General features: G+C 35.8%; 10 protein-coding genes across 13 annotated transcripts; 9 read left to right on the forward strand and 1 right to left on the reverse strand.

Moving 5' to 3' along the window:
* Nucleotides 1-6584: 6584 nt before the first annotated feature.
* LOC132175489 (bifunctional pinoresinol-lariciresinol reductase) lies at nucleotides 6585-9123 on the forward strand. Its single transcript, XM_059587452.2, has 4 exons — nucleotides 6585-6979; nucleotides 7072-7312; nucleotides 8138-8341; nucleotides 8871-9123. Exons 1-4 carry the CDS (start codon nucleotides 6608-6610, stop codon nucleotides 9032-9034), a joined length of 981 nt encoding a protein of 326 aa, XP_059443435.2. The 5' UTR covers nucleotides 6585-6607; the 3' UTR covers nucleotides 9035-9123.
* Nucleotides 9124-14717: 5594 nt separating this feature from the next.
* On the forward strand, nucleotides 14718-16141 carry LOC132175490 (uncharacterized). The gene is made up of 3 exons (XM_059587453.2): nucleotides 14718-14834; nucleotides 15007-15186; nucleotides 15841-16141. Exons 1-3 carry the CDS (start codon nucleotides 14766-14768, stop codon nucleotides 15895-15897), a joined length of 306 nt encoding a protein of 101 aa, XP_059443436.2. The 5' UTR covers nucleotides 14718-14765; the 3' UTR covers nucleotides 15898-16141.
* Nucleotides 16142-21971: 5830 nt separating this feature from the next.
* Nucleotides 21972-32239, forward strand: LOC132174084 (bifunctional pinoresinol-lariciresinol reductase 2-like). Its single transcript, XM_088514588.1, has 4 exons — nucleotides 21972-22360; nucleotides 22457-22697; nucleotides 31263-31466; nucleotides 31980-32239. Exons 1-4 carry the CDS (start codon nucleotides 22031-22033, stop codon nucleotides 32141-32143), a joined length of 939 nt encoding a protein of 312 aa, XP_088370714.1. The 5' UTR covers nucleotides 21972-22030; the 3' UTR covers nucleotides 32144-32239.
* Nucleotides 32240-32857: 618 nt separating this feature from the next.
* On the forward strand, nucleotides 32858-37798 carry LOC132176389 (LOW PSII ACCUMULATION protein (DUF1995)). Of its 4 annotated transcripts, none has more exons than XM_059588581.2 (11): nucleotides 32858-32968; nucleotides 33141-33320; nucleotides 33991-34038; nucleotides 34139-34178; nucleotides 34315-34415; nucleotides 34951-35143; nucleotides 35214-35312; nucleotides 35932-36049; nucleotides 36265-36395; nucleotides 37362-37428; nucleotides 37529-37798. In XM_059588581.2, the coding sequence occupies exons 1-9, from the start codon at nucleotides 32900-32902 to the stop codon at nucleotides 36383-36385; spliced, it is 969 nt and encodes a 322-aa protein (XP_059444564.2). In that variant the 5' UTR covers nucleotides 32858-32899; the 3' UTR covers nucleotides 36386-36395; nucleotides 37362-37428; nucleotides 37529-37798. The 4 variants fall into 4 exon arrangements, with proteins under 4 accessions (XP_059444564.2, XP_088371177.1, XP_088371178.1 ...); XM_088515051.1 differs by having other exon boundaries at nucleotides 37367-37428; XM_088515052.1 differs by lacking the exon at nucleotides 32858-32968 and having other exon boundaries at nucleotides 33143-33320; nucleotides 33939-34038.
* A 2871-nt stretch (nucleotides 37799-40669) lies between these two features.
* LOC132174794 (UDP-glycosyltransferase 73E1) lies at nucleotides 40670-42462 on the forward strand. The gene has a single exon (XM_059586474.2). The coding sequence runs from the start codon at nucleotides 40846-40848 to the stop codon at nucleotides 42310-42312; it is 1467 nt and encodes a 488-aa protein (XP_059442457.2). The 5' UTR covers nucleotides 40670-40845; the 3' UTR covers nucleotides 42313-42462.
* A 2350-nt stretch (nucleotides 42463-44812) lies between these two features.
* On the forward strand, nucleotides 44813-46963 carry LOC132174793 (UDP-glycosyltransferase 73B3-like). Its single transcript, XM_059586472.2, has one exon. The coding sequence runs from the start codon at nucleotides 44923-44925 to the stop codon at nucleotides 46444-46446; it is 1524 nt and encodes a 507-aa protein (XP_059442455.2). The 5' UTR covers nucleotides 44813-44922; the 3' UTR covers nucleotides 46447-46963.
* A 5691-nt stretch (nucleotides 46964-52654) lies between these two features.
* Nucleotides 52655-54568, forward strand: LOC132173949 (UDP-glycosyltransferase 73B3-like). Its single transcript, XM_059585640.2, has one exon. It carries the CDS (start codon nucleotides 52878-52880, stop codon nucleotides 54513-54515), a length of 1638 nt encoding a protein of 545 aa, XP_059441623.2. The 5' UTR covers nucleotides 52655-52877; the 3' UTR covers nucleotides 54516-54568.
* Nucleotides 54569-61579: 7011 nt separating this feature from the next.
* LOC132175082 (UDP-glycosyltransferase 71E1-like) lies at nucleotides 61580-63184 on the forward strand. Its single transcript, XM_059586900.2, has one exon. It carries the CDS (start codon nucleotides 61625-61627, stop codon nucleotides 63074-63076), a length of 1452 nt encoding a protein of 483 aa, XP_059442883.2. The 5' UTR covers nucleotides 61580-61624; the 3' UTR covers nucleotides 63077-63184.
* An 8152-nt stretch (nucleotides 63185-71336) lies between these two features.
* LOC132174081 (pyruvate kinase, cytosolic isozyme-like) lies at nucleotides 71337-74751 on the forward strand. Its single transcript, XM_059585787.2, has 3 exons — nucleotides 71337-71582; nucleotides 73385-73846; nucleotides 73939-74751. The coding sequence occupies exons 1-3, from the start codon at nucleotides 71337-71339 to the stop codon at nucleotides 74749-74751; spliced, it is 1521 nt and encodes a 506-aa protein (XP_059441770.2).
* A 4478-nt stretch (nucleotides 74752-79229) lies between these two features.
* On the reverse strand, nucleotides 79230-97199 carry EDR2 (ENHANCED DISEASE RESISTANCE 2). Its single transcript, XM_059586622.2, has 22 exons — nucleotides 96621-97199; nucleotides 96283-96357; nucleotides 95414-95467; nucleotides 92910-92975; nucleotides 92510-92613; nucleotides 91892-91959; nucleotides 91692-91808; nucleotides 91492-91532; nucleotides 91297-91397; nucleotides 88277-88372; nucleotides 86497-86561; nucleotides 86332-86403; nucleotides 86051-86206; nucleotides 83637-83869; nucleotides 83520-83559; nucleotides 83288-83442; nucleotides 83089-83190; nucleotides 82341-82385; nucleotides 82115-82255; nucleotides 80498-80593; nucleotides 80242-80343; nucleotides 79230-79684 (listed from the first exon to the last, which is right to left on the reverse strand). The coding sequence occupies exons 1-22, from the start codon at nucleotides 96759-96761 to the stop codon at nucleotides 79577-79579; spliced, it is 2178 nt and encodes a 725-aa protein (XP_059442605.1). The 5' UTR covers nucleotides 96762-97199; the 3' UTR covers nucleotides 79230-79576.
* Nucleotides 97200-113263: the final 16064 nt, after the last annotated feature.

Genomic DNA, 113263 nt, shown 5'->3' on the forward strand with positions numbered 1-113263 from the left:
TTAAAATGACCTTACCTTTAACGTTATTTATTTTTCAAAGGACTAACCAAATCACTTTGCTTACAAAGTAATGAAACCAAACTTTAAAAAAATTTACATCATTTGGAACGAAAGGACAGTAAATTTTTTATTTGATTTCGTTTATAAAAAGGGACGCTAGATTTATGTCGTTTATTCACAAACGAAGTAAAAACATTAATGTCGTTTAGTGAAAAAGACGATAAAGTAAATGACGCAAAACACCGGTTTTTTTTTTTGTAGTGATTACTCAAGTTATAATATTATGATATCAAAACTATTAAAATAAATTGGACTAGTTAGATAGACAAATTGTTTTGGGGTGGTTTGAGAAGCGTTTTCGGTTATTTTAAAAAGAATTTTGGAAAATGTAAAATTTCAGAATAGATTTGATAGAAGTTACTATGAAACAAGTGTAATTGTATGTAGGTCCGCGAAAGACAAATTGGTTTCATATACTTTTGATGAGTGTTTCTTAAAAATTGCCAAAAAAAAAAAAAAAAAAAACAGAAAAAAGAAAAAACTGAAGAGTGTTTCACAAAATAAAATCAATATAGATGGTGGCCGCCAAACAAATAAGCTAAATAGTGGAGGTGGTTGCCCCCGGCATGGATCAAGCTACTACCAATGGCCACTACACTAGCTTTTAGGGCTGTAAATAAATCAGTCTGTTCGACAACCCGCTCAGTTAAGCTTAACCTGAATCTGAGCTTGGTACAATATTAACCCGCTTGATTAGTATTATCATAGAGTTTATATGATTATATGATCAATTGATTATTAAATCATAGGATTATATAATAACAACTTAAGTTATAAGTATTAATTAATCTTATAAATGATACACAAACTCGAGCTTGAGTTTGATACTGTAGAAACCCGCTCCAATAGTAAATGATACGTACCCGACTCACTTGAAAAAACTCGATAGGGGCTTGTGAGCTTAGCTCGTTTAAAGTTTGACTGATTCGTTTGCTCAACTTGTTAACTCGTTCATATATATATATAAATTTATTACTAAAATTAGTTATATAAATTTAAGTATGTATGTTAGTAATTAAGTACTATATCTAATATAAATTACTTAATATTTATATTTGTACTATAGACAAATGTTTAGAGATTGTTTTAAAATTCGGGCTTAAATTATACATTAAACAATCTAATAATTTAGCTCGAGCTCAAGTTGAGCCCGGCTCGGCTCGAATAGCATTCTCAACAAGCTCGAGCTCGCCTGAATTTTTAAACGAGTCGAGCTTGAACACACATTTCATAGCTCGACTCGAATAAACATCTTCGTAAACGACCTAGTCTTGAAATTCTAAAGCTTAACTCGGCTCGACTCGATTACAACCCTATCAAAACTCAATCACTTGCCCCTTTCCTCCACGTCCCACCACTTACCACCATTGCCTTGCCTTTTCCTCTCACCTATCTAATCAACCAATTCCAATGACTTTCGTAGCCCAGCCCATAATTTCAAATAAATTATAGATTCTCAAATTATGTTTTTATATGTAACATGCCATCTTTTTTATATGTGACATTTTCTAAGCATTTCGATATATAGAATCGTTCTAAATTTCATAATTTGAGAAGTTTCATTAAAATATATAAAAGACAAATTAAGTTTCATTAAATTGTCTTTTGAGTTGTCAAATTAAGTTGTTGATAATGATTAAAATATATAAAATCTAACTTATGAATGCGACCTTTACCTACCTTCCTTGACCGCTTTGCAACAACAGCCATAGGGCCTGTTTTACTCGTTTGGTAAAAAGATTAAAAGCGCTTTTAAGGGTTCAAAAAAAGCTTAAAAATGGCCAAAACGAATTTTTGGCAAAAGTTTAAAAATAAAGCTTTTACCCAAAAGCTTTTTTTTTTTTTTATATTTTTTTTTATTTAACTTAAAAGTTCTATTTCTCAAACGTAATCCCAAACAAGCTCATAGACTCATAGGGATGGGGGGCAACTGCGATTTGGTTGTTCAGCTACATGCTTTGGCCCAAAAAAAATAATAATAATAAACATGGTGAGATAGTGAGAATTACATGTCTTCTCTCAACTCGAGTTGAATTATAATTTGATTTTATTAAAATGAAAAATATTTTAAAAGAAATTTTAAACCCATACGTGAAGAAAAATGTTAAAGTATTAATTAAATAATTAAATTTATTTCTTTCTATAAGTTTAAGTTTATAAAAAAAAAAAAAGTGATAATTTAACACTAACACATAAAATTTTTTATTACAAGAGTCGAACCAAATTAACCATATAAAAATTGCATTGAAACTACTTGATGGTTTGTTGATATTATATCTTTGAGAAGTGGGTTTAGTAAAATATAAATAATGTCAAGGCATTATAATTACTCCAAGGAAAAAATATAAAGAAAGGGACAGATGGTATCTTTCATGGGGCCCATTTTAATAACCTATATCCATATAGTTGACAATTGATGCTTTGCTAAGGGACCCGGTGACCCGATTCGCCCTTTTTCCACCTAAAAATCAAATCGAAAGCAGCTTGAAGGTGGAAGTGCGTAGGCTCTTATCGACAATAAAATCCACTCGTGATCTCGGGTCTACTAATCGGATTGACATCCCAATAATTAATGGAAGATATATATATATATATATATATATATATATATATATATATATATATATATATTGATATTGGAGAGATTAATGCTCAGTTTGAAAAATGATTTGATTTGAAAATTGGTTTGTATGAAAAATTAGTGATGATTGATGGCCTTTTTGGCAAGGGTTGGCGACTTCTTGCAAATTATGATGGTAGATTTCATTTCAACGCGACCACCGGGGACAATTAAAAACGTTCAGCGACTTTCAGTGAACTCTAGTAGAGGATTTCGGTGTCCTCCGGGGGCAGCAAGTGACCTCCCCGTGTACAAAACATTAAAAAATAGAAGAAAAAAATTCAAAAGAAGTTTCACGTCAAAACAAACAAGACCTAAGATTTTCTAGAATTTCAAGTTTTTGTAAAATGTAATGAATGTTGCTACATACTACACTATCATCTTATCTCATCTCACTAGCTGATTTGACAGTGTGCTTCTACCCTTTTATTTATTTATTTATTTTTAATTTGATTTGATATTAGCTCTAGCTACCATTTTGTATTATCTCCACCTACCATAATTTCTTATAAATATAGATCATTTGTATTGTAATTGATCATTCAGAAATAAGAGTAAGATGTAGCTCTTTGGAGTCTTCCTTGTCTAACACCAAATCATTTGTAAAATATCTTGTCTCAATTTCTCTATTTATTTTGCTTTTATAAATAACACCTAAAGTGTGTTTTTTTTTTTCAATTTTAAGTTTTAACTCAAAAATCCTTTGCAAATTTGAATTGGGTCCTTTTGTTAGTTTTCTGGCAAAATTGTGTCGTTGTTGGTGCCACGTCAGTTAGCATTTCTGCTACATCACATTTAAATATTGATTTTTATTAAAATGAAAAATCTTTATAAAAAAACCCACTATTTTCTTTTTTGGTTTTTTTTTTTTGTTTTTTTTTTTTAAGATTTTCCTTTTTATTTAAAATTATTGAAAAGTTAAAACATTTTAATAAGTTTTGGCGAAAATGCTGACGTGACACGAATAAACGGCACAATTTTGGCCTAAAAACTAATGGAATGACTTATTTCAAATTTGCAAAGGACTCATGCAGCTAAAATTGGGAGTTAACCAAGGGATTTATCTCAAAATTTTCATTAATTTTTCATAGCATTATGAATTTATTAAGGATGCAGATATAGTATATGTAGCATTACTCTTGAGTAATTTAAAAGAGTAGGGCGTAGAGTTCACCTTTTGAAATAGAATATTTACATAATTAATATCATGAGTTTGATCGGATAACTTAGAGTATTGAGCCCACTTATTTGAAATAGGTGGTTCTTAATCCTAGAAAACCTTATTTCCTACAAATCAAGGAACATCTTCACCTATTTTGCCCTTAATTTTTGTTTTTGGTAAAATTCATATACTCCTTTAAACTACCATCTAATTGATAATGTTCCCTCAAAATTAGGGATGTCAAAAATAACTGGGAAACCGGAACCGGGATCGGAAAACCGGAAACCGGGAAACCGGGAACCGGTTCCGATTCTGGTTGCCAAAAAAAAAAAAACCAGGACCCCGGTTCCGGTCCCGGTTTTTGGCACCCGGTTAAAACCGGGAAAACCGGAACCGGGTCTTATTTTATTATTTATATATATATATATATATATATATTTTTAATTCTTTTAGTCTTTTACGCAGCGTTTAGGACTTTAGGCAATTATGTTTCTCACTTTTCCGGTTTTGAAGGTTTTAAAATGATTTTTAGGGTATTTTAAAAAATTTGAATTTTTATTTCTAAGGCTCATATAGGCAAAAACATTGATTTTTTAGGTTTATTTTTTAATTATTTGGAACAATCACAATAAAGCCTCTTTAATTTAGACAAAAAGATTAATAGTTTTTTTTTAAATGACTAACTTATGAAAAAAATAATGGGCTTATTTTAGGCCCAATACCTAAAATAAGCCCCAAACACTAATTTTTTTCAAAAACCGGTTACCGGACTGGGTAAAATCGGAACCGGGACTCCAGTTAACCGGGGTCCCGGTTCCGGTTTTGGCCAAAAACTGGGAAACCGGACCGGGTTGACACCTCTACCCAAAACTACCAAAACATTGTCAATATCTTCCACGGCTATAGCAAAAAGATAAAAATGCTATATATATATATATATATATATATATATATATATATAATAGAAATACCCTATAAATTTGAAAAAAAAAAAAATAATTCTTTTAAAAAAATGAAAAATTTTAAATTAAAAAAAAAACTTTTTTTTTTAAAAATTTTTTATTTGTTTAAACGAATTTTTTTAATTTTTTAAAAATGAAATTTCCATTTAAAAAATATTCTTTTTTTAAAACAGAAATTTTAAATTTTTTTAAAACGGATTTTTTTTTTTATTTAAAAAAATTATAAAACAAAATTAAAAAATAAAACGAAAAATTTTAATTTTTATAAAAAAAAATCGAAAATTTCAATTTTATATTTAAAAAATTATAAAACAAAAATTAAAAATTAAACGAAAATTTTCAATTTTTATAAAAAAACCGAAAATTTTAATTTTTTTTAATATAAAAAGGATTTTTTTTAATTTTAAATTTGGCCAACCCCTTGAATTTTTTTATTTTATTTTTTAGTTTTAGGTTTTTTTTAGAAGTTTTAGTATTTATTTTATTAAGGGTAGTTTCATCATTGAGAGACATTGACAATATATATTTTAGTAGTTTTGGAAAAAGACATTGTCAATTGGGTGGTAGTTTGAGGGAAATGTTGACTCTTTTTTTTTTTTTTTTTTTTTTTTTGAAGCACAAAACGATTCAAACAAAAATACAATGTTAAAAATAAAAACAACAAATCAAAAATTAATCAAAAAAATAATCTAATCTTCTGTATTTTGCGCTAAAAGCTAAGAAAATAAACGCACAAAACGATTTGTGAAGCAGGCAACGAATCCGTCTTATGTGAACAGCAACCGACGGATGCCATTAAAGGAGGAGCACCGACAAATTAATTATGTTAAATTGAGGAGCACCGACAAATTAATTATGTTAAATTGCTACTTCATATATATGAATGCCACATTACCACATCAGCTAGAAACTAGTACTGTTCTTTCTTTGATTGCAGGTTACCAATCTTGACCGCTTTGGAACAATAGTCAGAGGACCCAACCACGATTAATTTGGTTGTTCAGCAACATGCTTTAGGCCTGACAGTGTTTTCTCTTCTAGATGGACCCCCTTATAGATTGGTCATTTCACTTTTTTTTTTTTTTTTAGATCATTCTATCATTGTAAAAAGCTCTTGTTTCATTTCCTTTGAAACAAGAAGGATCTTTCTCCCTTTATTACTCTCCTCCACTCTCTTTACATGACTTTGTTTGTTAAATGACGACTAATTACCTGATTAGGTTCGAGAGCTATTTTTTTTTTTTTTATTATTATTACATAAAATTGGTTGACAACCCAAACAACAACCCTAAAACAACTTGAGGATGGTATGTGTAAATACAAAGTAACAAAGAAACCAGCAAAAATTGGTCGGTTAAATGAGGCGATCATTAAGAAAACCAAAGCGTCGCGGCTTACTGAGCAATTGCTTGATTGGACTCAAAAGTAAATTGATTGAGAACCAAACTTTTATTGGCACATTAATTATGTATAAATGGTATAGAATAATTAAGCAGCATGACCAAGAAGGCTTGTTGGATCCATATAACTAAAATCTGAAAAAAAAAAAAAAAAAAAAAAAAAAAAAGAAAGAAAGAAAGAAAGAAAGAAAAAGGTACCTTATTTAGATTTGAAGACAAAGCAACAAATTCTCAGTAGATGATGTAATGTAACGTAGCTAGCTACCACAAAAAAATATTTTTGATAACTTAAACAACCGCACTCCAAGGCGTCAAATTTAGCCCAAGTGTCAAGCAAACCGAACATATCTTTTGAACTCAATACCACAAACAAACAACATTTTACTATAAAAAAGCCATAGCCATGGAGATCGAGCAGGAGATCCGAGAGGAGAGAGAGAGAGAGATGGAAAAGAGTAAAGTACTGATTGTAGGGGGAACTGGGTATCTTGGAAAGAGGTTGGTGAAGGCAAGTTTAGGTCAAGGGCACGAGACATACGTGCTTCATAGACCCGAGATTGGTGTGGACATTGACAAAGTTCAAATGCTTTTGTCGTTCAAGGAGCAAGGAGCTCATCTTGTGTCCGGTTCCTTTGCCGACTACCAGAGCCTAGTCAATGCCGTCAAATTAGTGGATGTTGTTATCAGTGCAATCTCCGGCGTCCACATCCGGAGCCACCAAATTCTCCTTCAACTTAAGCTTGTTGATGCAATCAAAGAGGCTGGTAATGTTAAGGTACATAACACCATCTCTCTGTCTCTCTCCCTCTCTCTATAATATAATATAATATATATAAAGGTGAGAAGTGAGTATAATAATATTGACAGAGATTTTTGCCGTCGGAGTTCGGCACCGATCCGGCGAGAATGGCGGATGCATTAGAACCAGGAAGAGTGACATTTGATGACAAAATGGTGGTAAGGAAAGCCATCCAAGACGCAAAGATACCTTTTACGTTTATTTCCGCAAACTGTTTTGCTGGTTACTTTCTTGGCGGTCTGTGCCAACCCGGTAAGATCCTTCCTTCAAGGGATTCTGTGCTTTTGTTGGGAGACGGCAACGCCAAAGGTATTTCCTTAAGAGAAACTACCTTTCCCTCTTGTATTCATGGGGGAAATCATAATTTTTTTTTTTTTATTTCTTTTGTGTGAGTAGTTCAAATTTACACCCGTTTATGTAAAATAAAAATAGTCTTATTAAAATTAATTTCATACCAAGTCCTAAGTCATAACGATATACGAAAGTTAGATGTTAAAAAGAATTAACTTAATTCAATTAATCCCTTTTGAATACAATTTTTTTTTTTTTTTAGTTTGTCCATAGTATAGAAATTAATGACACAAATTTCTTACAAACCAGCTTCTAAAAGTGACACGTGTTCTTAGCTAATGAGAAATTGATATTTTTTTCAATAGCATGTATTTTTCACATGTATTTTCAAAGGACATATGTCGCTTTTAAAATGTGGTTTATAGGAGTTTCTTACAAATTACCCGTTTTGAAAATATTTATGTCTAGAAAATAACATTTTTATAAGAATTTTTTTTTAAAAAAAAAAAAATTCCCCCACGCCCCCAACCCCCCCCCCCCCCCCCCCCCCCACACTATTAAAGTGGGTCCACCCTTGCTTGTATTATTGTATATATAGTGTTGAAAGCCTAAAAAGGGTAATATTTTTAGAAAAAAAAAAAAAAAATCATAACCAGTTATGAGGGCTCAGTAAAAATCATAACCAATTATATATAAATCATTAATGTATTCAAATTCATTGTTGCTTTATATTGGTTCTATTGTGCTTTAATTTAAATATTTCCTATATGTTATCTATATTTTTGTTTCATTAATTAGTTGTACATGAATTAATATATAATATTCCTTGTCTTAATTTGGCAGCAATTTATGTTGATGAAGATGACATAGCCATGTACACTATCAAAACCATAGATGATCCTCGAACTCTTAACAAGACAGTATATATTAGGCCCCCAAAAAACATTTTATCTCAAAGAGAAGTTGTTGAGATTTGGGAGAAACTTATTGGCCACGACTTGCACAAGTCTTCGATATCCAAGGAAGACTTCCTAGCTTCCATAGAAGGTGAGATTGGTGCCTCTTTGATTTTATACTAGTGGATACTTCATGTGTAATTAAGTAGCTCAAAAATACTAATTTAAAATTATGGAGTTTAATCTCAAGGATATTTTGAAAGATAATTACCTATGATCATGATAATTAATTGGAAAGGATAGAAATCCTTTTAGGACTTAACACTCTAAATTAATAAATACTCTTCTTGCAAATACACCTTTAAACTTTAAGTTGAGACATTTGGCTCTTTCAAACTATCATTTTGTTATAATTTGCACAATCCATTTTACACCATGAAGCTATACCACTTTTTTTTTTTTTTTTTGCCCCAAATATTTAAAAATTAGCAACGTACTCCAACCAAATATATATATATATATATATATATATATATATATATGATTTTGATTGCTTCCCATATGATATATCAATGGTCTCAATATATATATGAATGGTTTTAATTATGTTTGGATTTTTTTTTTCTTTTCTTTAAAGTTTCCTGACTTTGTGTTGTTTTCTTCATGTTTGCTAAATTAAGGACAAGAGTATGCGGAGCAAGTTGGATTAATACATTACTATCATGTTTGTTACGAGGGATGTCTTGCAAATTTCGAGATTGGAAAGGATGCAGGAGAAGCTTCTCAGCTTTATCCAGAGATTCACTACACTTCTGTCGAGGAATACATGAAACGTTATTTATAATTAACTATATATATATATATATACCTTGGACACGACCATTATGCATGTATTAATACTTCTGTTGATTTACTACTTGTAAAAGAACTGTCGGTCTCTAATTCTATCTATCTATGTATTCTCTTGAAAAATAAATTAAGATCCTTTTCTCTTAATTCTCTCTCTCTCAAATAATTATACTCTTATATTACACCTTTTTTTTTTTTTTTTTTTTTTTTAGCAAACTCTTGTATTACTCAAATGAGCAAACCATTGAGACTTGGCAGAAATGCTATTTCCCAAAGACTTTTCCAAAATTTTGTTTTTCAAATGCTTTTATTTACTAAAAAAATAAATCACATGAGATGATGATACATTCGTTCAGAAAATAGTTTTCATTTTTAAAATGTGTAAAACATTTTTTAAGTTGAAGTTTATCTTTCTCAAACTGCCAATATTTGCCGAACTTCTACCGAGATTGCCAAAAGTTGCAAACCATTTTATGCCGTCACTCATTTTTTTGATATATTTTATATTAGAAATGCTATAATCTAATATAAATTTTTTTTTTAGATTATAGCATTTCTCTAAATTCAATTACATCGTGACAAAGCATTTGGAAATTAAATTCTGAAAAAAAAAAATTCGAAAGTGTTGGGAGTTCTCTTGGCATTTATATACTTTCTACACCACAAAAAAAACAAGGTTTAACGACATGGTTATTTGGGGCATTTTTGGCCAAAAAAATGTCCCTATTGATTTCGCAACGCTTGATTAGGGGCACTTGGGACACGTCGGTTTTTATGGCGACTAGAATTTAAGATTGAGACGTTTTTTTACTAAAGAGCGCCTCAAAAAGGGGACGTTTGGAACAAAGCGCCCCCTTTTTTAAAAGGGGGCGCTTAGTTGTGAAAAACGCCCCATTTTTAAAATGGGGACGCTTCCTAGGGAAGCGCACCCTTTTTTAAATGGGGGCACTTCCTAGGCAAGCGCCCCTTTTTTTAAATGGGGGCACTTCCTAGGCAAGCGCCCCCTTTTTTAAATGGGGGCACTTTCTAGGCAAGCGCCCCCGTTTTTAAATGGGGGCGCTTCCTAGGCAAACGCCCCCATTTAAAAAAGGGGGCGCTTCCTAGGCAAACGCCCCCAGTTAAAAAAGGGGGCGCTTCCTAATCAAGCGCCCCAATTTTAGAATGAGGGCGCTTCCTAGGCAAGCGCCCCCCTTTTTTAAAAGGGGTCGCTTGCCTAGGAGGCGCCCCTTTTTTAAAAGGGGTCGCTTGCCTAGGAAGCGCCCCTTTTTTAAATGGGGGCGCTTGCCTAGGAAGCGCCCCCTGTTTTAAATGGGGGCACTTACCTAGGAAGCGCCCTCATTATAAAAATGGAGCGCTCAGGTGGGCAAGAAAGGGGGCGCTTGCGTGTAAAGGGCCCCTATTTCTATATGGGAGCACTTCTACGCCGCAAAGCACCTTCAATAATTAATATATAGAGAAAATATTTTTCCCATGCAATCCATATATATTTTTTATATTCTCCTGATATACAATACGCAATACAATATTGTATTGCGTATTTTCTCCATAAATATTGAATTAATCCATAAATATTTTCTCCATTCATCAATCTCATACAATCTTTTATATATATATATATATATATATATATATATATATATATATATATATATCTCACAATACATATCTAATCCATATATACAATCTCATATCTCATAAGACATCTAAATCCAAAATGATGATGTCATAAACACAAACTGTACCACATCTTAAAGAGTTAACAAAAATTGTACCATAGATATGAAATAAAATAACCAAAACGATATCATAAACAAAAAGTGTACCACCTCTTAAAAGAGTTCACAAAAATTATATATTGCTCGTAAACGGCCAGTGTATTCTGCATTTTCCATGACCTTGTCATAAGCGTCGTCAGTTGCCCAATTTATTGATCCATGTGTCAAGCTTGAGCTTACTGCAGTGTCTTGTGAACTCAGAGCCCTCATCTTCTCCTATATTTATATAGAATATGGAAAAGTGTTACGCACCAACTAATCGACTCATAAAGACTTACAATATTATAGTGTTTTTGAAAAAATAAACACATGCATACACAAATTAAATATACAAGTTAATCACATACAACTTTGTCCTCAATGTTTGTATTGAGGAAATTGATATGTTACATGGTGAAATGCTTAGAATTTAATTTTTTGGAGCAGATAACTTTTTGGGAGGCATGTCTTACTCTTACTGATTATTATTTGAGACACCTTTTCCTTAGATTGCAAGATCGATGATTAGCTAAGAGTTTAGATTTGCCTTATTTGGTTTTGACTCTAAAATAAATTTTCTTTACTGTTTTACCTAGTGCCCATAAACAAATTTCAAAATGATACAGTAGTCAAAATTTAGCAGTAGAAAGGGACTTCAATGGAGTAGATCACTATTGATGATGCTATATATTTTTCTACCCTTTTCAACACATCCGTGCAAAGTATTTTCTCCAAATGAAAATATTATTTGATCTCAAATTTCTAGCTAGTATGTGTGAAAAGATTTTTGTTAGTTGAAAGTGGCACCTTAATTATCATGAGAAAAATACTTTAAAACTTATTTTTTTTCGAAAATCAGATGATTGACTAATAATTTCCTGATGATAAGATAAATTTTATGGCAAAGATAAGATCTATCTGGTGGATAAGACAATTAAAATTCAAAAAATGGCACCAATCTCGACGAGTAATTTTGGATAGTAAAGCAGACTATTCTGGCACTACCAATGAAGAGGAAAAACAAAGGAACATGCTAATAAAGGATAAGGAAAAACAATAAAATTAAAAAAAGAAAAGAAAAAAAAAAAGAGAAGGTATTACGAACGAACTGCACAGTGAAATCAAAACTGAATTAAATCTGAAAGAACACTACAAGACAACCACGGAGATTCTTCAAAATTGTGATTACTGCATTCAACAAACCAACTACACCCTAAAAGCAGAGAAAAATTTGCTGGATTTAAAATCTCTAATTCTCCTAAAAATCATAATACATCAAAAATCTGACTATTAGAATCCTAAATCGACAACTTAAAGAGACAGCAGATACAAAGAAAAACAGAGACAGAGAGAGACTCACTAGTACAGGAACGTAGAGAGAGGCAGGCCGGTTTCGACTAGAGAAGATGGCCGGTGGGTTGGCCAACCGTGCGGGTCACTGGGCGCCGGAGAGAGAGATAGGAAAATCGAGATTGAGAGAGGGGCAACTGGCGCTGTAGAGAGAGATATGGATCGATATATATTGAGGGAGAGGGGAGAGGCTAGGGATCAAAAATATATATCAGGATATATATATATATATCCTGATGCAGAGAGGGGGGACTGGCGGGCCACTCAGGGAGAGGTTAGGGAAAATATATATTGAGGGAGAAATTAAGTCTTAGAGCGGGAGCTGAGGAATCAAAAGGAAAATTAAGTTCCCGCTCGCAAAAACAAAAAATATGAATATATTAAAATTAAAAAACACTTATAAATTTATTTATAAAAATAAACAGTAAATACAAAAATTAAAATACATTTAAAAGAGACTTAAACTAAAAAATATATAAATGCAAAATCAGTTAATGTGGTTGTCTAGATTAAAAATTCATCTATGTGATATGAAAACAAAAATAATACTAATTCAGAAATTATCGGGATAGGCCACAATAATAATTTAATTCCTGTAATCAATTAAATTCTGTCAAAGTAGTTAACGGATTCCATTAGTGTATCACATCATTACCAATAAATACATGTCATTCTTATTTAAAAGTAAATAAATATATTAAATATATAAATTAATTTTAATATTAAAAAAACAATGAGGGCAGGGATCGGAGGGGGTGGCCAACAAGCCACCCCTAGAAATGGCCGAGAGTGGCGTGCGGCCACCCCTAGCCACCATGGGGTGGCCCGCGTCCCACCCCTTAGGTGGGGGTGGCCTTTGGGCCATCGTTGATTAATTTGGTTGGGGGCTGGGGGTGGTGCACGGCCACCCCCAGCAAAATCTGGGAGTGGCTCGACGGCCACCCCACTTGCGGAGTGGCACGCAAGGCACCCCAGGGTGGCCAAGGGTGGCTGCGCGCCACCCCAATGGGTCGAGGGTGGCGGCAAGCCACCAGGATGGCTCCTTGGCCACCCCTGTGGCTACCAACCGGCAACCAACCCATATTTAAAAATAAAAAATAAAATAATAATAATAATTTGTAAATTTTATGGGTATTAATTATCATTTCCCCCCAATGAACTACGACCACTCGATTACCATATACCCCTATCAACTACCAACTTTACATTACAACCCCGACCATCAAATTAAACTATATCCTTTCGCTACTAAAACCCACATTCCGTCCGCCAAGGTTGTTTAGTCGGACGGGATCAACCAGCCATCACGTACGTGCGACTAGTTCATAGGTAGGGATTCGGTGGTGAGTGGGTGGGCGTTGGGTTAGAATTAACGAAAAATTTCATAAGATTTATTTGAATTAAAGATATTGTACGGGGAGAGGGAAAATATTGAAGGGAAAATTAAGCTCACGCACTAACAAAAATAATTTCGGTGCGCCTACTATCCAGGCGCCCCTATTTAAGTGCGCCGGCTGGCAAGTATCCCTAATTAGGGGCGCCTACCAACTAGGCACCCTTAACAAAGGGCGCCTAGCTGGCAGGCGCCTCTAATTAAGGGCGCCTAGATGGCAAACTCCCCTAATTAAGGGTGCTTGCCAGCCAGGTGCACTTAATTAAGGGCACCTAGTTGGCAGACGCCCCTAATTAAGGGCGCCTAGATGGCAAGCGCCTCTAATTAAGGGCGCTTGCCAGCCAGGTGCACTTAATTAAAGGCGCCTAGCTGGCAGGCGCCCCTAATTAAGGGCGCTTGGATAGCAGGCGTCACGAATTAAGAGCGCTTGCAAGCCAGGTGCCCATAATTAGGGGCGCTTGCCAGCCAAGCGCACTTAATTAAGGGCACTTGCCAGCCAAACGCACTTAATTAAGTGCGTATAGCTGGCAGGTGCCCCTAATTAAGGGCGCCTGGATAGTAGGCGTCCCGAATTAAGGGTGCTTGTCAGCCAGGCACACTTAATTAAGGGCGCCTAGCTGGCAGGCGCCCCTAATTAAGGGCGCCTGGATAGCAGGCATCCCGAATTAAGGGCGCTTCCCAGCCAGGCGCCCTTAATTAGGGTTGCTTCCCAGCCAGGCGCACTTAATTAAGGGCGCCTAGCTAGCAGTCGCCCCTAATTAAGGGCGCCTGGATAGCAGGCGTCCCGAATTAAGGGCGCCTGGATAGCAGGCGTCCCGAATTAAGGGCGCTTGCCAGCCAAACGCCCTTAATTAGGGGCGCTTGCCAGCCAGACGCACTTAATTAGAGGCGCCTACCAGCTAGGCGCCCCTAATTAAGGGCGCCTAGATAGCAGGCGTCCCGAATTAAGGGCGCTTGCCAGCCAAGCGCACTTTATTAACTAAATTGGGGCATGTCCTATTGGAATGTCCCGAATTAAGGGGACGTTTTTCTGCGCAGGTGTTGCTAATTTTATTTTGTGTCGTTTACACAATAAAACGTCCCTATAAGGGGATGTTTTCTTAAAGCGCCTCTATTCCAAGCGTTACTAAACCTTGTTTTTTTTGTAGTGCTAGTCTAATATGCATTTTGCGTGCCTCTCTCTCTCTCTCTCTCTCTGTCTCACGCACGCACGGAGCAGTGGTTAAAAAATGCCGTTATCCATTACTGCAATTACTTCGAAGGTTTTGATTGCTTTTCCTTCTCTTCCAACTTCAAAGGCAAGAGAGTTTTCAGTTTTCTCACCTCTGCACATTCTCTTCTCTTCATTGCTCTTTCGTTGCTTAGAAAAATGTCATTTTAAGTTAACTTCTAAGCTTTATAATTCATAAAGCATTGTTTTTTGCATTACCCACTTCTTATTTGTGACTGATTTGCTCTCACAAACTGTAGATTGTTAAGCCCTGTACTTTTCCATTGAAGAATGATGGGAATATTGCTCATCCAAGAGCCAACGCATTCATGGCGTCTAGAAGTCTCAAATTCGTGGCTAATTCGGTTTCTGGGGATGGCAGTGTCTTGGTTGCTTTTAATGTGCCATTTCCTAGTGATTATTCTGAGCTTCTTGACCAAGTAATCTTCTATTACTATCTGTCTCTGCCATGTAATTTCATGGAATTTGTGTCATTTGATTTTTGGTGATTGCTTATATTGTTGAACGTTGGTAAAGTTGCAAGCTTGAGAATGATCTTGTGCAGCATGTACAAAAAATAGTTTCCTAGTTGCTATAAACATGTAAGACCTGTGTTATGGGTTGAAAAATCAAACATTTTGATGGGGTTGGGGTATATAAAATTGGTATTTTTATAGGAGTTTTAAAAATTTTTGGGGTTGCTGAAATCCCCCAATTGGACCAATATTGTTTACACTTCATCTGAGGTTGGTGGTGATGTGCAAATTTTAATTCAAGATTTACTCTATGTTTTAATCAAATAACACTACTTCATAATGGATGAATCAAAAACTTGAAGATGTATAGTCAAAGCTGAATGAAAAATGGATGAAGAATATAAACTCAATGGGAACCTCTTGGAATCTTAATTTGATTGGATTCATCCCCACCTCTCCCCTTATCCATTGTTAGTGTTTCGCCTGAATGGTTAGGGTCTGTTTGTGCCATATAATTTTCTTTGTCTTCTTCTTTTTTTCCTTCAATTTATTTATTTTACCTATAGTGGCTATTGCAGAACTAAAATTTGTATATTTTGGGCATCTAATAATGGACAGGCCAGAAATGCAACTGAATTGGCTTTGAAGGATAACAGACAGTTGATGGTGAGTTAGAGCTTGGAAATTCTCCCATGACAGAAAAATGAAGAGTTTAATGTAAATTTTAGGATTATTAGCATTTGTGACCAAAAAGTATCCATTACAGGAGATTGAATTCCCAACGGCTGGACTTGAATCTGTACCAGGTCCTCTCCATTTTCCTTCTGATTACAACCCTATCAAAACTCAATCACTTGCCCCTTTCCTCCACGTCCCATCACGGACCACCATTGTCTTGCCTTTTCCTCTCACCTATCTAATCAACCAATCCCAATGACTTTTCAAATTATGTTTTTATACTTATCATGCCTTATTTTTTATACGTGGCATTTCGATATATAAAATCGACTTAAATTTTATAATTTGAAAATTTATAATTTTAAAGAAATTACAAGTGATCTTGATCTGTTTTTATCTCATAGGATAATGACCCATTACTTGTGAAATAACTTTTAAAAAGAAAAATAAAAATTGGTATTTGTAACATTTATCGTGATTGATTCATGTATAAGAAGGGTGAATGAAAACTGCACACGGCGTGCTATGCATGCTGTGTGCAAAATTTTTTTTTTTTAATTATAAAAAAAAAAAAAAAAATTGCACGTGTGCTATGAATCACGGCTCGTATAAGAGGATTCATTCAAAAGGGGGCAAAAAAATTGAGAGGTTACTGATCAGGTTAGGAAGTAAAAGCAGCTTCAAGGCTTTTTACTTTATTTTATTTTCAAGGCTTTGACTCTTAAAACCAGCAGGCAAATAATCCATAATAACTAAATTTAACTATTATGAGCTAATTTTTTTTTATGTCCAATAAAGTAGCTACTTTAACATTTTTTTTTTCCTTATAACGTGAACAATAATTAGTCACTTCTACTTATTCACTATTTACATTACAAAGTTTTTTATTATTTTTTACTCTATTTCTTTCTTTCACTCTTTCTCTTTCTCTTCCTCTTCGTCTTTCTTTTACACTCTCTCCCACACAAAAGAATATGAAAAGAAAATAGATAATAAATAATGAATCTGTCAGGCTTGTATAAAAAAAAAAAAAAAAAATAGCAAATAAAGAAAAAATGTTTGATGTATGTAACGATAAAAATGAATGGAGTAAATGAACCCCGTCAATAAATATTTCGATCACGTACTAACGCGTGTCAAAAGTTATATATATATATATAAGTCTTAGCTTTTTAAAAATGAATTAGGGTAAATTCTAGTAGGTTTTCAAAAAGTTGACGCCGATATTACAAATCAAAATGTAAGGGGAGTTTATTGGAAAGAGAAATGCTTGACTTCATTAAAAAGTTTATCTTTTGGCCATTTTTAATCTTAGGTGGCATGAACAATTTTCTAAAAATTTATTAATTTATTGTTTAAAATCTATTAATTTTAAAATGAATCACACCACTTAAGATTAAAATGACAAAAAAAAAAAAAATAAACTTTTTAATGAAGCTAAACATTTCTCCACCTGAAATGATGGGGCTTAACTTCAAACATCTGTCAATTGTTTGTTGGTTTGTTTGAATACACCTGCAAATTAAATTGTCTTTAATTATTGTTGTTGATAATGATTAAATTGTCTTTAATATAAAATCTAAGTTACGAATGCTACCTTTACGTACCTTCCTTGTCCGCTTTGCAACAACAGTCATAGACTCATAGGGATGGGGGGCAACCGCCATTTGGTTGTTCAGCTACATGCTTCGGCCCAAAAAAAAATATAATAATAATAGACATGGTGAGACAGTGAGACTTACATGCCTTCACTCGAGTCGAGTTGAATTATGATTTGATTTTATTAAAATGAAAAAAAAATTATTTAAAATAAATATTTTATGTGTTGGACCTTATCAACGCCAACTAAAAGAAAATTTAAGTGCATACGTGAAGAAAAATATTAAAGTATTAATTAAATAATTAAATTTATTTTTTTTCTATAAAGTCAAGCTTATGAAAAAATAATAATAATTTAACACTAACACATAAATTTTTTTTATTTCAAGAGTCGAACCAATGCTATAATATTTACTTAACCATATAAAAATTGCATTGAAACTACTTGACGGTGTGTTGATATTATATCTTTGAGTCCTGATTCATAGCATACGAAGTGCTTAGCACGCCTGTGCAATTTTATTTTTTTTTAATTAAAAAAAAAAAATTTTACAAGCACGCCGCGTGCTGTTTTCATTCACTCAATATCTTTGAGAAGTGGGTTTCAAATAAAATATAAATAATGTCAAGGCATTATAATTATTCCAAGGAAAAATATAAAGGAAGGGACAGATGGTATCTTCATGGGTCCCATTTTAATAAAATATATCCATATAGTTGACAATTGATGGTTTTATAAGTGACCCGGTGTCCCGTTTCGTCCCTTTTTCCACCTAAAAATCAAATCGAAAGCGGAAGTGCGTAGGTTCCCTTTTTTGTCTTTTCTTTTCTTTTAGAATTTTTTTTTTCTTTTTTTCTTTTTTCTAAGCAGCTTTAAGAAAAGTTCACAAAGAGATAAAAGATATGAGAATCTTATCGACAATAAAATCCACTCTTGCTCTCGGGTCTACTAATCGGATTGACAATTGACATTCCAATAATTAATGGAAGATCTATATATTTGGAGAGACTAATGCTCAGTTTATTTTCTTGAAAAATGATTTGATTTGAAAATTGCTTTGTATGAAAGATTAGTGATGATTGATGGCCTTTTTGGCAAAGGTTGGCGACTTCTAGCAAATTATGATGGTAGATTTCGCCGCGACCTCCGGGGGCAATTAAAAATGTTCGGCAACTTTCAATGAATTCTAGTAGAGGATTTCGGTGTCCTCCAGCGGCAGCGAGTGACCTCCCGAGTACAAAACATTAAAAAATAGAAGCAAAAAATTCAAAAGAAGTTTCACGTCAAAACAAACAAAACCTAAGATTCTCTAAAATTTCAAGTTTTTGTAAAATGTAATGAATTATGCTACGTATTACACCATTATCTTATCCCATCCCACTAGCTGATTTGACGGTGTCTATTTGCCCTTGAATTTTTTTTTTTTTTTTTTTTTTTTATTTGATTTGATATTAGCTCTACCTACCATTTTGTATTATCTTCACCTACCACAATTTCTTATAAATATGGATCATTTGTATTGTAATTGATGGTTCAGAAATAAGAGTAAGATGCAGCTCTTTGGAGTCTTCCCTGTCTAACACCAGACCACCTATAAAATATCTTGTCTCAATTTCTCTCTTTATTTTGCTTTAATAAATAACACCTAAAGTGTTTTTTTTTTTTTTTTCAATTGAGAAATGTTTGGCTTTATTAAAAAGTCCATCTTTTGGTCATTTTAATCCTATGTGGCATGGTCCATTTTAAAATTAAAAGATTTTAAACAATAAATTAATAGATTTATGAAAAATTGACCTTGCCACCTAGGATTAAAATGGCCAAAAGAAAAACTTTTTAATGAAGCCAAGCATTTCTCTTTTCAATTTTAAGTTTTAACACAAAAATCCTTGGAAAATTTGAATTGGGTCCTTTTGTTAGTTTTTCGGCGAAATTGTGTCATTGTTGGTGCCACGTCAGTTAGCATTTCTGCTACATCACATTTAAATATTAATTTTTATTAAAATGAAAAATCTTTATAAAAAAACCCACTATTTTCTTTTTTGGCTTTTTTTTTTTTTTAAGATTTTCCTTTTTAATTAAAATTATTGAAAAGTTAAAACAAATTATTTTAATAAATTTTGGCGAAAATGCTGACGTGACATGAATAGACGGCACATTTTTGGCCTAAAAACTAACAGAATGACGTATTTCAAATTTGCAAAGGACTCATGCAGCTAAAATTGGGTGTTAACCAAGGGATTTATCTCAAAATTTTCATTAATTTTTCATAGTATTATGAATTTATTAAGGATGGAGATATAGTATATGTAGCATTACTCTTGACTTTTGAGTAATTTAAAAGAGTAGGGCGTAGAGTTCACCTTTTAAGATAGAATATTTACATAATTGATCTCATGAGTTTGATCGGATAACTTTGAGTATTGAGCCCACTTATTTGAAATAGGTGGTTCTTAATCCTAGAAAACCTTATTTCCTACAAATCAAGGAACATTTTCACCTATTCTGTCCTTAATTTTTGTTTTTGGTAAAGTCCACATACTCCTTCAAATTATCATCTAATTGATAATGTTCCCTCCAAACTATCAAAACATTGTCAATATCCCTTAATTCTATAGGAAAAAGATAAAAATGCTCATATATATTTTACAATAAGATAGAAATACCCCTATAAATTTGAAAAAAATAATAATAATTCTTTTAAAAAAACGAAAAAATTTAAATTTAAAAAAAACACAATTTTTTTTAAAAAAATTTTTTGTTTAAACGAATTTTTTTTAATTTTAAAAAAATGAAATTTCCATTTAAAACGGATTTTTTTATTTAAAAGAATTAAAAAATAAAATTAAAAATTTCAATTTTTATATAAAAAAAAAATCAAAAATTTTAATTTTTTTTATAAAACAAAAATTAAAAAATATAACGAAAATTTTAATTTTTTTTTAATTTTAAATTGGGCCAACCACTTGAATTTTTTTATTTTATTTTTTAGTTTTAGGGTTTTTTTTTTTTTTTTAGAAGTTTTATTATTTTTTGTTTTTATTTTATATACTAAGGGTAGTTTCATTATTGGAGACATTGATAATATTTTAGTAGTTTTGGGGGAAGACATTGTCAATAGAGTGGTATATAGTTTGAGGGGTATGTTGACTTTTTTTTTTTCTTTTTTTTTAAGCACAAAACGATTCAAACAAAAATACAATGTTAAAAATAAAAACAACAAATCAAAAAATAATCTAATCTTCTGTATTTTGCGCTAAAAGCTAAAAAAATAAACGCACAAAACGATTTCTGAAGCAGGCAACGAATCCGTCTTATGTGAATAGCAACCGACGGATGCCATTAAAGGAGGAGCACCGACAAATTAATTATGTTAAATTAATTGCTACTTCATATATATGAATAGGATCTGGCTTACATGCTGTTATGAAAATAATAACATGTATGCTATAGTTAAATCAATGATCAAGATTAAATCTTAAAGTTGACTTAATTTTATAAGCTTTTAATAAGAGAGAAAATAAAGAGAAATTTTGAGATATTCAATCTTAACCATTGATTAAACTACAGCATATCCATATGAATATATGCCACATTGCCACATCAGCTAGCAACTAGTACTGTTTTTTCTTGGATTGCAGGTTACCAATCTTGACTGCTTTGGAACAATAGTCAGAGGACCCAACCATGATTAATTTGGTTGTTCAGCAACATGCTTTAGGCGCAGTAGTGTTTTCTCTTCTACATGGACCTGGTTGTCCCTTATTTAGAATGGTCATTTCACCTTTTTTTTGGACCATTCTACCTTTATAGAAAGCAGAATCAGTGTTTTTTCATTTTCTTTGAAACGAGAGGATGGATCTTTCTCCCTTTATTACTCTCGTCCACTCTCTTCACATAACTTTGTTTGTTGAATGATGACTAATTACCTGATTAGGTTAGAGAGCTATTTTATTTATTTATTATTATTATTACATAAAACCGGTTGACAACTCAAACAATAACCCTAAAACAACTTAAGGACGGTACGTGTAAAAACAAAGTAACAAAGAAACCAGCAAAAATCGGTCGGATAAATGACGCAATCATTAAGAAAACCAAAGCGTCGCGGCTTACCGAGCAATTGCTTGATTGGACTCAAAAGTAAATTGATTGAGAACCAAACTTCTATTGGCACATTAATTATGTATAAATGGTATATAATAATGAAGCAGCATGACCAAGAAGGCTTGTTGGATCCATATAACTAAAATCTGAAGAAAAAAAATAAAAAATAAAAAGGTACCTTACTTAGATTTGAAGACAAAGCAACAAATTCTGATGTAACGTAATGGAGCTAGCTACCACACAAAAATATTTTTGATAACTTGAACAACCGCACTCCAAGGCGTCAAATTTAGCCCACGTGTCAAGCAAATTAACCAAACATATCTTTTGAACTCAATACCACAAACAAACAACATTTTACAATAAAAAAGCCATAGCCATGGAGATCGAGCAGGAGAGAGAGAGAGAGAGGAGAGAGAGAGAGAGATGGAAAAGAGTAAAGTACTGATTGTAGGGGGAACTGGGTATCTTGGAAAGAGGTTGGTGAAGGCAAGTTTAGCTCAAGGGCACGAGACATACGTGCTTCATAGACCCGAGATTGGTGTGGACATTGACAAAGTTCAAATGCTTTTGTCGTTCAAGGAGCAAGGAGCTCATCTTGTGTCCGGTTCCTTTGCCGACTACCAGAGCCTAGTTAATGCCGTCAAATTAGTTGATGTTGTTATCAGTGCAATCTCCGGCGTCCACTTCCGGAGCCACCAAATTCTCCTTCAACTTAAGCTTGTTGATGCAATCAAAGAGGCTGGTAATGTTAAGGTACATAACACCATCTCTCTCTCTCTCTCTCTCTCTCTCTCTCTAATATAATATAATATATATAAAGGTGAGAAGTGAGTATAATAATATTGACAGAGATTTTTGCCGTCGGAGTTCGGCACCGATCCGGCGAGAATGGCGGATGCATTAGAACCAGGAAGAGTGACATTTGATGACAAAATGGTGGTAAGGAAAGCCATCCAAGACGCAAAGATACCTTTTACGTTTGTTTCCGCAAACTGTTTTGCTGGTTACTTTCTTGGTGGTCTGTGCCAACCTCGTAAGATCCTTCCTTCAAGGGATTCTGTGCTTTTGTTGGGAGACGGCAACGTCAAAGGTATTTCCTTAGGAGAAACTACCTCTCCCTCTTGTATTCATGGGGAAATCATAATTTTTTTTTTTTTTCTTTTGTGTGAGTAGTTCAAATTTACACCGGTTTATGTAAAATAAAAATAGTCTTATTAAACTTAATTTCATACAAAGTCCTTAAGTCATAACGATATACAAAAGTTACATGTTAAAAAGAACTTAATTCAATTAATCCCTTTTGAATACAATTTTTTTTTTTTAGTTTGTCCATAGTATAGAAATTAAGGACACAAATTTCTTACAAATCAGCTTCTAAAAGTGACACGTGTTCTTAGCTAATGTTCCCTCCAAATTAATGAGAAATTAATATTTATTCAATAGCATGTACTTCTCACATGCTTTTTTAATAGCTTAAAGGACATATGTCGCTTTTAAAATGTGGTTTATAGGAGTTTCTTACAAATTACCCATTGTGAAAAAATTTATGTCTAGAAAATAACATTTTTATAAGAATTTTTTTTAAAAAAAAATGTTATTTTCTTGCCAAACAACACCCCCCCCCCCCAACTATTAAAGTAGGTCCACCCTTGCTTGTATTTTTTTTTTTTTTTGGAACAAATACTCGATTAATCTTATTGCTAATGATCAGAAAGTGGGGTTAAGGCCCCTACAAACAATCAAGAGAAAGAGCTAAATGCTCCTTCATTACAATGTCATGAATACAATTTGGAGTAAGGTTCCTCCAAACTCTATCACCAACATCTTGTATGGCTGCTTTCGCCAACCTATGAGCAGCCTCATTTGCTTCCCTAGGAACATAAACACAGGACTAGGGGTGCAAAGGCGGTTACGGTTAGCGGTTAGTGGCAATAACCGCTAACCGTAACCGCCTTAGCGGTTAGTAGATTTCACTAACCGCAACCGCTAACCGCTTAGCGGTTAACCGCCGGTTAGCGGTTAGTGAAATAGATAACCGCCCGCTAACCGCTTTTTTAAAATTGGGCTTTTTTTTTTTTGGCTTTCTTTAGGGCTTTTTGGGCTTTTTTTTACCCTCATTTTTTTTTTCTTGTATTTTTAATATCTTCTTGGGCCCAATTGCTATAAAAAGAGCCTATATTGAAAAATCAAAAATATTTGACCCAAAATTTACATTTACTTGTACTTTTAAAAAAAAAAGTAAAATTCAAAAATATTAAATCATAATCGGTTAACTTTTTTTTAAACAAATAAAAAATAAAAATTCAACACAACATACAAAAAAAAGTTCAGAATTCAGACAACTGTCACAACATATAAAAAAAGTTCAACAGAAAGCATATAAAATAAGTTCAAATAAAACATTAAATGATACAAATACATTTATACTTCAATTGTGATTATAAGTAACACATTGTTAAATCTAATGTCAATTACTTAATTTGATATTATATAATTATATAGTCTCATTAAATTATACCATATGATTCATGTGATTAATTATTTAAATTCTTATCATATTTACTTATAATCTTTTTTCTTTGAATTGAACTTAATATCTAATGGTAAATGGTAATGTTCAAACTCCTAAATCCTAAATTCCTAAAGTATCTAATAATGCTTTAATTAAATTGTAGACTTGTAGTTATAAGTAATATATTGTTTAATTCAATTGAATCAATTGTGATTATCATTGTACATGAATCATATGATTAACTTGTAGACTTATGACTTATGAGTTATGTCATATTATATATGTATTATTTATTATTATATAATCATATGATTTAATGATCAAGTCATCATGTAATATAATCATATCAATTATAGTGATAATATATAAATTACTAAAATTATAATGATAATACATTAATACTTAAATTGTGTTTATAAGTAACACATTGGTCATTGTTTAATCCAATGTCAATTACTTAATTTGATATTATACGAATCATATCATCATTGTACATTAATAATATGATTCACTTGAAGTCTTTAATAAAGTATTTGGATTATCATTGAATCATATGATTAAGTATTGATATTATACATTTATATTATTCATATACATATGTAGACTTATAAGTTTATAACATACATTGGAAATAAGTCTCTAGATATTTAATTGTTGTATTAGTATGAATTGGTATACTTATGAGTTATGTTATATTATATATGTATAATTTGTTATTATATAATCAAATGATTTAATGATCAATCTCATGTGATATAATCAAATAAATTATAGTGATAATATATTAATACTTAAATTGTGATTTAATTATTTTTAAAAAAAAATTGTGATTTAATGATCAAGTGATTATATGATATAATCATATAAATTATAGTGATAATATATTAATACTCAAATTGTGATTTAATTATTTTAAAAAAAAAATTGTGATTTAATGATCAAGTGATTATGTTATATGTATAAACATTTTTATAATTATAATTATAAAAATATATTATATAAAAAGGCGGTTAGCGGTTAGCGGTTACGGTTAGTAGACCCAATAACCGCTAACCGCTAACCGCTAGGCGGTTATAGCGGTTAGGCGGTTAGCGGTTAATGCGGTTAGGCGGTTATGCGGTTAGGCGGTTGGCGGTTATAACGGTTAGCGGTTAGCGGGCGGTTAAAAACCGCCCGCCTTTGCACCCCTACACAGGACCACCTTGGGAATGTCTGTAGCAGATTCTTTGTATCGTCCACTAGATGTCCGAACCGGCTCCACGTGGTCATAGATGAATTGATAGCATCCACTATCTGCTTGGCATCTCCCTCCACAATAACAAGTTGCAATCCCAGCTCCCTCATCAAACGGACAGCATGAAATGCTCCTAGAGCTTCCCCTGTTGCAGACTCCAGGGAACCCCTTCTTGTTTTGCTCATTGCCGCTACAACCTGCCCTCTCTCTTCCCTTATGACAATTCCAATTCCCATTATATTTTGGGTTGTGTCAAAAGCCACGTCCCAATTCGCCTTAAAGCTTCCTGTCTCCGGAGCTTGCCATGATTTCCCCCTGTCTGCAGGACTCACCTTCAAACTTTGGGGGACGCGATCTTGTTGCTGTTTGAACTCCAGCAAGCTCTCAACAGATTTTTTGACGATCTCATTCGGGCTAGAGAAGTGACCTTCATGGATCCAAGTATTGCGCCTGAACCATAGCTGTCGAGCAAGAGTCATGAACAACATAATATCATCCATATTACATCTTCGAAAGATATTTTCAGCTAGCTGCATAAAATTGGTTTCCTCCTGCCCCCATTTTTGGAACACACGACAACTATTGCCCCATGCATCCGAAGCTGCCGGGCATCCCCATAGGACATGCAGGACCGTTTCTGGCTCCTTTTCGCATATGGGACACCTCGGGTCTCTCACCACTTGTCTCTTGAGTAGATTCTCCATGGTTGGAAGCAGATTATGGCAAGTTCTCCAGAGAAACGTTTTAGCAGCATTTGGGATGAGCAGCTTCCATAGTTGTTTCCATAAGAAACTCTGCTCCTTCGGTTGTGAGCTGCTAGGACACTTACTATTATCCAATTCATTGGCTAGATGATAGGTGCTTTTGACCGTGAATGTCCCCAGATTCGTTCCCCTCCATATCCGGACATCTGCCTGACTCGTGTGGCTGATAGCTATGGAAGATATCACCTTTATCTCCTCCTCAGTGAAGATTTGTGAAAGCAGAGTATGATTCCACCCTTCGGAATCCAAATCAAAAAGTGCACTCACCTTGCTACTTGGTTCTATCACCGTCGGTGGGGAGTGGGGCTTATATGTGGATGGATATGGGATCCATTTGTCCTCCCAAATATTAACCAATTGCCCATTGCCAATTCGCCAGATCGTTCCCTCTTCAATAATCTCCTTAGAGCCATATATACTGTGCCAAGCAAGGGATGGTTTCGAGGTCAACTTTGCATCCATAATTGATGTATTGGGGTAATATTTGGCTTTAATAATTCTAGCAGTGAGTGTGTCCGGGGCTTGTAATAACCTCCAATATTGCTTTGCTAGAAGGGCCTTGTTAAAATTCACCAAATCTCTAAATCCCAAACCCCCATGGTCTTTTGACATCCCCATTTTGCTCCATCTCATCCAATGAATACTACGCTCTTTCCCTTGAGAATTCCACCAAAACTTCTGCATCAATGAGTTAATCTCGGAACATAACCCTTTCGGTAGGAGGAAGATATTCATGCTATATGACAGAATGGCTTGGATCACCGCTTTGAGTAAGATCTCCTTTCCAGCCTGTGACAACAATTTTACTTTCCAATCTCCAAGGCGTCGACTTACTTTGTCTTTAATACCTTTGAATGCCTGATTGCGGGATTTGCCTACAAGAGCCGGTAGGCCAAGGTACTTGTCATATCTCTGATTTTCTGAAATCCCAGACAATTCCAATATCGCCTTCTTCTATTCCGGGGGAGTATTGCGACAAAAGAATATTGACGTTTTGGCCTGATTTAACCGTTGCCCAGATGCCTTCTCGTACATAGATAGAATTTTTGTCAAGCGATGCCAATGAGTCGGGGTCGCCTTACCAAAAAGTAAGCTATCGTCTGCAAAGAAAATGTGGTTTATCCGAGGTCCTTTTTTGGAAGTAGGGACGCCGGGCAAATCACCATTTCTTTCAGCCTGTGCTAAAAGGGAACTGAGAGCTTCTGCACATAACAAAAACAAATAAGGTGAGATGGGATCCCCTTGACGGATACCCCTTGAGGGGGTAATCTTGCCTGTAGGGGATCCATTCACAAGGACCTCATAGGTAACTGAGCTCACACACATCATAATCATGTTGATCCATCGCCTATCAAAGCCCATCTGACACATAACAGCCTCCAAAAAATCCCATTCCACCCTGTCATAGGCTTTGCTCATATCGAGCTTTACAGCCATATAACCCACTTTACCCCACATCCTCGAGTGCATCGTATGTAACGTCTCATAAGCGGCCAAAATGTTGTCCGTTATGAGTCGGCCCGGTATGAATGCACTTTGAGTATTGGAAATGATTTAAGGGAGCACCACTTTGAGTCTATTTGCAAGGGTTTTGGATATCAGCTTATAAAGTACATTGCATAGACTAATTGGCCGGAATTCGGTCACACAAGATGGGTTAGCATTTTTCGGAACTAAAGCAATATACGTCAAATTGAGTTCTTTATTCAGGCAACCATTATTTAAAAAATGGATTACATTTTGGCTAACCTCTCCTCCAATAGATGCCCAATTTTTTTTGGAAAAAACTAGCTGAAAAACCATCCGGGCCAGGTGCTTTTAGGGGGTCCATTTGCATGAGTGCTCTCCCCACCTCTTCAGCCGTGAACTCCTGTAGAAGTGAGTCGTTCATGGCTGGTGTGACGCATGGTTCCATGGACGTTAGGACTGGCTCCAATTGTCTAGGTCCACTAGTGGTGAACAGCTCTTGAAAGTATCGGACAAAAGCATCACCAATGCTTGTTTGGGTGTCCCATCTACTTCCTTGAGTATCTGAAATCTCCAACAGCCTGCTTGATTTTTTCTTTTGACTTGCACAGGCATGAAAGTACCTAGAGTTCTTGTCCCCAAATTTCAGCCAAGCTTCCTTCGCTCTTTGTCGCCAATAGAGGTCATCTTCAGATTGTGTCGCCGCCAATTCAGCTTTAAGTCTGGAAATTTTATGGCTGGCCGTGGCTTCTGAACTTGATTGGGCAGTAAGCAATTCTGCGGAGAGTTGCTTTATTTTCTGTTCCACATGCCTCCCATTCTTCCTCTGCCACTCCAACATACCCTGCTTGCTGGCATTTAATTTTCCTTTCACTGAATTCCAATTCCCCGGATGAGGAGTCTTGACCCGCCAAATTTTTTTGATGACTTCTTTGCACTCATTATTTTCTGCCCATTTTGCTTCATACCGGAATCTCCGCCTTCTTCTACAAAATTCTATACCCCCATATATGTCGATAAAAAGTGGAAGATGATCTGAAAAAACAGCAACTTGAGTGGAAACTTCCACTTTAGGGAACCGGACCATCCATGCATGGTTAGCCACCACCCTATCGAGCTTCTCCATCGTGAAGCTTTCCGCATCTCGCCCATTATTCCATGTGCACAGTGGACCCCGTCTCTCAACCTCATGTAGAGCACAAAAATCAAGAGTGTCCCTAAACTTTTCCATAAGGTAATTCGGCCGTCGTTTCCCTCCTACCTTTTCGGAATGATCAAGGATTTCATTGAAATCCCCTGCGCACACCCAAGGTCCGGGTGCTAGGGACTTTAGGTGTCTCATTAGGCTCCAACCTTCACTCCTCTTATGCTACTCCGGGTGCCCGTAAAATCCAGTGAATGTCCATGGTCCAATTGTGGGTGTTGACACGATGGCATTAATATGCCTCTGACTATAGTTTTGGATTTCAACACCTAATCCTTCCTTCCAAAGCAACGCCAAACCTCCACTTCTTCCTACACTATCCACCGCTAGCAAATTTTCAAAACCAGCTCTTTGTTTGATCACCGCCATTTTATTATTACGGAGTTTGGTTTCCATGAGGAAAACCAAATCGGGACACTTCTCTTTTACCTTCCGGCAAAGCTCACGAACTGTCTCCGGGTTCCCAAGCCCGCGACAATTCCAACACAATATTTTCATTCCGGTCGGCGGGGCTGTGATCCAGACCCCGCCACTCCCGAACCATTAGAATGAACCTCCTTCTCATCGTATAACCCAAGAGCAGTAGCACTTTTGTTTTTCATTCGTCTCTTTGAGCTCGAGAGCGCTTTATTATTGGCTCCCTCTTTAACCCCAAGTAATGTTCTCTTCCCATGCAAAGGTGATGTGTGAACCTCATTTGAGTTTGGGATACCAATCCTAGCACGTCTCTTCCAGGTTGGTTCCACGTGTGAATTTTTTCCACCTTCTGCCTGAATCAGCCCTCCACTCTTCTCCAATCCCATTCTGCCCGTTGCTTGACCAGGTGGCATATTTCCTGCCTTAGGAAAGTTCCCTTCTTTGCATGTACCAGCTGTTCCATCATTAATGCTCACGTTGGAGAAAATTTGTTCGAATTTTCCTTTTAAAAATGCCACCTTCTCCGATTCCAGACTTGATTCTTTCCTTCCTTGATTAGCCTTCATCGCGGCATGCAGATTTCCGTTACCATCAACTTCCAACGAATCCGTGATTCCAGGCTCCTTCATTGGCGTTATGATCCGATCAGCATTTAACGTTCCTGGAATCTCGCCCGTCATAATTCTTGGCTCATTATTGTGCACCTCCGTCGCCATCGGTGGAGCACCACCTTCCGTCCTGTTTCGCGGCCCCCCGGAGGAGTTAAGTCTACCGTCTGTGAGAGCGGCGTCTCGCCTCCACTGTTCTCGGAGGATCTACTGCCCTTTGTTCCACTTCCCCTCTCTCCCACCGAAGCCTTTTGACCCCGGCCCCTCTCGCCTTCCCTCCATTCCGGCTGATGAGAATGTGAAAACTCTCTCCTTCGGCGTGGAGACGGGACACGCAGCCAAGGGCCATACTGCATCTCCTTCTCGTTGGCCCTATGTCCCCCTTTTACTTGACACCCCTCCTAACCATGCCAGATTTTACCACAATCATAGCAATGTTTGGGAAGTTTCTTGTATTGAAACGCAATCAGAGTCTGTTTGCCAAGAAGCTTGATGACTCTTCCTCTCGCCAGAGGCTTAGTGATATCAATTTGTATACGAACTTATAGGAACTCTCCCCAACCCACTCCATTCTCGTCTGTGTCTACTTCCTCCACTGTTCCCACTGTTGCCCCTATTTGGAGACCGACCTCCTTTCCCATACAAACCAGCGGAAGATTGCGCATTCTCACCCAGAAAACAGCGTGTTCAAAACCGATCTCAGATGGAGGCGATAAGCCGTCAAAATCTTCGATTGAGAAAAGGATTCCCTCAAAAATCCATGGCCTACCCTCCAATACTCTTATCTTGTCCCATTCATTCTCAAACTCAAGTAAAAAGAGATTTTCTCCAAGAACTTTAAACGATAGATGACCCGAAGGACGCCACCCTTTGATCAAAGTTCTTTTGATCACCTCTTTGCCCACGTAACGCTCCGATAGCAATTTGCCCACCAAACAGAATTGGCCTCTGGAAACGACCTCCTCCACCGTCTGCGGTTGGATCTCTAATTCCGTTGCTTCCCCTTCATCAAGGGATAATTTTCCCCATAGTTTTGCCAGGTCCTCCGCCATTACTTGAATAACTCCAACTCTCCAATACTATCTCACAATGCAGTACGCACCAGTAGTACTACTCCACAATCTGAGTGACGTGGAAAATTTCACTTCTACTCTGGGTTGACCCAGAGAGAAAACATAAAAGTGTACCCTTGCTTGTATTATTGTATAGTGTTGAAAGCCTAAAAAGGGTAATTTTTTAGAAAAAAAAAAAATCATAACCAGTTATGAGGGCTCAGTAAAAATCATAACCAATTATATATAAATCATTAATGTATTCAAATTCATTGTTGCTTTATATTGGTTCTATTGTGCTTTGAATATTTCCTATATGTTATATCTATATTTTTGTTTCATTAATTAGTTGTACATGAATTAATATATAATATTCCTTGTCTTATTAATTTGGCAGCAATTTATGTTGATGAAGATGACATAGCCATGTACACTATCAAAACCATAGATGATCCTCGAACTCTTAACAAGACAGTATATATTAGGCCCCCAAAAAACATTTTATCTCAAAGAGAAGTTGTTGAGATTTGGGAGAAACTTATTGGCCACGACTTGCACAAGTCTTCGATATCCAAGGAAGACTTCCTAGCTTCCATAGAAGGTGAGATTGGTGCCTCTTTGATTTTATAATAGTGGATATTTCATGTGTAATTAAGTAGCTCAAAAATACTAATTTAAAATTATGGAGTCTAATCTCAAGGATATTTTGAAAGATAATTAACTATGATCATGATAATTAATTGGAAAGGATAGAAAGGACTTAACACTCTAAATTAATAAATACTCTTGTTGCAAATACACCTTTAAACTTTAATTTGAGACATTTGGCTCTTTCAAACTATCCTTTTGTTACAATTTGCACAATCCATTTTACACCCTGAAGCTATACCACTTTTTTTTTGCCCTTAATATTTAAAAACTAGCAATGATTTTGATTTTGATTATAATATATAATTTAAACCAAATTATATATATATGATTTTGATTGCTTCCCATATGATATATCAATGGTCTCAATGTATATATGAATGGTTTTAATTATGTTTGGATTTTTTTTCTTTTCTTTAAAGTTTCCTGACTTTGTGCTGTTTTCTTTCATGTTTGCTAAATTAAGGACAAGAGTATGCGGAGCAAGTTGCATTCATACATTACTATCATGTTTTTTACGAGGGATGTCTTGCAAATTTCGAGATTGGAAAGGATGCAGGAGAAGCTTCTCAGCTTTATCCAGAGATTCACTACACTTCTGTCGAGGAATACATGAAACGTTATTTATAATTAACTATATATATATATATATATATATATATATATACCTTGGACACGACCATTATGTATGTATTAATACTTCTGTTGATTTACTACTTGTAAAAGAACTGTCGGTCTCTAATTCTATCTATCTATGTATTCTCTTGAAAAATAAATTAAGATCCTTTTCTCTTAATTCTCTCTCTCTCAAATAATTATACTCTTATATTACACCTTTTTTTTTTTTTTTTTTTTTAGCAAACTCTTGTATTACTCAAATGAGCAAACCATTGAGACTTGGGAGAAATGCTATTTCCCAAAGACTTTTCCAAAATTTTGTTTTTCAAATGCTTTTATTTACTAAAAAATAAATCACATGAGATGATGATACATTCGTTCAAAAAATAGTTTTCATTTTTAAATTGTGTAAAACATTTTTTAAGTTGAAGTTTATCTTTCTCAAACTGCCAATATTTGCCGAACTTCTACCGAGATTGCCAAAAGTTGCAAACCATTTTATGCCGTCACTCATTTTTTTGACCTATTTTTTAAAATAATAAATTTAAGAGATATACTAGAATCCAATATAAATTTTTTTTTAGATTATAGCATTTCTCTAAATTCAATTACATCGTGACAAAGCATTTGGAAATTAAATTTTGAAAAAAGAAAATTCGAAAGTGTTGGGAGTTCTCTTGGCATTTATATACTTTCTAGTCTAATATGCGTCATGCGTGCCTCTCTCTCTCTCTCTGTCTCACGCACGCACGGAGCAGTGGTTAAAAAATGCCGTTATCCATTACTGCAATTACTTCGAAGGTTTCGATTGCTTTTCCTTCTCTTCCAACTTCAAAGGCAAGAGAGTTTTCAGTTTTCTCACCTCTGCGCATTCTCTTCTCTTCATTGCTCTTTCGTTGCTTATAAAAATGTCATTTTAAGTTAACTTCTAAGCTTTATAATTCATAAAGCATTGTTTTTTGCATTACCCACTTCTTATTTGTCACTGATTTGCTGTCACAAACTGTAGATTGTTAAGCCTTGTACTTTTCCATTGAATAATGATGGGAATATTGCTCATCCAAGAGCCACCGCATTCATGGCGTCTAGAAGTCTCAAATTCGTGGCTAATTCGGTTTCTGGGGATGGCAGTGTCTCGGTTGATTTTGATGTGCCATTTCCTAGCGATTATTCTGAGCTTCTTGACCAAGTAATCTTCTATTACTATCTTTCTCTACCATGTAATTTCATGTAATTTGTGTCTCTTGATTTTTGGTGATTGCTTATATTGTTGAACATTGGTAAAGTTTCAAGCTTGAGAATGATCTTGTGCTGCATGTACAAAAAATAGTTTCCTAGTTGCTATAAACATGTAAGACCTGTGTTATGGGGTGAAAAATTAAACATTTTGATGGGGTTGGGGTATATAAAATTGGTATTTTTATAGGAGTTTTAAAAAAATTTGGGGTTGCTGAAATCCCCCAATTGGACCAATACTGTTTACATTTCATCTGAGGTTGGTGGTGATGTGCAAATTTTAATTCTTGATTTACTCTATGTTTTAATCAAATAACACTACTTCATAATGGATGAATCAAAAACTTGAAGATGTATAGTCAAAGCTGAATGAAAAATGGATGAAGAATATAAACTCAATGGGAACCTCTTGGAATCTTAATTTGATTGGATTCATCCCCACCTCTCCCCTTATCCACTGTTAGTGTTTCGCCTGAATGGTTAGGGTCTGTTTGTGCCATATAATTTTCTTTGTCTTCTTCTACTTTCTTTTTTTTTTTTTTTTCCTTCAATTTATTTATTTTACCAATAGTGGCTATTGCAGAACTAAAACTTGTCTATTTTGGGCATCTAACAATGGACAGGCCAGAAATGCAACTGAATTGGCTTTGAAGGATAACAGACAATTGATGGTGAGTTAGAACTTGGAAATTCTCCCATGACAGAAAAATGAAGTGTTTAATGTAAATTTTAGGATTATTAGCATTTGTGACCAAAAAGTATCCATTACAGGAGATTGAATTCCCAACGGCTGGACTTGAATCTGTACCAGGTCCTCTCCATTTGCCTTCTGATTTTTCTGTTTCCTTTTGTCAGTTTTCATTTTGTTTTTGTTTTTCTTTGCAATCTATAGTCCATTTCTCCCATATAAATTTTGTCACCGATAAATCTATGCAACTCTATATCAGGTGATGGTGAAGGAGGAATAGAAATGACTGGAAGCATGCAATTAATTCGTGAATTTTGTGACCGCTTCATAAGTCCAGAGAAAGCCACACGAACCAGAATAGTAAGCTCCTTGATTTAGAGCACTAACCTCCCTCCCCCTTGTAATTTTCCTTTTTAGAAGATAAAATACCAGAAACACCCTTACACAGGAGGGGGTTTGTCGTGGATCAATGTCTGACTTTATTTTAAAAATGATAACAGCAAGATATCGCGGTCATTAAACCTGACCTTGGAATTGTTTTGATTACAAATCAAAGAAGATAGTCTTTTTCCTTTTGTCTGCTTTGCATCTTCTGTTTATCCGCTGCAATAAGCTTTTCCCAATATGAAGATAGTAGCCCTCTTTATCAGTTAAGAGAAACTCACATTGCTTTTGAAATGAATTAAAATATTGGTCAATGGGACTAAGACAAGTGACTTTTTATATTTTAGGATTATTAGAGTTCAATGGAAATTTTAAGATTTTCTTATGCTTTTTATCTGATATCTGAATCCGGGTAATCATTTTATCATTTCTTTGTTGTTTTTCATTACCTTTATTTAATTTCTAGCATCTAATTTATATGTATACAAATATTTGCATAAATTTTTTTCAGTTTTTCCCAGAGGCAAGTGAAATTAAATTTGCAAGACAATCGGCCTTTGGAGGAGCCTCCTTTAAGTTGGACTATTTGACGAAGCCGTCATTTTTTGAGGATTTTGGTTTTTTTGAAAGGGTGAAAATGGCAGATCGTGTGAAGCTGGAAGATGAATTGTTCTTGGTCGCCTATCCATATTTTAATGTCAACGGTAGCTTCAAATATCCCATCTTTTTTGTATCACCCCAAAAGTATTATGTCCTTATTTTCTTGCATTTCAGAAATGCTCGTGGTAGAAGAGCTTTACAAAGAAGCTGTTGAGAACACTGACAGAAAACTGATTATTTTCAACGGAGAACTTGACCGTATAAGATCTGGATGTATCCTTTTCCAATTTTACAGGGTTCATATATATACTTGACCTTGAATTTAGTATACTCGGTTATTTGTACAGGTTAGATGCTAGGTAACAGTTCTTTGATACAGACCATTATATTTCGGTTTTACCAAAGTCATCAGCAGTCAATTTACTTATTGTCCTTGATTGGTGCTCTGAATTCCTCTTCTGGTTTAAAAGTCGAAAATAAAGGTTTTTGTTTCTTTTTGTTGAAGTTCCACTCTTGGTTGTGCTTTAGAGTTAGAGAGAGAGAATAGTATAGTACCTACCAAATCGGTGCCTGTTGAGACCTTCTGGTGATTTATCCCAAATCGGAAAAGGAATCATTATGAATAATAGTCAATTTAGTTTTATGGTGCAGCGTAAGGAAGTTGGAGAAGCAAGTTGGTCCATCTGCAGGATTAAATAGTGCCGTTTTTTGCGCTACTTAGACAACAATTGTCCTTGCATGAAATAAGTTTATCCACACTTCTTCTACTCATAGCTGGCCAAACTTTCCAAGGCCCTCCTGCCCATGATGTAGACTTTATGTTACTATCTGCAGGATTATACGGTGCCTTTTTCACTCTTTTCAGATACCAATTATCCTTGAAAGAATTAAGATTATCCACCTTTCTTCTACCCCAAGCTGGGCAAACTTACCAAGACCCTCCTGCCTATGATGGAGACTATATATTACATTCACAACTTCAAGGGACGCAATGGAGGAACCCTTTTCAGGTCTTCTAGTGCCAACTACTGTAAATTACATAGCTAATTGCTTCTTCTTTCTTTTTTTTTTTTTCTTTTTTCTTTTTTTTTTTTTTTTAAATTTTTTTTTTTTATTGTGCTTTATTTCTGTTTTCTTTTACTTGCAGTTGTCTAGATGTTTTCCACTTTAACTGCTGCATTGAATGGTAATTTTTTTAAAAAATCTTTTTTTAATTTTTCATTAGGTGCTACCCTGGTCCGTGGAAGGTCCTTAGACGATTAGGGAATAAATACAAATGTCTGCATCAGCAGGAAGTAATGCCATCCCTCAAGGAAGTTGCATTGGATATTCTAACGCCAGCTTGAAACATATTTGGTACATAGCAATTTCATATTGATATTTTACATTAGTCAAGAAATTTCGTGTCTCTTTTATATCTTTGAGCTGCCCATCTTACAGAATATAATGTAAAAAGTATGCTATCAATAGGACAAGAAAAATATTATTAGTACTACTGTTGTTTTTATTGTTAGTATTATTATTGCTATTTTATAATTTACTGTTGTAGAATAAAATCTTGGAAAAAATCATATGTAGCCCCCTAGGTTTTCAGTTCATTTCGATTTAGTCCTTAGGTTTCCGATTTTCGACAATTAGGTTCTTAAGTTTTGTCCAGATTTCAAATAGGTCATTCCGTCACTTTACCATAAAAATCAACATTTTGTCATCTACCACGTGTGTCATATTTGTCATGTCAGCATCCAAGTCAGGAGCCTAATGTTTGCACCACATTAGTAGGTGCACGTCATCTTCGGTAAATATTTTTTTCATTCTTAGAAAAATAAAAAACCACAAACAACCTGTGTGAATTGACTGATAAACAAAATCCCATGTAAATTCTCACTCAACTGTTGACGTCCATGTTCTTGTGCAACAACTGCTGAAAGATCATATGTAGCAATTGAATTGTCGTGATATACCCGTGACCTAAGAATGTCCAGAAAGAGTGGACTTGTGCTATATGTCAGGTGACCACTGAAAGTGAAGAAAAAAAAATATATACACCTTCAAGGAAAGAAACACTAGCTGCAAAGAAAACTGCTCAGCCAATTAAGAAGCACAAAAGATTGAATCCATTAACTTAAGGCTCATTGAACAATATGTATAGCACACCTCAGACGGTCAGACCATTTTGCAGACAAAAAGCTTTTACATCAGGAGCCAATGGAGGCCAGAAATTAAGTGGCTAATAACTAAACGACATAGTTAAACATACTCTAGGATCAAAATAATTCAGAAATTAGCTTACAGAATATTCATGCCTTAATGTTTGGATTTCAGTGCAGAACCTTGAAAGCATTAAGTCTCTTCAAATAATACCTAGTTGTTGGGACAAAACCTGAGTAAGGTACTGCTGATATCTGCAAGTTTAACAGTCTTGTTTCTTTTTCTCTCTTTATGTTAATTTAATTACTCAAATTTCATTTGAATCAAACATTGTGTCACAGCAAAAAGATGGGCTTGGAAGTGCTTAGAGTACTGTACAGGGTGCTATTCAGAAGGGTGAAATGGCCTTCAAGCCTCACATCATTCTTCTGTGAGTATAAATGATAAGGTATGTTAGAAGAATCTATGGGAAGAGAAACTAGAATTGCTTATTGGTTTTTGAATGTAAATACCGGAGGCATTAGTGATGTTGCGATACTAATATGTGAACTAAAGGTGTCATTATATATTACTAATTGTTATTTAAATTCAATACAAGGATATTATTGATACCGTGAGTAGTACTCTAAAAGATGTGAAAATCAAACAAGCCATTTTCTTGTTGACTGCTACCCTCATTGAGGAATGAATCTGGTTTCAATTGAAAGTATGAATGGAATGCCTAGGATTTGTTGGAGTTTGTCAATGGCTGCCTCATTTTACTTCAAAATGGGGCAAGGAAGCTTGCATACAGCTTTAAAATTATAGCTTGAGGGTGGTGGAGCATGAGGCCAAAGTTTGCGCAGGCATAATCGTGTTTATAATGCTTAGGCTTCATTTGTTTCGACGAAAAAACGTTTTCAATATTTTTGAGTATTTATCTGTGCTTTGAAAACTTGGTTAATTGAAAAGTATTTTTGTCAACCATAAAATACACCCATAGCTTTCCGTAAAACGGTTTGCTTTTTAATGCAAAAAATGTTTTCTATCCACAACTATTTTCTTCAAACCTCCCTCTTGGCGAATACCCGCGCCATAGCACCCTCAAGATACCACCCTTTCTCCAGCTGATACTCTTTCAATGCTAATAATGCATAGATCTCAATTGACAACTTTCAAAGATGTTGAACTTTAAATACTCAATCATGTAACTAAACAATGCATTCTGGTTGTTTTGGATGCTGAGCTTGAGTATGATTAGATCGGTTGAGTATGTGTTAATTGAGTCATTAGCCTCTGAGATAATACATAGCTATGCTCAATTGGGTGAGGATGAGAAAGCTTCAAGACTAGTTAAGCAAACTTAAATGTTTATAATTTCACATTTTTTCAGTACAAACCAAACAGCGAATCAAACCTAGAAAATCAGTAGTTTTCCTGGAAAATGTTTTATGTTAAAAAAATATTTTACGCCGAAACAAATAACAGGAAGTTGAATTATTGAGCGCTCCAGCAATGGCACCTGCACGTTCGGTCAAAGAGGCAAGTTCTATAATTTCTTTTTGGCATTTGATTTGTTTTTTAAATATGAATGCTTTTTGCCAATGGAGATCATGTCATTTTCCCTTCCATTACTTTAAGTTTATCATGTATTATGGGTGACCCAAATTCTCTTAGCAGTGGCTCCCAAGCACTCCACGTCAACTTTCTAGTTAAGCAAAGATTTCAATTCTTGTTGATTAATCATATTGTGGCACAATTATAGCTCTTTAAACTCCAATGGTGTTATCTTGGATCACTTAGTACACACGAATTTCTTAACTTTCATAGAAAATTTTGTATTACATTAAACATATTCTTGCTTTAAAAATGATTGAGATTTTTAACAGATCACCCTTAGAATTTCCATTTTTCATATATATATATATATATATATATATATATATATGCCAGAGATTTTTATTGGTGAAATTTTCGGTGAGATCAATCATTTATGAAGGGGGATATTGAATTATTTTTCGTTTGTTATATAATATTTCAGAGGTGGTTTGGATCAATTTTATATAGAGATTAGAGAAGATGATAGAGAAGACAGAGCCTTGGAGTTGGTGAAGATTGGCAATGAGTTTACAGAGGGAATTTCGTTTGACTGGTAGAAGTGCGGTATGTCGTTTAAGATAATGATATCAGATATCCAGAGAGGTTAGACAAGAGTTGGTATGACCGTTATATATATATATATATATATATATATATATAAGGAAAAATAATATATAGATAGGACCAGGAAGAACACCTATTATTTTTCTAAAAAAGATTCACTTAAATTGCCTAATCACTCTCTATCTAACCCAGTGAACCAAATGACTTTAAAGATTTGCATTTTATTGGATTTTTTATGTTCAAATGGGACACATTATCAATTGAATAATAGTTTGAGAGTACGTAAATTTTCCTTAAATTAGAACTTATTTATTAAACAAACTAAATTCGTATAAACTCATATTAACTCGTATAACTTATTTTGGTAAGTTAGTATATAATTATTAAGAGCATTCACAATGGAGAATGACTTCTCAAAACACATTTTATCTAGTTTAGCTAATGAATTTTTAAAAGTCTTGTACATCCGATTAGCTATATTTTTATTTATACTATTTAAATATTATTAAAAGTGAGAAAAGTTTTGGGAAAAAGAGAACATGAGACAGAAAAAGTAGGAAAAGATTTGAAAATAATAGAAAATAGATGAGAGAAATAATAAAAAATAAAATGGCTCTCTTAAAAGTACTGCTACATTTAGCTTTTTTTTAGCTCTTCTAATTAAATAACTATTTTACATTTTTTTTTTTGCTAATCTAATGTAGAGAGTTTTTTAAACATTAAAAAAGCCTTTAAATAAAAATAACATTTGGCTCTTCAATTAAAAATGCTCTGAGACCCTACTTTTAGCTTAAAATTCTATGTTAATAAGCTCGCCTGCTCGAGCATCTCCAAGAGGAGTCCTGCTATGCGGCTGCCAAAATTTTGGTAGCCTAGCGTAGGACATATATTAAAATAATAATTAAAAAAAAATTGTTATTTTTTTTAGTTAAATTTTTATGAATTAATATTTAGTTTCTAATGCCTCAAAACTTGTTTTTGGATTCAAAATTCAAACCTAAGAGTGGAAGGTTAACCCTTTAGAGATGATATCACCTAAAAAGAATTCGATCATCCTAAATTTAGTGCTAATATTTTAAATTTAGTGTTAATACCTCAAATTTAAATTCTCTTTTAATATTTATCTTCTTTAATTTTATATTTTTTTTAAATAAGAAAGGGTAAAATGTCTTATACTTGGCAGCTGTAAATCTCTATTCCTCCAAGAGACATAAAGATCTCTTTCCCTTTTTACTGTATGGTTCAGGGGACAAAAAGTGTAATATTTTACTTTTAACTTTTCTTTAGTTTTATCCTCCCACTCAGATTTCATTTCACTCATTCCTTTCTTGAACCCACCATCTTGTTTATCTTATTTTCCATTGCACACCGACCAGTCAAAAGAAGACACTTTTCTCTGTAATACACTCTCCTCCCACTACTCTTCCCCGATCCTCTTTCTTAGTTTATCAATCTCGTCTTCTATATATATCAGTGATCAGTCCCCAAAGAGAAGGAAAGCTAAGCAAAACTAAACATGCGAGGTGAGATCTTTGTTGTTACTGGTTCTGGGCAGGGTCATCTCCATCCATGCATGGAGCTCTGCAACCATTTTTCCTCCCGAGATTTCCATACTACCCTCGTCATTCCCTCCGCTCTCTCTTCATCCGTCCCTTCCTCTTTTTCTCAAAACCCACTCACCGGTATTGCGCAAATCGCCGCGTCTTCGGGCCCTCCCATGCCCGGATCCGACTCACTCCGCCAGCAGGGCGCCCAAGACCTCGAGGCCCACCTCGCTGACCGCTCCAAACTTCCCGATTTGCCCCCTCCTATCTGCGCTGTCATCGACTTTCAGATGGGTTGGACCAAAGAGGTATTCTGGAAATTCGACATCCCCGTCATCAGCTTCTTTACGTTTGGAGCGTGCGCCGCCGCCATGGAGTGGGGGGCGTGGAAGGCCCAGGCCGGTGATGTCAAACCGGGCGAGGTCCGTTTAATTCCCGGCTTACCTGAAGAGATGGGTCTAACGTGTTCGGATCTTAAACGACGATCTGGGGGTCCACCACGTGGCGGTCCCCCTGGTTCTGGTCCGCACAGGCCGCCGGGTGGAGGAGGAGGGGGTCCGCCGAAGCCAGGTGACCGGCCACCGTGGGTCCCAGAAGTGGAGGGATCGATTGCGTTGATGTTCAACACGTGTGACGATCTGGAGCGTCCCTTCCTCGAATACATGACCAATCAGATGGAGATGCCAGCGTGGGGCGTGGGCCCACTCTTGCCCGAGCAGTACTGGAAGTCGTCCGATGCATTAATCCGCGACCGTGAGATCAGACAGAATTCCCGCAAATCTAATTACACGGAGGAGGAGGTGATCCAATGGTTAGACTCGAAGCCACGTGGTTCTGTACTGTACGTAGCTTTCGGTAGTGAGGTGGGCCCTACTATGGAGGAGTATCCACAACTAGCCGGTGCGTTAGAACAGTCAACCCGACCATTTATCTGGGTCATACAACGCGGGTCGGGTATATCCAAACCTCCTGGGGGTGGTGGCGGTGTTCAACCCGGATCTTCCGAGGAAGGGTACTTTCCTGATGGGTTGGATAGTAAAGTGGGTGATAGGGGTTTGATAATACGCGGATGGGCACCACAACTGTTGATACTGAGCCATGCATCAACGGGTGGATTTTTATCACATTGCGGGTGGAACTCAACGGCGGAAGCGATTGGGCGTGGGGTGCCCTTTTTGGCATGGCCGATAAGGGGAGACCAATACTATAACGCCACGTTGGTGGTGAGGCATCTGAAGGTGGGGTATAAGGTGGCTGAGGATTTATCGGGAATGGTTAAAAAGGAGGATATTGTGAAAGGAGTGGAGAGGCTAATGGGGGACGAAGACGTGCATGAAAGGGCGGCAAGGCTTCGCGCCAAGTTTGAGAATGGTTTTCCAGCGAGTTCGGAGGCTGCATTGGATGCTTTTGGTGATTTTATTAGCCAAAAGGATAAATAAGTAAATCACTTTTTGTATGTGATTGTAATAAAGTCTACCTTGTTCAATATCGTCCTTTAATTTACTGTTTGACTGGTTGGTTTGTGCTTCGTGTCTTGTAAATGACGAGGCTTAGCCTTTTTTAATCAATGGATTAATTGGCCTTTGACACGTTGCGGGAAGCAGCATGATATATACATTCCGTTTGTTAATTTAACAATTTAATATTAATTTCACAAGGACAGTCCGGGAAGAAATTATAGTGATTTAATCAACTTGCACTAAAATCTCATGATCATTACAAGTAAAACGTCTTTGGCAATCGAACATACATGAATATGCAAGAAAATCAGTTGTAATCAATAGCTCTTAAGCAGCTCTTTTAGCCTTCCAAACTGTTGCTGATTGTGGGGTTAATTCACTTATCATTGAAGGCGATGTTTTTTAACTTTACTCTTGCTATCCAACAAGCCTAGTTTATTTTCTTTTTGAAATTTCTCTAGTATTGTTTTGAATGTTCCTTTTCACTTGCTTTCATTTTTTTGTTGGAAAGCTTTGAAAGTTGCAAGAAGTACTAATTTTAGTGACACTGTTTAGCTAGATGGACCACTTATCACCTTGTGTTTGAAAGCATTATTGACGAGTTTTTCTCGTTCTTTTTTCATTCGGATCAAGAGTGAGAATGACTTCTCATTGTAACCCATTCCATTATCAATTAGAAATAATAATAATAATAATAATAATAAATAATAAATAATAATAATAATAATAAATAAGAACATAGCAGCTTGGAATGTGAGGACAAAGGGAGGTAAGCAATTCCATTTGCTCAAATAATATTCCGTTGATTGTTTTTGGCCCCTACTGTGCTACATCGAATGGCATCAGCTCCCGTCCCAGCCTTGGGAGTTACTCGGTCTTTGTCTTTCTTTCGTTGGAAAAAACAAACCGCAACATGCACATTCATACGACCAAGAATGAGTCATTTGTCGTCCATGGCATCATCAACAACACCTTCCCCTTGCTCTAACTGAATTACTTACACTAGCGAACCAGCAAATACGAGCTAGCAAAGTAATACCTTCACGTCATTAGTTTTTTTGGTTAGTATGCCCTATCCATGACTACTCCATTTATAATATCTTATTTAATAAATGTTACGGGTATCAAATCTTTTACTAAGAAATTAGTTGTAAGAAGATGCAGAGCTTATTCATTAAAAATAATCAAAATAATGAATAAGGCACACATTATCTCGGAACTATCTCTTGGTAAAATATTTGGATCTCATCTTCTTTTGCACCCATAAAAACAAAAATGTCCATTAAAAAAAAAAAAAATTATAGATTTTGTTTAAAAAAAAAAACGTAACCTTTGGCGAGGGTCATGGCAGCCGAAATGACCTATTAAAAGAAGAGCATTGTGATCTTTTGGTAGATCTGTAATACATGATCTAAATTAAAAGTCTGATATATTATCCAAATCAAAAGATTGATGACATTACAAATAAAATGGAAAATTAAAATTGCTAACGGTAATATTTCAAAAAAAAAAAAAAAAAAAGGGTACAAGTTAAGAGTAATGACGTAACTTTTTATCATTTTTTTTTTTGTTGCCTCTTAAAATTAATGTAATTTTATCCAAATTTCATAATAATTTTAAATCTACATCAATTTCGGATGTGTTATCTCTGGCGAAAACTATAAAGAAAACTTCTTTGAATCATGCTTCGGCTTGGAAGGCTCTTACACCAGATACTGAAGTCTGGTCCCCTCCTGAAGCAAGCTCTTTTAAGATTAACTTTGACACTGCCATTAGAGACAATTTCTCAGCCCAAGTAGCAGTGTGCAGGGACTCCAATGGCAAAATTATCAAGGCCATCTCTCAAACCAGTCCCCCCTGTGATCCCAGTTTTAGTGAAGCTTTAGCTGCTCTACTTGCAGCCTCCCTTGCAGTCTCCTTAAAGCTCAAGAAATTTTCGTTTGAGGGAAACTCTTTACTAGTTATTTCAGCTTTGCAATTTCCCTCCATTTCCTAGGATTGGCAAATTGAGAAAGTTATTTCTGGTTTTTTTCTTTTAGTTTCAACTTCTCCTTCTTAAGAGGCTAGAAAAATTAACAGAAGTGCAAATTTTTATGCCCATCATGTGGCACATTGGGTCTCGGCAAGAATTTACTTGAATTGCATTCTCACTCTCTTTTCCCCCTCTCATCCGTCTCTATTTGTAGTGGGAAAAGGCCCGCCTCCTTCTCCTTTGTAATTTTGTTCTTTGGTTTGTTTTTGAATGGAATGTTTGTTACAAAAAAAAAAAAAAAAAAAAAAATCTACGTCAATTGTATACCACAAGTAAAACCTGGCTTTTTGTTGCGGATAACTGCACCGACCGCACCTTATACGTGTGGGTGTGATATTTTTATCAAACTAAATATCAAAGCTAAAATGGTAGCAAAGGTCCACCCTCCATGGACTGCGCAAGACGGTATGCTGTCTTCACAGTTCACACCCATCAGTCAAACCCAGTTCTACCGCTATCTCTCTCTCTCTCTTCAAATTCGTTTACTTCGTAATAAAGCATTCTTTCTTCTTTCTTCTATAAAACTCGTTGAGCAGAGGTGTCTCTCAGAATAGAAGATGACTAATCACTGCAGCAAACCAAAGATGTCGAGTGAGATCTGGGTCGCTCCCTTTTTCGGGCTAGGCCATCTCCTCCCCTGCATGGAGCTATGCAAACACATCGCCTCCAGAGGCTTCAAAACCACCCTCGTCATCTCCTCCAACCTCTCCGTCTCCATCCCCTCCTCTTTCACCCAACACCCTCTCATCCAAATCCTCGAAATCCCCTCGCCTCCGCCTCAGCCTCCTTCGCCGGGCTCCGACCCCATGCTCCAGCACCGTAGACACCACAGCCAGATGGCTTCAGGCCTGGTAGAACTCCTCTCGGCCCGACCCGACCCGGATAGACCCTTTTGTGCCATCCTCGACGTCTTGATGGGCTTTGCCTTTGAAGTTTTCCACAAGTTTCAGGTTCCAACGGTTGCTTTCTTCACCTCTGGCGCGTGCTCTGCGGCCATGGACTACGCCACGTGGAAGGCCCACCCTGAAGATATTCGACCCGATGAGGTCCGGTTACTCCCCGGTTTACCCGAAGACATGGCGCTCACGTATTTGGACCTCAAACGACGGCCTCATGGTCCACCTAGGCCGCCGCCAGACAGTGGCGGCCCACCTGGTTTGGGTGCTGGTTTTCCTCCACCACCGGGTCTTGGGTCGAAGAAAATGGGCCCACCCAAACCTGGTAAACAGCCAATGTGGATGGAGGCGGCGGAGGTCGCAATCACATTGTTGATCAACACGTGTGACGATCTGGAGCGTGCATTTATCGACTACGTCACTCATCAAATCGGAAAACCGGTCTGGGGTGTAGGTCCGCTTTTGCCCGAGCAATACTGGCGGTCCGCAGGCTCACTTCAAGATCGTGAAATAAGAACCAATCGACGATCGAGCGTCACCGAGGACGAGGCGATCCAGTGGTTGGATTCGAAGCCACGTGGGTCAGTGCTATACGTGTCATTCGGTAGTGAGGTGGGTCCTACCATGGAAGAGTACCCACAATTAGCTGGCGCCTTGGAAGAATGGACCGGGCCATTTATATGGGTAATCCAACCTGATGCAGGTAGATCGGGTCCCCCACCTGCGTTCACTGGGGAGCAAGGGCAACCCGAAGAGGGATATTATCCACATGGGTTGGAAAGCAAAGTGGGCGAAAGGGGTTTGATAATACGCGGATGGGCACCACAGCTGTTGATACTGAGCCATCCATCAACGGGTGGATTTCTATCGCATTGTGGGTGGAACTCAACGGCTGAAGCGATTGGGCGTGGGGTGCCCTTTTTGGCATGGCCGATAAGGGGAGACCAATACTATAATGCCACATTGGTGGTGAGGCATCTGAAGGTGGGGTATAATGTGGCTAAAGATTTATCGAAAACGGTTAAAAAGGAGGATATTGTGAAAGGAGTGGAGAGGCTAATGGGGGACGAAGACGTGCATGAAAGGGCGGCAAGGCTTCGCGCCAAGTTTGAGAATGGTTTTCCAGCGAGTTCGGAGGCCGCATTGGATGCTTTTGTGGATTTTATTAGCGAAAAGGATAAATAAGTAAATCACATTTTGTCTGTGATGGTAATAAAGTCTACCTTGTAGACAAACCGACTCGCTTGGAACGTGAAGGCAAAAAAGCGCTAGAAAACAAAGAGGGTAAGCAATTCCATTTGCTCAAATAGTATTTCGTTGCTACATCGAATGCCATCACCTCCCTCCCTACCTTGAGAGTTACTCGGTCTTTGGCTTTCTTTTGTTGGAATAACCAAACCGCAACATGCACATTCATACGACTGAGAAGGAGTCCTTTGCCGTCCATGGCATCATCAAGAGCACCTTCTCCTCGTTCTAATTGAATTAGTTACGCTAGTGAACTGGCAAACACGAGCTAGAAAAGTAATACCTTTGCGTCATTAGTTTTTTTGGTTAATATGCCCTATTCATTACTACTCCATTTGTAATATCTTCTTTAAAAAATGTCAGCCGTATCGAATCTTTAATCAAGAAATTTGTAGCAAAATAATTTGGAGCTTATTCATTAAAAATAATCAAAACAATTAATAAGGCATTCTCTTGGTACTCATCTCTTAGTAAAATATTTGGATCTCATCTTCTTTTGCACCCCAAAAAAAAATGTCCATAATATATATATATATATAATTAAAAAAATAATAATAAAATAAAAAAATTGGAAAGGAGGTTGCCGGCCACCCCATGGGGTGGTTGAAGCCACCCCTGGCGAGGAAGAGATGCTCTTTTGGGCTCCTAGATTTGCTGGTTCTTAGGATGTATAACAGAGGACGAAGAAGAAAACCCATATCGTAAGTGCTCTCCGAGTCTATATCTTTGTTTCTTTCTTTCTTTGTAATTCAATGTCATCTGGGTTTGTTCATTAAGCATCTCAGCTTCAATGTTGTATTATTTCTATTAGAGATATCAGGAGATCTGTGTGTTGTGGTCCTGTGGACAAACATTATTGAGATCTAGAAGACTATTTTTAGATTCTAGTGTTTGAAAGGAATCTTGATAGGTTCCGAGCTGAGAATAAAAATACAACTAATATTTAATACAATATAAAAATAATACACATTACAAATCTCCACTTATAGCTGGATTTTTACTACAATACAAACATATAAACACACCTTACGTTCTGATACCCCTGGTGGGTCCCAATCAGAACAAGATAATACTCCACTTAAGGTGGGAGTTGAACCACAATAAAATTAGAACTTTACACCAAATCATATCTGTGCTACTCCCACTAACTAGTATTTAAAGACTATACTAACACTAACCATAACACACACGTTCCCAATTAACATAACCCACGTTTCTTTCCATATCATGGATAGTTAGTTAGTGGCCTATCATTTCTCTCCCCCTTCGAGAAGCACCTTGTTCTTAAGGTGGAACATGAGAATTTGAAGTTGAAGGTTTGTAACCACTCTCCAGATAACCTCCTCCTGTGGCAGATGTTTCCATTGGATTAATGTCTTCACTTTCCTCATTTTTATCTTCTCCCACTTCTGCCATAACATGTCCATCTCTTTCAATTAGAAAAGCTTGCACCATGTTGCATCTGTGGCCATGAACAAATTTCTCATTATAATTAAAGCACAAACCCTTTGCATGTCTCCTTCGCATCTTTGATAAGTACTAAAATATATATATATATATATATATATATATATATATATATATATATATATATTTTAACCCCTTAGTTTATGTATATTAATCCTTCAATAGTGCTATTTCATGTTGTTTTATTTATTTATTTTTTTTGTGTTTTTGTCTATTTTTAAGTGTTTGAAGGAAAAGAAAGCGTTTTTGGAAGTTTTGAGCATAAAAGGGCAAATTTTGGGAAAAGCTAAGCATGAGATCGATTGCAACATCACTAGGCTCGAGCGCATCATTGGCAGGTTCGAGCGCAGGCTTGCGCTCGAGCGCACCACTCTAGGATTGAGCTCACTCGAGTGCCTAGCTACGGCCAACACTCCTTTTCCACATTAGTTTAGGTTTTCAAAGTCCTAGTGGTATTAGGACTTAAACCTCTGACTTTTCTAGGTTTTTTAGAGTTTCTAAGGTTCTCAAAAGCTTATAAATAAACCTCTAGGCCTTTTAAAAAAATATAGAATTCTAAAGAGAGAAATTGGATGCTACTTTAAGAAGCGATTTCCAGTTTCTTCTTTTCCTTTTTCCTTTTAGTTTTAGTTTAATTATGTGTAATTAAACTATTTGTTAGGGATAGATTGAAGCCCTAATCATGTCTTTTTAATTTAATACTGGTGCCTTTGTTTCAATCATGTGGTGGTTTATTTTAATTGATTATGTCTGTGTAATTGAATTCCTCATATTTTATGGTATGAATTTGTTAATTAAGTCAATTTAGATGACCGAATCTTGGACTTAATAAAGTGACAAAAGAACCTCATCATTGGTTCTTGGCTTAATCAACATGAGAACTATGAGTAGATACCATGCCCTAAAACTCATGTGTTTGTCGATCTCCATAGAATTATGTTTCCCTAAAAAACAACTTAGTAGATACCATACTAAATCTTTTATGGAAGAAACGAATTAGAGTAGATACCATGCCTAATTCATTGCTTAGGGAAATCAATAGCTTAAGGAGTAAATATTAAAATATATCATATGATTGGAACATTGGCCTAGTATTATCTTAATTAGTATGATTTGTGGTGAATGTCAAAACCCTAACATTTTTATTATCTTTATATCTTTTTCATATTGCAAATCTGTGACAATTTAGCAATTTAATTTGGAAAAATCAATTTTAAAAAAAGACAACAATCGTCGTGGGAATGATCTTGTACTTGCACTTTATACTCATGTTTTGATCTCGTGCACTCACCAAGTATTTGCCTATTAATTTAGGTGGGTATTTGGCACAGCAATCTCATTCCAAGAGATTTTCTCAACAGTTGGTACATTGGTTGGGTGGTTATTTATGGGTTGCAATTCTGACTCGTTGGCCGTCCTTTGCCAACACATGCAATTGGTCATCTTTCATGCGAGCCAAGCTAAAAGTATCTTTGAGCGTCTTGGGCTTGAACATTCGAACTCCTTCTGCAATCTCTGGTTTAAGACTCCCAAGAAAGTTGCCTATCAGATGCTTTTGAGTCCACCCTTGAACTTTGTTCCCCAATCTTTCAAACTCTCTAATAATCACGTAAGGATCCTTCTTGTGCTAGTTTCGTTAGAGACTCATCAAAATCTTCATAGTCAGTTGGCCCGAACCTAGCCCATAGTTCCAATTCAAATATTTCCCAAGTAACCGGCATAGCTTCCTCTTGTTGAGCCTTTTGTAGTCATTGCCACCATTGGTTGGCCTCACCTTTAAGATGGAAAGATGTCAGCACCACCTTCTGCGATAATCAAAAAATCGTACTACGCGATTCAACCATTCAGTGGGATCATCTCCTTGATAATGTGGAAAGTCCATTTTAGCATAACGTGGCACCACTGCTTGTCACCTGGTTGCGCCTACTTGATGAAGACCTCGTGAAGGACCACCTTCCAGATACGTGCAGTATGGTTGACGCCCCACTGCTCCATGCTGCATAGAAAAGAAGGGTTGAGATTTCATTCAAGGCTTCTTCAATTCTTTGCATGCGATCAGCGGAGCTAGTTGCTCCTTCCTCCAAGCGTTGAGTGCCTTAATGTCATATACGTCTACCTCCAAAGATTCAATTCTCTCACAATTAGTAGCCATACCTTTGCGCTCTGATACCAATTGATAGGTCCCAAGTAGATAATAGAAACACAACTAATATTTAATACAATATAAAGAAAATACATGTTACAAATCTCCACTTATAGCTCGAGTTCTACCATAATACAAACGTATAAACACACCCTACATTCTGATACCCCTAGTGGGTCAAAGTTAGAACAAGATAATATTCCACTTAGGGTGGGAGTTGAACCACAATAGAATTAGAACTCTACACCAAATCATATCCCCGCTACCCCTACTAACTAGTATTTAAAGACTATACTAAGAGCATTCTTAACAATTTCACCAAAATAACCAAAGCCTCATTATTTTCGCAATCCACTTTCGCTATTCTATTGAAATGAAAAGCAAAAATAAAGAGAGAATTAGTTGTTTGATCAATAGGTGAGTGAATAATAGTATTTTTCATATTTAGTGAGTACTATTCACTTTATTATTATTATTTTTTGTTTTTTGTTTGTTAAAGTATTGAGTCTGAAAAGTGGAGATTCAAGCAACTTTTGTTAAATTGCCTCAACCAAAATAACAAAAAAAATGGTTTTAGTGAGACTGCAAGGAGTGCTCTAACACTACCCATAACACACACGTTCCCAATTAACATAACCTATGTTTCTCTCCTCATGGGCAGTTAGTTAGTGGCATATCAAATCTCATTGTTTCTTTATCTGTATTGGATCGTATGATATCAGCGGCATTTTTTGGTGGTTTTCTCTTCATTAAGATAGCCCAAGTGAATTATATTGAGCAATGGTTTGGGAGAAGATTTTCTTGATGTGGTTTAATTATTCTTCGTGCAGCTGTGCTGCGTACGGTTAGAAGAAGCAATTGGGCTCCGAGGGTTCTTCTTGTGACTTGTGGAGCTATTAGGGGCTTCGGCCAGGAAGCTTCTTTCATACAATCTTGAGGATTGAGAACAGCTACACCACCCATAATCAAAATCAAAATAAACATTAACTTAATCAGATGCAGAGATCGATTCACACGATGAATTTGAAGAAACGTTGATTCTTCTAGTTACAAGAAAAATCAAAGCTTTTCAGAGAAACGAGCGATTCTTAGAGGAAAAATCAAAGGTTTTGAGAGAGAAAGAGGAAGGAAGGCAAAGAAAAATACCAACGGAACGCAAAATGGTTCTAGGTGCTATCCCAAGGGCCATGTTAAGCCACCCCCCACCCCTTTTCCAAAATTTTTTTTTTTAATTTAAATTTCTTATTTTTTAATTTTTAAAAATTTATTATTATTAATTTTTAAAATTTTGTATATGTACACGTATCAAGATTTTATGGGTGCTAACATGAATTTTTGTCAATTTTTAGACAAAAATTTGACAAAAGTACTAGTTAAACCCAAAATATATCTTGCGATAACTATACGTTACGTGGTGCAAAATGATATTTAACCTTGAAATTAATGTAATTTTATCCAAATTTAATAATAACTTTAAATCTACGTCAATTTTCGAGAATAAACGGATAGCACAAGTCAAACCTAGATTTTTGTTGTAGATAGCTGCACCGACCTAGCCTTCTTCCTCATCTCGATACATGTGGGACAGTGGGTGTGATATGACATCAAACTAAATATCAAAGCTATTTCTTATATTAAAAAAAAAAAAAAATGACAAATGCTAAAGGCCCAATTTTTTTTTCAACAAAAGTATAACTTTTGTTTTATTTTGTTTGTTTATTTTTTTTAAAAAAAAAATAAAAAAATAAAAAATAAAAAAAATGTCTGAAGCAACTCTATCTATTTTTGGCCTTTCTTTTATTTAGTATTTTTTAAAAAAATGAAAAATAGTATTTTTCTTTATAATAATGACATTTTCTTAAAAAAAAAAAATGACATTATTATGAAAAAAATACCATTTTTCATTTTTTTAAAAATACCAAATAAAAAAAAAGACAAAAAATAGGTAGGGTTGTTTCAGACATTTTTTTCATTTTTATTTTATTTTATTAAAAAAAAAAGGTAAAAGTTAAACTTTTGTTGAGCAAAAAAGTTGGGTCTCTATCATCCCTAAAATATATATATGTCAAAATTCAGAGCTAAAATGGGATCAAAGGGTCCACCCTCCGGATCAGGATCCCGACAATCTCCCCAAAATTGCCCATCAGCTTTTTTTCAAATTCTGGCCATTTAATGTTATCCAATAGTCACAATTTTGCCATGTGTCCCAACTAAAAATAAATAATAAAATATTATTTATTTTAAAAATAAATATATAAAACAAAATATTAAAATATTAAAATTAAAAATTAAAAACACTGGGGTGGCTGGCCGGCCACCCCAACTGAGCCATGGGGTGGCCTAAGCCACCCTCAACCAGTCCTTGGGGGTGGCAGAAGGCTCAGTTGGGATGGCCGGCCAGCCCCAGTGTTTTTAATTTTTAATTTTAATATTTTAATATTTTGTTTTATATATTTATTTATTATTTATTTTTAGTTGGAACACGGGGCAAATTGTGGTCTTTGGATAACATTGGATGGATTTGAGAAAAAGCTGATGTGCAATTTTGGGGAGATTGTCGGAATCCTGATCCCCACCGTCCATGGACTGCGGCGGCATGCTGTCTTCACACCTATCAGTCAAACCCAGTTCTACAGGTATCTCTCTCTCCTCAAATTCGTTTTCTTCGTAAGCAAGCATTCTTCTTCTTTCTTCTATAAAACTCCTTGAGCAGAGGTGTCTCTCAGAATAGAAGATAACTAATCACAGCCGACCAAAGATGTCGAGTGAGATCTGGGTCGCTCCCTTTTTCGGGCTAGGCCATCTCCTCCCCTGCATGGAGCTATGCAAACACATCGCCTCCAGAGGCTTCAAAACCACCCTCGTCATCTCCTCCAACCTCTCCGTCTCCATCCCCTCCTCTTTCACCCAACACCCTCTCATCCAAACCCTCGAAATCCCCTCGCATCCGCCTCAGCCTCCTCCGCCGGGCTCCGACCCCATGCTCCAGCACCGTAGACACCACAGCCAGATGGGTTCAGGCCTGGTAGAACTCCTCTCGACCCGACCCGACCCGGATAGACCCGTTTGTGCCATCCTCGACGTCATGCTGGGCTTTGCCTTTGAAGTTTTCCAAAAGTTTCAGATTCCAACGGTTGCTTTCTTCACCTCCGGCGCGTGCTCTGCGGCCATGGAGTACGCCACGTGGAAGGCCAACCCCGAAGATATTCGACCCGATGAGGTCCGATTACTCCCCGGGTTACCTGAAGACATGGCGCTCACGTATTTGGACCTCAAACGACGGCCTCATGGGCCACCTAGGCCTCCACCGGACAGTGGCGGCCCACCTGGTTTGGGTGCTGGTTTTCCTCCACCGGACAGTGGCGGCCCACCTGGTATGGGTTCTGGTTTTCCTCCACCGGACAGTGGCGGCCCACCTGGTATGGGTTCTGGTTTTCCTCCACCGGACATTGGCGGCCCACCTGGTTTGGGTGCTGGTTTTCCTCCACCGCCGGGTCTTGGGTCGAAGAAAATGGGCCCACCCGAACCTGGTAACCAGCCACCGTGGATGGAGGAGGCGGGGTTCGCAATCGCGTTGTTGATCAACACGTGTGACGATCTGGAACGTGCATTTATCGACTACATCGCTCATCAAATCGGAAAACCGGTCTGGGGCGTGGGTCCGCTTTTGCCGGAGCAATACTGGCGATCCGCAGGCTCACTTCTTCACGACCGTGAAATAAGAACCAATCGACGGTCGAGCATCACCGAGGACGAGGCGATCCAGTGGTTGGATTCGAAGCCACGTGGGTCAGTGCTATACGTGTCATTCGGCAGTGAGGTGGGTCCTACCAAGGAAGAGTACTTACAATTAGCCGGTGCCTTGGAAGAATGGAGCGGGCCATTTATATGGGTAATCCAACCCAATGCAGGTAGATCGGGTCCCCCGCGTGCGTTCACTGGTGGCCAAGAGCAACCCGAAGAGGGATATTATCCACATGGGTTGGAAAGTAAAGTGGGCGAAAGGGGTCTGATAATACGCGGATGGGCACCACAGCTGTTGATACTGAGCCATCCATCAACGGGTGGATTTCTATCGCATTGTGGGTGGAACTCTACTGTGGAAGGGATCGGGCGTGGAGTCCCCTTTTTGGTGTGGCCAATCAGGGGAGACCAATATTATGATGCGAAATTGGTGGTGTGCCATCTGGCGGTGGGGTACATGATTGCTGATGATCCATCGCAAAAGATCAAGAAGGAAGATATTGTGAAGGGAATAGAGAAACTGATGGGTGATGAAGATGTGAAGAAGCGAGCAGTGACGCTTAGCACTAAATTCCAGCAAGGCTTTCCAGCGACTTCAGTGGCTGCTTTAGATGCTTTTAGGGATTTTATTAACCACAAACTTGATGCTTAGGCTAACTATCTGACTATATATTTTAAATAAATAAATAATTGTTTTAGAGTTTTCTCAAAGATGTTTTGAGTTATAGAATCTTGGATTGTTTTTGTTAAATTTCTTGGAATTTATTCTATGAGCATTGGATATTACCAATTCGAATTATTACTTCAATAAATATAAACAACAACAACAACATATTATGGCATGGCTACCATTAGGAGAAAATATTGTGCAAAACAAATTTGAATTATGAAAACTAACTATTAAAATGATATTATTGTTTGGCTTTAACAAGCTAAACAAGCTACTCTAAAAGGAAGAATTGGCTGGAACTTATGAAATTACTACCGAATGAGACAAATGGGTCGTTTGTTGGAGTGCACATTGGGTTTACTTACAAATGTTTTGTAAGTTAAATTGTGTAATTTAATTCTTCTATAATTGATGAATTTCTTAGGTTTGGCTATCTTAGAACCAGGGCCGGTTTAATGTTTTTTGGGACCTTAGGCGAAACTTTTAAAAGGGGTTTTTTTTTTTTTATTTTATATATATATTAATTAAATAATATTTATTTTAATATTATTATTATATTTAGAGTTCTCATTTTTATTAATCCTTACAAAAATAAACACAATAATAAAAAAATCAATTTTTTTATTATTATTTTTTTTTTTTATGAATCAGTACTTCTTTGATACACTTGTTTCAAACAAAATCTACCAAAAAATTGACAAAAACTCATACAAAACCCACAAAAAAAATCAAGCACAAAAATAAACATTACAAAAAAAAAAAAAAAAAATCAAATTTTCTTTTATGAATCCTTACCTCATTGATACACATGTTTCTCTCTCTCTCTCTCTCGCCTAGCCCCTCTCTCTCTCTCCTCATCTCTCTCCATCACCTTCTATTTTGAGTGAAACTAAGGAAAGAGAAAAAAGAAGATAAGAGGAGAGGTTGTCGGCAGTGGAGAAGAAAAGAGAGAAAGAAAAAGAAAGAAAAGAAAGTAGGTGATTAGGTAGGGTTAAAATGATCTTTCAATATCAAATAATTTCGGATGCATAGGTAGATAGGCTTTTTTAAGTATAATGATATTTGCTTTTCTGGGTTAATTGGTCTTATTTTACTATGGGCTTATTATATTGGAGCCTTATTAAATTGATGCATTTTTTAAATTACTTACTTAATTAGAGGTCTTAAGTTTTTATTTTTTTAAAAAAAAATTAGGCCTAATTGAAAAAAAAAAAATGGGTCTTAAATTACAAAAAAAGAAAAAAAAAATTATTTAAAATTTTTTTTGGGCAATTTTTTTTTTTTTTTTGGCCTTATTAATCCTGGGGCTCTAGGCGAGCGCCTCACGCGCCTAGTGTTCTAGCCGGCCTTGCTTAGAACGGTTTTTCTTTTGAAGAGTTCTTCAATAGATTTTCTACTGTGTCACCAAAATTCTTGTGTTTGATTTGTTTATGCTCCGACTGATTTAGGTGATATTTTGTGTGATTGTTTATTCTTAAATTGTTTGTTAATTTTGGGAAAATACCTATTCGTTTCTCTCTAGGTGATTTGGGTCTTTGGCTACTCTCGTTGACGTCTAAGGAAGAATAAAATGAGTGTAATTTGAATAATAAGGGATTAAATGCCATATTCATGATTGTTTCATCTGAAGGATTCAAGCGAATTTCTTTGTGTGAAATTGCCCATAAGGCATGGGATATTTTAGAAATCACACACAAAGTTACTAAAATTATTAAAAACTCCAAACTTTAATTACTACATGTGAAGAGATAAGGATTAAAGAGGTTGGGACTAATTTTGACGCATTCTATGCTAAACTCAACGACATTGTGAACTCTAATTTCAACTTAGGCAAGAAAATTCTTGACTCTAGGGTTGTGAGAAGGATTATAAGGCCTTTGCCTGCTTGTAAGAACTTGGACACTATGACAGTTGAGGAACTTGTAAGAATATCCCTTCAGAACTATGAGTTTTCTTTGCCTTAAAAATTGTAAGGAAGAGGTGATTGACTCCTCTAGTGAGGAATCCTCTTATGATGAGGATTGGCTTTGCTTGCCAAGAGATTTTAAAAGTTTCTTACGAAAGAAAGCAAAGAAACTTGCTTTTGGCGGAATGAAGTCTTAGCTTCGTTCTCATTGTATATATAGGCAAAGAGTTACAATTGAAATCAACTTAAGAGATAACTAATACAACTAGAACTAAGAGAACTAATGCAACTAGAACTAGGAGAACTAATACAACTAGAGAGCTTAATAGGGAAGAGATAAAACAACTATAAGGATAATATAGAGTAGCATTCAGATCTGAAGAGAAGAGAAGAGATCTGTTTGGATTTAAAGAGTGAATCCAAAATAGAATATGTTTTAGACTTTGCTATGGAACCTGCAGATGAGCTCACTAGAGGATGGCGCTTGAGCTCACTCGTGCTTCAACTACGCATGCTAGGTAGTTGTGCTCGAGCGCACTAGAGTATGCGCTCAAGCGCACTCGTGCTTCAACTGCTAGTTCCTTAACACCTTAAAAAATAAATAAATAAAAAGGAGGTAGGAATAAGTACTCTAAGTTGACTCATAAATCCAAGGGTGACTCTAGTAGAGCAAGAACGATAAGAACTCTCAAGGCATTTAATGTCATCAGTATTGTGGTTGTGGGAATATTTTGGTTGAGTGTCCAAATTACAAGAAATTCAAGGGAAAGATCATCGATGTAACCTTAAGTGATGTGTACCACTATGCTCTAAATTATTATTAAAAACACCCTATTGAGTGCCTAAGTGATGATATTAGAGGTAGAATTAGTCACAAGGTTTCAAGAGGGAAGAAAATGAGATTTTAAACATGTAGGAGAAGTTTTCCTTGGAGACCATTTGAACTACCATAACGGTATAATAGAAAAGTCGTTCGATAACAGTTCAAATGATCCACGTCAATTTTGAAATTTAAATTCTGTTCAAATGGTTCAAGGAATGTATGAATATTGGTGATGATCTCTATGTGAATCAAATGAAGCCAAATCTTCTTCTTCTTCTTCTTCTTTTTTTTTTTTTTTTTTTTTTGAAATGTCCGCACGAAAAAAAAATTTAAAAAATTTAAAAAAAATAAAAAAAAATGAAGAAGCCAAATCTACATAGATGTGGTGGAGAGGTTATAAATGCCCTAAAGCAAGCCTTAAATGCCCATTTTTGCTAGCCCAAAGCTTTCAGGGAAAGAGAAAGGAGGGAGATTTCTTGAAGCCTTGTGGTACTTGGACATCAAATCTTCAAGAGAGGTCCCTACCTTATCCTTTGTTATATTTCGTTTATACTATGTGTTTAAGTTAAGTTCAAGGTGTGTGGCTTGTTATTTTCATGAGAATTTTCAAGTGTTGGGGTTTTATGCATGTGAAATCAATAATTTTTCTTAAGAAAAACTTTAGCTTTCATTTAGGGTTAGTCTTTAGACCTTTAGAAGGGTTGGTTGAAGGAAAACATGGTAAAGGATGTAAAGTTGTGATCTTTTATAAAAGATTGTGTTTTTTTTTAGCCCAATACAATGTTAGGAGGTAAAAATATGGTGTTTTTAAGGCTCTAGAACATTGGAGAAATGAAATGGGTGCTAGAATGAAACTTTATTAAGGATTTATACGCATAAGGTGAGTAATTCTCAAGTGAACTACAAAATGATAATTTTTTAACTTGAATATTTTGATATGAAATATGCATCCTTACAAGAAATGCCTTTCAACTCAATGTTGTGAGCCCTAAATTCTGAGTAAAGTTAAATGTTTCACGATGAATGATTGCATTATTCTTCTATTTTTTCCTTATATATATATTATATATTTGCAATTTCTACAATCCCCTTCCCACCACATTGAGACAAGTTGATTGAATTCATTTGTAAATCACTTTTTAAAAAAAGGGTTAAGAAGGAAAGACTAGTCAAAAGTAGGCTTGGGCAAATTCACCAAAGGGGCTGGGGGTGGTTCGGCCACCCCCATAGAATTTTCAATTTTTTTTTTTTTTTTTAGGTTTATTATTTTATTATTATTTTATATTTTTTTAGGACACGTGTCACGATATAAGAGCAGATGACGTGGACTGCTGTTAATTAGGATGGACGGAAATTAACGGAGGTGGTGATTCGGTCTTTTCCAAAATCTGAGGTACTAGATTTGTCATGTTTTAAAACCTAGGGAAAAAAATAAAAACATTAAAACCTAGATACCAAAAAAGTTATTGACCCTAAAAAAAATGCAAAATAATTTATAAAAAATAAATAAAATAAATAAAACAAAACAAAGAGAGGGGATAAGTGGTTTACCACCCCTCAAATATCCTTCCTCTCTTCTTTTATTTATTTATTTATTTTTTTCTAAATTTGTTTTTTTCTCTAAAATTAGATTTTCATCTATAGGACATGAACATTGTTTTTTTTTTTTTTTGTTCTTATGATGTTATATATCATAATAATATTATTAAACTATAGTTTTATTAAAATCATATTCTACCGATTCATATTGAGTAAAAGTTCTTTTTTCTTTTATATACATTCTTTTGATTCTATAGATATTCTTCTTTTACCCGGCACTGAACCTAACACCTTTTGTTGAAGATAGAAATACAATTACTAAAATGGAATTATCTCTACACCCATGGAAATGAGTGCTTTCATTTAATGTTGTGGCCTTTCGATAGGCTCTACACGTGCTTATGTGAGCATCAACCTTTGGAGCTTAGGTATTTTTTTATACAAGTTACTTATTAATTAGATAATAACATTTGTGGAAGCTTGTAACCCAAACCATGGGATGTTATTAGTTAAATAATAACATAATTACTTATCCTGTCATCCTATAATATTATTCAATACATCATGGCTAATGGATCATCCTCTTCACTTGCCCATTTGAAACTAATTAAATTCTTATTAGTACACAAGTTACTTGCCCATTTGAAACTAATTAAGTTTTTATTCGTACACGTGTATTGCAAAAAAACCACAAGTTAACATAAAAATGATTTGAAAACAAACCTTGAAATCCTAACAAAAAGATATTACATAACCCAAAAGTCATTTAACTAAAAAAAGATCATAGTTCCAAAAGTTACATCTATTAAATAACAATTAGTTAAATCAAATTATTTTAAGAATAAATCAATTTCATACAATATATAAGAGCTCAACCTTAACCATCATTTTGGTTACATCAAAATAAAAAGTTTATAAAGTAGAAGAAAATTCATGACTTGCAAATGCATTAAAAAACTTGTGGTAGTGATGATGGAATTACTTATTCTTATCCTCCTACAAGTGCAGGCTAATGACGTTGCTTATGCCTCTTTCCATTCACTTTCACCTCTATCCAGCATTCTCATTTCTCTAAACTTGATGAAGTTCAAACTAACGACCTTGGCCATGTCTCTTTTTGTCTCTCTTCACTACCAATATTGTATCATCACTCCTCAAAACTTGATGAAGTTTAAGGAACAGTACATACATGCCTTGCACAGGAAATTAAAGTTTGTGAAGAAACTTTTACATTTATTCACAAAAAAGTCAAAAATGCTAGGAAGGAACTTGAATATTGTGTCTTTAAAGCTCATCTAAAGTGCTCGATTGAACATGGCATAAAAATAACTATCCAGTTGGCATGGTGCTTAAGTGATTGCGAAAATGATGAAAACTATATAGTATTGGGCCTTGTTTCTTAGAATGTTAGGAAAAACATTTCAATAATCATTGAGGTATTTTAAATGCAAAATCCCTAGTGATAGGGATGTTTGTTAGAATTTTATGAAAAGCAATAATATAGGGTATGAAATTTTAGGGATAAAAGTGTATCTCTGAATCTTGCAACAACTGCTATTTCATCTCATCCTTATTGATAAAAGTTTATTTCACTTAATTGTTTTTAGTTTCCCACTAGTTTGTTTTTGTCAAGATTTTTCTTGCTCTCACCAACATCAATGTTGGTTCTTTGTATATAACAATTTATCTCCTTGTTATATACTACAATTATAATTTAGTTTTTTGGCTTTTGATATTTAACTCTAAACCTCCTTGTCATTGCATATTAAAGTGAAATTTTATTTTTCGGGTTAATAAAATAAATGGGAAGGGAAATATGCATGTCATATATATTGTTATGTCAATCATATATATAATGCAAGATATTCAAATAAATTTGTCTTCAATATAGAGAATATTTTCTCAAAGATATTTAATAGATAAAGAAACATCTTATTAAGAAATTAGACATGTAATGGTTGAAGTGAACAGGGGAGATGATAATTACTTGAATGGATTTGGGTATTCAGTAGCCTTGCCTAGTGATACCACGAATAAGAGCATTATCAGCAGCTTCCTCATCATTTTCCCTATATTTAAGGATTCAAATTATTTTTTGCTTTCCTATGTTAAAATATACACCAATAGCTTCTTTAATCATTCCCTATATCATTAAAATATTTATTTTTTAATTATATTATATATATGAGAGGAGAGATGAGAGAGACTTGTGAGACATGAGGGGAGAGAGGAGAGAGGAAAGAAGAGAGAGAATCTTTTTTTTTTTTTTTAATAATCATAAGGATTGTAAGAACCCAAAACATTGGGTTCCACTATAACAATCCTAATGTTTAGAGTGTGAAATGTTTTTTTCGATTTTTTTGGATATATTCTCTAAACTTAAGGAACTGATTCCTTTATAGGGAGTATGAGAATGCTATAAGCTTTTACATACCAGATTTTTATATATTGATGACCCCACAGATCCAGACAGGACTTTGGTACCAAAAGCCAGAGAAAGAGAGATCTAGTTGATACAAATGATGCTTTAATGCTTTCCTTAGGATAATGTTTCCTTCCTGCCGGTTGTACCAAACGGTCCAAACCTCCCTTCAAACACTTGGAGAAAAGCATATCTTTTTTTCTTGTTGAGGAAGGCATTAATTTGGCCCGTTCGGATCATTTATAAACCAAATTATTTGGATCAAGATTTTTTACAATTTTAAGAAAATTGTATATTTTTAAATTATATAAATTTAAAATCCGAAAGACTTTAAAAACAGCCTTCACTTGCTGCTTTTAAGACAACTCAAAGCATCCCAAGAGACTTGAACCAAACTAAACATGTCGTCCGGTGAGATTCTTGTGGTGCCCAAAAACGGGCAAGGCCACCTCTTCCCTTCCATGCAGCTCTGCAAACACCTCATTTCCCGAAACTACACCATCACCCTCATCGTCGACTCCGATATCACCTCCTCTATCCCCTCCTCTCTTCTCCAATCCCCTTTCTTCCAACTAACCCACATCTCAACCGGATCCGGCCCGAGCCAGCCTTTCCACCGCAACCACCAGCAGATGGGCCACGGGATCGAGACTCTACTGGCCCGACGGGATCCGAATTCGACCAGACCCGTATGTGCCATCGTAGACCACATAATGAGTAAGACCCAGGAAGTTTTTTCGAGGTTTGGTGTGCCCACGGTGGTTTTTATTACATCTGGGGCGTGCTGGGCGGCGGTCCAGCACGCTGTGTGGGTGGTCCGACCCGGAGACATGATACCCGGTGAGGTCCGGGTCCTGCCCGGGTTACCTGAGGAGATGGTCCTAAAGTACTCGGATCTTAAGCAACGTCGTCATTGGCGCCCTCCACCGGCTAAAGAGGTCGAAAAGGACCCAAAGGGTGGTATGAAACCGCCACGTGGCCCGCCTTTACCGGGGGAACCGGCTCCGTGGGTGGAAGAAGTGGAATGCTCGGCGGCGATATTGATCAACACGTGCGACGATCTGGAGCGTCCGTTTCTTGATTACGTGGCGAAGTTGACCCAGAAGCCCGTTTGGGGTGTGGGCCCGCTGTTGCCGGATCAGTATTGGCAGTCGACGGATTCGCTGTTCCGGGAGCGAGAGATCCGGCCCAGGAAAGAATCCAATTACACCGAGGATGAGATAATCGAGTGGTTGGATCAGCAGCCGCGTGGGTCGGTGATGTACGTGTCATTTGGGAGTGAGGTGGGTCCCACAATGGAGGAGTACCCTGAGCTGGCTGCTGCACTGGAGGAGTCAACCCGGCCATTCATTTGGGTCATCCAACGAAAATCAGCGCCTCAACACTCGGGTCAACCCGGTTTAGGTGGTGTGGAAGCGCAAGAGTATTTTCCTCATGGGTTGGATAGCAAAATTGGTAAGAGGGGTTTGATAATACACGGGTGGGCACCACAGCTGTTGATACTGAGCCATCCATCGACGGGTGGGTTTGTATCGCATTGTGGATGGAATTCCACGGTGGAGGCGATCGTGCGTGGGGTCCCATTCTTGGCATGGCCCATAAGGGGTGACCAATACTACAATGCCATGCTGGTTGTCAGACATCTCAAGGTGGGGACCATGGTCTCAGAGGGATATCCAGATGATAAAGTTAAGAAGAGTGATATATTGCATGGCATAGAGAGAGTTCTCACCGACGGCGATATCAGAAGCCAATCTGAGATTCTTCGTGGCCAATTTGAGCAAGGCTTTCCGGCGAGCTCGTTGGCGTCGTTGGATGCGTTTAAGGATTTGATCAACCAAAAAGCAGCATAAGTCCGAATAAGACCCTAGCTTGATTAGGAACTTGTACTAGAGTTTCGACTTTGAACTCTCTCCAATCTATTTGCATCGTATTATATATTAATTGTATATTAAGGTAAATCTTGCAATTGTGACAATGGGTCATTTAATTGCTGTCTAGGGATGGGCTTTAGTTGGACTGGGCCTGAACCCACTAGTCTTGTTATGGAGCCATCCCAGCAACCCCAAGAGCAAGAACCATCTTCCCACCTATATATTTTTAAATAATTATTTTGTTGGGAAAACTACGTACACTAATTAATTAACCCCATGAATTAAGACTCTATAACACGATGACTTGTATTGTAATTCAATACAAACACGTACACTTGTAGTTTTTAAAGTCTATTTGGAATTGCGTTTGAGAGACCTAAAAGTGTTTTTAACACTCAAAAAGTTCGTTTGAAGAAAAAAGTACTCATTTGGTAAAAAAATTAAAAGCGCTTTTAAGGGTCTAAAAAGCCTAAAATTGACCAAAACGCATTTTTGGCAAAAGTTTAAAAATGAAGCTTTTGCTCAAAAGTTCTTTTTGACTTAAAAACTCTATTTTTCAAACGCAATCACAAATAAACTTTTAGTTGTAGACACTTAATCTAATATTCTCTCTTTGACTTTGACAATTGGAGTTCCAAGTTTCTTTGGAAATCTTTGTTGCTGAAGATTTGGCCTACTTCCGGAAGTCTAGCTAGTACATACAAAATTCTTAGTGCTATATATATATATATATACATATATTTGGAATTTACAGCCGCAGCTGCAGAAACAAATTAAATATGGAGCACCGAGCCTTCACTGCTCTCGCAACTCTCGTCTCGTGCTTTAAAGGAGGAGAGGAGCAGCTAATCTCATCCAAAATTAAGTCTTTCTTTCAAAAATTCTGTCAAACAATTTGTAGTAAGTGCTTTTTTCCCACCTTTAGGGTGAGAGTTTACCTAGATTCATTATAATTTTCCACAATCACAATCATCAACCACTACTACACGCTTAAATTATTTTACCCTACCCAATGCGTATTATATATATATATTTTTTGATGATGTTAATGAAAGAATATCACTACAAAAAAAACAAGGTTTAGTAACGCTTGGAATAGAGGCGCTTTAAGAAAACATCCCCTTATAGGGACGTTTTATTGTGTAAACGACACAAAATAAAATTAGCAACACCTGCGCAGAAAAACGTCCCCTTAATTCGGGACATTCCAATAGGACATGCCCCAATTTAGTTAATAAAGTGCGCTTGGCTGGCAAGCGCCCTTAATTCGGGACGCCTGCTATCTAGGCGCCCTTAATTAGGGGCGCCTAGCTGGTAGGCGCCTCTAATTAAGTGCGTCTGGCTGGCAAGCGCCCCTAATTAAGGGCGTTTGGCTGGCAAGCGCCCTTAATTCGGGACGCCTGCTATCCAGGCGCCCTTAATTCGGGACGCCTGCTATCCAGGCGCCCTTAATTAGGGGCGACTGCTAGCTAGGCGCCCTTAATTAAGTGCGCCTGGCTGGGAAGCAACCCTAATTAAGGGCGCCTGGCTGGGAAGCGCCCTTAATTCGGGATGCCTGCTATCCAGGCGCCCTTAATTAGGGGCGCCTGCCAGCTAGGCGCCCTTAATTAAGTGTGCCTGGCTGACAAGCACCCTTAATTCGGGACGCCTACTATCCAGGCGCCCTTAATTAGGGGCACCTGCCAGCTATACGCACTTAATTAAGTGCGTTTGGCTGGCAAGTGCCCTTAATTAAGTGCGCTTGGCTGGCAAGCGCCCCTAATTATGGGCACCTGGCTTGCAAGCGCTCTTAATTCGTGACGCCTGCTATCCAAGCGCCCTTAATTAGGGGCGCCTGCCAGCTAGGCGCCTTTAATTAAGTGCACCTGGCTGGCAAGCGCCCTTAATTAGAGGCGCTTGCCATCTAGGCGCCCTTAATTAGGGGCGTCTGCCAACTAGGTGCCCTTAATTAAGTGCACCTGGCTGGCAAGCACCCTTAATTAGGGGAGTTTGCCATCTAGGCGCCCTTAATTAGAGGCGCCTGCCAGCTAGGCGCCCTTTGTTAAGGGTGCCTAGTTGGTAGGCGCCCCTAATTAGGGATACTTGCCAGCCGGCGCACTTAAATAGGGGCGCCTGGATAGTAGGCGCACCGAAATTATTTTTGTTAGTGCGTGAGCTTAATTTTCCCTTCAATATTTTCCCTCTCCCCGTACAATATCTTTAATTCAAATAAATCTTATGAAATTTTTCGTTAATTCTAACCCAACGCCCACCCACTCACCACCGAATCCCTACCTATGAACTAGTCGCACGTACGTGATGGCTGGTTGATCCCGTCCGACTAAACAACCTTGGCGGACGGAATGTGGGTTTTAGTAGCGAAAGGATATAGTTTAATTTGATGGTCGGGGTTGTAATGTAAAGTTGGTAGTTGATAGGGGTATATGGTAATCGAGTGGTCGTAGTTCATTGGGGGGAAATGATAATTAATACCCATAAAATTTACAAATTATTATTATTATTTTATTTTTTATTTTTAAATATGGGTTGGTTGCCGGTTGGTAGCCACAGGGGTGGCCAAGGAGCCATCCTGGTGGCTTGCCGCCACCCTCGACCCATTGGGGTGGCGCGCAGCCACCCTTGGCCACCCTGGGGTGCCTTGCGTGCCACTCCGCAAGTGGGGTGGCCGTCGAGCCACTCCCAGATTTTGCTGGGGGTGGCCGTGCACCACCCCCAGCCCCCAACCAAATTAATCAACGATGGCCCAAAGGCCACCCCCACCTAAGGGGTGGGACGCGGGCCACCCCATGGTGGCTAGGGGTGGCCGCACGCCACTCTCGGCCATTTCTAGGGGTGGCTTGTTGGCCACCCCCTCCGATCCCTGCCCTCATTGTTTTTTTAATATTAAAATTAATTTATATATTTAATATATTTATTTACTTTTAAATAAGAATGACATGTATTTATTGGTAATGATGTGATACACTAATGGAATCCGTTAACTACTTTGACAGAATTTAATTGATTACAGGAATTAAATTATTATTGTGGCCTATCCCGATAATTTCTGAATTAGTATTATTTTTGTTTTCATATCACATAGATGAATTTTTAATCTAGACAACCACATTAACTGATTTTGCATTTATATATTTTTTAGTTTAAGTCTCTTTTAAATGTATTTTAATTTTTGTATTTACTGTTTATTTTTATAAATAAATTTATAAGTGTTTTTTAATTTTAATATATTCATATTTTTTGTTTTTGCGAGCGGGAACTTAATTTTCCTTTTGATTCCTCAGCTCCCGCTCTAAGACTTAATTTCTCCCTCAATATATATTTTCCCTAACCTCTCCCTGAGTGGCCCGCCAGTCCCCCCTCTCTGCATCAGGATATATATATATATATCCTGATATATATTTTTGATCCCTAGCCTCTCCCCTCTCCCTCAATATATATCGATCCATATCTCTCTCTACAGCGCCAGTTGCCCCTCTCTCAATCTCGATTTTCCTATCTCTCTCTCCGGCGCCCAGTGACCCGCACGGTTGGCCAACCCACCGGCCATCTTCTCTAGTCGAAACCGGCCTGCCTCTCTCTACGTTCCTGTACTAGTGAGTCTCTCTCTGTCTCTGTTTTTCTTTGTATCTGCTGTCTCTTTAAGTTGTCGATTTAGGATTCTAATAGTCAGATTTTTGATGTATTATGATTTTTAGGAGAATTAGAGATTTTAAATCCAGCAAATTTTTCTCTGCTTTTAGGGTGTAGTTGGTTTGTTGAATGCAGTAATCACAATTTTGAAGAATCTCCGTGGTTGTCTTGTAGTGTTCTTTCAGATTTAATTCAGTTTTGATTTCACTGTGCAGTTCGTTCGTAATACCTTCTCTTTTTTTTTTTTTTTCTTTTTTTAATTTTATTGTTTTTCCTTATCCTTTATTAGCATGTTCCTTTGTTTTTCCTCTTCATTGGTAGTGCCAGAATAGTCTGCTTTACTATCCAAAATTACTCGTCGAGATTGGTGCCATTTTTTGAATTTTAATTGTCTTATCCACCAGATAGATCTTATCTTTGCCATAAAATTTATCTTATCATCAGGAAATTATTAGTCAATCATCTGATTTTCGAAAAAAAATAAGTTTTAAAGTATTTTTCTCATGATAATTAAGGTGCCACTTTCAACTAACAAAAATCTTTTCACACATACTAGCTAGAAATTTGAGATCAAATAATATTTTCATTTGGAGAAAATACTTTGCACGGATGTGTTGAAAAGGGTAGAAAAATATATAGCATCATCAATAGTGATCTACTCCATTGAAGTCCCTTTCTACTGCTAAATTTTGACTACTGTATCATTTTGAAATTTGTTTATGGGCACTAGGTAAAACAGTAAAGAAAATTTATTTTAGAGTCAAAACCAAATAAGGCAAATCTAAACTCTTAGCTAATCATCGATCTTGCAATCTAAGGAAAAGGTGTCTCAAATAATAATCAGTAAGAGTAAGACATGCCTCCCAAAAAGTTATCTGCTCCAAAAAATTAAATTCTAAGCATTTCACCATGTAACATATCAATTTCCTCAATACAAACATTGAGGACAAAGTTGTATGTGATTAACTTGTATATTTAATTTGTGTATGCATGTGTTTATTTTTTCAAAAACACTATAATATTGTAAGTCTTTATGAGTCGATTAGTTGGTGCGTAACACTTTTCCATATTCTATATAAATATAGGAGAAGATGAGGGCTCTGAGTTCACAAGACACTGCAGTAAGCTCAAGCTTGACACATGGATCAATAAATTGGGCAACTGACGACGCTTATGACAAGGTCATGGAAAATGCAGAATACACTGGCCGTTTACGAGCAATATATAATTTTTGTGAACTCTTTTAAGAGGTGGTACACTTTTTGTTTATGATATCGTTTTGGTTATTTTATTTCATATCTATGGTACAATTTTTGTTAACTCTTTAAGATGTGGTACAGTTTGTGTTTATGACATCATCATTTTGGATTTAGATGTCTTATGAGATATGAGATTGTATATATGGATTAGATATGTATTGTGAGATATATATATATATATATATATATATATATATATATATATATATATAAAAGATTGTATGAGATTGATGAATGGAGAAAATATTTATGGATTAATTCAATATTTATGGAGAAAATACGCAATACAATATTGTATTGCGTATTGTATATCAGGAGAATATAAAAAATATATATGGATTGCATGGGAAAAATATTTTCTCTATATATTAATTATTGAAGGTGCTTTGCGGCGTAGAAGTGCTCCCATATAGAAATAGGGGCCCTTTACACGCAAGCGCCCCCTTTCTTGCCCACCTGAGCGCTCCATTTTTATAATGAGGGCGCTTCCTAGGTAAGTGCCCCCATTTAAAACAGGGGGCGCTTCCTAGGCAAGCGCCCCCATTTAAAAAAGGGGCGCTTCCTAGGCAAGCGACCCCTTTTAAAAAAGGGGCGCCTCCTAGGCAAGCGACCCCTTTTAAAAAAGGGGGGCGCTTGCCTAGGAAGCGCCCTCATTCTAAAATTGGGGCGCTTGATTAGAAAGCGCCCCCTTTTTTAACTGGGGGCGTTTGCCTAGGAAGCGCCCCCTTTTTTAAATGGGGGCGTTTGCCTAGGAAGCGCCCCCATTTAAAAACGGGGGCGCTTGCCTAGAAAGTGCCCCCATTTAAAAAAGGGGGCGCTTGCCTAGGAAGTGCCCCCATTTAAAAAAAGGGGCGCTTGCCTAGGAAGTGCCCCCATTTAAAAAAGGGTGCGCTTCCCTAGGAAGCGTCCCCATTTTAAAAATGGGGCGTTTTTCACAACTAAGCGCCCCCTTTTAAAAAAGGGGGCGCTTTGTTCCAAACGTCCCCTTTTTGAGGCGCTCTTTAGTAAAAAAACGTCTCAATCTTAAATTCTAGTCGCCATAAAAACCGACGTGTCCCAAGTGCCCCTAATCAAGCGTTGCGAAATCAATAGGGACATTTTTTTGGCCAAAAATGCCCCAAATAACCATGTCGTTAAACCTTGTTTTTTTTGTGGTGTATTGAGTTAAACAGTTATTTTAGCTGTTTCGAATTCTTTTATATTTCAATTATAATGGGGATGTTGCTAATCATATTTATACTTGTACAGTTTGGTTTGGTTTGTTTGTTTGTTTTTTTTTTTTTTTTTTCGGCCTGTTGTATTTTGCAGACTTGGATCTGTTTTTGTTAGGAAATGGGTGTCTGGTTGTTCTGAGTTTTAGTTTGTAGTTTGTTGGGGGCATTTGTCGTCAGAGGTTGACCACTGTATTTTCACCTCTAAAAGGTGTCCACACACCATTATGCAAGACTACAATTACAAGCAGTCATGCTAATTAAATAATACGTCTATCATAAGGGTTAATCTTACGAGCAGAGGGCCTCAGTAAGTCCTACATTGAATATATAGATATAGCAAGAGGAGTTGTTAATATAACATAATTGGACATAATTAAACTCATAGACTTAAAAAAAGTTTTTAGTTGATGATGTTCAAATTTAGTTGATGATGTTCAAATGTCTTATATTATACTTTCACTGTAACATTTTTCGAGGTGTTAATCTCATTAACATGGTTAATGATTCTTGGGTCAAATGGCTCTTCCACCCCTAATAAGAAAGTATTAGAGTTCGTTTGGCATTGAGATTTCGCAAACCAAAAGTATAATTTAAAACTAAATTGTAAAAAATGTATCGTTTGTTTTTTTAGGAAAAACTTCACTTTAGACTCCTAAATTACGGTGCGTTTTGAAAAGACCCTCTAAATTTCAAAAACTCAATTTAACCACCTGAACTTTCAATTTGAGTCAATTGACCAACTCCGTCAGATTTAGCTTTTACATTCTAACAGCAATTCCTAAAATGACCAAAACACCCCTTGATTTTTTTATAACTTGATTTTTTTAAAAAAGTTTGAAATTAAGGATAAATTTGGAATTTTATAAAAAAAAAAAGGTATAAATGTCATTGTATCACTTTTAACGTTTAAAATTTGACAGATAGGGTCAATTGATTGAAATTGAAAGTTCAGAAGTGTAAATTTAGAGTTTTTGAATTTGGAAAATCTTCTCAAACCGCGCAGTAGTTCAGCGGTATAAAGTGAAGTTTTTTTAATTTTTATTTTTTAAATAGTGAATTTAAAAATGTTAACAAAAAAGGGCATTCAAATAGCAAGTAAGGGGTACATCTCTAAAAACGCATAATTTTAAAAGTTAAATTTTGATTTTAAAGTACAAACTGCAAATTAAATAAATGCTTAACTAAATTTTTTAAAATTCACATATTTTAATATCGTTATTTTTAAATTGCACAAACACAGAAATTATTGCAGAGGATTCATAACAAAATGAAAGACGAAATTGCAATCAACTGTATTTTAACTTGTAAAAGGTGTCCCAAAGGCTAGTAAATAACCCACTAGCATAAAAGAAAGCCAAAATTCCAGCAAACTACAGATATCCTTACCTTCCTTCAATATATACATTTTTTCAAAAATAAAAAAAGTCTGGTATGACACCTTCTCTCGTATCAGCCGAACACCCAGCTGGGAGCCATTAGAGTACAATGCAATCTCCTAGACTATAAGATAAATATTATCTCCTTCATCTTGGTTCCTCTTATGGCTTATCTTGGCTGTGATCTTCTCTAACATGGTTATAGCTGCTGTGATCATATCAATATTAATTAAATGGTTTGATTCACTTTTTCTATCATTTAAATTTTTGAAACAATTGGTAATTTAATATGAAAATTTAAGGCGAGACGTAAATTGTGTTAGAATACTAATTATTTAATTAAATTTATAATTTTCTCTGAACTTTAACATTTTAGGATAAGGTTAATTAATTAAATTGTGGTTTAATTAATGGTTAACGAGCAAATTCGAGACTTGGGGGTGTAACCCCCACCCATTGGCCATTGGTAGCAAGAATGGAAAAAGAATAATTACGTGGTTAACATTTGATTATTTATGCTAGATTTGAAGTAATTTGATGACAAAGAGTATATACCTAAGTGATGCTCTTCCTTTTCCAAGAAGACCTAGTAAAGATTTGCTTGAGTCCTAAGCAAACAATAAATCCAACCCGCACCCAACAAGGACAAGGGCATACCAAAGCTTATATAAGGGATGGCTCCATCGGTTCTAGGAAGAATTAAGAAACTTTTCAAAACCCTCTTTGTGAATTGTAGCGTCTGGTGAGAGCATATATACTAATGGAGAGGATTCTGGGAGTTAACAATCTTGGCGGGGAGAGGAGGCCAAAGACAAAGATAGTGTGCACGTTGGGACCTGAATCTCGGTCGGTGGACATGTTAGAGAGGCTTTTGAGGGCAGGGATGAACGTCGCTCGCTTCAACTTTTCCCACGGCACTCATGATTACCACCAAGTGACCCTCGATAATCTCAGGGCTGCCATGAACAACACCGGCATTCTTTGTGCTGTCATGTTGGATACTAAGGTACGTATTCTTTCCTAGCTAGTTTCCTTCTTCTTTTAAGCGTCTTAATTTTTATATATTATATTTCTTCCTGGCTAGCTACTTTAATTGTTTCTTATATTTTTATGATTATTTCTTGTTATTCATTCAATTTGATTCTATCATTGCTGGGTTTTCTCTTGTTTGCTCCCTAGCTAAGATTTCTCTCTCTCTCTCTCTCTCTCTTTCTATCATGAGATTATTACATACTGATTCAATCTCTGTTAGAATCAGTTCAGGAGCTAGTTAGTGTGTGTACGTAGGAATATCAGATTGCATCGGATCTTCATTGAAAGCGAATAATTATATGTTACGTGAATACGTAACGGTGATAGATTATAAGTTCTGAGGAAACCTTGACCTTAGATTTAAAGGGAACCTAAACCTTTTAGATTTTGAGGAAACCTAAAAAAACCCTTTTCAAACTCAAGGTTTGGGATTAATTTTCTATCATTAATGAGCTTGATGTCTTTAAATAGACAAATATAATGCATAGTAAAATAAAGAGAAATGCCTCAGTGCAATATAATATCCACATTTGGTTCATTTTTAGTGACGTGGCCAATGAACAATCACATGAAAGGGATGATTGAAATTTGAATTTCAATCTTCTCTCACTCACTAAATATGGGCCAAATGTTGGCATTATATAACACTGTAGCATATCTCTAAAATAAAAGACTAATTAGAATAAACTATTGATAATACTTATCCCTAATATTTAAATTACACTAACTAATACTTATCTCTAATATTTAAATAATCTAATGTTAGAGGTATAATAATAGAGGTATTTTAGATTTAAAATACTTTAGGATAATATGTTATCTTTATAGATAACATTAGATTATTTAAATATTAGAGATAAGTCTTAGTTAGTATAATTTAAATATTAGGGATAAGTATTATCAGTAGTTTATTTTAATTAGTCTTTTATTTTACTATGCATTGTAATTGTCTATTTAAAGACATCAAGCCCATTAATGAAAGAATCAGAAAATTAATTAATCCTAAACTTTGAGTTTGAAAAGGTTTTTTTAGGTTTCCTCAAAATCTAAAAGGTCTAAGTTTTCTTTGAATCTAAGGTCTAGGTTTCCTCAGAACCTAAAATCTATCCTCGTTACGTATTCACATAACATTATATATTTTGAAAACGAATCAAGCTCCTACATGCATGAATGTGGAAAGAAAGTGGTTTTGATTTGTTAGAGACATCTCTTCCAATGAGAACTCTACACAAGATAATCTCACGTTGAACAATGTCTCCAGATAAAGCTTGCAACAGATTATTAGATAACAAAGTCCTAGTTAAACTTTTCTCTTGTATAACTTATCGTATAGTGTTTACCGACAGCAAGCGTATTATATTCTCAGATCTTCTATGATTATTGTTGAATCAAAATCCAGTTTTCAATTTCGAAACTATTTACAATTTTTTTTTTTTTTTTTGGTAAGAACATTAACAAATTGCTTATAAGGTGCAATGCATGAACTAATTTATATCCCTTCACCGTTTAATGTTCGGTCAGAAGCTGCTTTCCTGGAACCTTTCCATATATGATAAATGGTATAAATCTTGGTTGCCTTAGTTTTGAACAAAATAATAACAACAACGATTGTAAAAAGATATGCTTTGTAAAGGAACAAGAGCTTTAATTGATCTTTCACGTTCTATAATTTTTCTGTTGATCATGTGCTCGATGCTTTAACTTTTTGAGAAATAAGTACTTATTGGTAGTTAATTGCCTGACGGTGTCGTTTTCTTATATTTGAAAATTTTTTAGGGTCCTGAGATTCGAACTGGGTTTTTGAAAGACACAAAACCCATACAGCTTCAACAGGGTCAAGAGATTACCATCACCACTGACTATAGCATTAAAGGAGATGAGAATATGATAAGTATGAGCTACCCAAAGTTGGCTGAGGATTTAAAGCCACAAAGTGTTATTTTGTGTGCTGATGGGACAATTTCTCTTACTGTTCTGGATTGTGACAAGGAACGGGGTTTGGTTCGTTGTCGTTGTGAAAACTCTGCACTACTTGGTGAGAAGAAGAATGTCAATCTTCCTGGAGTTATTGTCGATCTCCCAACCTTAACTGGTAAGGACAAAGAGGATATTTTGGAATGGGGAGTTCCAAATAAGATTGACATGATTGCTCTCTCTTTTGTTCGCAAAGGTTCTGACCTTGTGGAGGTCAGGCAACTGTTAGGACCACATGCAAAGAACATCCTTCTCATGTCAAAGGTATGTCGTTAATTAATATCATTTGAAGAAATTGTTTGAACTAGGCTAGCTAGTTGAAGTTAATTTTGTTGTGTTTAATTTGGGACATGCAGGTGGAGAATCAAGAAGGTGTTGCTAATTTCGATGATATTCTGGCAAACTCAGATGCATTTATGGTGGCAAGGGGTGACCTAGGAATGGAAATTCCCATTGAAAAGATATTTATAGCTCAGAAAGCGATGATACTGAAGGCCAACATGCAAGGAAAACCAGTGGTAACTGCCACTCAGATGTTGGAGTCCATGACCAAATCTCCCCGACCTACTCGAGCTGAAGCCACTGATGTTGCTAATGCAGTTCTTGATGGCACTGACTGTGTCATGCTTAGTGGAGAAACTGCTGCTGGGGCCTACCCTGAAATTGCTGTTCAAACCATGTCAAGAATTTGCACAGAGGCAGAGGATTTTATAGACTATGGACATCTTTTTAAAAGAATAATGAAAACTGCACCAATCCCTATGAGCCCATTGGAGAGCTTGGCCTCTTCAGCTGTGAGCACAGCCCATTGCATTAAAGCAGCTCTAATTTTGGTCCTAACCAGAGGAGGAAGCACTGCGAAGCTAGTGGCTAAGTACAGGCCAAGCATGCCAATCTTGTCGGTGGTGGTTCCAGAGATAAGAACAGATTCTTTTGATTGGTCATGCAGTGATGAAGCTCCGGCAAGGCATAGCCTTATTTATCGGGGTTTGGTTCCTGTTTTGAGCACAAGTTCTACAAGAGCTTCTCATGCAGAGTCAACCAAAGAGACCGTAGAGTTGGCCCTCCAACATGCAAAGGCCAAGCAACTTTGCAAGCCTGGAGACTCGGTCGTGGTGTTGCATAAGGTTGACTCTGCGGCTGTCATCAAAATCTTGACTGTTGGTTGATTGTATTCGGCCAAAGTTTGGTTAATGCTACTTGATATGTTGTTGCTCGGCTTTTTCTTCTTGTTTTTCTTCATTGAACTCAATTCATTGGATTTTGGTGAGAATCTTAGAGATATATCGATCAATATCACAATTTTGTGTTTGCATATATGTTTGCCTTTTAATTTACTCTCTCTTTCCTTGTTTCTGTGAATGTTATTCAACATCTTCCGTGTTTATGCAACAACCTTAAATAAAACAACAAAAAATCAGAAGAAATCCGACTTAGGAAAATTCTCTAATGTTAACCATTATTATTCTTCTATGATCGCAAAGATTGCTTTCCTATAGGCCTAGAACACCCTTTTTCTTTATCTCTTAATGTAAATAAAGATTAGAAATACAAATACTAAAGTTATAACAAAGTTACAGGAGAGACGGTCCAGGAAAATGAAAATATAGCAAAGTTGGTACCAACAATTACCCAGACTTGCCAAAATAATGTCAAGATTAGCAAACAAAAAAAAAAAAAAAAAGGAAATGGGACAAAATCGGGTCCAATAGATTCTTGGCATGCTGGCCCAACCATTTAAAGGAACAACAATTTTAGGGGTGCAAAGGCGGGATATTAAAAACCGCCCGCTAACCGCTAACCGCTCTAACCGCCAACCGCTCTAACCGCTTAACCGTATTAACCGCTAACCACCTAACCGCTATAACCGCCTAGCGGTTAGCGGTTAGCGGTTATTGGGTTTATTAACCGTAACTGCTAATTAACCGCTAACCGCCTTTTTATATAATATATTTTTATAATTATAATTATAAAAATATTTATACATATAACATAATCACTTGATCATTAAATTACAATTTTTTTAAAAAATAATCAAATCACAATTTGAGTATTAATATATTATCACTATAATTTATATGATTATATCACATGAGATTGATCATTAAATCATTTGATTATATAATAACAAATTATACATATATAATATGACATAACTCATAAGTATACCAATTCATACTAATACAACAATTAAATATCTAGAGACTTATTTCCAATATATGTTATAAACTTATAAGTCTATATATGTTATAAGTCTATATAAGTCTACATATGCATATGAATAATATAAATGTATAATATCAATACGTAATCATATGATTCAATGACAATTCAAATACTTTATTCAAGACTTCAAGTGAATCATATTATTAATGTACAATGATGATATGATTCGTATAATATCAAATTAAGTAATTGACATTGGATTAAACAATGATCAATGTGTTACTTATAAACACAATTTAAGTATTAATGTATTATCATTATAATTTTAGTAATTTTTATATTATCACTGTAATTGATATGATTATATCACATGATGACTTGATCATTAAATCATATGATTATATAATAATAAATAATACATATATAATATGACATAACTCATAAGTCATAAGTCTACAAGTTAATCATATGATTCATGTACAATGATAATCACAATTGATTCAATTGAATTAAACAATATATTACTTATAACTACAAGTCTACAATTTAATTAAAGCATTATTAGATACTTTAGGAATTTATGATTTAGGAATTTGAACATTACCATTTACCATTAGATATTAAGTTCAATTTAAAGAAAAAAAATTATAAGTAAATATGATAAGAATTTAAATAATTAATCATATGAATCATATGATATAATTTAATGAGACTATATGATTATATAATATCAAATTAAGTAATTGGCATTAGATTCAACAATGTGTTACTTATAATTACAATTGAAGTATTAATGTATTATTTGAACATTTTTTAGAAAAAGAAATTTAACCATTTTTTGAAAAAAAAAAAAAAAAAAAATTAGCCATTTTTTGAACAATTTTGAATTTTTTTGAACCATTTGTAACAATTTTTTTAAAATTGAATCATTGATAGTTAATAGTTTTATCCTTTATCCTTTTTTTAAAAAAAAAAAAAAAAAATTATATAGAAGGCAAAATTACGTCGTTTTGCACCTGAAGATATTATATGGACTCTTTTTATAACAATTGGGTCCAAGAAGATATTAAAAATACAAGAAAAAAAAAAAAGAAGGTAAAAAAAAGCCTAAAAAGCCAAAAAAAAGAGCCCAATTTTAAAAAAGCGGTTAGCGGGCGGTTATCTATTTCGCTAACCGCTAACCGCTAGGCGGTTAGCGGTTGCGGTTAGTGAAATCTACTAACCGCTAAAGCGGTTACGGTTAGCGGTTAGTGGCAATAACCGCTAACCGCAACCGCCTTTGCACCCCTAAACAATTTTGAAGCAAAAACTGGATAGAAGGCCTAAATATTAGAATTCGGATCCGCATTTTTGTCCTCTCAAAAAGTGAAAAGAAGATCATTTGAACAGAAGAGGATCATATAAAATAAAAAAATAAAAGCTATTTAAAATATAAGTAATGCTAGGTACCATCTTTGTATCCTCCTAAAATTCTCCTAAAGCTTATGTGGCTTTTAAAATTACCATTAAATTTTAGATGAATCATACTTGAATTTTAATCCAATTGTGATTTTGAATCATTCTTCAAGCCCTAACCTTATATTTTCAAATATTCAACGAAATTCCAAAAATTGAATCTTAACCACAAACATATACAACGGCTCGCAGCGAAAACACCTCAAAATCCTGAGAGATCTAAGAATCAAACAACCCCTCAATGAATCAAACTCTGAAACCCAAAAAAAAAAAAAAAAAAAAAAACTCGTAAGTTTACAACTCGGAAAAGATTGAAGCGAGAAAAACAAGACCCAAAACCAAAATCACTAATCCATAGAACGGTTTCATGGATCTGAAATCGAAGACATGGATTGAAAATTTTCTGAAACCCTAACCCTAGAATTAGATGGAAATCACGGCTAGGGTTCAAGTTGTGATCGATCGGTAGAGGAGAGCGAGGAGCGATCGAATCAAACCATATATATATATATATATATATATATATATACCTATGAAGCTTCGGCTAGCAAACCACATTTCTTGTAGCTCCTGCCTTTGGCCAGGCCACCCCCATGGCCAAAGGGGGTGGCTGAGGCACCCCCAAACCAATTTTTTTTTTCTTTTTTTTTTTTTGGTTTTTATTTTTTAAAAAAAATACATTTTTTTTTTATTTTTAAAAAAGAAATGAAAAATTTTAAGTAGGTACCATGTGTCAACATTTGATTGGTTTACGTGGACTTCCGTTAAGTCAACTAACGTCAACTGACAAAATGACTAATTTGATCTATTATCAAAACCACAATGACCTTCTGTGATAAAAATCAAACCCTAAAGAGGAAAAAATAGAGCAATGAAACCCCAGGGGGGGTATGGAGTATTTAATCCTAAAAAATTTGGTACCTATAGCAATTACATTAAAATTTTGTTAACCTGGTATTAGCTTTGACTCGTGAATGAGCTGTTGCTTGAGGATCTTTATGGGAATATTTCCAAATAGTAATTGTTCATATGAGTGGCATAGGTAAAAAAATTGATTCATCATTTTTTTTTTAATTATTTCATTAATTATGGATGATCACATAATTTTATAATAAAAGCTGTGCTGTAGTATTTCATGCATTTTTCAAAAATTTACACAACAAAATTTAATTATTTAATTGTTAACATAATAAGTGTCAAGTATCAAGTATCAAGTATCAAGTATGATATTACACTTCATACTTGGAGCTATGTCGAGACTTGGGTGTATACGATATTTTGTTGGAAGGAGATTCCTTGAATGTAGTGAAAGCTATCAAGGAGACAAATCCAAATGGCAGTAGCTATGGACAGGTTATAGAAGATATTCATTTGCTACTACGGACAAGGAGGAGATGGGACATAGGTCATGTGAAGAGAGAGGTAAACATGGCAGCACATACTCTTGCTTGCAAGAGAAGCTTCAAGGTCATCTATTGATAGAGTGTGGATTGAGGAGACACCTTATTGTGTTTCTCATATTGTTTTTTTAGAGCAGTTGGCTCTATCTTTGTAGAGCTTTGGCTCTTGAATTATTATCTAATGAAGATTATGTCTTTTTCCAAAAAAAAATACCGAGCAAATTCTTAGCATGCAGTTAAGTTTGCAAGCCAGCAATATCATTGGTTTGCAGGCAGACAAATCATGGACTCATTCCCCCTTTTGAGTGAGGGAGATTATAAGTTCGTATATTTATTTTTGGGCTTTCAATTAATATAACGAGACTGAGCAAGGTTTTTTGTTTTTGTTGAAAAATGAGTGCATTTTTTAGCCAACAAAATCGCAGGTGAAACTGGCTCTTAGTTGATTACTGTCTTAAAAACAAACGTGAGTGAAAATTTCATTCATGGTTAATTGAATTAGTTTGCTTCATACGTGATGTTAAAAACTTGGTGTTTATTGATTTAGTTTGCGCGCAGTTAGTTGTGTTATCTATTAATTAATGTTATAAATAAAGAGGTGTTTTCGTATAAACACTAAAATTACGGCAACTTAAACTCGGATGAATTTACATATCACGAACATTTCTCACGGATTAGGTAAGGAAAAGAAAAGAAAAGAAAAGAAACTATTGCTCAATGAGAGAAATATTAACAAACCAATGTAAGTACCCTTCCTGTAAGCTTATTTTAGAGTGTAGGTGGACCCCCAAAAAAAAAAAAAAACACTTCTCTTTCACTATTTTATACAAAAAAAATCTAATTGGAAAGCAATGATAACATGCTTTCCGGTACCATTTAAAATGGCATAATGGGAAATGGAATAGAATACATGCATATTGAAACAAATGATTTTAGAGTAACTCAGCAGATCGAGGTCAAACAGCTCAGTCAGTCATGATGGATCTTGTTCCAGCTTGGGGACTATAGCAGATGAAAGCTCTATATGAGAAACGCGGACAGCACCAATCAGCCGCTCCGGCAATTCATCAGTACTATTTGCCTGTCCATTAAAAAACAATCATCTAAACCACTTCACAGCAAGAGATCATTAAGAAAATAGTAGAAATTGTAAACAAATCCCAATATACTTGCTCCTGCACAATTAAATCCCTTAAATCAGAAGTCACCTAGTTTCTTTTGAAACAATTATTATGTTTGGAGTTGATGTCAAAAAAAGAATTTAAAATTCATAACATTTTAAGTGAGCATTTTTCATCCAAAAGAATTAAAAGTATATTCCCTCTGAATACTAATGTGTCATTTGTTGGGTAATAGAAACACACGATTTGAAGTAATTGAAATTATTACTCTATAAAGAAGAAATAAAACCCAGGTTAAAAGTGGTTTACTACATGTGGGGAGCTAGATGAATGCCCATTTAACTTGAGTGGCCATGAGTAGGACTATGAGGCTCCAATAAGAGTGGTTGCGCTTAATTAAAATTCATTGCTTGCTCAAATGAGTGAAATGTTACTATATATATATATGACTTCAGCCGGCAGTCTCCTCAGGCCAAATTGAAGTTGAGAAGATATCGCAATTAAAAAAAAAACGTACCTGTACAAGGAAAGCCATGTCTACCACCAATGTTGTGATTACACCAACTACAAGCCCCAAAACTCCATTGGCAACAGTTGAAGAACCAATGTCCACATCAATCTGCAGAAGATGAATAATGTAAGACCATATAAACATAAATAATGGCGTCAAACTAGCTCCACTCTAACATCATTTATTAAAAATCTTGCCGAAAAGGAAAATTTATAAAAATAAAAAATAAAAAAATGTACTAGAGAGATTGAAGAATCTTTACTTCCAAGTACTTAGGATCACGGATATAATTACAATCAACAGCTTTCCCCAATAAACAAGGGGTGCTCCCAACACTCTGACGCACAATCCATGAGCCCTGCATGATTCAATATTGAAATCCATAAAGGATGCATGATATATAGCATATAGTTTGCTATATTAATTGTCTTGGCTTGAAATATAGTCAACAATGAAGAAAATGGAAAGAAGCAGAAAACAGGCACAAGAACCCTAGTAAGGAGTATTTTCATATATGTGATATTTAACCTTTTAAATTGCACGAGTTAAGGGGGAAATAAGGTGATCCCTGCAAAGTGAAACAAAATTGTTCTCACTGAATAGTGTCCTACGGTGTGCATATGCACGGTACAGGGGCAACAATAATAAGGCATCGAACTGATTATAACAGGTGGTATAGGACGACTTAAAGCATGCAGAAAAACAAATGCCTACCAACTTCAATGATCTAATTGTTTGCGCTGGCCCTGGGCCATGTTTAAGAGGAGAAAATGGATGAGTAGGATTTCAATATATGCTTGCCCAGTCAGATTCAACCATGACCAACTCAAGGTGATAAAAGCACATTCACTCCCATTTTAGCAAGCATGGCATTTTGAATGCAATGCAAGTTGCACCATGTGATTAGTTATCTAAATCCGTCATGCTAAACAATTGAGCATTTAAGAAAACTGAAGTAGTTATATAACAGAATCAGTTATTTTACTTCAGAAAATAATAATACCTAACTTGACAAAACCTAAAGAATGCTGGCAAAAAGGGCTTATACAACTATGGCCAACAAGAAGTGATCCCCATAGAGGTAACACATGGGAGGAAGGGCATTTGTAGGTTGAGCTGGCTTTTGCTCAAAGACAATCATCATGGTTGGGTTGAACTTGGCCCCCAGACTAGAAGTTGAGTTTGGGGCCAGAACCTAGATATGTTTTTGGGTTTTTTTTTTTTTTGGGGGGGGGGGGGGTGTTTGTCTATGCATGGATACATGCAAACAAAATATAATGAAAATTTATTGCTATAAATATAACGTTTCAGTGAAATCTCCTTTAAGCATGAACCTGCTCCAATACAAATGTCATAAATCCTTGGTGACAAGCGTTGTCAGCCAATAAATTTTTAATTGTACCTTTTTTTATGGATACAAAACAAAACTCTATTGAAAAAAAATAGGGAACAGTCCTAGTCCACAGGAAGCATACAAGCTACACAAATTTATTGAAAAAAAAAAAAAAAAAAAAAAAAGACATTAAAATCTAAAAATTACTAAAGCCAAAGAGATCCAATAAAGACAAGGAAGTGAATCCCTTAACTGCCTTTGCCCAGTCAAAAAGTGATCTCAAAAAAATGTTTTTAACTTCAACTATCATAAACTCTGTCAAACATCCTAGCATTATCCAAATGAATATGTAAAAAGTTTCACCCACATTATTCCATTTTTATCTACACGGTATACATATATAAACCTGCCTGTCACACAGGCATAAATTTAATTGAGTGCATGCACGATGTTGGCAGTGACAGGAATCTTCTAAAAGGTGAACAAAAGACTTCAATGAATATAATTAATTGTGCAGCAATGGTGAACCGAAAATGAAACAAATACCTTGGGAACTGATGGGATGAGCTTCAGCCTACTATTGCGGAATTCATCGTCACCATCAACAAATCTTTGTAAAAGGGATCCAGGTACTAACTCTTTTGTCACAAAATAAAATACCATACTGTAGTGTGTTGACCCAGGTACCTGTAAGATTAAAGCATTATTTCCACTCCAAACTCCTCATACATTTTAAGTTTAAAAGTCAAAACCAGCTGATGAATCAACTTACTTGCAAATTTATGACCACAGAGAAAAGCCCCTTTTCCAAGGCAACCTATGAAAACAATTTAAAAAATGGTCATCAATATGCTCATAAAATTGCCTCTGCTAGTTAGGCGGTTCCTTTTGTATACTTCCGGTGTACTTAAGAGCCCCATGTGCCTTTAGTGAGATTGGCTTATTACTTATAAAAAAAATCAATATGCTCATAAAAAAGGGTCATCAATACTGTATTGAGAAATTAACAGCAAATAATTTGTAAGTTAAATTTCAAATCAAATGTTCACGATCATTTAAACAGATATTTCTGAATAATAGTAAACTGACCCATTCATCTTGGTAAATTGATGGTTTAATTTAACAAAGCTCAAGAGTAACATACAAGATTCCTAAGAGGAGCAACATCCAGGTGGAACTACAATAAAATAAGTAATCCACACAAGTTATGTATTAATACATTTTTGAATTTACATGATATTGCAATAACCACTACAGTAGCATGCCGATTACCTTTTAGAAATAGTACAGGCAATAAAACCTCCACTCAGATCATTGCACTATTGTTCTGAGTCATAATCAAATAAATTCAAGAATCATCTTGGAGAAGAGAAGTAGGTAAACATTGGAATGCATGGGAACAAAGCAAGTGACCTCTTGACATATGTACAATGACACTAAACAATACCACTTTCAAACAAGGTACTACACGCCCACTGCAGAAAAGTATACAAGCAAAAATACTAACTTCTAATACTTACTTGTGCTGCACATCCTTGACGCCTAGCAACATGGTCCATTCTTTTGGTATCCTTGAACCAATCAACAGCAACGAGATCCATTAGATGTTTCCCTGCAGATATCTTCAAACACATATGGACAACAATGAAATTAGAGCAAACCTAACAAGCTCTTAGATGTCAATTCACAAAGAACCAAAAGGTCAAAAGATTAGGAAACCTTTGTTTTATCAAAACAAAAATGCTTGCTCCGGACTCTAAAGTTGTTCCCTTCTGAAATTTTCCAGCAGTCACGTGCATTATCACGGTCATTACGTCGGAGGTTGCCCGAAAAACAGGATAAATCAATTTGGTCAACTGGTTCTTCTTCCAAGGCTTCACTTCATCAAAATATTGTGATCAGATCTTCCACTTAGACCCATATACTGAAAAAAGAACTAGTGATCACTTACCTGTTCTCTTGATATCACTCTCAAGGCCAGATGAGTCTGCCTGAACAATGTGAAAAACTAAAGTTCAGACTTCAGAGAGAGAACACAGAAAATATAAGGCACTGGTGGATATCAAACCTCTTGTTCAGCCTCAGGTATTTGAAATTCCTCATCCTCATCAGAGTATTCTTCCATCATCACTGAATTTCTGTTTGCAGCATTAATTTGATCGGTATGTGCGCTAGGATGAAGAGATGCATGCAGCTTCTCACCCTTCTCTGAGGAGACGGAAGCTGAGGTCATATTAACCATTACTGGGATTCTTGGAGGAGCATTCCTCTCATCTGTTTGGGCAAACCATTCACGAAGTCCTGCGATGAACAAGATTTAAAAAGAGGATCAGCAACAGGGAAAGTCATAGCAGTCTGCCAATGTGTGCACTCAAACTGAAACAAAGTCCTAGTTACACCCCTTCCCCTTTTCTCTTTTAAAACTAAATGAGAGAGAGACAGAGAGCACCCAAAAAGATGAAAATGGAAAAAGACAAAGAACAAAAAAAAAGGTTAAATGGAAACAGTGCCTAACAATTCAAAGTATTAATCAAATCAAAGGGCCACAGTTTGCTGATGATAAAACTGAAACTCAAGAAAGCCATCTTGAGCTTCCTAAAAGAAAGCCTTACACCGTCCAGGACCATGCTATTCCTCTACCTCCAAGTGCTCCACATCAAACAAGTGCTACCCAAGCTATATTACACCCTCCACACCCCATGAAGCCATCAACTCTACCAACAACTTTGGCGTTTTCCAAATAGATACCAAATAATGATTAACATATAGGAAAATTTCACTGTGAACTATAAACAGATTCCCATTATTCCTAACCAGGTATTTCTTTCCATTTTTCACCAAGTTCCTGGAAAAAGTATGATCCAGGAAGTGGTTCAAAGTTAAAACTAAGAGATATTGGCAGAAAAAACACCTTTCTATATGCTATTCCACCAAAAGCAGCATTATCCCAAACCACACAAAACTTTGTAATAAAATCCAACCTCGGAATATCAATCATATTTGGTCTTACCAGGTACTCAAAAGTCTAATCATCAAATCTATGGAGCATAAATCAATTTTATCTATCCAAAGAAAGGATACCGAAATTTATTTGTATAGAATATATGAAAGAATTAATCCTTTCATTCAATATCCTTAAGTTTTAGTCCAGTTCAATTGAACTAACTTGTTTTTTTTTTTTTTTTCCTTTTTTTGGGGTGGGGGCAATTAGGGCTGGCATTTTTTACACAACCCGCAAACCTGACATGAAATTAGAGTGTTAAGGTTTGGTATAAACGGGTCAATCCGCTGGACCCACAAGTGACCCGACTAGCCCATTTATTTAAAAATAAGTTTTTTTTTTTTTTTTTTTAATAATTAAAAAATAAAACGTTAAACCGCCTTTGGTGTTCGCGGCAAGAGTTAACCGCCTTCAGTGTTTTCCAACAGGATCCAACCGGCCTTGATGTTTTCTAGCGAAATCTGACCAATCTTCATGTTTCCCGACGAGATCCAACCGGCTCTTTTTGTTTTCTGGCAAGCTCCGACCAGTCCTTGGTGTTTCTAGCGAGATCCGACTGTGCATTGCTGTTTCCCGGCGAAGTTTTGACCAGCATTATAGCTTTTGGCAAATTTTGAATCGGTGTTGGCATTTTTGTTTCTTGTTAATGTTTTTTTTATAAAGTTTGTCTTTGTGTCTGTATGCTCCAAGTTGTTCCGACGTGAGGAAAAGTATTAGAGTTTTGTTTTTCGTTTGTTTGTTTCTTCCAAGCTAAACCCTAAAAGCATATATTACATATATGCTCCAGCTTGAGGGGGAGTAATCGACTAATAGAGAGAGATTGATATACTCTTCTAGAAGAATCACTTGGTACTCCCTACCAGATGTCTCTTTCCAGAATATTTTGTCATATTGTTATATTGTAAATGTATGCTCCTCCTATATAGGTGGAAAGAATGGAATGAAGACAGACATAGAAACCAGCCCTTCCTTATCATAGATTCTTTTCATATTTCTCTAACACCATCAAACTTCAAACTATTCAAACCCTAGTCCATCTTATCATAACCCACTAGAAATAACATTCGGAAAATTTTCCTAAATCTCTCTTACGACACAAACTCTAATAATTTATGTTAAAGTAATGATTAAGTGATTAAATTTACCTCTTACTATAACCTTAAGCTTTTAGGACAAGTAGTAATTTACCATGGTATCAGAGCCAAATGTCCTGAGATCGAACCTTGACTCCGTCAAATCACAGTGGTAATTTAACAATTTAGATGCTGGGAAGTTGTATAGGAACAAAGAAAAGTTGGAATCCAAAATGATCACCCAAATCCCAATCCTACAATTACAAAGTCCTTTTCCAACCACCCCCCAAAGGTAGTTGTGTATAAACATTAAATCATGACCCAACATGTTGACATCAAACCATAAAAATGCTACCAATATGCAATAACATTCCAAATCTTAAAAGTAAAATACAAAAAGGAACTCACCAGCAACACTATTTAACATTTGTAGTAGACAATGTTGCTGAAAAGATGATACATAACCTACGCCCCATCCCTTCAGATCAATCTGCATAAGATGCTGTACCTGTGCCCTGGGCCTCCCATTTCGAGGTTTTAGAGGGGAAATGTTGTATCCTCCACCTTAAAAATTCAAAATACAACATGTTGTACACGGCTCAAGATAATAAATAAACAAAATATTTTCATCTCTTGAATTCCCAGAAATCACGCACCAGCATAAATCAAAGAAGAAAAATAAAACTTACTCTCAATATGTGCCCGTACATACCCAGGCTGTGGACCACAGTTCTCATGCTCCCTAGAACGAAATAAGACCACTGCACAATAACAAGAAAGAAAACATGGAAATTCCTAGCAAGAGAAAAGCTAACCGACCTGTCCAAACAGGAGAGAACAAGCAGAATACTTACCATAACTTCCATCATCATTTCGGCGCCAATATCGCACATAACAAAGATCACGGGGCCACACAAACCTGCAACAGCAAGGATAAGTGAGTATAGACAAAATTAAAAAACTATGCATATGACTCTAGAAAGAAAGAAGGGAGCTTTCTTCCTGACAACTGAACGACTAAAATTTGAACCCCTAAAAAAATTCTTGTGCAATATGGCATTAAGAGAGAGAGAAAGAGAGAGACCACTTTTTCCTTGAGGAAAGACAAATAGTTACGACAAAAGGTCGACTATATTACTTGGTTAATTATTATGAAGATAGAGTAGAAAGAACACCCCTCTAGGGAAATATGCAAGACGAAAAAACATATTTAAAGTAGTCATGGATAGAACACCCAAAACACTCCAATTAATCCAAATATTCAACCTAAAGAGAAAATCATGTTCCTAAACAACAGTCTAATAAAGAAATGGTTCCATGAGATGCCAAAAAGGCACCTCCAATCAAAATCTGACCACTAGCAAAAGTAGAAAAAAAATGGACTTGGAAAAACTTTAAGAGAGAATCACAACAAAATTTCCAGGTACTGTGTGGAATTCTTATATAAAGTTTAATACGTTGAGGTAAAATACGTGTTCTCTTTCTTTGTAGGACAGGAACAAGCTAATCCATGTTAAAACAGGTTCCATTTTTTTCTCAACTGCTAAAAATCCAGTGAGCAACTTTCTCCTCTCCAGTTGGGCATGCATCTGCATGTAGTGATCTGAATGGCAACGTTTCCTTGCTAGTGGAAGCATTCATTGCACAAAGTCTCCAACATAACCATCATGCCAAATGACTAGATGCATAGAAGCACCTCGCTGGCTTAACAACATATCAAATAAGAGACAAGGGACTCGACTGTTCAGACATGAACTATATGCATCAATCATGAAATTTTTGGCATGTACGTGCATATAGCAGTCTGAATGTCAATGTATCCCCACCCATGGAGGTATTCATTGCACAAAGTTGCCAACATAACCATTATATCAAAGCCCTAGATGTGCAAAAACACCTTGTTTTGCTGAACAACAAATCAAAGAATAAACAAGGAGCTCCATGGCAAATATTAATCAAGAACATTCCGGCAACAACCCCCTCCCCCCCCCCCCCCCCTTTCTCTCTCCTCTCCTAAGGAAAATCCTCCAAAAGAATACTATTATATAGCAACCACTAAAAACCAGTGATTCTATCTCCAACTTTAACAAAAGTTAGTAACATGCAAGTTATTAAACTCAAAAGAACCACCATTAAGAAAGAAATTACTTTTCTACGAGGTTGTATTCCATTTTACAGTCTAAAAGATAAATATATAATAAAAATTTTGAAATAACACATCAAGCAAACCACTCAGGACTATAACAATGCATATTAGTTCGGTATATCCCCACAAAACACTACCAAACGCAGACAATGTCATTTTGACGGTAAAAACAATTCATAACACAGCCAAAACAATTTGTAGATACTAAAATACATCCTTTTGTACACTTCCTGTGTACCTTGGGGCGCCTTACACTTTTAATAAAACTGGTTATTACTTATCAAAAAAGAATACATGCAGATCTTCATATCACGATCCGTTGTTGCAACATTTAAAGCAAAAATGAGACTAGAGGGGGTACAACTAATTGGGGTTTGCACAGAAGCACCATGTTTTAATAATTTTTGTTCAGAAAAGTATTAAAATAATTGTTGGACTAAAATGTAGACCACAAATACAGACATATATCCACTAGGAGGAAGAATTACATCGGGAACCAGTCAAGCTGGAGCCTGTGATAAAGTAATGCTGTATGTCCATCCACCTCCTCGACTAAGCTACCATACTGGAAACTGCAATCCCACCTGCACAGCACATAACAAAATAAGGCAACACATACTTTAGAAGTACATAAACTGTAAGTGGAGGCTAAACTGCAACAAAATGCAAGTCCACGTGTAATAAGATTTTAAGTTGAAACAATATAGAAGTGTTTACTATTTTATATTACCTCCGAGTAGCAGGCTGTGAACTAATATAGATACCATACACTATGAGCAATCTGCCAGCTAATCCTATAAATTAAGCTGCCATCTAGATTCACAGAGCAGTATATGATCCAAAGGAAAACACACGGGGTGCAAGCACAGCCCAAAATTTCTACAAATGAATGAACAGATACAACACATAGAAGTGGGCCTGCAGCTACCTCTGAAATTGAAAAACGAAGTCGAGGGAGAAACTACGATAATATGCAATAAAAGTTTTCTAGACCCAGAAAACTTGAACAACATAAATGAGCCATAAACGGATGAGTATTGAGTAGCTAGACAAGCCGGACCTATTGAAGGCTCTTCCCCTTCACATTGTCACTTTTTTTTTTTCCCTTTCTCTTTTCTGATAACTGAACAATTTACTAAAGAACACCAAAAGGGATGCAACCATATACATGGAAAGTAAACGAACACCATAGAGCTTGCACCCAATCTGTAAAGAGCTTTGACGCCTCCAAAACAAGCCCTAAAAAATGGTTTCCACAGTTACTTTCTATAGGAAAGACATCACGTCTATGCTAATTCAGTTGTTCTTAATCGCTAAGGTTTAAAAACTTGGGCTAAATCCTTTCCACAAACTTGTGGTTTAACACCAAATCAAATAGAACTCTCGGTTTTAAAAAGTATTGCAAATGGTACCCGTAGACATTTGATAAACGGAATTGGTACTTCTGTCCAAAATTTTAACGGTGTGCCATGCCAAAACCAGTCAGTAACTGGCACGTGTCCCATATGCTTCATTAATGTTATTTAAAAAAAAAAAAAAAAAAAAAAAAAAAAAAAAAAAAAAAAAACCCTAACGAGTGGTTGAAACCACCCCTAAATGGCCATAGGGGGTGGCTCAAGCCACCTCTAGATCTTTTTTTATTATTATTAATGAGGCATATGGGGCACTTGACAGATTGTTGTTGGACTTGACATGGCACGTCATTAAATTATTGGACGGAAATACCAATTGCGTTTATCAAATGTCCACAGGCAGGTACCATTTGCGATACTTTTTGAAATCGAGAGATCTCTTTGATTTTGTGTTAAACCACAACTACTAAAAAAGTAATTGGGCTCTAAAAACTTACCAATAGCCATTGATGGGGCAATAGATGCTACTTGCGTGGGGGGGGGGGGGGGGGGGGGGGGGGAGGGAGGGAGCAGCCATAAATCATGAACTAGTCTCTAAAGCAAAGATGTTGAGAGGTGTTGATAATCGTAATGTCAGATGTGCTAAAACCATGAATGGTTCCTTGGTTTCAGATAGGAGAGTATGTTAATTATAAGAGAGTATGTTATATGACTTCAAAAGTGGACTATCAATCACTAAGATATGCACAATCAATAAGGCTGTGTGTTTGAACAAGATAAAGAGAGAAAAATAACATACTGACTAAGATATTAGAAGATTAAAGGCAAATAGATGCCTCAATGAAATATAAGGACTTGCAATGCTAGTTAGTCAAGCTCACTAATTCTTATGCTTCCCAATTTAATCATAATGAATTGATACCCAGTGACATGAATGAGAGATGAGGACTCATTTCTCAAATGTAGTTGGAACCATGAAACATCGCTCAAGCATAAATGTGACAGGAAGTCTTTCTTGTACCAGAAGGCAGGAGATTTATAATTTACGTTGGAACTGGTAACGCGACGTTCACTCCACTCCCGTCTACTTGGCCCATGGACGTAATTAAGTTTGCGGGGGGGGAACGATTAGGTTGTGGGGGTGCGGGAGCAACGCCCTGCGGTACGGTACGGAGTATTTTGGGGATTTCCTTAATAAGTCCATACAAGTAGGGTTTAGGGTTTTTCTATATGTATGTATAATGTAAACCTGAATCATTAAGAGTAAAAATGCAGCCGCCTCTCTGTGGACGTAGGCAAATTGCCAAACCACGTAAATCTGTGTGTCGATTTTCTCTCTCTTAATCTCTCTCTTTTCGATTCTATATTGTTCATCAATTATTGTACACGGTAACAACAATTTACCATGAACAAAGAATTAAAACAGAAGCATGTACACCAACAATGCAGATTTCAGTTCTCAAATAATTTATACTTCTACATCTAGCGCAAGGGGAGTAATGGGTACAAAGTGGCAAAATCAAGTTAGTGTTCTTCGCACAGCCGTGGCAACTAATAAGACAAGAGGTGAAACAACTAATGCAAGAAAGGTGGCTAAGACTAGTTCGGGAAGATAAATAAAATGTATGTCACATAGAGAGAGAGGAGAGAGAGAGAGATGGAAGATAAAGCCTGCTCACAATCAATTTTTGTAACTTACCAATCAATAAAAAAAAAACAAATCTGAATTTGCCATTGAATATCTCAACTATAGTGTTTTCAAGCTGCCGCTGCACTTCCACCTTTACATATTTTTTTGCTTTTCCCTTTGCCCATAACTTTCCTCTCACCCGATCTACCCTTAGAAAATAATTCAGGATTGCAACATATGCAACCACACCTGTTTTGTTCAATCAGATACAAATTTGCAGGCCAAGCTCATACAAAATTATACGACTTTCCTGCTACTTGTGAGGGAACCACTAACTTCTTTATGTTTTTTCTATTTCCATGTCCTTCATATGCCTAAATGAAAATCAGTTTTGCATACATGACTTTCCTGAACACACAGATATATACATACTGTACATATTTGTTGCACACAAGAAGGACCACTACAAAATGAGCTTTTAGAGTTAATCTGTAAAAAGATTTATTTGAAAAAGGAAAACACCTACTCAAACCGTGTCCCATCCATGCTCATAACAAGTTCAAATATTTCTTCACAGGTACCCTCCACAACACCAACAGCCTTCATTGCTCTACTACAGCTCCTTGGCTGCAAAAGGAAGACCAAATAAGTTTAAAACAACCCCCACGCATAGTAAAACTATGTCATTTACATAAAGCAGAAGAAAGAAAAGTTTCCATACAAGGTAATCAACTTCCAAAAGTTCTTCAAAAATGCGTAGTCCTGCCAACATTCATCAAGATAAGCCATAAATAATTCACCAACGCCATTACAATGTTGCCAATAATCATATCACCAAATCCAATTCCTAGAATAACTTTTCTAATAATTGTCATTCTCAGCTAATCTGCTAAAAAATAGGGGCTGTAAGAAAATACTTACCATTTTGGCATTGAAGAAGACGCCAATGCTTTCTGGAAAATGCTTGATTGTTGATATTCTGGTTTGATAATTCTGAGTCTAATTCCCGTGTCCAGTCAAACACCGACTCTGGAAGACCTGCCACTTATATGAAAATGATGAGATTCAGGTAGAAAATGCATCAAACTAATGGAAATAAAATCAAGGAATTCAAAGAAGACCATTTCCAATTGTTGTTCGCCGCATCAAATTTGGACGAGCATCATCTTCATCCTCCTGTGCACTGAACCTGCCCAAAAGTTAGGAAATTATTGTTTATAAAAAGCAGAAGCTCAACTTGGCAACATAAAATCATTTGGTGATCCTTAAGCACAACTAAATACCAACATATAATATACAAGCATGGAACAATTTCTCAGTAATGCCGTCAAAAAGACATGACATGCGCAAATCATTGCCAGCTACACATGAAGAATAGTTGCATCTCTGAGAACACAGCAACAAGACAAAAAGTCTACTGAGACCAGACTAGGGATGAATCATATAAAGGATTCAGTAAAGGTAAAAAGAGGAAAAGGTATTTGTTAATTTCTAGCAAATATCCGAATTTATAGGAGCATCTTCACTCGTAGTGGTTTAACTATAACCAAAACAAGCAGCAAAAACTGAACTAAGACTATACTATATCTGTCAAGTCCACTAAACGAGTAATAATAATCTTGCAACGAAGGCAACTAAATGTAAATATTGCACATAAAGTTTGTATAACAGGAATTTCAATAGTACCATCATACTATAACCAAAACAAGAATGAGAAAACAAAATTTGAAAGTACTTACTGACTTTCGTGGTCAGATGAGGAGGCAGTCCTTCCATTATCCATCCCAGATTTATATTCAAAAGAGACATATTTGTTCCCATTTGCAACTTGTGATCCCTGATGCTGCACACATAAATATGCAACAAGTACTATATGCATCAATGCTTACATGCGGGAACCATATTCTCCATAGATAAACACATTAAAAGCTGGAAAACAACTAAGATGTAATGGTTCACCAGAAACATTCGTAGTTTCACCCAAAAGATGTAATAAGAGTCATAGTATTGAAGAGCAGATCAAGAACAGGGATTAGCTTCCTACCCTTACCCATAGATTAACACATTAAATTAGCAAATGGAATGAGAGGAGAAAGTGAGGAATTTCAAGCACAAATAATGCAGCTCAAGATAACAGACCTGATCAATAACAAGTTCAATCTTTTCCCTCCAGATTAATGCCTCCTGGATGTTGAATGCTGCCATCTGGAACAAGAACACAGCCCATACGAATACTTAGTCTTAACAAAAGATGGACATGTAATATTACCCAACCAAATGCAACTATAATGCATAACTGAGCACAATGGTCAAGCGCACAAAGCCACTATTACAGTACATTTGACAGACATTTTCTCTTCACAGAAAATTGCAAAGGTGGAGAAGCACTTAAACTGCTTCACTAATTGAAAATGTACATGCTGTTCACATTAAAATTCCAACACTGCATGTCAGGTTTACTTTTCAAGCATGTCAATTCCTTCATTACCATGACAACCATCAGACCCAAATAATCAGAATATATCACAGACGTGACAGAGAAACAAAAGCTTTCCAGTCCAGCCACTATGATAAGTCTAGGAAATCATTGCTTAAAGGAAGAACAAACGCAACTAGGAACTGACTAATGAAATGTCAAGCCACATGCAACATTATGTTTTTGATAAATAATTCATATCATTGAAAAGCACAAAGAGGCACAACCCTAGCACACAAGAAGTATATAAAGAGAGTCCCCCATTAATGGCTAAAAGAATAACAAAAATCCACAAATTCAAAAGGCACATGCAACATTATTGATAGTTGAACATCATAAATGAGTGTAGCTGGACTAGAACAGTAGTGTTTGTCAAATACTTTAGGAGCCTATTATATATAAGATGTATTAGTTCTATTAACACGACAATTCCCATGTACATCTACTATATATGAATCTCAATGTTTTATTTTCTTTTTTGTGTTTTTAGTTGCGAGATGGAAAGGATCTTTGCATTTCAATCAGTACCAAGTCATATTCACTAACTGACACACGCAAACCAAAACTAACACAGTGCACTGGATCATGAATTCACATAGAAGTAGATACCATTTAAAAAAAAAAAAAAAAAAAAAAAAAACATTTCCCTTACAAAAGCTTCCCATTCCATTTCTATAATAAGCTTAGGTAATTACTACTTAAACAGAAGCATAAACTCATTAAAGGAAAATGACTACCGATATCATGTCATGTGCCACAAAGAAACTAATAAACTGCACAAAAGTATAATTGAATTCAATTTAAAGAGTGAAAAGGTCCGTGGGATGCAAAAAAAGATCACATAGGTTAAAGTAGTGAGGAGGGAAATGATTGCCAAAATTTGAATGAAAAAATATCACTTCAATAGGGCTTAATGGGAAAAAAAGGTAGTATTCAGTTAGATGAAACCAACTAGTTAGGGCATCAGCTTGTTGAGCAGAGTTTATCATTAAAATTGCACATGACCCTCTATGGTATTACAACAGACAATCATTTGCTAATTGAACCATATACTTGCGTTATGGCCCCTGTGTTGTTTTTCTTTAATGCACCACATAACATTACTTATCCAAGAAAAAAGAAATCCTCTGCTTGTTAAAAGTACACCCAGTGTAACTGGTCCAAGACCGTAAGTCCTTCAGTAGTCAATAGAAAAAGTTAACTAAAATTGCACATGACCCTATATAGTATTACAACAGACAATCATTTGTTAATTGAACCATATAGTTGCGTTATGCCCCCTGTGTTGTTTTTCTTTAATGGATCACATTACTTATCCAAGAAAAAAGAAATCCTCTGCTTGTTAAAAGTACACCTAGTGTAACTGGTCCAAGACCTTAAGTCCTTCACTAGTCACTAGAAAGTTAACTAACTCCCATAACCTCCATGAAAAAGAATTATAATTTGATACTTTTTTTCTTATAAGTAATGTTGCACATATTAAAAAACGCAGAGGGACGCAGCCCTAGTACACAGGAAGTACACAAAAGGACGCCTAACCAAAATGAGAAAAGAGAGTAAGAAAGTCGGAAAAGCTAATAACTAATGGAGCTAAACAATCAACTGTCCAAGTAAAGAGAGAAAACAAGAAAAAGCAGCTAAACAAGCAGCTGTCCAATTATAATTTGATACTTGACACAACTGGGAGCAAGTAGATATAGATTACTTTGATTTTCCATTGAAGCACACGTTTCTTAAAGGGAAACAAAGGAAACCCACTTCTTTGGTGCTTAATCAAGCAAACCCTAGGGATTTCAAAAGAAACTAGAAGAGGCCCTAATAACAAATTAACATGATCATTAATTTAGACTAATCATAACCATACACATCAGCTTAAATAGATATAAATGAAAAGATGAAAATACTATTAAACTCCCTAGCTATACCAGCACAAGTAATACTGCTAAAATACTACTAACTTGTGAAAAGTACTCTACAGTACCTATGAATGGTAATTTTTTTCAGATCTGGTCCTGCATCAAAGCTACAGCAACAAAGATAACCCAACCGACAAGGATAAATCAAGATAGAAAACTGTCTTACTTGACAGAGTGAAAGAACATAGATGTGTCTAGTCAAATACATGAACAATGACATAATCATTTACCATTAAGGAAAAAGCACATACCGTGATTCGATGGTGCTTCTCTTTCTTGTTGTATACACACAATACATAAACCATCTGCACCAAAAAAATATATATATATATATACTCAGCAAGATACTCCATTATCATGAGGAAAGATTACAGGTCTGCGTGCTACACACCGCCAGAGCTAGAATAGATCAGATCTATAGTAAGATAGGTGCCAGTGTGTGTGTAGGTGTGTATCAGGGGAGGGAAACAGAGAGAGAAAGAGAGAGACAAAGACCCCCATTTGATGAAAGACTGGTTATGCAAGCAGTATAGCAAAAAATTGTCCCAAACAATTGTTAACTATCAAGCATAAAATTTCAAAGGTTCTAATTTCAAAAAATCAGTATTTTACAAAAATATATGCTTAATTTTGCTCTGCATTCATATCCTAGGATCATTCACAGGCAATGGCATCCCAACCCCTGAAGCTCTAGTGTGTCCTAGGAAGATGTTTGCTCAAAGTTTCAATTAAACACAAAATTAAAAGGATGATTTACTGATTGAACTGACAGATAATTCCAAATTAGCCAACACAGGCTAAAAGAAAAACTCTCAGTCCTTTTAATGCACATACTCTTAACACTACAACAACCATAAAATCTTTACGAGGAAGTCTCATAATGCACATGCAGCGTGATCTTATGCTGAACAATAATCAACCACAAAGTTTTTTTTTATTATTATTATTAGTAGTAAACCATACTAATGCATTTACGAGAAATTCCAACTAATCAAACAAAAATCCACCTACTTTGCTAACATTACAAATTCAGAAAACACACCAACAGTCCATCATGATGGTGTATTTATCATTTCAAGTTCAGAAACAATAATCGAAAGAGGGATAAACCACAACTCACGTGTCCATGGTGGGTCTTCAAGCCTCGATCCTCCACTCTACAGTTTCCATCAATCACCATGGTCTTGATCGGAACCTTTAAAAAATAATAAAATCAATAAAAATAAAAAATCAATCTATGAAGTCAATTACATTATATTATTTATCATTCAAAAAGTATAAATCTTCAAAAAGAAAATCAAGAATCTTCTTTCCCTTTTTGCTGAGACAAAATTTATTGCCTCTTTTGCGCCAATGCTTCTACTTTTGCCAAAAGCAAAATTCTCAAACTACAAAAACACACAGTAATTCGAAATCCTACCACATTTAAAGGGATGCAAAAGAAAAAAGAAAATTTACCTGATTGTCCTGAGGCTTCTTCTTGTAGTAGGCGAGCAAGCGAGACCCGAGCACAAAATACCGCATGTGGATGAACGAGCGCCCGATCTTCCTCCGCCCGTAGCGGACCATCCACCCTTCGTACACCACCTTCGACAACATCGTTTCTGCTCCGAACGAATATAAGAGACTCCGAAATCGAATTCCGAAATGGAAAATCTCGCGGACTCTGAAGGAAGCTCAGATTGGCAATCTTTTGCTTCCGCGAGATCAGCAAGAGACCTAAGTGACTTGATCGCTCATAGTTTGTTGTTCAATTTCAGAAGACCGGTGAATCGGAAAATTGAGGTCTCATTACGTCAGATAACTCGGAATTCTCAGACCGGAATTTGGAAATTCCGCCGGAGAAAAGGCTTTCAGAATTCAAAATTCTGATTGACTTCGAAGGGAAGCTAGAGACAACGAGAGAGGGAGAGTAGGGACAGAGCTTTTACTTTACGTGTCACGCCGGGATCGGTGAGAACAGAGATACGACGGCGTATGGATGTTACCTAGACGACCGCGTATTGAGGAGAGAAGATTCCGGGGGGTTCAAGTGGGAGATCCCACGTAAGTAGGGCGAGGGCAGTCCCAAAAAGAATGTGCTACGTGGAGGGTTTCCATTGGTTGGTGGGGTAAGGTATAGTCTTGGCGCCGGGAAGCTTTCCGAAGTGTTTTGAAAAGAGGTGGCGCCCGAAAGGAGTTTACTTTTTACCTTCAGATCTGATCTGGATCTCATCTCTGCCGTCGGATGGGATGACAATTGATGTGATCTAAAAGGAATATTTTAGAAAGGTGAAATGGCTCAAATTAATATTATTCAAATAGAGTTCCCAAACTCACCATCAAAAATTAATCTTTTTTTTTTTTTCTTTTATGAGTAAAAAATTAATCTTTTTTAGTTGACCTTTTATTCGGATTTGTCTTTCTTTATTAGAGCCATCTAATTTGCAAATGAACCTTTTTTCTGGGACTCTCTGCCCCGTTTTGATTCTGGGAATGAATTGCATATAAACTTTTTCATTTTTTCCTTCACCAATGCACCAATTTTGAAATTAGGATAATTACATTTTTCTCTCGTCAATTACAACACATTCTCACTTTGCCTCCATGAACTGACAATCATTGTCCGACCCTATCAAACTATCATTTTGTGCTTAAAACCCCTCTTTCGTCAGTCAAAAGCATTAATTCAGATGATTAATCAGTCACGTGCGCCCCACATATCATCTTGAAATGCAAATGTGTTGTAGTTGATGAGGGCAAAGTGACAATGCATTGTAGTTTATGGGAAAAAAGTAACAATGCATTGTAGTTTATGGGAAAAAATGTGGGATAGAAAATTTCAAGATGACATGTAGAGCGCACGTGACGAGTTAACTGTTTGAGTTAATGTCTTTGACTGACGAAATTTGGGGTTTTGGTCACAAAATGGTAGTTTAATAGGGTCAGACAGTAGAATTGTCAGTTCATGGGAGTAAAGACACAAAGTGACAATGCATTATAGTTGATGAGGAAAAAAAGTAATTAACCCTTTGAAATTTAGAAAATTTTGTGGGTTTACTACTCATGTTATGCGCCACATGGGTAGTTGTGTTCTTTACTTTTCCATGTTATATAGAAGGTAGTTTACTTAAGTAGTGGGTAGTTTTCCTTGGTTACATACGTAGGTGGTTATCTTTAGTAGAAATAGTATAAGACAAGGGGTTTTAGAGAAAGTAGAATTCTTTATTATAAGTAGTATACGATAAGGGGTCTAGATAAAGTAGAATGGTTGTGAATGTATCCAGAAATTTATCTTCTAGTTTACCTCCAACCCTTAATTCAAGTTCACTATCAATTAATATCTACTTATTTATGTTCCATTTTATTGTGGGTTCTATCAATTTGTTATAAGAGCATGGCTACCAACAAGGAATGTCTCCAGAAATTGAAGTTAGAAATGCAAGAGCTGAAAGAAGGCAAAAGATGAGTGCAGAGTCACAGTCCAAATTCTGTGAACTTAGAGAATTATTCTCCAAGTCTCTCGAGAAGGGTGAGGCGGTTGGCCAATAAGGGGGAAAACGATAGTGTTCCACATAGAGGAGCGTGAGTTGTGAAGTCTTGAAGGAACATAAAGGATGTGGGATGCAATTGTTATCCTTAGTGGTTATTTTTGTAGTTATATTTTTTACTTTCCAATTTCCATGTTATGTAGAGGTTATTTTGCTTTGGTGATGGATAGATATATATCTTTAGTTATTTACATATGTTGTTTTCTTTAGTATAAATAGTAGAAGACAAGGGGTATATAGAAAGTAGAATTGTTGTGAATTGTGTGAATAAATTTGTCTTGTGGTTTGTCTCCAACCCTTAATTGGAGTTTACCATCAATCGGGCATTCTTTGTTAAACAACATGGCAACACGACACTGTTCATTTATTTTAAATTTTTTTAAAAAAATAATTATTGGTATAGAAAAGTGAAAAAAGTAATATTGAAAAGTGAAAATATTTTGTTTTGTAGTGATTTTTTTATTTGAATAGTAGTAAAAAGTAAATTATGTAGTATCAAAAGTGAATGACATGATATAAAAAGTGAGAATGTTTTTATGTTGATTTTTTTGAAAAAATGAGATGAATAGTGTCTAGTAGAATGATGGTGTTTGAACATCACCTCAATATCTATCTATTTCTATTCCATTTGCCTTGGGTTCCTATCATTCTCATTCTACAAAAGGAGTACGTCATTTTCGCCTATCTTAATAAGGATGACATTAAGCTTACGTAGTAACCTACAAAATAATTTTGTGGTATGGTCTAGCTTATGCCAATATTCCTATATTAAAACTCCACTTGGTTAGTTTGTTCATTATAATTAGTAGCAACAATATACATGAACAATATATATATATATATATATATATATATATATATATATATATATATATATATATTGTCACGTCATTTAGAAGTTTTAAATGACGTAATACTATACACCATTAGATTTTATGAAATCTAATTTGGATAATGAAATAGTTAATCTTCATTTTATTTGAAATTGATAGGATCTTGTTTTGAGAGATTCCAGGTGTAAATAACTTCATAAACATAAAAGAAATTAGAGGGAGTAAAGACAATAAACACAAAAGATTTATGTTGTTCAGTCTATGACCTACATCCTCAGGTTGCCTTGAATGTTACATTTTTTCTCTTATTCTTAATAATGCTTACAATACCAATGATTCTTATTTATATAGAAAAGTTGGTAGGTGAATACAACATAAACAAGGTAATCAAATCATAAGAATTTGATAATCAATCACAATTATATGAACAATATATTATAAAAGGTACTAGGCTAGCTTATGTAAGGGCGATTGGATAGATTGGTGAGAGAGCTAAAAGTTTATGTTTCATTCAAGTTCTATTCATAAATTGTGAGGAAGGAGAGTGGAAAGATCAATCGTATGATGAAATTGAAAGTTTTGGTGGGCTGGGCTTGAAGTGAGTAGGGATTTGTTTAATAAGTTAGGATTGGAATGGTAGAAGGGGTTGTTTTTGGGCTTTAAACTCCAATGTGAGTAATTGAGGAGAGACACTTTAGATTTGAGAGTGAACACCGTGGGGTTAGGCAGTAGAATATTAATTTCACTATCTGCAACTTTAGAATAGCTCAATAACTTTCTAGTTCTCATGTTTAAATAGGCTGAAAATTTGTGCTGAGGCTACCAAGGTTGGGGGTCGAGGGGAGAGGGCATGCGTAATTGTTGCTTGTGACTTGCAACAAATTTGACGCTGGTTTGGTCGCTGATCAACCCAAGTAAGGTGGCACCAACTTGTTTAGTTAGTTGCCAAAAAATTTCAACGATCAATTTAACAAATGTTATTCCATAAAAGTTACAACTCAAACCAATCAACAATTGTTGAAGTTTCAAATTGTGTCCATCCTTAAATATATTTGGTGGCAAAATGCACGCATTCAATGGTTGAGTGTGTTGAATCTTGCACCCTTGCCACTAAACTAGATAGGAGGTGTCTTTTTTCGACGCCTTAAACCCGGAAAATGATTTAATCATTATAAAAAAAACTTACTTTTTATAACGACCCATGGTGAAAACCAACAATTTTGGAGTGGTTTTAATTAGTTTTGGCAACTCACATTGGATCTAATTTTAAGATGACTTTAGCGGGCCATGTTTGAAGATGCATTGTTATGGGGAAAGCTGATCTAGAAGGATGAGAGAGGCAATACTATTTTGCATATTGCAGTATCTAAAAATCTATACACATAAGTTCTCTTAGCCAATAGTTTCTAAGGGAAATTAAGTCAAAGTTTTCGAGATATTGGTTTGTTGCTGTATTAATTGATTTATTTTCTTTTATGCAATTGTTTGTTATGTTTTCGCATTACCTAGTTTTTATTCTGCGTGATTATGGTCATTCTACATAGTTTGGGTTGTTATTATGCACAAATAATGTAAACTATTTTTAAGTGGTTAATAATTGGGTTAAACACCTTATTCCCCCATGAGTTTAACTTCTTTATTTTTTGTCCCATAGGGTTTACTTTTTATCACAAGAGGTACATCTGGTTTGCCTAAAGACGGAGATGGTACCGCGGTCTAAATTCCATTCAAAATTTGACGGAATGTCATGTCAGCACCAATAACAAATAGACACGTCTAAATTCCATTCAAAATATGCAAACAAATCAATAGTGAGGCTTCATATTCAACCTTAGTTGAAGATTTAGCCTCTCATGAAAAAATAAATCATAAAGAGACTGAAATACTTCATTGAAATTGACAAACTTATAAAAGAATTGGAGTTCAAAGCTCACAAAACCCAGAAAAGTCAAAAATTACAAAGCATGGCGCCCCAGGCGCGTCTCCGTCCGTTTACAATTACAAAAATTGGTATTTATAATGTTTAGTTAGGGTTTTAGCACTTCCGAGTCGGATGAGTGTGCTTGATCGCACATGAGGTGCACTCAATCGCACTCATGCATCACTTTCCACTTTCGATGGGCGCATGTGCACTCGAGTGCATTACCGCTCGGAATTAGCCTACTCTTGTGAAACATGACTTTGTAGATCTTTGAGTTAGTTTTCCAATGACACAAAGATCGCTTCAATCTGAGTTCTACAACTCTAGATATGGCCTTTTTAGTAGGACTCGTCGGGTGCAAATCATCCCTCGATCCAAATTTGCAGCCAATGCTCCCTAAAATGTCTTAAGCCCCAGAATTAATGGAATGAGTTGCATTTTTCCCTTTAAATGCGCATTTTTCCCTTATCAACCTACAAAATACTATAATTGAAGAACTAACACAAAACATCAGAATATAATAAAGCTAAAGGCTTAGCAAATATAAATTAAGGGGTCAAAATATGCAATATTTGGCGCTCAACAACCGATGTGACCTATAAGGATTTTTAATTTTTAATAATTTTTATTGAAACCAAAACGACGTCGTTTTGGTTTCAATATATAAACCAACCGAAGCTCTCTTTTCCCCTAACCCAAAAACTCCTCCCTCCGTCCCTCGAGTCCCGTCTGCAGCCGCTGCTCTCTCAAGTCTCCTCAATCCTCTCTCACTCTCTCGCACCGTCACACACTCGCACGCCTGACACCCTTCTCTCATCAAGTCCTAGCCTCGTAGGTAATCTCTAGACTCTAGTATTTCATTGGTTTTTCTCTATTGATTGATGGGTTTTGTTGGATTAGCCTCTGCATTATCATTTCGGAATTTTGGTCTCAGAAAAACCGAAGCCCTCTACGACTATCACCGATTCTTGTCGAACTCTCAAAGCTGTCAGCAACAAAGTCCCAAGGCAAAGAAAATTGTGAAATCAGTTCCGAAGCCTCATAATCTCTCGGCTTTTGATTTCTCTGAAGGTATGCCTATCAGTTAATTTGCTTTTTCCTTCTTTTTGTTTCTCTTTTTCTTTATTTTCCAGTTGGTCTACTTTTCTACTCCATGGCTAGCGAGCCACGAAAACCTGTTTAACCAATTACCGATATGATCAATAATTTTCGGTATCATTTCTTATCGGTTGGTAATCAGTTAGGAACCGATTAATGGATTGCTTATCGGTCGGTAATCGGTAACCCCTATAATCGAACTGATATGACCAATACCCAGCCCTAGACACAGCCCAACCCGTGAACACGTTTAAAGTCATTTTAATTTTTATGGCAAAATCCCAGCAACCAATCAAAAATAAATAAATAAATAAAAATAAAAATATATATGGGTCAAACGTGTCAACCCGTGAACCTGCGGGTTGACACTACCCAACAAGTTTATTAAACGTGTCATAAACGGGTGATCCATTTTCGACCCGAACCCGTTTAACCTACACCTTAACCCTAAAATTGCATGTCGGGTTCGCGTGTTGCGGGTTATATTGCCAGCCTTAGTTATCGATTTGAAAGCAGACATCAAAACCAACTTCATTTTTTTTTTTTGAATTATAAAAACCAACCTTATTAGGATAGGCTGTTATGGGTTGGTGGGAAGGTTCATAAGTTGTAACTTTTTTTTTTTTCTTTATCTTTTTAATTTTCAAAAAACTAAATGAATTTTTTTATTTACTTTTGTATAAGTCCGCGCTATAAATGACTTTTCATTAATTGATCAAGTTCTAACATCAAATTTAAAAATTGAGGCATTAAATTTTATTTGCTTATTTTACTGGATAAAAAATATATTGTTGGTGGAACAATTCGTGGCTATGAGGGATCAAGTTGAAGCCCTTATTACCCAATTATCCAACATGGGTGGTCACCACAGACGTCATTGTCAAACCCCATCGCACGTTTCGTCGGAGGAGGATTAACATGACAATGGGTATGAATCTGGAAACCCTTTTACGGAGTGCCGAATGCACAGACGTCAGCCTCGTGCGCAAGCTCACTCCATTCGGTGGGAGGATGGGTTCAAACTGGTTATACCGGAACTCCAAGAGGGTCTACAACCCAAGGAATTTTTGGATTTGGTAGCGACAGTTAGAGAGATTCTCAACTTCAAGGGGGTGCCTAAAGATCGACGGGTTTCTTTGGTCGCAACCTAGTTTTGGGAAGACTTATCGGTAGATTGGGTCTCTCCACCAATCTATGACATCTATCCTAACTAACGAAGAGGATTCGATGAAAGAGGTGGAAGAAATCAATTTAGTGGATTCTCTTGAAGTAGGTAATATTTTATCAAATCCTCTTGATAATGGTGGGTTTGATTAGTTTTATGTGGTAGATGAGAACACTACGCTTAAAACAGAAAAGATCGTTGATCCCTTTTGGGAGATCTTCATAGCACGCAAAAGGGAGAAAATAAGTAAAGTGCGTGTGAAGATTACATTATATCAACTTATTGTAAGGGATTTTCAAGATGATACTCACATCCTTGTGGTAATTGTGGGAATGCTATTTATATCAAGATGTTACATTATTTTACCTTGGAAGAGAAAGGGATGAAACGAGTAGGGCTGAAATTTAAAACCGCCTAACTGCTAACCGCTAGCCACCTAACCGCTTTGAAAGCGGTTAGTAAAAACCGCTAACCGCCTAGGCGGTTGCGGTTAGTGGGTTTTGGAAACCCGCTAACCGTTTTTTTTAAAATATAATATATATTTATATTATATATATATATATATTTCATATAATAAATTACAATATGTTGTTGTAGCATAGTGGTACATGCGTCAATTTTTCAACAAGGCTTCCGGGGTTCGATTCCCCCTATCCTCTTTTCTAACCCTAAACCTAAATCCGAAGCTCCTCAACCTCCTTGCATCAAGCCGTCTACCTCTCAACTCTCAAGCCTGCCTCACTCTCACACACTATGCAGCATCATTGCATCAAAAAAATCCAGATTTCTCTCTCTTCCTCCATATTGACACCGTCTCTTGTCGCTCCCTCTCTCAACTCGCTGTCTCTGTCGCTCCCTTTCTCAACTCATCGTCTTCGTTGCTCCCTCTCTCAACTCGCCGTCTCTCGTCACCAAGCAAGGTAAGTTTAGTAACTTGATTTTGATTTTTACACCATTTACACAAGAAAATGTTTATTGTTTGCAACAACTTAGAAATCAAACAATAAAAATTTGTAAATAATAATATGATGTCCTCTATTTTATTTCTTGCTAAATAATAATATGATGTCCTCTATTTTATTTTCGTAGTTCACTTGGTTTACAATTCCTTCAAAATTTGTAAGTCCAAATATTTATTTCTTGCTAAATAATAATATGATGTTCTCTATTTTATTTTTGTAGTTCACTTGATTTGGCATATTTTTTGACTGAAACTTTGTTATGCAAACGAAATCAGAAGAAAATCAAAAGGAAATAGAAATAGGGAGAGATTTGAGCACTTCTAGGGGTTGTCCTTCACAAATTGCAGAAAGAAATTGACTGAATTATTTCTCGGTGAGTAGCCATATGGCATCTACACTAATTTTATAGAGGAAAATCTAGGGTTTCCTGGAATAATAAGGAATCCTAACATATTATATTATGAGTATATTCTAACATGTAGGAATCCTAACATAGTAAGGAAAGGAAAGTGGTAGTACAGATTATTAAGGAAAATAAATTTGGGTTCCTAATATTATGATTAGGATAACTGATCTTGATGAATCTGGTGGCTATCACATTTTCTAAGTTGTTGAAATCTTCATCATTTCCCAAATTTATGATCAACTGGATTCTACAAGAGAACTACTATGCCTTTATTTGTGATGCTTAGATTGAAATTTTTCCTTTTTTTTTTTTTTTTTTTTTTTTTTGTGGGGGGGGGGGGGGGGGGGGAATATTTATTAGCAAGAACGAGTTTTTGGTTTCATATGGTGTACGCTGTCAAGTGTGGTTTATTCCCTATATTTTTTTACTTGAAGCTACTATGCCGTGTCAAGTGTGATTTTAATTTTGGTATGCTTACACCCTTTACACAATTATCATGTATTAAGCAAATGTTATTGTTGCTCATTATTATCTATATAATAACAGATGGATGATACTTTGAGAGATGCAAGTAAGGCCACGGACACAAGTACCCCTCATCTTCAGATAGATTCTACTGAAAATGTTGAAACCCAATCATCTTCTTCCCTCAACCCTGAACAACAACAAACCAAAAGACCACTTATAAATCAGTCTATTATGTGGGAACATTTTAAGAAAGTGGAACCTATTGACAAGGAGAACCCTAAAGCTAGTTGCAATTACTGCCTAAGGTTAATAGGGTGTCACTATAGGAGAAATGGAACGTCATCCATGATGACCCATCTTACCTCCGGTTGTCAAAACTCTCCACTTAAAAAATCTAAAGTGACCAAAGACCAAACTCTATTGCAAATGTCACTTATGAAATCAGCGAAAGGCACTATTAGCAACCAAGTTGGATTCATGAAGTTTGATCAAGAAAGATGTAGGACTTTGTTAACTGAGTATTTCATTGAAAGTGAGAGGCCTTTTAGGCATGTTGAAAGTCCTTCATTTAGAAAGTTGATGAATGGAATTGAACCTAGGTTCAAATTACCATGCCGCATTACTCTACAAAAAGATTGCTTGAAAATGTATGAAAAAGAAAAGCTTGTGTTGAAGGGTTTTTTGAGTGGTAAAAGGGTTTGCTTAATTACCGACACATGGACATCTATTCAAAATTTGAGCTACATGTGTGTTACCGCTCACTTGATAGATAGTGATTAGAAAATGCATAAAAAAATAATCAAGTTTTTCCAAATTTGCGGTCATAAAGGTGAATCTATTGGAAGAAAGTTGGAGGCTACATTGTTAGAGTGGGGGACTGAGAGTGTTTTCACTATTACAGTTGATAATGTCTTGGCCAATAAGTGGGGGATTGATCATATAAAGGGTAGGATGCAAAAAAAGCCTAAAACTGTTTTAGGAGGCGAATTCATTCACATGCGATGTGCTGCCCATATTTTAAATATTGTTGTGAAGGAAGGCATAGATGACTTGAAAGATTGTGTTGGTATTATAAGGAATGCGGTGAAATATGTGAGGTCTTTACCGTTAAGGTTCGCCAAGTTTAAAAGTTGTATAGTGCGGGAGAATATTAAATGTGGGAAGATGGTGTGCCTTGATGTTGCAGCTAGATGGAATTCTACATATTATTTGTTGAGCACCACTGAGAAGTACCAAAAAACTTTTGACTTACTAGGTGAAGATGATGGCCATCTGTTTATTGTTCCTTCAATTACTGATTGGGAAAATGCTAGGGTATTTGTGAAATTTTTGAAGGTTTTTTATGATGCCACATTGAAGTTTTCAGGTAAATGTTGATAAATTAGTTATTTGCAAATTCAAATTACTTTACATTATTTATTAATTCATTTCAGTTATTTATTACTTTTTAGGTTCAACTCATGTCACCTCCAACTTATATTTCATGCAACTTTGTATCATTCAGCATACATTGAATGTTGGGTGTCTTAGTCTTGATCCTATCTTGAGTGCTGTGAGTATGAATATGAAACTTAAGTACGAAAGTATTGGGAGAATATGAAAAACATCAACTTCATGATCTATGTTGCTTTTATTCTTGACCCCCGTTCTAAGATGATGGCATTGGAGTTTTGGTTGGAAGATGCAATGGGTCTAAGTGGGCAGATAAGATAAAGGGAATTGTGAAAGATCTTCTAAAACGTTTGATGGACCAATACAATAAATTTCAGAAGGGGTCGTTGTTTGTTGATGTGAATATCACAAGTTCAAATGATGTTTCTGTTAATGTTGCTTGTAATAACTTGGAAGATAACGAGGCACAATTTAGAAAGATGTCCTCCCAACATGTTGAGAAAGTGAATGATTTGTAGTGTAGGTCCGAGTTTGATCGGTATTTACATGATGGGCCTGTAGTAGAAACAAAAGAGTTTGATATTTTGGCATGATGGAAGATTCATGCATCCAACTACCCTATCCTCGCAGAGATAGCTCATGATGTATTGGCCATCCCTATTTCCTCTATTGCATCTGAGTCCGCATTTAACACCAGTGGACGTGTATTGGATTCCTTTAGGAGTTCATTGTCTCCAATTATTGTTGAGGCATTGATTTGCACACAGAACTGGTTATTGGACCGCATAAGCCATGATGAGTTTGATGATTTTTTGGAAAGCTGTGATGATATAGGTAAATGTTTTTAAATTAGTGATTTGCAAATTTATTTACTTTTCATTACTTATTAATTTATTTAACTTATTCTATTGTAGATGGGCCTCAAGCTTCAAGTTCAACGACCGAATCATCTTTTGACTGAATAAATATTTAAATGAATTGTCATGGTAATTAAGATTATTATTTCATTACTTATTAATTTATTTATGCTAGATGCTACTTGCTAATGTTTTTCAATTTCTGCACAGGTGGGGATTGGCATGAATTTCTTTGAAAATGTTGGTTGAAATTGGTTGTTTTGGTTGATTGAATTTTGAAGAACTTTTTTTGATTGATTGAAATGGGCCTCAAGCTTAAGTTCAACCATGTTGGTGGTTGCTTGTGAGTTTATGAACTTGTTTGTATTTTATTTTATTTCTATGATGTGTATAAGACTACAAGTGAAGTAATGATTTTGTTGTAATTTTATCATTATATTGTATGATGTGTAGATTTGTAGAAGGTGGCCAACAAGATTTTGGTATATAGCAATTTTTAATGCTAAAATGGCCATTAAAAGGGAGAAAAAAAAAAACAAGAAAAAAAAAAAGGTTCAAAATGAGCAAAATAAATGATTAATGTGAGCCCAAAACCGGGCCAAAATTGGTCCAAAACTGGTCCAAAATTGGCCAAAAATCGGCCCAAAACTGGTCCAAAACCAACCCACAATCGGTCAAAAAAAAGAGAGCCCAAAAAAGCGGTTAGGAAAAAGCGGTTATCTCAAAGCGGTTAACCGCTACCCGGTTAACGGAGGCGGTTAGTAATTTTACTTACCGCCTAGGCGGTTAGCGGTTTTAGCTACTAACCGCTAACCGCAACTGCTATTTCAGTCCTAGAAACGAGTTGACAGGGCACCTAAAGGACGGTGAAAAGAATCGGCCAAATTCGAGGACGAATTCTCTCCAACCTGGAGAGTATGCAGATCAGGAGCCTCGTCCGGACCCTCGTCTGCAACCGTTTGGATGAGCCTCAACCCAAGAGCTTCATCTGAAGTCCTTGTCCAGAGACCGTCCAAACGCTTACGTTATTTTGCTGTTTTACAGCTTTATTCCCTTGACCATCCGGACAACATTATGTCCCGTCCAGACAGCCATCGTAGCTTCAATCATATTTATGTTTTATGTCCGTGGCCGTCCGGACGACTATAAGTTTCGTCCGGACGGGTGCCATAGAGTTTCAATTCGATTTAAATTCGTACTTTGATTAGGTCTAGAGTTTGGGGGCCTATAAATTCATACTTTATAGACCCTAGAACAGAGTTGTTGTTTATGATTGAGTTTTGTTCAATAAGAAGTCTCAGAATTGAGTTCATTCATAATTTTCCTTCAAACTCTAGAGAGTATCTAGCGTTTAAAAAATATTTCTTAGATCTTTGATAGTCTCAAGATCTAGAAATATCTATCCGTTCTTTAATGTTGTTATTCGCTGCAGCCCATTAAGTCACTCTGCATTATAAGGCAATGGGTGATTGATGGCCATCAAACTAGCATGAAAAAGGCTTTCCACTAAATTGAGTGAAGTAATATTATATATTATTATTTTTTAATTTTTTTTAAAGTTAATGTGATTTTTAAATTTATAATTTAATCAAAATTTAATAGTTAATCAGTCACAAATTTAATAGTGATTTTAAAAGTTACATCCAACTTTGAGATAATAAGGTGACGATATATAGTATTAGTCAATGAAGTGACCCTTTCTCTTACTTTGTATTGATATATGTGGTACTTGACTTTAAAGCGATAATTTTGTTAATCTGATTGCTCAAAACTTAAGGTCTACAATTTTTATTTTATTTTTTAATTTTGTCTTTTTATTATTCTTTTAAGACACAATTGTAACTTTTTCAAAAAATAAAAAACATAATTGTAACTTCATGGGAAATGATAGGTATGACTTGTCAACTTTGCATGGCTGCATGTGACTTCGTATCATACTTGCATGGTAAAAATCCTGTCAACAGTTGAGATAGAAAATCTAACGGGAAAGTAAATTGGGTAATCTAATCTGATTTCTCAAAACTTAAGGTCTACAATTTTTATTTTATTTTTTAATTTTGTATTTTTATTATTCTTTTAAGACACAATTGTAACTTTTTCAAAAAAATAAAAAAATAAAAAATAAAAAACATAATTGTAACTTCATGGGAAATGATAGGTATGACTTGTCAACTTTGCATGGCTGCATGTGACTTCGTATCATACTTGCATGGTAAAAATCCTGTCAACAATTGAGATAGAAAATCTAACGGGAAAGTAAATTGGGTAATCTAGATGCTTTCCTTAAATTACTATTTATAATGTTTTCATAAACTTTTAATTGTGATAATGCTCTCATAAACTATTAAAATATTGTCAATATTCCCTTTAAGGCTAACAAAAACATAAAAATGCCCCTATATATTTCTCAATAAGACAAAAATACCCTATAAATTCAAAAAATAATTAAAAATTTTTAATTTAAAAAAACGAAAATTTTAATTTAAAAAAATGATTTTTTTAAAAAAAATTTAAATGAAAAATTTAAATTTTTTTCAAAACGAATTTTTTTAAAACAACTTTTTTTTTTTTAGAAAAGATTTTCTTAACGGAAATTTTTATTTAAAAGAATTTTTTTTTTTAATTTTGTTTTAGAAAACGAAAATTGTTATTTTCTTAAATGAAAATTGTTAATTTTTTAAAACAGAAAATTTTATTTTCAAAAGTTATTAAAAAAAAATCATTTTTGATAACAAAAAAAAAAAAGAATTTTTTTAATATTTTTCTTATACAAAGGATTTTTTTATTTTTTTTAAATTTTAAATTTGCCATCCTTTGGATTTTTTCTTTTTTATTTAGTTTTAGGTTTTTTCTAGAAGTTTTATTATTTTTTGTTTTTATTTTACTAAGGGTAGTTTCGTCATTAAGAGGAACATTGACAATTTTTGGTAGTTTAAGGGGAGGGACATTATCACAATTGAAAGTTTAGAGGGGACATTGTCAATTGAGTAGTAGTTTGAGGGGGGTATGTGGACTTTCTCCAAGCAAATTTTTAAGTCATTAAAACATAGATATTTTTTGGAAACTTAGTGAGTGAGTTTTAAACCGGTTAAAAAATATGGTCTTAAAAAAGAGACACAAAGCCAAAAGCTCTCTTCTCTCTCCTGAAAACAGAGAGAAAGCCAAAAACATAAAGCCATCAGAGGAGGAGGAGGAAAAACCAGTTTTAGTTTAGATCTAAGTTTATATGGGTTCTTGTACTTCCGATAGTTTTATCCATCATAATGGGCCGCGGCCGTCAAAAGTTGCATTCGCAAGTGACTTCCGCCTTCCTGGATCTTCCTTAGGGCTTTGAGGTGTTTCTAAGCTACCTTGGTTGGGTTACTGTGTTCTTTTATTTTTCCATGTTTTTCCATTTCCCTGTATTAATTATCGCCTTGGTAACTTTACCTTGTTTGCAATGAAGTTGTTCTTAAAAAAAAAAAAGGTCTAATTTTTAATATCTTTTATTATTATTATTATTAGGGAAAAATGCAAAATCAGTCATTGTGGTTTACTCTATTTGCAATTAACTCCTTATAGTATCAAAATGAACTTAAAGGTTCCTAAGGTATGCCAAAAAAATAATTTAGTTCATACGGTCAAATTTCGTTCACCGACTTAACAGATTATGATAACATGAAACGTTAGAACTAATAAAATTGTGATACTTGTCATATTTAAGTCAGTGTTATACTAACAGAATTTGTTAAATTAGTGGACAAGATTTGACTGTATGGATTAAATTATTTTTTTGGCATACTTCGAGGCCTTTGAATTCATTTTGATACCACAGGACTTAATTGTAAATCAGGTAAACCACAATGACTAATTTTTCATTTTTCGCTTATTATTATTATTATTTTTTTATAATAAGATTTAACTTGTAACAATAAAAAACCTGGTGAAATATCTCTCCAGATGCCACTTAGGGAAGGAATGAAAACCTGGTTGCATGTTTAGAAACTAACGGGCTATTTTGTTACTGATAGATTAGTATTTTTAGAATTACTAAGGGTAGTTTAGATTAGTAAATTTGCCATCCTTTGGATTTTTATTTTTTTTTATTATTTATTTTTAGGTTTTTTCTAGAAGTTTTAGTATTTTTTGTTTTTATTTTACTAAGGGTAGTTTCGTCATTGGGAGGAACATTGACAATTTTTGGTAATTTGGGGGAAGGGACATTATCACAATTGAAAGTTTGTAGGAGACATTGTCAATTGAGTAGTAGTTTGAGGGGGGTATGTGGACTTTTCTCAAGCAAATTTTTAAGTCATTAAAACATTGATATTTTTTGGAAACTTAGTGCGAGAGTTTTAAGCCGGTTAAAAATATGGTCTAAAGAAAGAGACATTAAGCCAAAAGCTCTCTTTTCTCTCCTAAAAACAGAGAGAAAACAACGTCTCTTTTCTCTCTAGCCGCTAGAGAGAAAAGCGAAATCCTTCAGCCACATAGGGGAGGGTTGGCCGTTTGACAGCCTCCCTCCTCCCCTCGTCCTCCTCGCTCCGGTGCTAGCTATTTACCTGATGCCCTAACCCTAGTGCCTCCTCTCTTCCCCTTCCTTGCCCCTCTTTTCCCCCTCCATTTTTCTTCGTTTTTGCCCATTCCCTGCCGCTTTTCTTCCCCGCCTTTATTTTCTGCCGCGGGTTCCTTGGCCTTGTTTTGGCTCTTTGTGGGTTTGAATTTTGTCTGTGGTCGCCGCCGACCTGTGTCGCCGCTTCGCTGCCCGTTATTAGGGTTTTCTTTCATGTGTCCCCACCACGTCGAGCTCCCACACCCCTTACGCGGCGGTTTTCGGCCTGCACGGGTCCGACTCCCTTCCGGCTACCGTCTTCCCACTTTGTGCTCATTCTCACTGTTTTGGTGGCTCTTTTTTTTTTTTTTTTTTTTTTTTTGTAGTTGTTTTCAGGTCCTGCTTTGCCGGTCTTCTCTGCGCTTGTTCGCCGCCCACCATCCACTGTTGGGCCTTTCAACGCGTCCCCGCTGCGATGAGCTTCCAACGCCCCTTCGGTTTTCGGTTCCCGGTGTGTGCGTGATCGGAGTGTGCTGTTTTTTTCTTGTCTTATTTCCCTATTTTGTTGCTTCTTTAAGATGTATTTGTGTTTTGGCATGTGTTTTTTTCCCTATATTGTTTAATTTCCATGTTTTGTTCAGTTTGTAATAAGGCTCTTTCCCCCCTCTCACTCGATCTATGTCGCCTTCGGATTAATTAGTTTTGGTCCAGGCCTTTGGGTTGTGGATGTGATCATTATCCTGGCCTTTGGGTTGAGGAGGAAGAGTTTCGGCATGAGAGTCTTTCCGCTCTCAGGGTCGAGGAATAATTGTTATCCATGCATTTGGTTGAGTCTGTCTGTCACAGATCTAGTATTAAATCTAATTTTAGTCATGAGTTAGCGGATTGGTCTCGAATCTAGTACTAAACCTGGTAATCTTATAGCTTTATGCTATGCT

This window comes from Corylus avellana, chromosome 3 (genome assembly GCF_965113065.1).
Source record: "Corylus avellana chromosome 3, dhCorAvel1.hap1.2, whole genome shotgun sequence".
In the NCBI taxonomy this organism is placed as follows: domain Eukaryota; kingdom Viridiplantae; phylum Streptophyta; class Magnoliopsida; order Fagales; family Betulaceae; genus Corylus; species Corylus avellana.

Bases quoted from the DNA above. Each gene is read 5' to 3' on its own strand.
- LOC132175489 (XM_059587452.2), top strand. From the start codon at position 6,608: ATGGAGATCGAGCAGGAGATCCGAGAGGAGAGAGAGAGAGAGATGGAA. The intron at 6,980-7,071 runs GTACATAACACC...TAATATTGACAG, and splicing joins AAGAGGCTGGTAATGTTAAG to AGATTTTTGCCGTCGGAGTT. The intron at 7,313-8,137 runs GTATTTCCTTAA...TTAATTTGGCAG, and splicing joins GGGAGACGGCAACGCCAAAG to CAATTTATGTTGATGAAGAT.
- LOC132175490 (XM_059587453.2), top strand. From the start codon at position 14,766: ATGCCGTTATCCATTACTGCAATTACTTCGAAGGTTTTGATTGCTTTT. The intron at 14,835-15,006 runs GCAAGAGAGTTT...CACAAACTGTAG, and splicing joins CTTCTCTTCCAACTTCAAAG to ATTGTTAAGCCCTGTACTTT. The intron at 15,187-15,840 runs GTAATCTTCTAT...AATAATGGACAG, and splicing joins ATTCTGAGCTTCTTGACCAA to GCCAGAAATGCAACTGAATT.
- LOC132174084 (XM_088514588.1), top strand. From the start codon at position 22,031: ATGGAAAAGAGTAAAGTACTGATTGTAGGGGGAACTGGGTATCTTGGA. The intron at 22,361-22,456 runs GTACATAACACC...TAATATTGACAG, and splicing joins AAGAGGCTGGTAATGTTAAG to AGATTTTTGCCGTCGGAGTT. The intron at 31,467-31,979 runs GTGAGATTGGTG...TGCTAAATTAAG, and splicing joins CTTCCTAGCTTCCATAGAAG to GACAAGAGTATGCGGAGCAA.
- LOC132176389 (XM_059588581.2), top strand. From the start codon at position 32,900: ATGCCGTTATCCATTACTGCAATTACTTCGAAGGTTTCGATTGCTTTT. The intron at 32,969-33,140 runs GCAAGAGAGTTT...CACAAACTGTAG, and splicing joins CTTCTCTTCCAACTTCAAAG to ATTGTTAAGCCTTGTACTTT. The intron at 34,416-34,950 runs GTAAGCTCCTTG...AATTTTTTTCAG, and splicing joins AAGCCACACGAACCAGAATA to TTTTTCCCAGAGGCAAGTGA.
- LOC132174794 (XM_059586474.2), top strand. From the start codon at position 40,846: ATGCGAGGTGAGATCTTTGTTGTTACTGGTTCTGGGCAGGGTCATCTC.
- LOC132174793 (XM_059586472.2), top strand. From the start codon at position 44,923: ATGACTAATCACTGCAGCAAACCAAAGATGTCGAGTGAGATCTGGGTC.
- LOC132173949 (XM_059585640.2), top strand. From the start codon at position 52,878: ATGTCGAGTGAGATCTGGGTCGCTCCCTTTTTCGGGCTAGGCCATCTC.
- LOC132175082 (XM_059586900.2), top strand. From the start codon at position 61,625: ATGTCGTCCGGTGAGATTCTTGTGGTGCCCAAAAACGGGCAAGGCCAC.
- LOC132174081 (XM_059585787.2), top strand. From the start codon at position 71,337: ATGGAGAGGATTCTGGGAGTTAACAATCTTGGCGGGGAGAGGAGGCCA. The intron at 71,583-73,384 runs GTACGTATTCTT...AAAATTTTTTAG, and splicing joins CTGTCATGTTGGATACTAAG to GGTCCTGAGATTCGAACTGG. The intron at 73,847-73,938 runs GTATGTCGTTAA...TGGGACATGCAG, and splicing joins ACATCCTTCTCATGTCAAAG to GTGGAGAATCAAGAAGGTGT.
- EDR2 (XM_059586622.2), bottom strand. From the start codon at position 96,761: ATGTTGTCGAAGGTGGTGTACGAAGGGTGGATGGTCCGCTACGGGCGG. The intron at 91,960-92,509 runs GTAAGTACTTTC...ACTTTTGGGCAG, and splicing joins TCATCTGACCACGAAAGTCA to GTTCAGTGCACAGGAGGATG. The intron at 80,344-80,497 runs GTAAAGATTCTT...CATCTTCTGCAG, and splicing joins GTGATCCTAAGTACTTGGAA to ATTGATGTGGACATTGGTTC.